We start from the raw sequence: 144,179 nt of genomic DNA on the forward strand, positions 1-144,179 counted from the left end.
AAACTAGTGATGTGTTTATGAACTGCTTAAGCTATGCGGGAGACATCCACAATTTAGACCGAATTTACTGAAGTAGTGCATAATTTATACACGATGTAGACTATTTCATGCTAAAACTGACCCCACATTGTTTTCTGATTCATTCTAGAAACCTTCTAAAGTCAATCCTGAATTTATAACATTAAGAGTATGACTTTAATATTGTCCTTCCTCGGGGAGATAAAATCAAATACTAATTTCGAAAGTTTCTCCAGAAATTTCTCTACATTATGTAAAATAAATCATATTATTTCAAAAATTAAACAACTTTTTTTTAACTTATATTTGTTTCTTTATTTATTTATTAATATAAATATATTTTTGGGGTTTTATGAGTAGTAAAAAAATCTGCACCTATTCATAATGACATTCATTTTACAATCCATTTCTTAATTGAAATTTTGTTTTGTATAGAGGAGAGTGGGGCACCACCAAACAGGGGTACCACCAAACACTGCGATTTTTTAAATAGGTATTACACCTCAGAGGGCAAGACCAATATGAAATCATAGATACTATAGGGATGCTTTGTCCATCAAAAGAGTTATCAATATAGTTCACGTAATTTAGAAATAAAAATAATTTTTCGTAAAATTGTGAGATTTTGATAATTTTAGTCATTTATATAACGACCTGGTAAATAAAACTGAAATAAGATACATCAAATTTCACTAAACCCGTACTTTCCTACATGTTTTGGGATAATATTTATGTAACTACTAAAGAAAATAATGTTTATATTTTTTTAAAAGAATATAAAATCCATCTCAAAACAGCGTTTGGGGCACCAACAAACAGCCAAATTTCTCACAATTGCAGATGTCGCGAGCGTTGTTTGAATGGCAAAATTTTTCCTCTTACCTTTTTTACTCTTCATCTCCCTCTTTGTTCGATTTCTGAAATCTATATCCATTCATGGGATTTTCATTCAAGACTCATGAGAAATATAGTTTCAAGGACCCTATTTTTCATTAAATGATTTTTAATGATTCTTAAATGATTTTAATCATATAGATTGACGAATTATTTCTCGATTTTATCACAAATAATCAGAAAAGCGCGCAAAATTTGAACTTTAGGTAAAATGTTTGCCACGATATTAGTGGCGCTGCTTTCCAATAAGAAGTCGAATATTGTCAAAATGAAGAAAAATCCATTGAAAAATATCTTCGATGTGCGGTGCCTTAGTTTTTGCTATTTTAGCCACTAATTCTAAATTTTCCAGTGCTTTTTTGAGAATTACTTACATTTTTAATACCTTCTTTATGATTAAGAGTTGTGGTCAATGCTCAAAATAACTTCAATGGGTGAGAGAATGAGGTGTTTTTTGGTGTCCCAAAAAGTGTTTATAGGTACCCCGGGTGATTGGAAAAAAGCGAAAAATACATAGTGACACAATTTTCCTTTTTACGAAAAATTTAAGTGCTTCACATCATCCTTGTATACATTAATATGCAGGCTATACCTAAGACTATAACATGGGGTAAGCAACATTTTTCTAAAATTCAGTTTTCTTAGGAAATTCAGTCAAAATCGCCTCTTTCAAAAGTGTTTGGTGGTACCCCAGTTTCCCCTAATGTAGTTAAATTTGTTTTTGACATTTTTGTGATCTTAGAAAATACATACAGGAAAAAATATTTAAATGATATTATAAAATGATATTTTTATACAGTTTTTTGTTTTATAATTCGTTGTCATTTTTGTATCCGCTTTCCTGTAAAAGAAAAAAAAGCTGTAAGTGACACGTTTAAATATATGATAATTTTATAGCGTAATGACAAGGAAATGCCAGAAAAATATCACAATTCTTTTTATCATTGCGTAAATGAAGTCTAAAAATATGCACATATATAGCGATGTCTTCTTTCAGAAGAAAGCGTTAAATAAAGATTAAGAAGAAGAAGAAGAAAACTAGAGAATTATGTCAACGTAGTGAAAATAAATGATTTGTTAAATTATACGAGATCTTTGTTTGGTTGCTAAACCCACAAAACTTCACTCAGGTGTTTTTTACAAACTCAAAAATGATTGAATTCGTTATTATATTGCTATTATCCGGGAATTTAGAATATTTTTTTGGATTGAGAAACCCCCTAACACTGGAATGTCCCAATACCTCTTTATGCACACTATTAATTTCTTCTGATAGTTCTTTAGCACTTTCAGAATAGGACGTTCACTACTATTTGTACACCACATCCCACGAATTATCTTTCCCTTGGATCTATTTTTCTGGCTTTCCCTTTTTTAAATGATTGTAATACCTTACTTTTTTATCGCAATTGGTGAGATATCGTCCTAAGATCCTGCAGCCCAAGTACTTCAGGAAGGTGCTTGATGGGATGCCACAGCCGTATGAACTCTTTCGACAACTAATCTCTCAAGATCCTCCTAGATTACTGATGCTTCTGGAAGGGACATTTGTGTCCTGCCTTCAGATCCTCCTGGATACTCACTTCCTCGATCCAGAACAGATTTGTGTAGAGTAGCAAGATGCTTATAGAAGATATCCTGCTGATGGGATGTCGCAGCCACAGAAGCTCCTTCGCCATACCATTTGATCTTTCAAGATCCTCTCAAGATCTATATTTTCGATCCCTCCATCTTTGGCAGAGTGGCAGAGTACTTGAAGAAGATGAATTTGTAGAGCCACTGAAACTTCCTCGCCATCTGATTCCCCAGTCTCTTCTGCACTCTGGAGATTCTTGTCTCCTCACATTTCTCACTTTGCTGCTGTTGATTCATCAATTGATGTCTCATGCACCTGGACATATCTCACTGTGACCCGTATTTACCATATTTTTCGCAAATTTTTATCATTTTCACCAACAAAATAACATTGACACACCGCACAGCTGATTTGACAATCTGATTCTTTCGCGCGCGCATTCGATTTGAAATTGGGAACAGTTGGGAATTAAATTGAGAACTACGAAGTAAAATTTCTTATGCAACTTTTCATCATGTGAATCCAGCTTAATATCCATAATTGCTTTGGAAAAAAAAATTAAAAAAAAAGCCGATTTTGATAGAATAGATGTTATGACCTTTTTGAAAAAAGGTCGTAACACCTACCTTTGTACATCTACCTTTAAAACTAACTCTTTTAATATACTCTATCCATTCAACTAGAATTTGACCAAAATGTCGTGAGAGAAAGAGAACTGAGTAAAATGTCGACGTACGTGATAAAATAGCAAAAATTCCTGTTCGCCCTAATGGAGAAATTCTTTCTCATGTTTTCCCATGAATATTTTCCCAATGGATGAGACAATGTATATTTTTCACCCCCTCGGGTGGTTATTGTGGGTATGTCTAGGGGAATGATAGGGAAGTCACAAGAAATAGACACAAATAGAATAGAGTGGAAATACATCAATGAAATTAATCTTTATACATAGTCTGTCGTTTTTTTAAAGAGCACACAAGAAATGTTGAGTGAGGAAAGAATTGACTCCCACTCACTCCTTCCGCCCACTTTCTTGTCACAAGATATTTTTCGTCATGCTACCTTGCCTCCTCTTCATACCCCGGAACCTAGTACAAAAGGGGAGATGAATGAAAAGAAAAGTCAATAAACACAAAAGAAGAAAGAAGCTGCTCTCAAGAATCTTCCTTTTGTGTTTTTCTTGTATTTAATTTGTGTATATTTCGCCTTTTTTCTTCCTCGCCCACCTCTCAGTTCCAGGACTGTTCAAGCCATAGAAGACATTTTGGAGGGAAAACCCGTGAGAAGTATCCCCGGAAGCTCCTAAGGGTGGAGATTTCTTTCTCTGCAAACAGTTGGTAGATGAGAAGTGCCTCTTCGATGGTGAGGTGGAATAAAAGCAAATTTCCCAAATTACTCTAAATTAAATATCATGTTCATTCCAGTTTGAAGCAAACTTTTCTTCTTCACCATCCTTTAGCTGCACTTGAGGCGAAAAAGCTCTACAAATTCCTTATTTCAAGATTAGGATCTTTTTTTTCAGTGGATCATCATGAGGAATAGCCGGAAGGGATGCAGCAGCTTTTGGGGTCTTTCATCACAAAAGGAGTTAACCGAAGGAATGAGTTATTAGGAGAGATTCACTCACCTCAATTAGAATAGTGATGGCAATCTGGTGTCCTCCTTGATTTTCCGCTTGACGTAGCACCAACACAAGGATAAGGCGAAAGGACTAATTTTGGGAAGCAGGTTGACAGGACACGCTGTCATTGCCCTAGATTGCGTAAGACCTGATTTATCCAAAAGTCACTCAATGTTAATCTGCTGAAGAGGTCTTTTAGCATCCTTCGCTGAATATTCATTAATTCATCATAGGATCACATTGAGAACACATTGGCATGAAGTTTCTACATGGCGAACCTATATCAATTGTACGCTTTGGGGATCTCAGTGGCACAATAGGAAAGACCATCGGGTCTTGGGCGGTGGGATCTCTGACTTGACTCTCACAGTTGTGACTTCAAGTCTCGCCAGGTACAAACAACTGAATGTCTAGAAATAGATATGTTCATATCTAATAAAACGTAATAAAATGGATCTGTCGAATTGACCGTGCAGTTTGGATCGTCCGGTTTGCAGAACAGACCACCTCCCCAAGATAAATTGGAATTTCAAAAGCATTAACCACTTTTTACCAATTATCTTGCCCAAAATATATATTTAACTTTTTATAAAAAGGGGAAACAAAGCGTTACATGCTCTGCGATGTGTTCGAACTTCGAACTCGTGATTTAGCAGCTATACCTTAAAAGAATTTTCGCATAATTTACGGATTTGAACTGATTTATAGATCACTTAAAAGATCACACAAAATAGATCAGTGGGCCTATTCTGCTGTTGAAACGGAGCTTATCACGCCTAAAAATCACGATTTTGCGTGATGCAAATACACATCATACACAGAACTTTGACTCTGTGTGCGTGGAGATTTGGCGTTTTCAGCGACATAGCATGTGTAGTAGTGAGGAAAAATCGTGAAAATGGCTGTTATTTTAAAAATCACGCAAATTTTATCTCGCGAGCTCCTGGAGGTCCCGAGATGAAAAATTAAATGCATTTGAGGTGGAAAATTGCTGTTTAACGCAATGAAATAGTTATTAATATTCTTTCTATTAATTTTAAGAAATATATAATTCCCAAGTTTTCCAATTTTCCATATAAGTTCCCTATTAGTAGTTATGTTTCGATTTCAACGTTAATGTATGTTCAAAGAAAAGTCCTAATTTGTGACAATATGTTTTGTAAAAAACATTGTTGTTTTGTAAATAAAGGAGAAGGAGTCAAAGGTCAAATCCGTGTTCATTTTTTATCTAAAATATAAACTATGAAAATCAAGCGCCTGGCAAGTTGGCCTTTTTATATGGAGCTATTTGAAGCCAATTTCCTAAATTGATCTCGAACTCAGCTCACAGTGCTCCGAGGAAAATATTTATTTAAACAAAAATTTAGTATATTTATCCCTCCATACGGAAAGGTATCTTGTAATACGGAAAAACTTCTCACTTTTTAAATGTTTAGCGTAACGGTCACGAGTGCAGAAAAATTCCCATACGCATTTCTACGTTAAAGTAGGAAAGTGGCTTCAACTTTGAAGGCCACTCGCCAGGGACTAGATGAAAATCATGGTTAATTCCACCAAGTTGATAAATAATTTCAAAGAAAATAAGCTAAGCTTATTTTAACAGAACAATACCTTGTGGAAAGTGGCGAAAATTTATTATAGTATTTATATAGTATTATATAGTATATAGTATATTATATAGTATTATATAGTATTTATTAGTATTTATTATAGTATTATAGTATTTATTTTCATACAATGCAATGATCGGAACCATCTTAGAGTAAATTCTACAGAATTCAGCAAAAATTTGCCGGATGGGTGACTTTGTAATTAATTTTTGCGATGGTAGCGACGGTAGATGCTTCGATCTGACTACTTACTCCGGGAAAACAAATTTTCTTTTACAAAATCTACGAAATTTCAGACCAATCACTCATAAACAATACCCATCAAAACTTCGTTCTATAATTCCGTGTTTTTTTCTTCTTTTTTCCAGCTATACATACTCAAGAGCATAAGTTTCATGCTGTGAAAAAATTACTGCTAAATTTATAAATACCAATTCTGACACATCCGTATAAAATATTTGCGACAATTCATAATTTATATGAATTACTTTCAAAATTTGTACACCATTTCCAACTTAATATTTCTTCCTTGCCTGTGATTTCTCGAGGTTTTACAGAAACACATAGTGAAAACTATAGATTAAAAGAGAAAATCATTGAAAATTTGAATTTTCTTGCTTGGCACAGTAGTTGCAAGAAAACTTATTAAAATTGGCTAAATTTATGAAATAGAATGTCCAACGGTAATTATTTTGAAATTTCATCACGCAGCCAAAGAGCGAATGAGAGAGTGCGAGCGAAAGCAAGAGTGTGCTCAAGATTGACAACTGCAGTGGAGTTAAATGTAGTTGACGGATTTTTTCAGAGTTTTTCGCGAATTTTCTTAGTTGGTAAGTCAAAGGACAACAATTTTAGTCTCGTGAAAGGTGTTTGTATGCTTTACAGTGATTATTTTGTTCACAATTTCATTTAATGTGGGCCGAAGCCAGCCTCACACACACAAGCACTATCACGAAATTAGTGATAAATCTGCGTTTCACAGCAGAATAAGGCCCCAGAAGTACAGTAGAGTCTCTCAAATCTGAATCTATCAAATTCGAACGACGTTTGCATTCAAAATTTCAATTGTCAAAATGTCAAATGTCAATTGGATGAATAAAACCCAAGAAGCAATTTTTTCTTAACATAGTCTTGTAGGATTCATTAAGTAAGGCACTATAGAACCAAAAATCTTTTTATTTGCTTATAACGCTCTTGGTTCCATCACAGAGTTTACTATAAGTCAAGTGGCGCACTCTTAAGGATCTTAAGAGCTTCTATAGGAACTTCAACAGAAAATTCTCACTTTAAGTCTTTTAAAAGTAAATAAATTTCGTTAGTTTTGAAAAAATCGTTCGAATTTGGAAGGTGAGAAATGTCAAAAGTACCCCCCAAGCGTTCGAATTTAGAAGACTCTACTGTAATACAATTGATTTTATAACTAAACAGTACTTATAAGTTCTCAACCGGTTCATTACCTTTTCATAACCAATTGAAACCGGTTTAGAATTGTCAAAAATTCCAAAGCTTTTCCAACGAGACCAAATATCAAACTATTCTGTTGAGAAATATGTTCTCTTAAAGCCTTTTAAATTTAAACCTTTAACCTTTGATGTGTATTGTTAACCTCCTACAAAACTATTGCAATTGTACTAATGAAATCAGTCTGAAATACACCATCTATGAATTAACCGGTGGCAACCAAAATCCCGACGGCCAAAATCCCGAAAGTAAAAATCCCGAAAGCCAAAATCCAGAATGTTCAAAATCGTGAAAGGGATAAAATTATATGGAGGAAAATGCTCAGAATAATTTCCCAAGACACAGAAGATTTCCCTTTGCCTCCAGCAAGCGCGGGTGCAATCGTGGGACTAGCTATGACACTTTTAAGAATTCCGGATTTTGGCATTTCGGGATTTTGACCGGAACCCGAATTAACATATACGTCAATCTTAAAAACCGTTATTAGGAATGATTCATCGGTATTTTCGTATATAGACAAATCATCCGCCTAAACAAGCTCTAAAACATATCCAAAAACAAGAAGACCGAGAAGTCGTATAAAAAAGTCGTATAAGTCGTGTAAAAAAACAATAGATATATGTCCGGATGGAGCCATCACTACTGATTTATTATCAAAGAATCGTTCAAAACTAGGAACATTAAAATATGTAAATAAATCCGTAAGATATAACGAAGGAGTAAATCTTAAAGCTCTTAATATTTAATGTATCCAATAATCTAATATTTACATAGAATTCGTGTAGCAATCTTCCAGATAATGTACCTTTATGATAATTCGGGAATGGAGAAAATGAGCTTTTTTGGTATTGTAAATACAGTGTTTGCAATCACCATATTTTTAATTAAATCCATCCAAAAAAACTCATATAAATAAAAAAAATCCGAATAAAATTCACATTTTCAATTTTTAAATTATTCCTGATTTTAGCAAAATACAATTAAACTATTTAATGTGTATGCGAACATCCAATAGAATTGATCCAGAATTCAGTGAATTTTTCGTCACGCTTTTCATCATGTTTATTCGATTGTTCTCCTCGTGCACTTCTCTTAAGTGAATTTCCGTTGCTTTTCCGATTCTCAGCATCAACTCTTCACTTGCATTTTCCACTCCGTGCAGAACGATTGGAACAAAGCAAGGGGTGAGATAGAAAAACTATGCAACGGTGACTGCATTGAGAAAAATAAATGAGACGAAGAATGAACACAATTTTGTGTGAAGGAAATTCAAACACGTTCCACACAACCTTTTAAAACCACTTTTAGATTTTGTAGTTTTGCACGAGAATTCAATGCTATACTTTTATAGATTCTGTATATTTCGTCATTTTATTATCCCTGAAATTTTGAGCTTAAGGGGTTTCTAGCTTAGAAAATAAAGTTCTAAAATAATTTTTAATACATCAGTTCAGCACCACCCTTAAGACCTGTGCACAAATTGATTTTTATAAGAGAAGTAAAAATACAACTAACTAAACTTAGCTTGAGAATAACAAGTTAACTTTAAATTACAATATAGAAAAGGCATTGACTGAGCCATACTGATTTCTTTATCAAAATGTTTAAACTTTTGAATTTACTGCTCGAAAAAGAGAGAGCAGTTAATCGTGATTTCTGACTTTGCGACTTCCAGTCTTCGATGACCCCCAATAAGCCCTGACAATGTAAGGTAAAGTGCCACGGTAACAGGTAGAGTTATTTATTAAATTTATTTATATTTGCACTAATATTTGGAGTATGATCATTAATTTTATTCCATTAAAATACGAAAAAGCTCCCCTGGAAATCGCGACTCAAGGATTTACCTTATTGCTCAACGAAATTTGTCATGAAATCTGTCATTGTCAGGAATTTCAAAAATTGTATTACAGAATTCCTTTGCAGGGCTTATGAGGCATTGACAAGTATTACGAATTCCTTTGCAGGGCTTAAATAAGTAAGAAAAGGCATTTGAGAAATATTAAATTAATTGCCGATATTTTATAGATCAATTATAACCGACGCAGTGAGATTGTGCTCTAGACACACTTACGACTTAAGCTGAAAGACGACTTAACGTAATTATAACAAAATAATGATTTGACTAAATTCCCATTAGTTTCCCACTAACTAAGTCGTTTCTCGGCTTAAGCCAAGAGACGAATTAGTCATAAACTGATGGAAATGTAATCTGATTATTATTTTAATTTTAATTACGTTAAGTCGTCTCTCGGCTTAAGTCGTAAGTGTGTCTAGGGCAGTAGAAATGTCAAGATCTTTTTATTGATGTCAATCTTGACCAAAAATATTAAGAAAAGCACCTTCAAAAGGTGTCAGTTTTTACTCTTTGTCGAAAAAAATGATCATTTTTCCATTTTAGATATCTATGAACAAAATTTTCGCCTGGATTATCTCCTACACATATCCGAAAGCGAAAAGAATTGTGTTTCCGAATTAACCATTTATCGACGAATGGGTCACCGGTGATCCAAAAAAAATTCCTACGACTAAGTAGAAATAATATTACCCACTAAATAGCAAAATAAATCCGACCCCCAAATTTTGACCCCCTCTTTTTTAAAGGGTTAAACAAAAACATAAAGATTTGGTAGATTTGAAATAACGTTTCTGTTTCTACCAAAGTTTCTACATAATATCAGCTTATTAAGGGTCACTGAAGACCGATAAAATTAATATCTCTTACTTAGTATCTAGAACTGTAAAAAACAACAGTCAGAAAAATGGGCAAACAGCATGAGGTCAAAATACTAGAAACCTTCTAAATACATTTTTTTTTACAATAAAGGATTATTTTATTATAAAATTAAAAAAAAATCAAAATATAATCATCATGAATATGCTCTCTCTTCGAATTCGTGGAATAAAAATGTTGATTGCTTAACGACTAAAAGAAACCTTTACATCTATTAATTGAGACTATGCGGAAAGTGCACAAATCAACCTTTAAAACAAGAACAGGAAACTTAAAATAATCCTGCACTGATTTTTACCCACACCGGGCATATAAGGGGAGTCTTCACGTACCTGGATAAAATAGATCAGGGATTAAATCATCATAGGCTAGGGCTCTACCTCTACCTTACTCTTCAACCACCAACCTGGAATTAGCATATGAATATCTGGAGAGAAGAGACCGAAAAAATTTTCTGGTCTTTGTCCCCAGAGCTCCTCGTGGTTTTGGGGTTCCACCGCGTGCTCTTAATACCGTCCGCCTTACTTGGCCACAAATTAGCTGAGCTTTATCTAAATACTCTCCAGGAACTTTACTGATAGAGAACAAATTAAACACTTGGTTTGTCCCAACACCTTTTATTTAATTTAACACATTTTACGTTTTTTCTTATAATCGTTATAATCTATTTCACAATTTCTTCTTGATATGGACACTTCGAGATACTGATAACGAAAGAGGAAGAGGAGAGAGAACTTGCCCATTTTATTATTCAACGAGACAATGGGATTAATGATTCTCGATCAATTCCAATTTACATGTTCTAGATTAATAATAAAGATCAAGTCTCCAAATAATTCATATTTAATTTTAACGTAATCAATGTTAAATTCCTTTAAATAATCAAATTTCTTTTTAATTCTAAGATAGGGGAATTAGTGGCGCAATAGATAAGAGCGTGGGCTCTTGTACAGATAGATTCTCCGGCTTGATTCAAAGTTGTGAGTTCGAATGCCGCCCGGTGCAAAGATCTGGAGGGGAATTCTGTAACGCTCTGGCAATGCCATATGACAAATTGGGTTCGAATCTTAGGAGAACTTTTTCGAAAATGCGATTCTGTAGCCGTGATATTGCCATTTCAGCTCACGTGGCATTGTCAGAAGTCACATATTTGAGATTTCTGGCAATTCAAATGACAATGAATTTTGTTAAACAAATCAACTAAGACGTACTGTATATTCATAAAATCATCAAGTAAAGGGATTTCATTAAAAAATCAATGAATTGCATTTTCGAACTCATATGATATGACAAAAAAGCTCGATTGGCATTGTCAGGTTTCGAACTCACGCGTGACAATGCCACGAAAATTACAGAATTCCTCTACTCTGTACCTGATTTAGATAATTTCCATATGTAACAATAATGTAATATATTTCACCGCCTTTGCCTACCAACTCCAGGAGCAATGAAGAAGCATTCGCACCAAGGGAAAGTGCTTCTGGACCGGTCTACAAAATGGACTTCAGATTCTTCCAAACACGGGTTATGACATGTGACATTGTAAAATGATTACCTTGTAATACAAGTATAGTAAGGCCATGTAACTCCGACGATTGCAAAACTCGGATGCCGCGACCGATTTAACTCCGATACATCCACTTAAAATATAATTTATATTTTTATTTCTGTAATTAATTACTGAAGTATCATATTATAACTATTCTACTTTAAGAAAAACCAAAAATTATATTTTTATCGGTTTAATAAGTGGGTAAAAGAAATATTTTTTAAGCTCGGGTCAGCTGGGTTGTGTACTAAAAATTTAATTTCTGAGAAAATTTTGCTGTTGACAGCTCGTCGCTGGAAAAAGTTTAGTGTTTTTTCTATATAATAAAACATTATTTGCAATCAAAATTATTAATAAAAGTTAGTGTAGTTATTGATCTACAAGGTGAGTAAGAGTTTATTGATAATATAAATAATTCATACAGAAATAAGTGATTTTTGTGAATGTTTACATTTCGATGCATGTCGGATGCGGTGAAAGTCAATGTTTTGGTTCAGAATTTGCATTGTTCAGGACTCTTTTTCTGTTTCAGATGCCAAAGGGAACAAAAGAAAAGACCTATAAGGACAAGCCCGACTCTAAGGAAGGTATTAGGAATGCCTTGCAGTGTGTACGAGATGGTTCTACCATAGCATATGCATCCAAAACATTTAATGTCCCAAGAACAACACTGCACAACAAATTGACCGGCAAATACCCAGAGGAGTGCCCCAATGGCAGGCCAACAATTCTTTCAAAAGAACAGGAAAAAGAACTTGTCAAATGGATCCTGGGATGTGCGGATGGCTGGCATCCCATCGGGAAGGAACAAGTTCTGGACAAGCGTTAAACTCATCTGTGAGGTCTACAAAATTCCAAACCATTTTACAGCTGGAAGACCCGGAGACGTTTAGTTCAGGAATTTTCTTAAGCGTCATCCAGAGCTCAGCATGCGCAAACCAAAATCCTTCTCATTGGAAAGAGCTACTGTTACTGCTGAAGACCTCACGGAATGGTTTCAGAATTGTCTTGGATATTTCACAGAACACAACCTTCTGAGCATTTCACCAGACCGTGTTTTTAATTGCGACGAAAGTGCCTTCTTTTTGACACCGGAAGATGGAAATGTCCTGTCCAGGAGAGGTTCACGTGTAGTTCCATCTCTTAAAAATTCAGGACCGAAGCAATGTATCACAGTACTCTTCATGGTGTCAGCTACTGGCGAACTTGCTCCTCCAATGGCTGTTCATAAAACTGACATTACTCCAAAAATTGCCATTCACAACGCAGAAGGATGGAAAATGGGAACGTCACCACAGAGTGGCTGGATGGATGGGCCACTTTTCTATGCTGGTCTTTATTTCCCGAAAATTGTTTTCCAACATTCAGAGGAGTCCATTATCAATAACCAGCACGATCAGGCCACCGACAATAATCCTTCAAATGATCCAGTCATCCCTGGAAACCAACTCTCTGCAACTTCTGAGACTCAACCGATCTTCGACACACTAAAACAATGCTATTTCTGGCCAGGAGAAATTCCAAAACGTCGTCAGAAGAAGAGGGTCAAAGCCAGCAATGTCAAACACCAGTATATTGTATCTTCCGAGGAAATTATCGCGGAACAGGAGGAAAAATTGAGGCAGGATTTACAAAAAAAGAAAGAAATTGCTGAACGGAAGTTGACCAGAGAGAGGAACAAAAATATAAGGGCAGAAGAAAAGGAGATAAAACTAAAGGAGAAACACATGGTAAAGGAAAAGGCTCAAATGCCAATTGAAGCTGAAAAGAAAAAACGTGGAAGAAAGTCAGCCAAGAAAACCGAGGAAAAATCAAAGAATTGAGTGCAATCTTAAAATAAATAAAAATATATATAATTAAATAATAAATTAATGAAATGAATTGATGGAATAAAACTCTAAAAAATGTTTTTGAAATAATATCTTCTCATTTTTATGCATTAAACTTTTCCTTAAAATGAGCATCCGAGTTTCATCGAATTCAACGGAGTTACAAAAAAAGCATCGCAGTAACATTCTTGCGCATATATTAATATTATCGTAATTTTATTAATTTTCATCAATATTATTGCTAAAATTCTATTTCTATTATGATTCTAAATTAAACAAAGAATAATTCTATTGATTTGGAATGGCGAAAAAAATATTTCATCAGTCCAAAAACAAGCATTAAAGTCGCACTCAATGAAAAGTATCCGGATTACCTCTCTTTACTATATGTCAATACGGTTAAGAAAATAATTCTAAGATCAAATTCGATATAACATAATCAATCCGTATAGCCGCATCATCTTTTCATTTTTAGTAGTAGAATAGCAAAGAATTTTGTTCAAGATAATCCTTAACCGCTATGGAATTTTAGCGATGAATCAAGAAGGAGTATAAGTTCAGCACATCGTGTTCATACCATCTTCTGTCTTCATTCCCTTTTAATTTAAACCCGTGGCTAAAGTAGCAAAAATCATTGACACAGATTCAGAGTTATCTCATCTCCACTTCAACCCTTATTTCTCGCAATGAGCCATCCACACTACACAGATTAATAAAAGCTCCACCCCAATGGAAAATTGTAATTAATGAAATTTCGCCTTGGTGCCTAAAACCCTTTTTATGTCTTCCCCACGCAGATGCTTTTCCGGGAAGAATTTTCAATTAAGAGGTAGGAAAATCTCGTGTGTTGGCCAATGGCGAAAAGCTGAAGAGTCATATTTTCATCATTTTTATGGGAAATTTTTTTACCATTCATAATCCATCCCTTTTCTACGCAGATTTTGCAGTGCTTCACTCTGTGGATGGTATAAATAAATATTAGTACTCCCACGTGTGCTATTAATATGAAAAATCCATCTTCCTTGTGCAAAGAGTATCAGAATAATTAACTTTTGAAAGATTAAAGAAGTCTAGTTAATTCTAAATTACTGGAATATTATATGAAGGGGTCAACAAAATCCACAAAATCAGTGAAAATTATTTATAAATCTTTTATATAACATGTTTATGAAATTGAAATACTTAGCAATTTATTTTTAGAATTCGTGCTGACGTCATTATATAATAAATACCGTTTTTCAAATACATATTTTAGTGTCAACTTGTTTTGAATTTTGAAATCCAAATAAATTAAAATAAAATAATAAGGTCACCAGAGACTTTAATTATAGCAGCGGGTTTTGCAAACCGTATGTCAACTGCAGATCATCCGGAAAACTTTAATAATTAATTTAAAATATTACATATCATTTAAAAAATTATACAAAATATCAAAAAGTTGATTCCCAACATAAATAGGAAAGAAAATTTAAATAATGTATCCAGAAATTAAATGAAAATCGGTAATTATGCCAGAAAAGCTAATGTCCTTTTATATTACTTATAATCTCAAAGAGCCAAGTTCAACTGCCCGAGAAGCAAAATAGCTGCCTCATAGAACCAAGGTATGAATTCTGAAATTGTGAGTTTATCACGTGATAAATTCACTGATATGAGATCGTCTTATCTAAGTGTTTGAAACAAAAATTATCATGTAAATTCTGGGATACCGTGACTGTTTCACATGACACTTTGTATCGATAGCTCATAAAATACTCACAAAAGGTGATCTAAGAGCTATGAATTTATCACGTGAAAAACTCACGAATTTCAGAATTCACCTCCAAGACTTTGATGAGACCGGCAGGTAACAGACTGTTCACTAAGAAAAAAAAGAGGGTACTATTAACTTTTTTTCCTCATAACTTTACCACTTTTTAGATGTAAAAATATATCAACATTTTTTAATGTTAATTTTACATCTTTTTAAGGGTAAAATTAACATGAGAAAGGATAACTTTAACTCCCAATACACCTAAAAAGGGTAATATTTACACCGATTTTGGATCAATACTGCAGGGTAAAATTAACATTGCCGGAATGTTATTTTAACTTTTTCAAGTCAGTGTTGAAACAGGTAAACTATAGGAATTTTCAGTCATTTAACGCATTAGAGACAATGCGGTGAGAATGCGCAAAAATTTTTTTGTAATTTAAATCTAACCTTTAGGACAAAAGCTATTTCGAAATAGTATCTAAGATAAACCGGTTTTGGTTCAAATTTTCAATAAAAAAATATATTTAACAATGTCAACTAAGAAATTACAGTTTATATGGCTTTCTAAGATATTTCTTTTTAAACCGAAATTGTTGCGTACAAAGGCAGGCCAGTAGGGTAATTCTGTAACGGTATGACAATGTCATGACAAATTAAGTTTTTTTATGTAGTAAATTCAGAAGAATTTACCGAAAACCCAATCCGTAACAGTTACAAAGAGTCTCATAGAACTCCTTGCAATGGCGATTCGATGCTCCTTGAGCCTTAATGTTGTCCTTTAAACAAAAATTTATCATATGACATTATCATATTGTTAGAGAATTCCCCCTCAGATCAAACGATACACATTTTTCAGAAACAGAAATGACTAAAATCACTACCCAGTAACTCCTGTGACCCATATGACTATCAAGTTGATCATAAGGTTATTGACTGAACCATTAATGTCTATAAGTAAAAGAATAATGAGTACCTGGAAATCTCGCTTACGAGAAGGCTTACTTCCCGGACTTTTATGTCAGCATTATTATTATGTGTTATTGTTATTATTATTATTATTGTTCTCTTGCGAGAAAATAATTGTGCACACACCTTAATTCGTCGGATTTTCTGTCTATGTCATTTCTCTGGATGTACATCGTTAAAGCGATTTAGAGTCGAATGCATGATATTAACGAAGGGATTTGTCCCTTTTAATTCAAATGCGGAAATGCACTAAAAAAAAGTTCTAATTCCTTTCCACGCGCTAGCCATGCATAGATTGCTCTTGAAATGGAAAGGGTTAAAATGGGAGGTTTAAGTCATTTTCGTAGAATGTCTATTTACCCCTTTAGCCCACTCACAGATTCGCATGAAGCTGCTGCAATGCCGAGGGATTTGTGATCCCTAAAACTTCTCTCTAGCGAGCAATACGAGATGACTATTTTCTCCAGTACAACAACTATAAATCCTGATGGCGGAAGCTCCTTTTATCCTTCCTCAAATCTCTTGTGCCCTCTTTGCTTGGTATTAGTAAAGAATTTAATGATGCTGAAACGTATATTCTGTCACAATTAATTTAAAATAAACACAAATTTAAATGCCATGACTGTGGAATCTTAAGACTTCTTCTCAATCATATCTATATTCATTTGCCCCTTGCAAGGGTAAGGAAATTTAATTAATTAGTATAGAATATTCAGATGAAAAGTGCCAAGAATTTCGCAAAATTAATGATTTACTTGGAAAACCATTTCAGGTCATTAAAATAATTTCATTTTTGACAGTAACTATTTCGGTAAAACAATTTATAAGAAATCATTTTAGATCTTAACTGAGATGTTGAGATGGTTAATATAGCTGCTTAATTTTCCATTTAAAAATACTGAAATTTCATGAACTGAAGATTCAGTATTTAGCATTTTAAACTGATATTTACTGCCCATTTATCAATCTACTGCTCCAGACTATTGCTTAGGGATGATTACGCCACTATATCGTCTTGTAATCTTCGTGCTTTTTCCATAAGTTGACTGAGACATTAATAAGATGAACTCACTTTTCTGGACCCTTACCTAGACCTTCCTCACCAAAACAATTTTTTAATGATTCTCAGATAACAACCCAATAATTCTTCTTTTCAATAAGGCATTTTATAGATTCTAAAGTCGAATAGAGTGGGCAACAAAAAACCAGTACAGCAAGCATTTTTACAAAAATTCAATTTTTATTGGGGACTTTTAAAGTATTTCTCGAAAGGTTGAGAATATACATGTTCTTTGATTCCAAATTTAACGATTTTAGCTAATTCAACAATTCACGCCTTTAGATAATTTCAACCACGAAGCTAAAACTTAAGTGTACTTATTAATGTATCAAAAGTAATCTATTCTATTAACGGAAAATCTCTTTTACGGTAAAACACGAGATATAGTTAAAATGGAATGGAGTAAACCCAAAAGCGGGATACTCTGTAATGTGATACAAGAAACACATTTGTCGTTTTCTCGCTTCAGTTAAAATTGTCGGTTTTTCGCATTTCCCTCAAGCGCAAGTCTGTATGAGTTCAGAGAAAATTTAGTCAACCCCTTCACCTTTTCCACAAGGCCCCTGCTTTCCATCAACCGAAACACATTCACGATGTGCCTGCTCTTTGTTATTGTTTTTGGGGGGGAAGGTTGGGCACAGAAAAGACGCACCACAATTCCCCATACCGCATCACGAGGCAGATGGATGGATGATGTGGTCTGACACCCCGTCAGTAATGAGAATTGGGGTGCGGATGACTCAAATTGGTAGGATGAGGTGACCCATGAAAGTTCACAATTTCAATTGCGCGCCATATAACATTGCTTTAGTATTTCTTCTATGAGTTCTCTGTAAGGGGTTGATCTTCAATCTCATACTCAATTTCTAGGCCTAAAACCACCTCATTTGCTAAAACAATTTTCATAAATTGATGAACAAAATTCCTCAATCCCTTTTTATGTTTTCACACATAAATATTTTTTTTTACAAATGTTTTACATCTGAAACATGCATTTGTTTGCCTTTTAATCAAGCATGTTCGGAAAAATTGATTTGTGGCTTTTCACAACAAAGATTGACAAAATTTAATTAATTTTAATTTTAACATTCACACAAAATAGTGTTTATTTATTCAATGTACTTTATACGCATAAACAAGCTAAAATTTGTAGATAATTTAATTAATAATTAAATTATTCAGTTATCACTGCCTGTTGACACTTTATAAGTGAAAACAGGTGAAAAGTTAAATGAGAAAAAATATATCATGTAATGCTCTTTACCCCTCTATCATCGTTTTTTTTTTTAATTTAATACACAAATTACAGTTAAAGATATGAGATTCTTTAATAGGGGAAAGCGCGATACCTTCGGACAACTCAAGCTTCAGACAATTCAATTTTATTTATATGTTCCTTATGGATTTCACCTAAAGCTTTTTTATGAAAATTTGAGGCATTGGACTAGCTATTAAAGTGTAATATTATAAAGGGCCAAATTTATTTATAACACATTGAAAAAAATGATTTGTGCGATGCATAAATCGTCCGAAGGTAGCGCGCTTTCCCCTACTAAGAACTAAAGTATAAATTTCCATAAATTCCAAGAACTGTTTTCTATAATTTTCATCTTTAAATGGGATTCATTTAATTCATTAACTAACTTGCGTTGAGAAAATAAACAAAACTAATTAAATTGATGTGCAAAAGACTTCAATTGAAATAATTCCTTTCTTTTCTATTTCCCTCATAATTTTGCATAATGATTTTCTTGTCATAAACTTCTGTGTATGTTGAATAATAAGTACTATTCTATTCATTAAATTTTTTTTTCAGTTGTTTTAAATAATACAAAAAATATTGAAAATGTTGCTGAGTTAAAATTATAAGTAAAAGGGTGGCGAAGCGTTCCTTGCTTTGCGAAATGATCGAACTCGTGACTTAGATGCTTTACCTTAAACGTAGTTTCGTATCATTTACTGTTTCCCGATACTCAACCGATTGAAACCGTTTCATAAATACCACAAAACATCGCTCAAAATGGCTTAAGGGTAATAAAATTGATAAAAAATTAGTTATCGATTTATAATCGGTTCATTATCGTCTCAGAATCGATTGGAACTGGTTCAGTCTAAGACCTTTCGAACAAGTCCAATAGAATACCACAACAAAGGTAAGAAATTCGCTCTATAGATCGCTATTTTAACTTTGAAAAAAATAATTTTGATCCATCAAAAATAGTTTTGGTCATTGAAAAAAAAATCTAAATTAGTGGGAAGAAGAATGCTCAATTTAGAAATAAAGAGTCAAATTTGGTAAAGAAATTGGTAAATTTGATAAGCAAAATATTCAAATTGGTAGGTAATGTTTCCGGTACACCTTTTAGATTAAGAAAATTTCATGAAAGCAAAATTCGCTTTCCTTTCTTTCTTAAAAGTTTTGAATATGTCTATCCTACTTCTTCTTTTGAACGTCACACTAACTTAAATTTAGTTCGGTCCAATTTTGAGTCCGAAAGAGTGGATTTTTTTTTCAAAACTTTTGAGAAAGGCAGGAACGCTAATATTGATTTTTCATGAAATTTTATTGATCAAAAAGGTGTACCGGAAGCATAAATTTGCAAATTTATTTACCGATTTGATTAAATCTCGATATAAAACAGAGGATAGTGAAAAAGAAAAAATAATATCTCATGCTATTTGGCTTGTAGATCTACAATAGACAGACGGAAAAAATACCTTAAAAGCCTAAAAGACGGATATACAGTAGACTCTCTCTCAATTGGGCATTTGGGGCAAAATGTCACCCGGTTTATCTATCGATTTGGACGTCAAAGTCTTTGTAAATTCCACAAAAAGCGCTCAATTATAAAGAATCACGATAAAATAGGAAGAACTACAGCGAATTTTAACAAATTAGCTTCATAATTAAACGTGAAAATTGTCAACCAAATTTCTCACCCGGTTGAAAAAGAGCCGATTGAGTGAGAGTCTACTGTACAACGTTACGTCATTTTTCTCTAAACTAGAGAAATTCAAAGTTTATTTTATTTTTTGATCCCTTAAATGAGCTTCAAACCTAAATTCGCTAATTCGATTCTTTTAAGATCGGGCTGCTTTTTAATTCGGACGACCGACGGTTAAATTTGGAAAAGGTTGTTGATTTTTCAAGCATAAATGGTTATCGAAAGAAGCAAATATGCTCAAATTTGCATGTTTTTTTCTTAGTCGTGTTGTGATTTTTCTTTTTTAGTCTCTTAAATGGAATTTATGATGATTACGAGTAAGTAAATTTAATAAGAATATGTAAGTGACCAAAAAATCGTTGCATGTCAAACAGTTTGATTCCCGAATTTGTCTCTAATTCGGGCGACATTTCGGTCCCAGACGCCCGAATTTGAGACAGTCTACTGTACAAGGTAATCCCCGAGAATATTTAACATGGAAAATTTTCCACTAAATGGCTAGAGAAACGAAATTAAATATACTCGAGGATTAGCCTTGGTCTCTTCGGTGCCCTAAAAGTGTTGCTGTCTATTTAAGTTCAAAACAATGAAAATCTCATTGTGAGAAATCTAGAAATAAGTCAAGAGTCTCATGGACAACTTTTAAAAATAAATTTAAAAAAAAAAAATAATTCACTTTTGAGGACCACATAATGTAAACGGTAGAAAAAATTCAACCTCTTGGTGAAAAGGATGAAAAAATCAGTTAAATTTTGAAATAAATTTTAAAGTTATTCCATAAATAACTTTAAGGTATACCATCTTTCAAATGCATTCAAAAGACTGTTAAGAATGGATAAGGAACTTTACCCTTTTGAAATATTCTAAATTAGTCTTCATTTGTATCTAAAAGGTTGTAAACCTCATTTATGGCATTAGCTAATAAATTGTTTCGTTATGCTGATGAATTAAATGTTTTTCCCGCTTTAAAGTGTTCCCTAGTGACGTGGTGGTTGCCTGTGGAATGAGGAATGTGAGATTAGGTAATATTTTCAGTTGTGAATATTTGGTGAAACGATGAACCTCCTGGGAGTTGGTACACGCGAAATCTTAGGGCTGGCTACACACTCAGTCAATGGAATGTTGAGGAAATGTTTATACAGGTGAAGGACTACTTCTGTTCTTCCATCATGTTCTTCCTCTGTGCGAAAGAATGGAATCCATTCGGCTGCAAATACAGATGTTTCCATTTACGAACTTAGCTCATCTCTGATGTTCCTTAATCGAAACAGAAGCTCACACTTGGTGATTTTTTTTTCTTCGTTGGATTCTCAGCTTCTGTGGCTTCTGCTTCGTCTTCCCGCGCTGATGGAATGAAAATGGAAATTGCGACATGAGAAAAGAGGCACAATGTTATTTGTGCGGCCGGAAAATGCTGGGAACCATCCGTCGCCCTTTTGAGCCACGACAACAACAACACAACAGACTCAAACTCAGCACAAGATAATATGCAAATTTCCTCGACTGTCATAATAATGATAAAACAACTTTTCTTCACTTGGGCTCCCCAACGTCAACCACATCCCCGCTCTCATAGCCAAAAATTTCCCATCTACATCAGTGCATTGCAGTTCGGAAGGGCTTCCCGCCAAAATAATAATAATATTTAATAGTTAGGGATACAGCAAAATATAACATAAAATGCCGTTCTAGCTGAAAATAATAACAATAATAAATGATAATCAGAGAGGAAATAGTCAACCACGGAGTGGAAATAGCACCATGGATATTGTTGGAAAGGATATACTTCAAAATGTGGTTAAGGAGCATGAAGAGGCGCCCACCAGAGATTTATTTCCCCAATTAACACTTTGGAGAAGAAATTCAATCTCTGATTTGAATCCCAAGAGGATACATCTGGCTCTTCTTATATATACCCAACATTCATCCCCGGGGGAACGTCATTTCTTTCCGCTTTGCACTCCTCTTTGGAAAAGCTTTACCATAAACATTCAGCAAAGTGTTTACAGGGCGGAAAAACTTTTGTGGTAACTCCTTTTCAAAACTGTCAGATTCAACACGATCGATAAATTTTAATTTTAGTAAACAATCTCAATGTTATTCCATTTTAAGGATTGGATTTATTATATAGTAAATTTTAGTAGATGTATTAACTCTGTAGAAATATTCTTAAAAGATTTTGGTTTATTAAATCTTTTGTCAGAGAGATTATGTTAAAGTATGAGGTTATGTAGCACCATTACTTATCTATTGTGCTGATCCCTACACAGAAAAAAAATTTGTAAAAATGTTCGTAAATGTTTGTGAATTCCTATGGGGGAGTTACGAAATGCTCGTGAATCGTATAACCCACAAACAAGTTCGTAAAAGTTTGTGCTTTTTTCACAAACTTTGTTCGTAACATGATCATTTTACGAACATTTTTTGTACTTTTACAAACAAATGTTCGTTAATGTTCGTAAACACACAAAAATGTTCGTTAAAATTTGTTATTTGTTCGTAAATGTTCGTAAACTGCTCGACAGGAAAAAAGCTTCCCTCACCCTGTATCACAAAACTCGTTTCTATGCAACATTTTGGATTAATGCAATTCATACTAGGGTGAATTGTGGAAAGATGGACACTTAAGAAAAAGTTCAATTTCAAATGCATTTTTAAGCCGAATAAATATTTATTATTTTCATTTATTTTGTATCATGAGATTCCTTGTGAAATACTCTAACAGAATCTTAACAGCTTTTATTACAAATGTCAACCAATTAATTGGAATATTTAATCAAATTAGAAAACAACACATTTTAAAAAGATAGACAAAATTTTGGAATGTGGGACAAAAACTTTTAGAAAGATTTACATAGTGATATTAATGACAAAATATTATTCGAAATATGTAGAAAATCAATTTTTGGTGGTTTTCTGCTTATATTTGCACATTTGATACTTATGCTAATCCCTCCTTTATGTCCGGATAACGTTTGAGGAATCCTAATTACCAAGAACTTCCTGGACATCCAACCAAAAAGAAGTTCTATAAATTTCACAGACGCTTCGCCTTGGGAGTTCTGCAATACATTTTTTAAATTCTCCCTGCAAGTCACCCTTTAATTGTTTAATAACGACTTTTGCATTTTTGACTTCACAAATAATTACAATCTTAGGTTTAATAATCTTTTTATCGAAAATTGAAATATTTAATTGATTTATTATCAAGTTTTTAGGGAGGTGTCTCAAATTCCACACTTCTTGGTCCAACTTTCCAAACTGTCTCACTTTCCACATTTTACCCTATCATATTTTAAAATTAAAATCTCAACATTATGAAACCAAATTTTGAAAAGTCATTACTTAATCAAATTCGCATTAATTTTATTCATAAATTTCTTTCAACATTGTGCAGAAACTGAAATTACAATCAATGAATCACACCTAGTACAAGCTTATACAAAGCTTTCATTATGCAATTTTTTTTCTAATCAAATTTTGAACCTCACAATAATACGTTACTGTTCCAAGTGGGCAACCCCTCATTCTGCAGAACTCAAAATCCTTCAATCCCATATAATAAGCTGGTTTTGTGTGGTTGGTGTAAAATTTTTTGTGGTGGTAAAAAAAAAAGTTCTATGAGCTTATTCCCGGGGATAAGTGCTATTTTATATGACGCCTAATATGAGAGAGAAACGCCTTACGAAAATGGACCAAATCCTCACAAAGTCTCCCATTTTTCCCGTACTCATGCACTTTTCTCCCCGGAATGAGAGACAAGGGATAGAAAGGATGGAAAATACTTTTGGCATTATGTGAAAAATATGTGAAAATTTACTTGCTGGAATTTTTATTGGTGGATTTTCCTTCTCATATCACTCACACTATTGTGCTGTGTTATTTGAAACAAACTATATATGGGGGAAAAATGGAGAAATCCCCCCCACAAACATAATATCGGGAGTTTACCATCTCATCTAAATATGCAATAAATTTTCTTCCCCTTTAATAATTCCACATAGATATATTTGCAGAAAAATCTCAATGTGTTGATCCCCACTATTTCAGTTCACAATGCACTAAATCCCCAACAAATGGATCAATAAATTGCTATATTTTCTCCACAATTTACATTGATATGTTTTTCTGCGATTGGAGAAACATTTCAATATTTCACTTTTTGGCAAATTAAATGGTAACTGAAGCCATTTGTTGGACTATTTTTCAGCTGATCCCATATTGTTGGGTCATGAAGAACATAAAATTCCTGTCATGTTGCATTTGAGTATAAAATGATCGTTCCTGATGCATGCAAATAACAAACCCTTTTACATAATTTATATATAATATATAAATAAAACAATGTCAGAAGAAAACACGCAGAATTTCTGAATCCTTGCAAGTTGGACCGGATAATCCGCTATAAAATACCAGAGAAGAGCGTTCGAAAAAGTATACAAATTCCATCCTGTGGCAGGATTAATATTGCGTTACAATATTATGTCAAGCTTTTTGGCAAATCAGAAAAAATATATGAAACAACTATAGGGTAAATTACCCATTTAATGCCATGACCAATTTAATGCCAAACCCTAATAGGGGGAAGTGGGGCACCTTTGAAAAATTGGGGGCAGCTTTGAAATTGTGATGGAATTGAGCTTTATCATGATATAAATTTGCTTCACAAACAAACTGAGAAACTAAATTACATTGTGATATGGTTCAATTCCATTTAAAAATAGGAGCAAAAGCTCAATTTCAAAGCTGCCCCAGATTCAAAAGTGCCCCACTTCCCCATAAATTTGTATTTCTCTTTAATTAATTTCAATATTTTAGAAGTGCATATAAAATACTAATGAAATACTTTGAGTTTACAATGCTAAAATGCCAAAATATTGAAAAAATATATAAATTTACTACATTGAGAAAAAAATGGGGGGTGCGTTTAACTTTTTTTCCTCATAACTTTAACACTTTTTAGGTGTAAAAATATATCAACATTTTTTAATGTTAATTTTACACCTTTTAAAGAGTAGAAATAACATGAAAAAGGGTAACTTTAACTCCCAATACACCTGAAAAGCGTAATATTTACACCGATTTCGGATCAATACTGCAGGGTAAAATTAACATTTCCGGAATGTTATTTTAACTTTTTCGAATTTCTCTCAGTGTAGGAGTTGGTTCAAATAGGTCATCTACTACCCTAAGACCGTCTTCAGACTAGAAGTTTAGCCTAGTTCCAGAAGGTCTCAAAATTTTAAAATAACCAATTAACTTGGTTCTTTAGAATCTAATAGGTTATTTGGGTTTTATAATGCAATTCTAAGTCAAAATTATATGAAAATCCATATGGCTAAGCCTTATGTCTGAAGCTCGTGTAATAATCTACTATGAAATTTGTTAAAATTCAAGGTTTTAAGAACACTTTAAAAACGGAATATGGAAAAAAAATTATAAACTATGTGCCCACTTTTTTAAAAGATTTTTGATTTATTTTCCAGAATTACTCTATTACTGATATGAAGAATAATTTGGAACTATTATCAATTTGAAAATGAATTCAAATATTCCGGAAAAATAGAACACAATGAGGTATTTTGTGATTAGATCTATATTCCCATAAAATTAGATCTATATTAGATCTATATAAATTTTGAAATTTCCTCATGGTTTCCGTTGGGGAAAGATCACAAAGCAATACAAGCTCTACAAAGAGTAGGGGAGACTGGGGCAAAAAGTCACAAAACGGATATTTTATTTTTTTACAAGCTATCCGAGCACCTCCAAAATTTCTAATTACCACAGTTTTATAGAAAATTTATCGCTCTATAACTCTGTGAAAGCCATTTTCCTCTTTTTTTTTAAGGAAATATATTATTATATCATTATATTATTATATCATTCTCAAAAATGCTGGGGCAAATAGTATCATGCATAAGATACTATCACATTTTGATTCGCTTTATTACGGGATTCCGTAAATTTAAGTAAAATACCTAAATGACATATTTTCATACGAAATTTATTCTTTTACACCTTTGTAAAACACCGTTTTCTCTATCTGCGCGAGAAAAGTGCATTTTAAGCTATTTTACAAAAAACACACAAAAGACTGCAAATAGTTTGACCAATGCAAAAAAAAAGCGGCGACATATAGCATTGACGTTTCTTTCCACCTTGGGACATCAGAAATTGTTTCGGTTTTGGTACTTTTTGCTCCATAGCCTTTGTTACTTTTTACCCCAAGTGGTCGTTTTTAATAAAAGGATTTCTGGTGAAAAGAATCTTTGTAAAATTCTAAAATAGATAGCGGATTCGTATTCAAAGAATATCCAGATAATTTGGAAAATATTCACCAGTGCATTAAATTTAATACAAGTAGCTAATAATTGATATCTTCTGCACGGAAAATATTTCAAAAATAGGACTAAAAATTTCGATATTTTTTATTTTATAAATTCCTTGTTCAAATTCTAACAAACTTACAACACTGAAGAAGCCTTATGGAGGCTATCTACGGAAAAAATTTTAAGCCGCTATCTTATTTATCTTGGAAGATATTGAATTTTAAAATTTTCGATTTGTGACTTTTTGCCCCAGGCTCCCCTACTTCTTTGTGGTCTATTTCATTTACCCATTTAAAACAGTGAAAAAAATCTAAAAATTTAGGACTGATTCCATACGAAACCATTGCACATATTGAAGGGGTAAAAAGTAGCAATAGTCTGCATCAAGTCTTTGTTTCCAGTTCGAAACAATTCGAAAATGTTTGTAAAATTTTGTTATTTGTTCGTAAATTTTTGTTTGCCTGACGAACATTTTACGAATATTTACAAATAAATGACAAAATTTTTCGAACATTTTTTTATGTATTTACGAACATTTGCAAACAAATGTTTGTAAAGGTACAAATAATAGTGCTCGTAAAGTGATCATGTTTGTGAAACAGTTTGTGAAAAAGTACGAACTTTTACGAACTTGTTTATGGATTATACGATTTACAAGAATTTCATAAGTCCCTAATAGGAATTCACAAACATTTACAAACAATTTTTCAAAATATTGTTTCTGTGTGGGGTACTTTTAAAATGATTTGGTCCTTGAATTTTTTTATTCTTAATTATTCGGTTTTGAATTGTAGTAAATACAATTCTGATTCCTCATGATCTTAGATGAATATCGCAATCCGAAGTTTCAAGTACTATTTTATGCCATCCTGTTTGTTCATTCTGTAGGTCCATAACGTCGATAGCAGACGTAGAGGCTGAATGGTTACGGATAACGATTTGGGATATTCAGGAAACTCCCCTTATTCGATCACCCTTCATATAGAAAGTCCTTGGTCTTTTTGATATTAATGGGAGTTTGATAAGTAAAAAAATCAAATTGGTAAGTAACTTAGCAAATGTGATAAGTAAAAAATCCATTTTGGTAAGTAAAAAATGAAAATGATTCGCCATTTCTTAATTTCACCTTTGTTAATAATATTACACTATATCAAATAATTTTTTTTCATTTTTATTTACATACCATTATTGTACCAAAATTCTTACTAATATGATGCAATCATTTAAATGGAACATATTAAATTGCCTATATCCATATAAAATCCTTAATACTGGCGTTTTAATGTGAAATACAATACTTGTAGTACTTTTAGGTAGGATCTCATGAAATCATACAAAAGGTAACGCTTTTGAAATGAATTCAAGATGAGTTTCATATGAAAATCGTGAGCCATTTCATGTTGAGCTTTTGACGTTAAGAGGAGTGTAAATGAACATCATTTCTGAGTTTCTTTTCCAAGGTACTATTTATTTATTTTTATAACATTATTCGTGTGTCTTTGAATGATACAAAGCTTTTCTCTCCTTCCACATGGTCGTTTTAGTAGCGACTGTGGAGGAGGAAAATATACTTTTTCACTACGACAGACTAGAAACGAGATGCAAGAGGATTTTTTTTGCTCTTTAAGAGTATCTGAAAAGTTAATTTGACGTGTGTGTTAATGCAAATGAGTAAAAGAGATGCAAAATGCATGGTTGGATGGAAAATTTGTGCAGTGCAGAAAATTGTATATATCGTTGGGCAAAAAAAAAGAAATGAATATCATAAAATTTTCATCTCTGACATTTCTCCCTTTGATTCATATTTATTTCTCGTACTTGGTGGGAAAAACCCTCAAACCATATAATATTTCTTTTATAATTTGTGCTATGCTGCACCAAGTGGTTGCAAAAGATGTAACATTGCATCAAATTCTGTTTATGAGCACTGTATCTATTGAGACTCTTGGGTTTTCACCGCATTTACTTACCTATCCCACAATACAACCCCATTCAACTACGATTCCTTCCAACTCTCTGCTTATCCAAGGGGCATTCAACCCATGCAATCATCATCTCATGAATGAGTAACCTCCAGATCATCATTCGAAGCACTTTAACTGCAAGTTTATGGAAAAGTTTTAAATAGAATTTAAGCATTTTGCCCTATAAGACTGCAGAGAGAAGCATTTCCCAAGTTAAAGAATTTAGAATAATTTGAATAGCTTGCACAGTATACAATGAATTGAAAAAATAAAACTTTTAATCTTGTGAAGTTATTCCTGTAAAGTTTGTTAAATACACGAAAATAAACTTTATATAATAAACATTAGCCAAATATCATACAGTAAAATTGTAAATATTTGTTTTTTGTTCAGAACAAAATGTTTTTTGTATAATCCAATAAAAAATTCACTTTTCTATCACACATAAAGAGATGACAAAACATCCTAGCTTTGCAAAACACTCGAACTTATGAGATAGAGCTTCTTGTATATTATCTTTTTGCATTGTTTATTGGGTGCATAATTGTTTAAGAAGCATACTGGTTAAGAAGTGCACATTTAAGAGAATTGACTGAATTACAGAGTAAAAATTTGGATTTTTATTGTTTAACTCTAGAGATAAACTATCTATCAATATAAATTTAAAAATAAAAAAAAATCGGAAACAAATTCTAATTTTGAAAATACAGAAAGAAGCAGAGAATCACCGAGGAGATTTGCAAGCACTCGGGAGTACTCTAATACTAATATTCTCATTTTTACGGTTTTATCGAATTTACGGAAAAGATGATAAAAAGTTATTGACTGAACGAAACGGTTAAAAATCCTCTTCAGAATTAAATTATCTTGTAGAGTTATTTCTTAAAAGTCGGACGGTAAAATACACGGCTTCCGCACATAAATTTGAAGTTAAGCTGTTTCTTATCTGACACCTTTTTGAATTTTACCATACACAGTAAAAAATAATGGCATTGAATAAACGAGCAGTAAAAGGTCAAATTTGGTCAGCAAAAAATTCGAAATGATCAGTAAAAAAATAAAAAAATGGTCAGTAAAAAATAAGAAAAAGGGCAGCAAAAAGTTTAAAAAGATCAGTAAAAAATTAAAAAAGAGCAGTAATATATTAAAAGCGGTCAGTAAAAAATGAAAAGTGATCAGCAAAACATTAAACATGATCAGTAAAAAGTAAAAGATGATCAGTAAAAAACAAAAAGGGGTCAGTAAAAAGAAAATATGGTCAGTAAAAAATTTAAAATGAGCAGTAAAAATATTGAATTTGGTCAGCAAAAAATTAAAAATGAGCAGTAAAAAATAAAAAGTGGTCAGCAAAAAATTTAAAAGAAGCAGTAGAAATATTCGAGATGATCAGTAAAAAGTTAAAAAGTGATCAACAAACATTTTTAATTTTTGCTGACCAGTTTTTTACTGTATTGAATATTTTTAATTTCTTGTTGACCACTTCTTGTTTTTTATTGAACTTTTTACTGACCACTTCATTTTCTACTAATCAAATTTTATTTTCTACTGCCCATTTTAAATTTTTAACCGACCACTTTTTATTTTTTACTGATCACTTTTTATTTTTTACTGATCAAATTTTATTTTTTACAGAACATTTTTAATTTTTTACTGAGCATTTTTAATTTTTTTACTGACCACTTTTTATTTTCTATTGATAACATTTTATTTTCTACTGATAAAATTTTATTTTTTACTGCTCAATTTTAATTTTTTTACTGACCATATTTTATTTTTCACTGATCACTTTTAATTTTTTTGCTGACCACTTTTTATTTTTTACTGACCACTTTTTATTTTTTGCTGACCACTTTTGATTTTCTACTGATCAAATTTTATTTTTTACTGCTCACTTTTAATTTTTTACTGACCATATTTTATTTTTCACTGATCACTTTTAATTTTTTGCTGATCACTTTTAATTTTTTGCTGACCACTTTTTATTTTTTACTGACCACTTTTTATTTTTTGCTGACCACTTTTGATTTTCTACTGATCAAATTTTATTTTTTACTGCTCATTTTTAATTTTTTACTGCTCATTTTTATTTTTTACTGACCATATTTTATTTTTCACTGATCACTTTTTAATTTTTTGCTGACCACTTTTTGTTTTCTACTGACAATTTTTTATTTTTTACTGCTCATTTTTAATTTTTTACTGCTTTTTTAATTTTTTTTGCTGCTTATTTTTAATTTTTTGCTGACCAACTTGAATATTTTTACTGCTCATTTTTAATTTTTTACTGACCATATTTTCTTTTTACTGACCATTTTTAATTTTTTGCTGATTAATTTTTAATTTTTTACTGATCAACTCGAATATATCTACTGATCAATTCGAAGTTTTTACTGACCAAATTTAACTTTTTACTGACAAAATTGAAAATTTTTGCTGATTATTTCGAATTATTTGCTGATCAAATTTGATTTTCTGCTGACCACTTTTGACTTTTTACTGACCATTTGTTTTTCGCCAAAAATAATTACTACGATTGTCGCGTGTAATGATGGGCGTACATCGATTACCGTAATAGTTTTCGCTGAATATCTCTAGTTGAATTTAACTCGTTGATTTTTTTTAATTGAGTTTTTTTTAGGCCAGAATCACATTAACAATAAAATGCTCGCCGTAGCCTCACCGTATTTCGTTAATTTACGCGAATTTTCCATTACCGTATTACCTTATCTCATACTCAGAGTGGCACTATAAGTGAAAATAATATTTATAAGAAAATTGAAGAAATAAAGCAAAAATTCGATAAACGGTGAGCAAAAAGAACTGTAAGAGTATGCGTAAGAATTGCAATGAAAATGTGTAAATTAACAAAATACGGTGAGCGTTTGACTGTCAATGTGATTCTGCCATTAGTTTATATTTTTTGTTGAATTTCGCTTAGTTGATTTGAGTTGATTTGAATTCACTTATGTTTTAGAAGAATTTTCAAAACCTAAAAAGTATACACAAATTTAAATCAATTTGCAAAATGACTGACAATTATTTACATCTCTACAACCATAATGCTTGTAAAATTTTTACTGGGTAAATTACCTAGTATATGAATGGCGCTCTCTACGGAGTTTTAACATTTTTAATGTCTGTCCCCGCCTGTGAATATTAAGATCCAAATAAATTTAAAAAAGTAAACTAATACCCTATATTTGATATCTATCATAAAAAATGGGTAACAAAGCGCCCTAAATTTGAGGAATGCTCGACTCAAAAAATAGATATTTCCGTGAATTTAATTTTACATGGCTTGATACATATCAACATACTACAAATTGAATTAATTTACAGTAGAGTTCCTCAAATTTGAACATATGCGGGGTATAGATGACATTTCTCACTCCTCAAATTTGAACGATATTTTCAAAAACGTAACGGAATTCATGTGAAATGCACTTTCCGCAAATTAAGATAAACAACTTTAGAGAATATATCAATGAAATTTATTGTGAAATAAATGGAATTTGTTGCGGAAGTTAATATAAAACGATAATATTGAGGAAATACCAGAGAAAAATGGCACTCCACGCAAAACTTTCTTCACATAACCTCAAATTTTACATTTTGAACTCAACTGTCGTTCAAATTTGAGGAGTTCAAATTTGAGGAACTCTACTGTATAAATGGCAAAAAAAGAACAGTATAAAACGAATTTGGTTAGCAAAACATAAAATTTGAAAAATTTAATTTCATTAGTAGGGGGAAGTGGGGCACCTTTGATACTGGGGCACCTTTGATACTATGGGGCACGTTTGAAATTGGGATTTTTCACCTATTTTTAAATAAAATTGAGCCTTATAGTTATATAATTCAACTGCACGAACAGATTGAGAAGTTAAATTACATTATGATCTGGCTCAGTTCCACTTAGACAAAAGTGAAAAATCCTAATTTCAAATGTGCCCCGCTTTCAAAGGTGCCCCACTTCCCCCTAATCGCTTTAGCTCTTCAGACATATCCAAAATATTTGGGAAAGAAAGGGATTTGAATTTAAAATTGAATAGAATTGAATTTATTTGCACTCTCCTTTTGAGTTCGACCAGTAAAAAATTACGCAATGGAAATACTCTGTGAAATGGTTAAACCTGAGAAAACTATACAGAATAAATTGGATTACTAAATTTTTATTAATATATGCCCTAATACATCGAGATATGGAGATTCAAGGATATTCTAATCCGAATAGCAAATTGCACTCTTAATATAGCCAAACGTTATGTCTTCACTCTAATTTGATTATTAAAATCAGAAATTAAAATATTCCAGAAATACAAAAATGTGGGGGAAGTTTAGATAGTGTCTCTCGATGTTTTTCTTATATAAAAATGCACAAATGAACTTAATTTCATTTAATTATCTCAACTATAAAGTTTTCATTTAAATGTCAATTTTAATGTTTTTTTCTTATTTATGCTATAGAAACAATTTTTTTAGCAATGTTTTTACCCCAAATAACTAACGTCGTGTGTGTAAATATTTCAGAGAGTGAACAAAATAATAGAGAATTATCCATAATGATTTTCTTTTCCTTTTCGCTGGAATAAAAAAAAAACATTAATTTTATTTGTACGCTTCAGCTGTTGTATTCGTTCTTAAAAATTCAGTTTTTTTTTATCTAAGTTATGGACACTTTCCTTAGCAATACCTTATCTCCAGGCACGTGTAAATATTTGAGTGGTAGTAAGTTGATTAAAAATATTCATCAAAGACCAATTTTCCTTAATTTTCCATGTGCAGCAGACAGTGAAATTTTCCATTGTTAGTTTCTGCTGACGATCGAGAATTTTTGGTATAAAAGGCAGGACTTTTAGAACAATTGGTATCAGTTACCAAAAGTATCTTCGCTGTTTTGTTCCTGAAGCTGAAGTAATAAACTAGAACGAAGAATCATGAAGTTTGCTGTGGAAATCCTTGCAATCGCCTTGATCATCGCCTCTGTGGCTGCTAAACCTCAGGGTCAGGGTTCGCCTGAGTACGGGGCGTGCGTCGGGCAGTATACAAACGACTATTGTGTTCTGCGCCAAATAGGCGATCCAACATTACTCAAATGCTGCAACATGGTTCTTAACGAGTGCTGCACAGAAGGACCTAGCACCAGAGAAGAATTTGAAGAGTGCTTTAACGCTTCTTTTCCTTCCGCATGTTAAATTGAAAAATAAAAGTCAGTAAAATTGCATTCAGTGGCATAAAATGCCAATAAGATAAGCGGAAATATTCTTTGTAAAAAAGAAACAAGAATAAAAGCTGTAATCACATTATTATTCTTAATAATTTAAACTTTCTTCGAATTTATCCTTCAACGCATTCTCTAATTTTCTTCAACATTATTTTTAGTTTGATAAATTTTCGCGTGACTAGTAAAATTCTTCGGGAAGATGGGATATAATTTGGAATGTTTGGAATCGTCTAATTTTGAACTGTGAGATTTCCTATAACAGTTTTTGGATGGCAAAAAGTAAATATGACGAAGAAGTAGGGTAAGTGTGCCAAATTTCGGCATAGTTGCATGCAAGCGCTAAAGTGTCAAATTTGAAATGTTATATTTTTAATACAGATTGAATATTTTTGTCACTTTTTTATAAGGAGTGTTCCTTGGAATCTTGTGGACAGTTTATCGTCTCTATTTTCTCTAAAATCATTCTTAATACATTTTAAAATGAATAAAAATGTAGACATATCGCTGATGGCCTATTTCAGCCACCTTCCTTCTCATAGTTCCTTGCCCTGTCGGAATTCATCCAATGTCTTTTTGAGATCATCTTGTTCGTTGAAGCGACATTTTTTGTTATTTTTTGCATTGTATAATTTCTAGAATATGCAAAACCAAAAATTCATGGAAATTCGAGGAACGAAAAATGTGGCCGAAATTGCAAGCTGGCCGGAATTTGGCACACTTATCCTACTCTTGATTATAAAGTCTTGTACTTCTTCGTGGTTTTCTTTTACTCATTGACCATCTGAAACAGTGATAAAATCTGAAAATTCCAAAATACAGATAATTCTAAATTACCTTACCCTATATTTGTCTTCATTATTCAGGTAAATTCTTAACCCTATAATAGTGTGTTCTTTAATATGCAAAAGAAATAATAAAATAAAAAATTTTAAATAAAAAAAATATAAAATAATAAATAAAATAATAAAAAAAATAATTTTGTCTAGAGTACTTAATGGTCCAATAAACTCAACAAAAACCATCCGTTCTTCATTATATCTCTTTTCGTTTGGGCGCCAGGTGAGAAAAGGTAAAGACCGCCTGGAGACATACATCATTTCTGTTTTTTTGGATGAATGTTCTATAATTATCTAAAAAATGATAATTTTTTTGAAAAAAAAAACGTTTTACTCAGACTCATGAGTAGCTTTTATTGTAGTATCCGTTATCTAAACCCGTGAAAATCAGTGCGGAAATAGAATAACTGAATTTACACAAAAAACAGTTACTAAGTGGATTTCTTTTTTCCTGAAGATCATTATAAGGATTTCACCTTTTTTTAATTAGCTCAAATTTATAAAATTGGATTTTTTTACAAATTTCCGAGACAAAATTCTTGTTTTTTTTGCGTTCAAGAAACGATGTCTTTTCATGATAAGCTTTCAAATTGACTCTCCTCTTACTAAAATCCCACCTACGTCCTTTGTTAAGGGAAAAGGTAACACTGGATTCTAGACCGATGTATAGTCGGTCATCGAAAACCAAAAGTCGATATCTGTAATCGTCTCGCCTAGGGTTGGATAATGTGTACGGACAGAAAAAGAATATTTTAGAAATTTGTATTAAACATTTATATGGGTACTTTATCGATTCATTACTAATTTCAGTTTAACATTTATTAAAAAAATACTTTCTCTGTTTCGAAAAAAAATTGTACATTTGTCCATACAAATGTTACTAGCAAACGTACGACTTTTTTCGAAACGGAGTTCAGTAGAGTCTTGCAAATTTGAACGCTTGGGGGGGGGTATTTTTGACATTTCTCATCTCCCAAATTCGAACGATATTTTCGAAACAAATAGAATTTATGTGAGATTAAATTGTGCTTTGACTCAAATGACCGTACTTTCTCATAAATCTTAATGGCGATGTACATTCTTTTAATTTTACACGATCATATTGTATGTAAGTCTTCAGGAAGCAACACAGAAATATTATTTTCAATCATCCAAAACACTAATTTATTAACATAACCTCACAATTGACATTTTGAATTCAACCGGCGTTTGAATTTGAGAGATTCAGATTTGAGAGACTCCACTGTAATTGAAATGACATGTCACTAGTTTGTGCAGGCAAAACGTTTGACCTACAGCTACTTACAAACTATTTCCGGAAAGTTATGAAATAGAATGAAATACGTAAATTAAAAAAGAAAAACATATTTTTTCTGGATTTTTTCTGGATTTGGCACACTTACCCTAAGTGTACCAAATTTCAGCATAGTTGCATGCAAGCGCCAAAGTCTCAAATTTGAAATGTAATATCTTTAACCCTTTAAGGACGATTGGAACACCGGTGTCCCATAAAGAAAGTAATTTTTCCTGACTACCTAAAGTTATTTTTTTCTCATGTCTGTAAATAATTGTAAAGTAGAAGGTTGAAGGAATCTAAAATATTTTTTGCAAGTCTCTAGCTATTTGATATGTAGTAAATATTTAAACTCGAAAATGGCGAATTTTTAAATTCTCAAATTCATAATTGATTTTATTTATTTTTTATACTTCCGATTTTTTTTTTTTGGAAAACCCTTTTGGCAATAAAAACTGCAATACTGATGCGTAATATTTTTCATTAAACCGAAAAATATTACTCATTGGTATTGTCAGAAATATTACTTAAATTTTTGGGCTATTTTTATCTCTATCGTTCATAGAAGCACAAAATACACAGAATCTGACTCTGTTGGACTTTCCGAGGTTAGATGTAAGACTTATCATTGATTATGTTTCTCAGTTTAATTTTTATTTTTGATTTTCAGTCCGTAAAAAGTGTCTCGTCGTTAAAGGGTTAATAGAAATTGATTTTTTTCATTCCTTCTAGTTAAGGAGTGTTCCTTAGAACCTCATAGACAGTTTATCGTCTTTAATTACTTTAAAATCATTCTTAATACATTTTAAAATGAATAAAAATGTAGACGTAGCTTTGGTGCCCTATTTCGGCCACCGTCATTCTCATAGTTTTTTGCACTTCGGGAATTCTTCCAATGCCTTTTTCACGTCATCTCGTTTGTCGAAGCTACATTTTTTGTTATTCTTTTGCATTGTATATTCTCTACAGTATGTTAAAACTAAAAATTCATGGAAATTCGAGGAACAAAAAAGGTGACCGGAATTGCAAGCTGGCCGAAATTTGGCACACTTACCCTACCCTAGTAATAGTAACCAGTGAAAATTTTGTCTAGATACTTTCGGGAATTACCCCTCTAGTTCGGCTAGATTTTTTTGTTTGTTCCTCTATTAAAATGTGAAAACTTTACCCAGACTCGATTAAAAATTGCAAAATTAATTGAGCTTTTCCATCTCTGTTCCATCTGCAGGTTTTTATGGCTTAAAAGAAAATTCAATGGGTTTCATTTGAACTTACAAATGAGCTCTTTCAGCTACATATGCACATTTTCTATATCCTCTGCAAATGCGACTTGTGCTAAAAATGTATGACGGGTGGAAATAATACCGGAAATACATGTGAAACGTGATTTTTCTCACTGCAATTCTTTCATTTCTGATGATTCTTTTTTTTATACAGACCAGCTTGGGTGGAATGGAATTATTTTAGCGAAATGTAAAAGTGGCTGTAAAGTGACTTTTGCTTGAGAGCATTCTCTCATTAGCCACTTATGGGAAGATGGGTGGAAAATGGGTGGATTTTCTCAAAAGAGAGGAAAGATGTAAAGCAGAGAAAGATTAGGAACTGGCAACGTTGGTATTTGAATTCAAATGGATTGTCGAAAATTTCGAAGATTCGATGTGATTTCTAGTGGTCAATGGGAGAGGGCGCTGCCAAAGCATGGGTGAAATTGAAATGTCAGTTTTTTGGCCTGAAGAAAAACATTGATCGGTGGTGGAAAATTTGTTATCGCGGCAAATCCCGCTTAGATTATGTAAAAATTTGTGGTAGTTCTCCAAGAAAAAGTCATCAGCAGCATCTCGAAAAGGTGATTTGGGAAAATGGTGAAGTATTTCGAGGATAAAACCACATTCAACTTTAACTGGGAGCAAGTGGCTCAGGCATTCTGGCTCAAGTACCCAAATCCCCACAGGTGAGTCTCTCTTACATAATTCCCATCTGTTTTCCACTTACCTGGCTTCCGGTGTGACTCAGTAATCACGTGTTGACCGAGGATACCATCCAGCGGGAGGTGCGGGATGGGAAATTGTACAGCAAGAGACTCCTGTCCAAGACCAATCGAGTACCCAAATGGGGCGAGAGATTCTACAATGCCAAATCGGTGAAGATTGTGGAGGAATCTGTGTGTGATCCACGGGAACGGACACTGGTCACCTACACACGCAACATTGCATTTACCAAGATAATGAGTGTGACAGAGAAAGTAGTGTACGTGACCTCGAAGGAGAATCCCGCCAAGACAGTAGCTCATCGATCAGCCTGGATTGATTCTCAGGTATTTGGCTTTTCGAGAGCCATTTCCGCCTTTGGACTGGACCGCTTCAAGAAGAACTGCTCCAAAATGGTGACAGGCTTCGACTGGGTGCTCCACACTATGTTCCCAAACCCCAATTCCGCCCATCAGGATTTCCACAGCCTGCACTCCACCACAAAAACCCAGAAGATCAAAGAAGCCGCCCGGACAGCTTCGGATCACGTCAAAGCTCAGGCTGAGCACATCTACCAAGCGTACTCGGTGAAAAACTGAGAAAATACCGAGGAAGCAGCTCCTCCGGAAGTCACATTCATTCCAACAGACACCAATTTTAACTCCCCGTAATTGCCTGCAGATGCTGCAAATGTGCCCCTTCCGGACATCCGCCATCCACCTCTTTCTATTTCCTTCCCACATTTCTGAGGTTAAAGGACTTCAGCTAACTCTTGTACATTAAGAAAAGTTTTCTCTCTTCAGGGTTCTTCTGGGGTTGGGATAGTTGTGTAGACAAATAAAAATGCTTTAAAATTGTTCAAAGTGAAAAATAAACCAGGTTTATTGCGCTTTCCAACTCAGAAAAAAATGGTTTTTGCTGGCTCAAAGTCCCTTATTTGTCACATGTCTCATGTTGCACTACATTTGCCGGCCTACTAAGTATCGATCGGAACCAACTATTTTTGGATGATTTATTTATGGATGTGCAATTGTTGACGCGTCATCTTTGGCGGAATGCGTGATTTGCGAGACAAAATGTGCACTGCAGTCTGGCATTTGCTTATCATTTATTTACAGTAAGCAAAATAGATTTTTATCGCTCACGATAAGGCTAAAAGTTATCGCATAAAGTGGTTTGGTTAAACCCAGAAAAGCTTGCAGGAAAATTCAAATGTTTATGGTAGAAAAACGTGAAGTAAAACGGATATTTCCGGTATACAGTTGTTAACTCTTTCGTCTCTTTTGGGACTCTGAGTACCCAAAGCAGCATATGAATGTTCTATGAAAAACTATGTTTTTTAATTATTCATAACTGATAAAAATCAGATTCTTGTGAATGATTACAAACTATAAGGATGTCCAAATGTAAGATATTTTTTGCAGGACCTCAATTAATTCCTGAGCTTAGATATTTTTGATTAAAAAATGGTGAAATTGACTTGCAGCATATGCTGCGGTCCGGAAAGAGTTAATCCACAAAAAGCGCTCAATTAAGGGAAGAGCACCCCGGATCGGAATGTTAAGAGACATGCTCGATATTTAGTTGAAAATACAAGCCTCAAAATACTATTTGGTATTTTTGTTTATGCTAATCGGTATATTAGTTATCCAGTTAACTATTTGTGCATTTGAATTTTAAATTTTTACAATAATTTAACTCTTTCGTCTCTTTTGGGACTATCGTACCCAAAGCAGCATATGAATGTTCTGTGAAAAACAATGTTTTTATTAATTATTTAGAACTGATAAAAATCCTGTTCTTGTGGATGATTACAAACTATAAGGATGTCCAAATGTAAGATATTTTTTGTAGGACCTCAATTAATTCCTGAGCATAGATATTTTTGATTAAAAATTGTGAAATTGGCTTGCAGCATATGCTGCGGTCCGGAAAGAGTTAATAAAAAATAGGCGTAATTGCAACTAGTACTCTGTACCTCGGATCGTCACGAATTGAATTAAGTGTCTCACGAAAAATTGGTTTTATAAATAAAATCTGAGCTAATGCACTGAAATCTTTTGAGAGTAAAATGGTAAAAAGTTACTAATAATTTTTAAAAATTCATTTGAATTGGTGCAACAATATTGTAATAATCTGACGATCCGAGGAACACTGCCGATCGCTGGTACTCTTCCCTTATAAAGAATCACGATAAAATAGGAAGAACTACAGCGAATTTGAGCGAATTAGCTTCATAATTAAACGTGAAAATTGTCAACAAAATTTGTCGCCCGATTGAAAAAGAGCCGATTGAGTGAGAGTCTACTGTAGAAGTATTTTTAAGTGAATTAAAACGTTGTTAATCGCAATAAATGTGAGATTAACCCAGTCCATACCATAGTATTATAGGGTTAATTGTGGAAAGGGAGACACTTAAGAAAAAGTTCAATTTCAAATGCATTTTTAAGCCGAAAAAATATTTATTATTTTCATTTTATTTGTATCACAAGATTCAAATACAGTTTTTATCGATAAATTTTAATTTATCGATATTTAACCTTTGCCGAAAACCGCTTGTCGATATCTCTTTCCGTTCTCTCTCCAGAAGCGTTTGTACTCCGGACGGGACGGACATCCACGAAAATCGATTTTTGGCGCATGATATTCGTGATCTATGAGTGTCAAAACGTGTAAATCCGAAATTTGGGCCCGATCTGACGAGGTTAGATTTCACAAAGGACCACAAAAGCTGAGATTGTAAAGAATCTCAGCTAAAACTTTTGGAAAGATGGACATAGTGATATTAATGACTAAATATTATACAAAATATGTAGAAAATCAATTGTTGAGGATTTTCTGCGTATACTTGCACATTGGATGGTTATGCTAATCCCTGCTTTATGTCCGGGTAACACTTGAGGAATCCTAATTACCAAGAACTTCCTGGACGTCCAACCAAAAAAAGAGGTTCTGTAAATTTCACATAGACGCCCAGAGCTATCCAGCAGTTATTCTGGATGTCCTGGGTACCTGTCGTGTCTTCTGGTTAGGGGTAGTTCTGCCAGGGTTCGAGGACTCATAGTACCTAAGTTCAAGATGACTGCCTCTATCGGTCCTTTTTGTAAAAGGCGTCATTCTGTTTAATTCTCTTCCGAGTGATTGCCGTATTTCTGCGGTTGCTATTCGTAATTTTTGTCTTCAGGCTGGATCCTAGAAGCAATTAATTTGTTTCTTGAACTTTCTTAATTTTGAATTCTTGTCATTCTACTTTTACGTTCCTCTTTCTTCTGATTTTTTTATCACAATTGTAAAAGGGATGACCCTATTCTTGTGATTAAATAAAGTAATAATAATAATAATAATAAGTTCAGCAAATAGCTTAAAAATGTCAAAAATTAAGCATATGCTGATGGTTTCAGAACATTTTTTTAGGCCATAAATAATTCTGTTGCTTTCTGAAACCTAGTGGATATACAATACCTCACTCTTTAATACTCAAATCTAAATTTAATTGTATGGTCATTAAAACGATTAAAACAAATTTATTTTAAATGTGCATGCAAGAGGGAGAGAAAGAGAAATTGCAGTGCAAAGTGCAATGCGTATGAAAGAGAAGTGATGGAAATTTAAATTTCTAAAATTTAGATCAACACAAAATAGTAATTGCTTTTTATCAATATTTTTATTTTAAGTTATTTAATCATTTCACTTTGCAAAAATCAATCAAATGTATCAATCAAAGTCAATAGAAAACAATTTGGTCGTCAGAAATTGATTACACAAACGTCGTCATAGAAATGTAATCTATTAAAAAATTACGCTCCAGGAAGTCATCAATAAAACTCAAAGCAAAGCAGTCCTAGGAAAGAGAATTTTAATTTTTGAAGATAAAAATTTGTTTCATTTTTTGATCGATTTAGTAAAACTATTAATACCCAGAATTTTTTTCAAAGAAAAACCAAAAATTAAGAATCACTGATGTTTATTGATCGTTTTTTAGCATTGAAAGTTCCTATGAAGATAACAAAAGTGAGATTTCAATGGACAGTCGGCCTCATCACGATCATGTAGATGGGAAAGAGTCCTTTAGGCATGTTCTCCTGCCTCTGGATGCGAATTTCCCTCAGTCCTGCTTCACGGATGAGCAACCGAACGAGTCTCAGAGGTCTCGTAACAGACGAATCCTCATTGTCTAACTCCACTTCGTTCGACGAAGCTGTGTTCTCTTTCATCACGATGACTCCATTCTTGGCCAGGCCTCGGATACACCTCCGCCAGAACTCCACAAGATCGTCATCCGTGAGGTGTCCTAGCACCCATTGCGTCCAGATCACATCGTACTTTCCCTCCTCCGGATTAAAGTCTTGCAGTCCTTGAGTATAAATCTCACCCAGTTTCTCCGTCGTTCCAACATATTTGGGGATTTGGGCACAGAATTGAGGACACTGCTCCACGAGATCAACTTTCTCGAAAAATCGAAACAGCAAATGCTTCGTCACCCTCCCAATTCCAGCTCCACAATCCAGTGCACGATGTCTTCCGGGTCTGGGCTTGAGGCGGAAGATGTTGTTAAGGAGTTGAGTAGATGACTGGATGTCTCGTGGGGAGACTTCAGCAAATCCTCCCAAGATCCCATCGATTGTCGGCGGAACTGTGGCCCAATACTTCTTGGCCTTTTCATAGAACTCCTCATCCTGATGGTCGGAGTTGAGATTCAATTTGCTTAGCTGCGATGCCGTGACTTCATTCACGATGTCATTGAGGGTTGGATCCTCGGAAAAGCACGATTCCCGGTCAATATTTTTACTTTTTGCTCGCGATGGAAAATCCATGTTGATTTTGTGAGGTTATGGCAACAAACATTCATCGATTTTCGTTTCTAACCAACCCAGTTGAACCAGTGTAACAGTATAACAGATTCATAATCTCATACTAATACCAAACTGGTACCAGGTATTTTGTTTATAGATGATGGAGAATCTTAGGTAAAGTTTTTTCTCAAACTTATAAAAAATTTGATTTTTTTTAATCAAATATGTCATAAAATAATTCGAGTAACCATTGGAGGTAAAAATTGGTAACACAAAGCAGAAATTCACGAAATAAAGTACCCTATGACGGTATGTCGCCCATAAGGATGAGTTTTATGAAGAACTTAAAAAGCACTTACAGTAGACTATCGCAAATTCGGCTCTTTTATGATCGGGCTACTTTTTAATTCGGGCAGCGGTTACATTTGAAAAAGTTTGTTGTAATTTTTCAAGTTTGATTATGCTTATTAAATAAATCAAATATGCTCAAATTTGGCATGGTTTGTCTTAGTTTTGATGTGATTTTGCATTATTGAGTGGTTTTCATGCAATTTACGTTATATATGAGTGTGTAAACTCAATATCTATATGCACATGAATAAAAAATCGTTGCATTTCAAAAAGTTTGTCGCCCGAATTTCTGTCTAATTCGGCTGACATTTCGGTCCCATATGCCCGAATTTGAGAGAGTCTACTGTATATGGCATTATTTTTTGATATTCTTGGAATTTTCAAAAAGAATTATTTTAATTATTTCCCTTACAATTACTTTAAAATTGAAATTTTAACTCTAATCGCAAATTGAGAATTTTATCTTTGTTACTTTGCAACTATTTTAGTTCCATGGCTGAGTTAAATATTAATTATGTGCCTTAAAATTAAAGGTGCATTTTAAATATCATATTGAAATGAAGCTATGAGTTTTTCTATATATTAAAAAAAAGTAATGAGTGGTTGAGTACAGTAACTCCAGCCGGTCGAGTAGAGACCTCTGATACCGAAATGGTCGAGTAGAAAAGAATACTTCGCAATTTTGAAATATTTTAATTTTTTTTTAAATTTAAAATTATATTACCTATCACTAAATGAATTTCACAACCCTATTAAAAAACACAAATTATAAGACTTTTATCCTTCCTTTTATTCTTCTAAAAACGGATAAATCTCTCATTCTTTATACTGTAAGAATTTTAGAGTAGTTTCTTTTTATTTGTAAAGGAAGAAAAGAATAAAAAAACTTACAAAAAACATAAAAATTTTCCAATTTTCTACCAGTGTTCTTTTCACCCACTATCCTTTGTTCTCAAAAAAAAAACTAAGTTTCACAAATTTATCACAATTATCACATTTTTTAATATTTATTAGTTGTCTTTCAACAAAATTTGGCAGTAACAATTCCTCAAGAATAATAAAAATTCCTAAAAACATTAAAAATGAAATGTAACATCAGCCACTTTTTTTAGTTTTGCCAGATTCGAATGCAAAAACGAATATTTCCTTTGGTGGTTATTTCTCTGTTACGGCAATTACTGATATTTTTTATTAAAATTTTCTACGAAGAATTGGTACGAATCAGAGTTTATCGGGGAAATTAGAAGTACTTTGAGAAAATTAACTCTTTTCAGAAAAAATATAGAGAAGAAGAATGAATTCAAACGAAATTAGTTGAAAGTTGAACTTTTTGCTGCGATAATCGATTGAAATAATAACAACGATAATCGTATTGATTCTATTACACACGTTGATTTCAAAACACTGATTTTAAGTTAAGTTATGGGTTTTAGTACGCGAAATACAAAGTTTTCATAATTATTTTAATAGGTAATATTTTTGCAAACTTTATTAAGTAGTTGTGAACATTGTGATACTTAATGAAGATAGCTAGGAGAAGTACCACAATCACAAAGAAAGTGGAAGCCGTCGAGCAATTTCAATACTAAAAGTCGTTGATAATTTTAAAAAATGACATGGACTATAGTGCGACCCGTGCGACCCATGTGTCAAATCTGGAACCAAATATGGCCTATAGCGGGGCTCTACTGTATTATAATAATTATTACTACTATTTATTGCATTTGGACTTTGGGCCATTACTAAGGGTTGAATTTTACTAATTCTGCAATTTAATTGATTGAAAATTGATTTTTTTCAATGGTTGTTATTCGAAATTTCAACTAGTTCAAATCAACTAATGGAATTCAACTTGCCAATTTCATCTTGTCTTTACTGTGTATGATAAATTGTCAGTTAAATTGACATATACAACTTAATTTTCGAATATGTATAATTTTGGTTATTAAACGCACTTGACAAAAGGAAAATTTTATGACACTAAGTAAAAAATATTTTAAAATATTTTCGTAAAAATTCTAAGATGAATATCGTGGAAATAGGAGAAATGTTTCATTAGAATAATAAAATAAAGAAGGCTGCCTTTTTTCTCCAGTCACCCGACCACTGATGAAGGCTTGGAGATGAAGCCGAATGTTCTGATTGTGTAATTTTAGTGGAATTTTTGGAGGAAAATTCAATATGCTTTGCTTTTCAACTTTGCTTGCGACGATAATCGTGTGAAATTATTATCGTAGTAATTATTTTTTACTGTGTAGACTTTATCTTTTTATTAAAAAAAAATGTAATTTTTGTATATTTTCAGGGAGGTGATATCGGGTATCGAGCAGTGCTTATTCAAAATATTCAAAATTTAGTATGAATTGACAAAATTATAACAGTTCATATGGCCCACTGGGATTCGATTTCGAAAATTCGAAGATGTTGCGAAATTCCCTCACTCTCACACGAAGATGCCATGATGCGTTCTTTTGGTGCGAGGTCTTCATGGAGTTCAGACGTAGTTGACATGAGCTCCGCAAAAAAGTTAAATTTTGTGAAGTACAGAGTGTAGTAGGTAATATGTGTGGCCCCCAACGGGATATCAGCGAGGTGTTTGCTGATATTGCTCTTGTCGAGGATCGAATAGTTGAGACAGCGTACGCCGAGGGTTTTAGTGAAGGCGTCACCTCGGGAAATACCGACGCTTACCATTTGGGGTACCACAGAGGCGCGGAAATTGGGGCTGAATTTGGTTACTATTTAGGGATTGTGGCTTTGAATGAAAATTGTGCGAGAAAGAAGCAAGCTGATGCAGTAAAATCCCTAAAACAGTCTCTCGAGGGATTTCAAGGTTATAATTGTGGATTGGAGGAAAAAATTTCGGTAATTCGTGGAAAATTCCACAAAGTCTGTGCCCTCCTGGGCATCAAGGGGGCCATTAAGACTGGAGAATTGGATTTCTAATGATGTGTACAGCAGATAAAGTTCAGGAGACGCTCGGAAGGACACTTGACTTCCTGAAAGAGCATCAGAATTTAATTGATTGCCACGTGGTGGACTTCCTGTGGAACAATCATTGGGAGAAGCTCCTTCCAGTAGACCTGCGAAAAGAATTGGATGCAAATGGGGGCGAAATCATTGAAAATCTCCAATCGATATTGTCTGGAAACTGTCCCTATAAGCAGCTCAGGGAGTTTCTCACAAAGGCCAAAAATCATAGCTTAGCTTCTTTTGACCAAGCCATAAATCTAGAGGATTTTCTACCTGAAGAACAGCCCCTGAAAGTAACGGACTTCATGACGCCTAAAAAGATGCATGAGGTATGTAAAAAAAAACCAAATAACTAAAAAATACACATTTATTCTTTAAAATGAAATTTTACATTTCCTAAATTATTTATCATGAAATAGATATTTATCCGTAAATATTTTTATTTTACATGGTTTGATAAGGGAAAGTGCCCAGGCATTGCAAGGTCCCAAGCTTCACAATGACTAAATTTTTCCTGTCTATAATTTAATATTTTACTATTATTAATATTATTATTATATGTTCCTGTTCCTATAATGATTCCTAGTTTTTAAAATATCGGTGCGATAAGTCACATTAATTGAAAAACATAGGAAAAATTAGTCATTATGAAGCTCGGGACCGTGCAAAGCATGGGCACTTTCTCCTACATCCTGATAGATGCTCAGAGTCTGAGCTAAATACTACGGAAAAATGGTTGTTTGTTTTAAATGATTCCATCCGAAAATTATTCATTTTTTTTTGTTATTTATTATAAAATTATTCATTTTTAATAATTTCTAAACTCCATGCGATGAGAAACCAAGATTTGGGAATCTCCAATTTCATTTTTAAGACAAAGACTAGATTAAAGAGATCGGAATGGTTTTGTTGCCTTAATATGGAAAGACTTGAATTCTTGATTTATTGAATTTTTTGAACACAAACCAAACCCCCTTTTGATTTCCGATTTGGAAAAATTAGTGTAACGGCGTTATCACACTTGCACATTAAAATTTTAATGTGATTCACATTAATTGTCGCTTGTGAGCGTCCAAATATATTATTTGTGTCTTTGAGTCACTTAATATTTGGGGTTTTTCTATTTATTGATAAAGAAGTGGACTTGACCTTCAAAAATAAGTGTAAATTTACCTAAAGCATAAATATTTTTCACATTAAAAAATTAAATAGAAAATCGCATTAATTTTTCGCATTAATGCTATAAATCAATTTATATCAAATTTTGCGGGCCAAGTCTACCTTTTTATCAACAAATAGATCAAATTTTGAATATAAAATGATTCAAACACACAAATTACACATTTGGACTCTCACCATCGACAATTAATGTGAATCATATTAAAATTTTAATGTGCAAGTGTGATAACATAGTTAGGGTTATTGAGAAACTTTTGAGCCTGTGTTTAAAAATTCCCAAGTTGAACATTGTATGGACCAAAGAAAGACCATAAAGTCGTCAAGTCTTTCTTTTATATTGGAGCTGAATTACCAAGAAAGGGAAATTTTTTTTCAAATTATTTCCAGACATTTTTTCTGTCGTATTTATTTTCAATTGCCCTCATAAGTGGCTACAGGGCCAAGAAGAAAGCAAAACACTTGAACATTCTAATACATTGTCTGTCTAGTGTAACGCACAGAAAATATTTGTACACTTTGTAGTACTTTTAATTTATTCAAATGTCTTTTCTTGAAAGATAAAACATTGGAGGATTTTCTTGTTTCAGAAACTTATAGCAATATTTCACTCGATTGAGAACAATTGTCTTTTTTGTTTTCAGTAATATTTTTACAAGTTTTGTATTTCGACCCCGATCAGCTCTTCTCAGGTTCTCTTTTATTCAGCAAGAGATAAGGAATGCATTGTCAAGTGCTTTATTTCTCAAACATCGTTATACCCTGTAAAAGAAATATGCTTACTTTATAAACATAATCAGCATTGAAAGTTTTTGATTCGTAGAAAGGAATACATACGATAAATTATTTTATTGTGACTTCGATGCTATATCACAGAAGTACTTTAGTGTCCTTTACCGGTTCACAATCAATTTTAATACACCAACGACTCCTTCATATTATCATAGACGAAAGGTAGAAAATTTTACTCATACATACAAGTTGCCGATAGGTATCTCGAAGCCCAACGGCTTTTGCAGATTGCCCGCTCGACGCGTCGATGATATAAGAGAGACGAGAGAAATGATGAGAAAGGAGAAGAACGATGTTTTTTCGTTCTGTTTAAAAAGATTTATGTTTCAGTTGGGGTAAGTGGGACATCCTGGAATGTGGAGCAGCTTTGAAATTGTGATTTTTTTCCTATGTTCGAATGGAACTGAGCCTTCATGCTGCAATGACCGCCTAGAACCGTACTTCTTCTATATGAAATATTGTATTTTTTGAGTTGGAGGATATATTAGAAAAATATTACTAATGTAATTTCTCTATTCTTTTTTCCTGTTCAATCATATTTCCATATTTCAGATGAATATCAATCTTTGCATAATCTTTTGGAATCACTGATCTACTAGAGATCAAATTAATTCATAAATCATAAAAGTATTTGAAAAGCAGAAAATCGGTACTTAACCGATTCATTACCGAAATGTTCACCAGGACCAGCTCTAAAACATATCCAAAAATAATTGAAAAAGCTTGGGCCAATTTTGAGGAAAATTGGAAATACCTCAATTTTGACCTATTTTTGGGGGATAGGGAACGTATGAAATGGGAGGGTGGAAAACTAAAGAGGTTGGGTACAAGATAATGTCATTTGAGGAAGGGTCACCGAAGACCGGAAGTCGATATCTCTTACCGTTTAAGCTCCAGAACAGTGAGAAGTTGAAAAAAAGTCGATTATATAACTGCTCTCCCTTTGAGTTCGAGCAGTAAAAAAGAGAGGGGATAGTAACGTGATCTAGTGCCGCACCAATAAAAACGCTTTATAAAGTGACTAACGAATACATTCAAACATCTACCTTCAGTCTATGGTACATATAAAGGAGTCGTTGTAATACACAGTAAAAAATTTACAACCACTATCGTTGGTAATTTTTGCACGAGCGCTATGGTTGTGAAGTTTGTGTATTGTCAACTTTATAAAATGGCTTCCTTATAATTTTGATTGTAGAGCAATTTTGTTCGGTTTATGTGTATTATCTGTGAAAAGTCTCTGTATTAAACAAAGAAAAAAAGAAAAAAAAAGAAAAAACATGAAGAGAGGGTCTGAGACTTGAACCCATAACCTCTGCGTTGATGGTCTCGTGCTTTCCGGCTGCGCCACGAACTTGCTTACTTCTCTTAAGCAAATGGCCAAGAGTTGCATCGTCAATTTTTCTAATTTACATGATGCTTCCTCTGTTTTCTGTTATTACATGTTACATAATTATTCCTCATTTTTCACGACTGAGGCACATTTTAAGAATCCAGTGAATGATTCTAGAAGACAATTAGGCACTTAGAAATGCAAATAATGTCTAAAATCTTAGAAAAATTGCAATAGTGAACAATGAAATTTTGACAGTTCTCACACAAATTTTCCAATACACAAACTTAATTTTACTAACATTATGCTAGTATCGTACTACAAATATGATAGTAATTTTACAATTTACAACCAAAATGCTTGTGACAATACACAAATTTCCCCATACACAACTTTATTTCTCACACAATTTTTTACTGTGTACACTAGAGAACGAATTTATCAAGAGAATGGGGTCATGTTTGGGCTCGTTGGAAAGGCCTTGGAATTTCCTATAAAACAACCGGTTCCAATCGGTTTTGAATCGGTAATAAACCGGTTCATAACTGATAAATAGTTTTTCTACGGAATACAATTAAATCACTCCTGAGGTGTATTTTGGGAAATATTTTGAGTGATTTATAAATCGGTTCAAATCGGTTGTGAACCGGTTATTTACCGATAAGTAATTTTTGTTCGAATATAATCTTTATTACTCTTTAAGTTTTTTTTGTGGAATCTATTGAGTGATTTATGAATCGATTTAAATCAGTTGAGTACCGTTAAACGGTAAATGATGCGAGGTATAGCATCTACGTGACGAGTTCGAGCATTTCGCAAAGCCTGAGACGCTTTGCCACCCGTTTTATTCGAAATTCAAGAAGAAGCAATTTCAGCCATGTTTTGATTGATTTATAAATCTATTCAAATCGGTTGTGAACCGGTTATGAACCGATAAATAATTTTTGTGCAAAAATCTTTTTTTTTTTACTCTTAACATCATTTTCTAGAATCTTTGGAGTGATTTACAAATCGGTTTAAATTGATTGAGAACCGGTAAACGATAAATAATGATGTGAAAGTACTTTTGAAAGATAGCATCTAAGTCACGAGTTCTCGACCACTTCGCAAAGCCTAGGACGCTTTGCCATCCCTTTTAAGTGATCTCTAAATTGTTTTAAATCGGTTATGAACTAGTAAACTCCAGGGGGAGACATTAGCTTTGAAAAATGCGACCAGTTTTAGTGTAAATTTTTCCCTCTTTTCGTACACATTTCACGAGATATCTCCGAAACTACGTAGGTTGCCAATTTGCGGTTTTCGGTTGCCCATTGTATATTAAATTGGCATCTATTTTGTATTTGTATTTTTTGCTAATTCATTTCACAAAGGAAGAAAACACCGAATAAACTCAAGTTTTTTCGGCACGCTAGAAACATATAGGAAACATAGGAAACGTCATGCCCCTGAGTAAACTTAAAAAGACATTTGGAACAACAAAAGACACCACAAAATTTCCAAACTTTTGTGAATGGTTTTTTAAAAATAAAAGTTTAAATTTTTGGATTAAAAAGTAGATAAATATTAAAGAAATATTTTTTTTGTTACAAAATTATTTAAGGTAAAATCTGCAAGTCGCTTGGTATCCTGGCTCTGTTCAAAGTCAAAGTCTCCAATAGTTGTTGTTGATGCTGGAGATGGGAAGGGATATCTGTCTTCATGCCTTGCATTTGAATACAACTTACCAGTAATTGGATTAGAGGCAAATGCTGATTACCAGAAAAGTGCTAAAAATCGAGTGGCAAAATTGAAGGTATTTTTTGGGTTTAAGATTATTAATATTATAAAGGTTTAACTTTTATTTTATTTTTTTTGCAGAAAAAGTGGAAAATATCCGATCGTGAAAAAAACTACAAATCGATGGCTATAACTGTGACCAGTGATCTTAGGATCGGTAAAATATCACAGGAAGCCTTTTCAATGGACGATGAAAAGAACTTCTGCCTCAGTGGTCTTCATACTTGTGGAGATCTAGCTGTTAGTTGTTTGGAGATCTTCATCAGAGATCCTTATGTGAGATATCTCTGCAACATTGGTTGCTGCTACAATTTGCTGTCCAGGTTTCCCGTGAGTACTTATTTGGCAAATCAGAATTTTTTACTAAGTGATAGAGCAAAAATGTTAGCTTGTCAGTCACTCAATAGAATATTACAGGGTAGTTTACCAAAGAATTCATTGCATTTCAGAACATTTTTTGAACAACTTCTCAAAGAGAAATATCCTTTGAAGGATTTTGAACAATTGGGCAAAATCAAATGCAAAAATTTTAATGAATATTTTAAAATATGCTGTGAAAAAATGCATTTAGAACCATTTTATTCAGATGAAGAAATTTGTGAAAAATTTAGCAAATATGATAGGAAAAATTTAGATATTTTTTATATTCTTAGATCAAGTATTGCTGAAGCTATTGAAGCAGTTATAATTTTGGATAGGATCCTTTTTATAATTGAAACTTGCAGAGAGAGTAAGGTTCATTTGGTAAAACTATTTCAGCAAGATATTTCACCAAGATGCTTTGCAATTCTTGCGGAAAAGTTACCATGACAATGTTTAAATTATGGTCAAAGTTTCAATTTAAGTTAAATTTAATTTACATTTAATTTAAATCACATGAAAATGTGTTTTATTATTGTGAGAAAACCAGAAATTTGGTAGAAAGGAGGAATAATTCGTCGGAAAGTGGAATCACTTTTAGAAAAACGTCAACTCTTTCCTCTGTAAACGGCAACACTGGAAAGAGTTTCCGTTTTTCTAAGAGTGACTCCACTTTCCGACGAATTCGAGTTCCTTTCTACTATGCTTTTACTATATTCAATATTTTTCTTTTAAGTTTTTAAGTTGGGCATGGAGCAATGGACAGATGGTTCGAACTAACAGTCTAACTTCTTGTTCAACAGGTGAGGGTAAATTTAACCCTTGGAAGGCCTTAAATTTAGCCTTTCTATTTAGGTTCTTTGCCGTCAAGTTGGCAACGGACGAAATTTCACAACTTGAATTCAAAATCTCAAGTTGAAATTCAATTGTTTTTCTACAAAGCGTAGAAAAGACTAGTCGTCCTGTCTATCCATACAATTTTTAATGGAATTTGTATGGGTTGAATGTTATTACTCAAAAGAATCAGTTTAGTCATCAATTCATACTAAATGACTAAAGATTCTGTCAGTATACCCAATATTCAACGATTTTATTGATTAAGGGTTAAGATTAACCCATGTTTTTAGCCCTATTTTCTGACATCTTGATGAACATGTATACTACAGTATTCTTGTTATCAAGCCTTTGCCAGAATAAGATTCAATTATTTTGGGGTTTTAAAACTTTTTTATTAGGGTGGCCTGTGGTCACCGGTTGTAATGACCTAACTTTTAAAACAGGGTTCAAAAATAGCCCTAGTTTAACTGCAATTGAATACACCGTTTAGTACGGTTAACCAATGGCAGTTAAGATATTTTCTTGTTATCAAACCTTTGCCAGACAATTTTTAGACTTTATTGAACACTTGGTGGTTTCTTTGTCCATTATTTTTATCTTTAAATGTGTCAGGATTGGCGCAGAATCGGCTTAACGTTAGGAATTAGTTGTGTAATGGTTTGTCCACTATTTGCAACTAATTCGTTATTTATTGAAGCACAAGGTTCTTTAATTAGAACTTTTGCTGAGAATTTTCTCGGTGACTTTAAAAAGGAAGAGGCATCACACAAGTCCTTACAGGTCAGTAAGGATTAGTAGTCCAAAAGACAAAGTGCACTTTGGGGTAGACACAATCTTTATTCTATTCTTTCTTACAAAGGTCGTCTCACAAAGCTCGGTATAACCTTTCTGGACAACTGAACACCTCTATCAAATTTGTCCCCCTTTTTATAAGCCTTCTTTTCTTAAGCAATTCAAGGCTAAACATTTTTTCCATCTTTATGTATCCAAGGCAAAAGTTTTATTTCTTTGCAGAAATGTACGGCTCTAAGTGTTTTAAACGCCCCACTAGTAACACATGTGTCAAAAAGTTCTTAGACTAAATGTCTTTAAGGCGTCTACACATTGGGAGCATTTTTTGACGAAAATAGCTCCCAATGTGTAGACGCCTTTACACATTAGGAGCAATTTTTGTCAAAAAATGCTTTTTTGAAGGACAATGTTTGCGCTGCTGTAGGTGGAAACGTCAAAATTCTGTCAAAAATGCGTTTTTTGATGAAAATTGCTCCCAATTAGACACCTTGGTACATAGATGGCGCTACAAATTATTTTTTTCTTTATTCATCAAAATAATCTTGAAGGGTTACACACAGAGTCTATAGATTCTCTAGCATTTCTATTCCCTTTGTTCCGGAAATGTTAATTTTACCCTGCAATATTGATCCGAAATCGGTGTAAATATAACACTTTTTAGGTGTATTATGGGTTAAAGTTACCCTTTTTTCATGTTGATTTTACCCTCAAAAGGTGTAAAATTAACATTAAAAAATATTGATATATTTTTACACCCGAAAAGTGCTAAAGTTATGGCGAAAAAAAGTTAATCGCACCCCCATTTTTCTCAGTGAAGACACACTTAGTACTTATGCCAAGAGACGACTTAGCGGAAAATGGTAGAAATGTGGTTTAACCAGTATTTCGATTATAAATACGCTAAATCGTCTATCAAGGCCCTTATCAATAAAGCACCGGCTCCAGTATCCATTAAGAAATTAAATGGTCGAGCATATTTGATAAAAGTCATCCGCTACGCCTCAAATTTTTTCCACAATAAATTTATTATCCTTTGATAGACTAAAAAAATCATAACAAATATTTTGTTTTGTTCTATCCTTTATGTATGTCTGGAGACATTGATCCAAATGAATTGTGGTGATCCCAACTTGTAAAGAACTCACTTCACAAGTCCTCACAGATTGTAATGGACTCACAAACATTTGTCCTCAGAAGAACGATGGATCAGAAGTTCAAAAGACAAAGTGCACTTTAGGTTGACACAAACTTTATTCCATCCTTTCGTACAAAGATCTCACAATGATCGGTGTAACCTTTCTGGACAACTGAACACCTCTATCAAATTTGTTCCCTTTTTATAATCTTTCTTTTCTCAAGCAATTCAGTGCTAAACATTTCTTCCTTCTTTGTGTATCTTCGCCCTAAGTGATCTCGGTCATTATCTCCAAATTCGCAATCCTTTGATATATCGATCTCATAATCAAATTTCAAAATATTATCTCCTCAATGAAACACTTTTTTTTGGGCTGCTACACTTTTTATTGAAGAAGATTATACTGCCCAGTGGTATGGGCTAGGTTTACACTGTGACTGAACCGACCTCTTGAATTAACTAAGTGCGGGGTTCTTAATTATCTTCCCAGCAGAAAAAGGGAGAGGAAATACGTGTCAATAATATTGATGGTTTTTTATTACATTTAAAAGGCATGACCGTTACAGTTCTTGCCTATTATGTTCTATGATTTTTATTTAAATTATTTATATTTTATATTGCGAAAGTTGATTCCCACTTCTGATATTGACAGATGGGATTTATTTTTAATATGTTGATAAAATCTACTTAGGAATGACGAAATGACAATAACGGAAACACGAACGACCTGTTCGAAAGGTGAAAAAAAAGCACTAAGCAGAGTGAAGATTGTCCTGATTAACCGTCAGGGGTTTTTGTTTTTGATAAGCCGTCAAGAACTAGTTGATAGAGCTATTTTACGATAAGCCGTCGAAAAATATCCTATCCTACCGACTGCGCCAATTATGAATTCCGAGCAGGGAAATCAGAATGTTGAAAATAAAGAAGACTTTGTGGTAAACCAACTGGAGGGGGGTTCACCTTGTTGTCTCCGGATCCAGTAGTGAAACACAACTCACTTTTTTTAGAGCTGTTTTATTTAAGGAAGAATACACTGCCCAATGACATGGGCCACGTTTACACAGTGACTGACCCCTTCCTTAGATTCAACTACCCTTTTTATATCAAAATTCTCCACTCACCCCCTATTTTCTCGACATTATTTCCCGTGAGAAGGTGTCCAATTAGTGATTCAGGACAACCCTTTAGATAGCGATCGTCTGGAGACGATCGCTCGGTGCATGTTCAACTTTCCACCTTCATTATCTCTAGAGTTTTTTCCCATACCTTATATATCCTTAAGAAAGAGATTGCTTAATTAGGATGACCAAGGACCTCACACGTTGTCGTTCTCTATTTCTTTTTCAGGATTTTATTGCTCTTCTTGGCGCGAGCTCTAATTTAACGACCGTCTCGAAGAGAAAGTAATCTTAAGAACTTGTCACTATAGATCACCTATTTTACGAGCTCTTCAGGAATAGAGGGTGCCTTTGTCTGCCTAATAAGCCAACAAATGCACCCCTTTTTTTTCTTCTTGGTCCTCATATCTTGCCCATCGTGATTTTATGACCTTTTTGAGATCACCTGCCTTTTCTCTAATGAGCGTGGTGTGTTTATTACCCTGAAGGGGTACTAATGACTTCAAGGGGTTATTTTTATCTTTGGGCTACAAATTCCTTGAGGACCAATTTCCCAGAGAACTTTCTCATGATACTGAACATGATCTATCATGTCTCTTCTTGAACGAGCGTGCATGATCTCGCGTAAATACGGGACAATGGTTGTGATGCAGAAATGAGTCACAACAACTTTTTGCTTCTTTCAATGTCTATTCTCTGGATTTATTACCTTTAAATTTCAATACGTGGTGAGGATTTACCTGAATAAAACGTAAAAAACCTCCTGATTATCCAAGACAAATTCTCCCCAACAATCCCTGGTAATGATACCTGAATAAAACGTAAAAAACCTCCTGATTATCCAAGACAAATTCTCCCCAACAATCCTTGGTAATGATACCTGAAATGGAGAGAACACAGGCCTGTTTATCCTGGCGAAGGAGGATCAATAAAAATTTTCCTCCGTGTTCTTGTGCGCAGAATTTTTCCTGGAAGAGCGCACGCTCGTTGGGCTGGCTGCACGAGGCTGCAGAATTTTCCACTTTTCTTCAACACAAGACACTTTCAGGGAAACACTTGGGGCCTCACTCGATGAGGGTTAAGTTAAACAACTTATGCAGTCGCGAAAGATCACCTTTTGTTTATTTTATTCAATAAATTAAAGAAATTTGTGGCAGAGCGAAAATTACACCCAATCATTTGAACTTGCAGAAAGGAAGAGAAAAAAAAAGTCCGTTATGGAGAGGGGAAAAAATAATCAATTGACACATTAGACAAGTCACCCAATAAATAATCATGGGTTTAAATTTCCATGGACAAATTTAGGATATGTCTTTTTCGCGTGAACAATACGTTTTTCTTCAATTAGTTTTGATTTAGATTTCTTTAGTTGTTTAAACTAAATGCATCCCCCTTTTTGGTCACTCTTATCTCGCCCATCGTCATACTAATGTCTGTGGGCTATAAATTTCGTGAGGACTAATTGCAGTAAAAAAAAGCTCTCGCGATATTTCTTGATATTTCACGAAAGAACCAGCGCGATCATGGATATTTGAAAACCGAGTTGTGATGCACAAAATGCGTCACAAACATATTGTTCTTACTCTGTATTGGATATTTCGTCCTCTTCCGTATCCCATTTAGGTGACACTCCGCAATCGTCCACTTCTATTTCTTGATAACTAATCCTTCTCCTTTCTCCTTTATCTTCATTCCGTTGCATTGGCTCCGCTCGACCTTGGTACTGACGCCAAAATGGTCTGCGACCACGACTGGCTCCGTTTTCTTGACGACCAGACATTGCTTCGATGAAATTATTTTGTATTGTTTTGTCGCAAGGGAAATTTCATACACTGTACGCTTAAACCAAATTTGAAACCGGTCCTCTTATTTTCCTCTTATCCGAATAAGTATGATCTAGCCTTGCGATAATTCCTTTGAAATTTAGCACGGTATCATGGGATGCTATGATAGTATCTGCGTTTCCAAAAATTTTATTACGGATAATTGCGACAGCTTGATAATGTTTCGAAATACCAGTATAAGGTTTGTCCACTTTAATTGGCGGTGTGGGCGGCTTGTCGTCATGATGGATACTTAAACTGTGTTCCATCAAATTCTAGTAAGCATTTGACCAGATCTAATCCATCAGGACATGCCCTAATTGAAGAAATTTCATTGGGTTGATACGAAATATAACCTAAGTCTGACTTGTCAAGGCATTTATCTTTGAGGTTAAAACCTCAATATCCTCTTGAAATTCAAATTTTAACCGATTTGAAAATGTCTCTTGATTTATATTAAAAGTGGACGGAGTTATAGCACGTAGAGTACCCTCATCTACTCCGGTAGTCCTGATTACCTTTCCTTATTGAAGGGGTTCGGTAATCTCTATCCTATTCGGCGCACAAAATCAAATTTAAGACTTTGAAATTTATTCAAAAACGAATGACACAATGGGAAGATAATTAAAAAATATTTCACAAAAAAAGGAATGGAAGTTACACCCGAAAGTCATAATTCAATCGAATGGAAACAAAAATTCAAGAAATTTCAAAAGAAACGAGCAAAGGAAAAAAACAGGGGACACACTTATAATAACATTGCTATCAGTGTTATCACTGTCTGTTGTCCTTTACTTTTAAATTTCTTTTCTGTTTTTTCACGTTCGCACTATAGCGATACTGAATCTCATGATACTGTATATTTCATGAAGGAATTTTCGTGGGAAGGAAAATACTATCGTCCCAACTATTCTTAACTATCTTATTATCCCTGATTAATTTTTTGGCATCAACAAGGAAGCTACTATAACTTGTTGATTGTGCGTATTTTAAATTATAACTTGTTATTTTATGTTTGAGGTAAATGACATTGTATTTATTAAAATGTCTTTGATAAATGAGTAGGAGTTAGATCAGAATGCTCTTCTTGTTTGATATCCTTAGGACGACTCTCGCTATTTCACGGTTTGGGTTCGCCCTCCCTTGTTGGCCTTGAGAAAGGCCGTTTCTTAGAAGTTTTGAGAGTCTGACCCTCTTGCTTCGATCCACTTGGTGGCCGGTTTGGATTAGCTTTATTCATATTTTCCGTTGATAAATGTTTGGGTATCCGGCCCCAAAACCAATTCAGTGTGCAACCAAAATGGTTCCAACTTCAGAATATTGAAGTAATTTTATAAGGTGTTATTTGCCAATATCTTTTTTTTTTTATAAAACTTTAGGGATTTCATATTTTCGTATGTGAAATTCAGCGTTTTTTTTTTAATATCTATATGCCTAGCAGTTATCTGTTAGATTAACGATAGCATTTTCTTGTTATCAAACCTTTGCCAGAAATATAAATAAAACCTCGCTTTGGTTTTACTATTTTATTCTTGTAACTTGTTCTTACAAGAATAGTTTTTGTTATAAAAAATATGTTACGTTCTAAAAATATGATGACCGTAAATAAACCTTGTTAGGCCTTTGTAAGTTACTTACAAAATTTTATATCTTGGAATATTACAAAAGGATATTTATCTACGAATGTACATGTACATTGTGCATATGGTAGAATTTTCTTGTTATCAAACCTTTGCCAGAAATTTAAAGAACCTAACAATAGTAGGTCGTCGACCTCATATTTAGTATATTGGAAAATTGAAATTTCTCGAAAATCTATACTTAAATTTTACTTATATATATCATCTTTATCTATTTATCAAAATTTTCAAGAGATTCTGCTTGAAATTCCGCTCGTTTATGGTTCGAATATTTGTTGTGACCTATCGGGTTCAACTGAATATCAAATATCATCATGTACAGTCTGAATAGTATTATTGCTATAATTATTATTCCAATAATACTTGATACAAAAATTCCAGAATTATCATTGAGTTTGTCTGTGGAAACTTTAAATTTTGGAAGGTCAGGTGTCTCTTTTAATTCATTAATCTGTTGCATGAGGTCTTCTAAATGATTTTCCCCTATATTGGAGGTAATAGGTATGGCACGTATAGGACTATTTATTTGTTTGGCTTTTATTGGTTTATAAGCTTTTGATGATGCAATGGTGTGCGGTTATGTTTGGGGAATCTATGGTGAATGCTGACTGCAAATGTATGCCATCATCCACCACTTGACATTCACCTTGTAGGGACATTAACTCTTTTCCGGAAATAATTTTATAGAGTAAAGTTTTGTGATTATTGCAAAAATACTGTATAGAGGTGTTTTCTTTTACAATGAAGAGGAATAGGTTATCTTCTAGCTGTGCCCAATAATTCCTTTTTGTCTGATACCCTCTCATTTCACAATTTTCCGTATTTCCTATCAATAGTGATATCTCACACGAGGGAACATTAAAGAGTATAGACAATCAGAACAGGACATGACAGATACGCATCTGTTTTAATTCCGTACACTTATTAAATTGATCTGTAGTTAGAAGGCTGTACCGATCTTGGTCTTTATTGGAAGTTATATATGGGTATTCAACGTTTAATATATTATAAGAATTAGAATTCATATAGGGCAAAGGAAGAAGTTGAAATGTATCAAAATCTTGTTTCTCACATAAAGGTATCTTAATAAAGGCCATAATTTGTCTTGAATATGTAACAATATGTAATTGCATAATGCTGTATATTTCATTTAGATTCTCTGTGGGTCATACTACATTATCGTTATGATGGTATCTAATAGCTTTATATTCTTTAAACAATTCTCCAGGTGTTAGTAAGTAACTGCTAACTTGTCCATTGCGACCAGCCTGAATTATGTTCAATATTTTATTCAAACTGAAGAATATGTCATCATATTTATTTAACATATCGGTTCGTAAGGTATTGAAATAATGTTTTAGATGTAACCGTTCAATTTCACTATCTTGAATCTGGAGGGTTGTTTTTTTTTCCAAGAAAATTTTTGATTTTGGTTTAATTGGAGCACGGGGAAGGTTGGGCATACTATTCTTGCTACCAGCAGAATTTTCTGGCTTATCCTCCAAAGTGATTTTGTAGTGCCGTGGTATTTAAGGAAATCGAAACTTTTTTCCAAGTGCATGACCACCTCAGGAAATCCTCCAGTCGGATCGGTTCAGCAGATGATGAATAACAAAAGGTATTGGCACCAATAGTATTTATTTCACTTCTTTGGATTACAACCAGTGCTCTCAATAAAAGTCACTGGCAACTGAACAATTACACTAATTTCGGCAGCCCTTTACTACCATAATCTCAGCTATATAAGACACTGGAATGATTGGAGAATACTCCAATCATTGAACCCTATTTTTCTTACTGTTGTTTGCGCTATACCCTTTTTTATTTTACTATTGGTTCTGTGCTAATTTTGTCTCTATTTTTTGTACTGCACATGCACCCACGAGATGTGGACATCTCATAAATTATGATTGTAAATTATCTCTGCGCGATGGTCTCTTATTTTTTTTTGTCGTTCTCCAAGTGAGAATCTCTCCATCGAACTCTTTTTATTCCTCTTTGGGTTTGATCTTCGTCAACTCCCATAAATTATCTTCGCAGAGTGATCCATAGAATATGGATCATTACAGATCATCTTAAATTTTATCAAATATTCTTACAGAGAATAGTGATCCATAAGATTTGGATCACTACAATTTCTTCCGGAACTTCCACTTTCTTTTTACGTCCTGTTTTCTTATTTGTGTCCTGTCTATTGTCACACGACACACCCCGATTTCGTAACTGTATTATGCGCAGGTTTGTGAACATTGACTAGTCCTGAATTTCAAAGTATTTTCACGATTTTCACTAATTCTCACTCCGAGTTACAATTATTCTTTTCTGCCATTCCCGGGCGAAAACACTAAAAATTATGTTGTGACCCAGCGAACACATCAGACATCAGAATCCAATCTTTAGTGAAAACACATTACACTTTGGGAATTGAACACTTTATTCAGCTTTCAACTCTGAATCTAGAACAATCTTTCTATTACAATTCCCCTTTTTATAATCTTTGTCTTATTTCTAGAAAGATCTGATTACTCATGTGACATTTCTTCCTATTTCACCATTTCTACGAATCCCTCAAGAGATCGTGTGAATTCTCCTTCCGCATTTGTAATGCGCTTGACCCATTAGGCGTCCAGCTAAAAGCATTTAGACAATTTAACTAAACAACCATAAACATGTCATTTTATTAGCCTCCAAATGCGGAAAGAGCATTATTCGGCATGATCAGGAAATGAGATCATACCCTCTGAGGGAATAAGAAAAAATCATATTTAGAGCATTATGAAAAAAAGAATATAGATGGAATGAAATGTAACCCTGATGGGGTTACAATATATTCATTGTACATCAAGAGATATACGGTAACATTTTCTTGTTATCAAACCTTTGCCAGATATTTTTAAGAAACCCCTGATTATGATTTCCAAGCGGTGAAGTTAGAATTTAGAAAATAAAGGCTTGTTGCTTTCGATGTCTACTTTATTCTGCTTAAAAAAAATTGTTACACCTTATATAAGATCGCCCTGTGATACAATAGGAAAAATAATGAGATCATTATCTCTGGCGTACATTTACGGGATCTCTGAATTTTCTCCCTTTTAACTTATTCTATGGTCTTGAGCGCCAAGGGCGGTAATGTTGTGACTCGGCGACACTTCAGGAACTAACTCCCAGTAAAACACACTTCATTTGGGGTTTGAGCACTTTATTGGGACTCACTCTTACAACTCCCTTGCCAAACTTAACAACTTCCCTTCTACAATTCCCCTTTTTATAATTTTTGCCTGAGGAATACAGGACTATTCCTCTTGAAATAGTCGCAATTTATGGAATTCTCGAAGATTTCGTTTACTTCGAACTTTTGGTGAAGTTTTTCTTCCCATATGAAGGGATTTTTTTGTAATACCCGAAGAGGGATTAGGAAACCTCAAATCTGTTTTTGTTTCCAAGCATTATGGTATCATCTACGTGAATGCAATGCTTTATAGTTTTCGTTTTGCTTATATTTTGTTACATTCTCTCATGGTCCCCCCTAAAGGGGATTTGACAGATCGTAATCAAAGAATTATGATTTCCACTGTGGAAATCAGGGATGAAAATAAAGAAGAATGGTGCTTCTTGTTTCGATATTTACTTTATGGATATATGGATTTATATATCGTAATTTTAATGGACCGAATAGACTATAGACATTATAGTGATTGTTTGGATATTATCCGTATATTCACTGGACTGTCTAAAGTTCTCTTCATTGGATTCCATTTTAAAGCGTTCAAATCAGAAACGCATTTTTGAAAAAGCGATAAGACTCGTAAAGAACTCAAAATATTATCTTCTGAATCAACAGGATTTAATTAATATCCGGCTCGTAGTTTACAAATTTGATTGTTCTATGATATACCTTTATGACCATCAGTCCCTACAGGGGCTGAGGGGTATTTAATTGTCTTTCCAGCAGAAAAAGGGAGAGGAAATACGTGTCAATAAAATTGATGGTTTTTTATTACATTTAAAAGGCATGACCGTTACAGTTCTTGCATATTATGTTCTATGATTTTTATTTAAATTATTTACATTGTAAATTGCGAAAGTTGATTCCCATTTCTGAAATTGACAGATGGGATTTATTTTTAATATGTTGATAAAAAATACCTAACTAATTACTAAGAGATAGACTCGATATAGTTTGCTAAAGTAGTATTATTGTGCCCCGGCGACACTTCAGGAACCAACTCCCAGTAATAACACACTTCACTTTAGGAATTGAGTACTTTATTCGGACTCACTGCAACAATTCCCTTGCCAAACTGAACATCTTCACTACAATTCTCTTTTCTTATGATTTTTGCCTTAGTGTTTAGAAAGATCTTATTGATCATACGACATTTCTTTCTATTTCTCAATTTCTACGAATCCCTCAAGAATTCGCACGAATTCTCTCTCCGCATTTGGAATACGCTTGACCCATTTAGGCGTCCAGCTGAAAGCCTTTTAGACGATTCAGCTAAACAACCATAAACATGTCATGCGTTTTATTAGTGTCCAAGTACGCAAAGAGCATTATGTGGCATGATCAGGAAATGAGATACCCTCTGAGGGAATAGAAATCATATTTGTAGCGTAAGGAAAGAAATGAAATTGCTATGTGAAAAGGAACATGAATTAGATGAAATATAACCCTGAAGGGGTTACAACAGTTTATGACGAAGGTCACGTCTGGTCAATTTGAAACCCAGCCTACGTATTGTCCGATATAAATTTGTGGAAATTATGCTATTGATCTACTATAGAAGCATTTTTAAAAAATCATTTTTTCTTATAGGAACGCTTGTCCGTCCATCAATATCAAGCGTTGTTTTATATTGTTAGGCTATTACCTAATATAGCTTTTGCTAACTTCATGATTTTATTTGAGATTTTTATGTTTTATTTAAAATATCATTCTATCCTATCTTTCATGTATGTCGTATGTTGTTTCATCAATCAATTGGTGATTGAATTATCATTTTTTGGCACTATTTTTGGACTGCTAAACTATTTAAGGAAGATTGTTACACTACCCAATGACATGGGCAAAGTTTCATTCAAGACTTAACTAGCTGATTTTATTTAGCTAGACTTTTTTGTACAGTTGATGTTGTCTCCTCAATAAAACACTATTTTATTGGGCTGCTACACTTTTTATTGAAGAAGGTTGCACTGCCCAGTGGTATGGGCTAGGTTTACACTGTGACTGAACCGACCTCTTGAATTAACTAAGTGCGGGGTTCTTAATTATCTTCCCAGCAGAAAAATGGAGAGGAAATACGTGTCAATAAAATTGATGGTTTTTTATTACATATAAAAGTCATGACCGTTATAGTTCTTGCATATTATGTTCTATGATTTTTATTTAAATTATTTATATTGTAAATTGCGAAAGTTGATTCCCACTTCTGATATTGACAGATGGGATTTATTTTTAATATGTTGATAAAATCTACTTAGGAATGACGAAATGACAATAACGGAAAAATGTTGATAAAAACTACAAGTCATACATTCCTTCACTTCTGATTAGAGACTCAACTGTAAAGAACTCACTTCACAAGTCCTCACAAGAACGGGGGATCAGAAATCCAAAAGACAAAGTAAACTTTGGGTAAACATGACCAGAGTCCAGAAACGTTGGCACGCCCAGACCACTCAACCTCAACGAAGAAGTGCTTCGGCAGACGATTGCGTACGCGCGTAATCCAGTTTTTGTAAGCATGGACGTATCTGGCAAGTCATTCTTCAGTATTGGCAGCTTCAGGCCAAACTTCATCAGGATTTTCCAACAAAACCTCTTCCATGTTGAATCGCGCGTCAGGGATGGAGTTGAACTCAACGAAGTCCTGTCTCTCGGCGACGAATCACCTGCCGTCTCCAATGCAGGAAGCTCTCGTAATCCCACACCAATAGTCCTAATAAATTATACACATTATAGTGGTATCTCAACGTCCGTTGGCTGGCTATTAGTCCGATATCCCACGAACTGTCGTTCACCACCTGTCTAAAATCTTCCTCGTTAGATGCCACTAAATCTCTTTCCATTCATACCCGCATTTTTATCTCTGGGTAGCCTCAGACAAATGTCCGTAGGCGCCCCTAATACACTACAATATTCGTGTAAAGGAAAAAGAAATTGATGAAATTGAGTTCCGAGAACGTTGCTACCCTTTTGCCTAACTGCATCTTCAGGATAGCTGCTCTTAGTGCTAGTTCTAGTGCTTCTGGGTATTGCCAACACTATCTTCGGCATCTTAACTCGATGATATTGGGCTAATTGTCCTCACACTGACTATTGATCCGGAAAATTTCAGAATTGGACGATATTATTTGAAAGAAGAAAATATTTTTCACTTGGCAATCCTAAAAGAGCACGAAAAGTATTTTTTGCACTTCTTTTATTAAAATCAATTTACACGAGTTGATATTTGTCAATAATTTCCTTGAGATTGTTCTTAACCGAAGGATTAATAATCTCATCATCGTCAGCGTCAAGGCATTCGAAGATGTCTTGTTGGAGTTGATCAAAGATATCTTGAACATCGCTGCCTTGGGCAATATTCCTCATTCTTACTACTTCATACAAAACTGTAGCCCTCCAAGCAACCATGCAAGCCCTTGAAATTATACAGAAAATTTAATTAAAATGATGTTCAATACTTCTCCGATTTCTGTAACTTACTCATGAAGGCGTTGCTGTGCAGCAGTAGGTGGATCACCCAGGATATCAAAGCACCTTTGTCTTTGATCTAACAATCTGGAAACGGTATTGACAAAATCTCCAGCCATGTCACCTAATCTGTCGAGATCTACTTCGAGCTCACGGAAGATTTCTTCCACACATGCCCATTGGCTGTTATCATCTCGTGGTAGATCTTTTCCCAAGACAGCATTCTAAATTCGAAAAAAATTAAAAGAGATTTTCAATGCAACTTCAATATCAAAGGTTTACCTGCGTGTTCAATATCAAAGGTTTACCTGCGCGAGGAAGAAGATGCAAAAGAAAGCGAAGATCAATTTCATTGTATTGCTATTTGATTCGTTAAACTGAAATCAACTGGATTGTTAAACTCAAAGATTTGGGCTTTTATACTCAAATATGTACTCATACATATGAATAATCGATTAATCATTTTCAAGATTTAGCTACAAAAGGAGAATGCTCATAAAGCACTTGTGTACATTATCTCTTCTTATCAAGATTATGATAATATTAAAAAAAAATGTGCGTGTCTACAAATTTAAAAATTGGTTGGATTGATCAGGTTGTTATCATATTGAAATATAGAAAAAAAGAAAACTTATTTTAAAGAAAAGTCCATTTGATAAATTTTATCACAACTTTGATTCGATTATGTATACACCCTCAAATGTAATACACATATCTATTACTTCAAGAATGAAAGTTTCTTTCACGTGATCTGTTTTAAAGGTTACTACGCAGAATTAGCTATTAAGTTCGGTGATCTGAGGGTTGTGTTTGCATTACCCTATTTTATCGAAATCATCTTCCGAGCTACCGAATAATAGAACCACATTTCTCAGCTTTCACTTTAAGGGTACGGTATCATGGCACATGTGCTCTGTTATTCAAATGTATACTCTATCTAATCTCAATTTTCAAAAGTTGTGTTTTCTTCAACGATAGCACGTGTTTGTTACTGTGCTCACCTGTTGTTAAATAGACAATCTGGAATTTCCGAATATATTATCAACTGAACTTTTATGTACTATTTTATCAATTGAATCTTAATTTCCACAATTAAGAAAATATACATTTTGTTTTATTACGTTACGGAGGCAGCCAAAATCCTGAAAGCCAAAAACACGACCACTTTCATGAAATCCTCCAGTAGGATAGGTTCAGCGGATGATGAACAACAAATATATTGGGTACCAATAGTATTTATTTCACTCCTTTGGATTACAACCAGTGCTATCAATCTTTGGTATTGATCTTCGTCAACTCCCATAAATTATCTTCGCAGAGTGATCCATAGAATATGGATAATTTACAGATCACTTTAAATTCCATCAAATATTCTTACAGAGTGATCCATAAAATTTGGATCACTACAATTATAGTATTGGTTGATTATAGTTGCATTATGTATCAACCAATTTTTTCTTATGGAGACGCTTGTTATCCATTAGCTATCATCAAGCGTTGTTCCATTATGTTAGGTAAATACTATTTCCTAACTTTTAATGATTTTTTCATTAATAATAATATATCGTTTTATGCCCTCTTTTTACGAATGTAATACATCGTTTAAATCACTTAGTAATTAATCTAGGTAGTGTACGCAATAATAGACCTGTCTTGATATTTTCTCTTTAATGAAGTTTCGGAGTCGTAATTTTCACTTTTTTCTACCTTAAACTACTTAGACTTGGATCACTGACTTTAAAAGATTGAACAATTCCCAATGTCCTGGGATAGTTTTACACTGCAACTGAACAACGTTTCCAAGTCAAAGATGGTTTTTATATTTTTGTTTTAGTAGTTCCTTTTTTGAATTATTCTTTTTCGAGTAATTCACATTTATTACTTTTATGGGAAATCCGTAAATGCAAATAATATGATCAACAAAAGCTTCGGTCACGACTTCAGAAGTTAGATCTTAAATCGGTATGTGACAAAACAGCAGGATGACGAAGTCCTGGAATAGCGTCCTTAATTGAAATACAACATCACTGGGGTTTTCATAAAGTTTTATTTGCACAAGATTTTAAAATGCACTGGTACAACTTTGGAGGATAACTGAACGCCCTTCTTAAAGTGATCTCCCCTTTATAAACGCTTGTCGGCTATCAATATCAAGCGTTGTTTTATATTGTTAGGCTATTACCTAATATAGTTTTTGATAACTTTTCATGATTTTATTTGAGATTTTTATGTTTTATTTAAAATATCATTCTATCCTATCTTTCATGTATGTCGTATGTTGTTTCATCAATCAATTGGTGATTGAATTATCGATTTTTGGCACTATTTTTGGACTGCTAAACTATTTAAGGAAGATTGTTACACTACCCAATGACCTGGGCAAAGTTTCATTCAAGACTTAACTAACTGATTTTATTTAGCTAGACTTTTTTGTACAATAGAGAGATAAAGATCGTCTGAGGACGATTCTTAAGTGCTTATAAAAAAATGCTTATAAAATTTCCACTTCTCGTCTCTAGTGGAGAAAGCTGGCTATTGTATTTTCCATCATATGATTCTTTGAAATCTGTTCAGAAATCAGTTATCTGAATCTTCTGAATCAACAGAATTTAATTAATATACGGATCCAGTTGATGTTGTCTCCTCAATAAAACACTATTTTTTTTGAGCTGCTACACTTTTTATTGAAGAAGGTTACACTACCCAATGACCTAGGCGAAGTTTCATTCAAGACTTAACTAACTGATTTTATTTAGCTAGTGTAGGGTAAATTACCTAAAATATAATTGGAGACACAATTTCAATAAATGAGTTGATTGTCCGGAAGTGTCTAATAGAGGTTGTAGAGGTTACAAACCTAAAATATAATTGAAGATTGAAAATTAGTAAATTAATTGGACTTTGTCCTCAGCTCACAGAGATCTTCTCGAACCACAAACCTAAAAATAGAAGGAGACTTCGATTAGTTCTCTATGGGGGCGATATCCGGATCGAAAGCGCGCTTTTCCAGCTGTTTTCTTCTGCGATCTTGGGATGACCTTTTCGACCTTGACGACTTGATGATATTGCCGATTTGCCGAATAAAACTGCGTATTTTTCTTTCCACCAATTATTTATTTTCCACAAATGTTTCCCTTTTTCCTTTCCTTTTCACAAACTCCTCACTATCCTTTGTCCTATTCAAACTATCCACCTTTTTTCACTTCACAATTTTCCTTTCCTTCCTCTCACAAATTAGGTTACGTAATAACATTTTTGACAACTTCCCCTCCTTGTTTACATTTTTCTAGCAGTTTAGGATTTTTAAATTTCAAAATTTCATTAATAAATTTCCATATCCCAATAAATTCATTTCGACTTTTCAAATTCATTTAAATAAAAATTTTCGATTAATTTTTAGAAATCTCAATTCTAAACAGCTAGACTTTTTTGTACAATAGAGAGAGAAAGATCGTCTGAGGACGATTCTTAAGTGCTTATAAAAATTTCACTTCTCGTCTCTAGTGGAGAAAGCTGTCGAAATCCCATACTAGGATTCCTAACATATTATAAACATCGGAGGGTTCTCTGGCTTCCAATGAAATCTAACCCCCATGGGCTGTCCTGTATTGCGTGTCGCATTTCAAAATCGGGGTGGCCTCGGATAAACGTCCATAGGCTGCCTAAGTATGTTAAGACTTCACGGAACAAATTCATTTTGTGTTCACTCTTGACTCGTTGGAGTAAGACTGTCCTAAGTGAATGAATCCAATCTTAGATAATCTTCTATTTCTTTGGGTCAAGTACTTAATCTATTTATTCATTTGTTCTATTTTTTTCTTAATGATCTTCTGCTTTGAACTTGCGGAGTAAGTTATTATGGTATGTCTTGGATCTTTTTCCAATAAGAATAGTTGATGTGGTGGGGATGGTGTATTTACTATTGGATAGGGCCCACATTGGAGAAATTTCAATGCTTCATTCTATTTGGACAGTGATTTGTTTACTATTAACACTTGATCTCCTATTTTGAATGGTGCGGATTCAAGTGCTTTTCTGTCATATATCTCTGCTTGCTATTTTATTTTCCATGATATGATTCTTTGCAATCTGTTGATTCTTTGCCATCAGTGATCCTGGGCCTACGTTTACACTGACTGAACTGACTCCTTGAATTTAGCTACCCAATTTATACTAAAATTTTCCAGATATACCATGTACGTATTGTTTGATAATCTTCTTAGAAAACTACGTTGTGGTAAACCAAAGAGAGGTTCACCTTGTTGGCTCCGGATCCAGCTAAAATTTTTCCTCAATTAAACACTATTTTTGGGCTGCTACACTTTTTATTGAAGAAGGTTACACTACCCAGTGGCCTGGGCTACGTTTACACTGTGACTGAACTGTATCCTTGAATTTAGCTACCCTTTTTATACTACAATTTTCCACTCACACCCAAATTTTACTCGGCATTATTTGCCAGAAAAGATGTCCAATTAGCAATTCAAGACAAACCTCTAGATAAAACGATCGTTAAGTGTCTATAAAAATACCCAACTATCCATTTTCGCTATTTCTAAGAGTTTATTCTTTTTAATTACCAACACTTTCTATGTCCTTAAGAAAGGGGGTGCTCAATTAGGATCGCACAACTTTTTGGATCGTTTGCCATCCTTATCCCCATTTGTTTTCAAATTATTGTGATGCAGAAATGAGTCATAACAACGTATCGTTCTAGAGAATTTGGTTTTAAAGTATATAGCTTTGTTCTTTATAAGACATTCAATATTTTCAATAGAAATTATAGAAAAACTAGACTTTTGATATTTTTATTTTTGTTTATGATGTTTTAAGAATTGTGTAATTTGAAGAATATTGAGCAAATATGTGAAATATCTCGATGTAACTTTGCAAATGATCCTTTTAAAAGTACAGTATCAATTCCATTAAGGATATAAAATTTATGTGTATAAAGTAAAAGCTACAGCATTACTTGACTGAGAATCAATCTAGTTTAGTTAGATTTTTGCCTATTTTGTGTTTGTAATACTTGATTGTATATCTTGAAGATAGTAAATTACAAAGAAAGACATATATTGTTCAAAAACATTAGTATCCATTCATAATAAAGCAACAGGTGATGAACTGAAAATAAACAATATATCTATTTTTGTATCAGAATGAATTGTGAATTTGCCAACTAAATGAAAAGAGGAGGTGTAATAAAGAAGTCAGAGCCCCTATTCAAATGTTTTATTGTCCTCAACCAAAAGTTCTACAAAAGTTTGTAAGTGCACACAAATAGTACAGAAGACATAGTCAACACCTAGTGATTCAAGTGTGAACTCTTGCACTTTAATCACGCAAGAAACAACATGACATTATAGCAATTTTCACCATTGTGTCGTGAATTGCAAAAGTCACGAAAGTTCTACTCGCACTTGACGGTGAGGTGAATGCCGCCCTTGGCCTGAAGGATTAGTGCTTTCTTCTCTAACTTCATTGTTTTGGGTGTATCTGGGGTGAATTCCACAGTGTAGCGCTTGAGGATGCTGATCAACCCTATCTTGGCTTGCATCAAGCCAAAGCGTTTGCCAATGCAGTCATGGGGTCCAATTCCAAATGCAAAGTAAGTAGATTGATTGAGGTTGTCCTTGTTTTCAGGTGCAAAACGGTCTGGATTGAAGGTATTTGGGTCTGGGTAGAATTTTGGATCTCGCTGAATTGAGTAGATTGGAATAAAGATGGGCATTCCGGGGGGCATGGAGTAATTGGCATATGGCGCCATAGAATACGTTGACTTATCCGGAGTTGGTGTGAAGATTCTATCCAGAAATGGAAGTGGTGGGTACATTCGGAGAGTTTCTGTGGATAATTAAATTTTAGAAAACAATTCTAAAAACAAATTAAATATTTAAGATTTGAGTGCGGTGTACATACCTTGAATGACCATTGTTAAATACTCCAATTCATTGATATTGTCGTAAGTCAATTTTCCATCGTGCTTTTCAGCATGTTGCCGAATTTCCTGTTGAAGACGCTTTTGGAGTTGGGGCTGAAAAGTATTGAATGTTAAATAGTTTATTTTAGGGTTTTCGTGTTGAGTTTTTCACTGCAGGGAGATTTTATCGTGCTATTCATCAATAAATTCTCAATTTTTCACTTTACAAAATTCCACAATTGATATATTTAACATGGAAGGAATTTGCAAAATTGCATAAACGACAGAAAATTTAGCTATAAAAAATATCAAAGACAGGGCTTTGGTCTCTAATGGCCTCTACAAACTAGGAGCAATTTCTTTAAAAAAAAAGCATTTTTAAAGAAAATTTCTTCTATCCTTGTAGGCAGAAACGTCAGAATTTTTTTAAAAAAAGGTAATTTTTGTCGAAAATTGCTTCTAATGTGTTGACATCATAAGCTGTGTCATTCAATTGGTGTTTAATTAATCTGGTTCTAGGCTTCTAGGGCATAGAAAAATTGTTGTTATGAACACCTACATTAAAAAAAACATTTTAAATAAAATTCAATAGGGTAAATTAAGCTAATTCAAAACCTGCTCCAAATGGAAATTTTTCGCTACTCCAAATGGAAACGTCATTGTTTTCGTGATAAATACAGTGCTAAATTATTATATTTATATATTTTCTATACCACAGTTTCATTATTTAGTTAATTTTGCTCCAAATAAAGCGAAAATCCATTCATATTCACAAATTTTATTTTGTTAATTTCTCAGAAAACTTAAAAGTGTACCATTTTACCGTTGAATTTTTCATCGATAGACCATGTTTTCCAATGAAAAACACAATTTTTCCGTACAGAAGTAAATCTTGAAAAATTCGAAAATCTATTTGAAGATCCAAAAAAAGAGACTTTCTTACTTCTTAATACTTTCGCAAGGTGGCGGAAGTTACATCCTGTTCGAATTTCGAAGTGCTCAAGTGTCAAAATGTGACGGTCTTCACATTGTTGTGAGGAAAAAACTGAACAACTTAAACAACAAAGACCTTAATTAAGTACTTAGTCTTAAGGCAGAGTCAAGTCATATATGTTTCACTACTCGCCACAAAGCGCTGACGTCTCATTTTCATATATTTTTTAAGTAGTTGAATGTTCTACAACTCTTTAAAATTAAGTTGTTGAGTTAAGAACTTATTAGGTACTTAATATGTTAGCCGGGAAGATTCGTTCAGTCATGCGGAGGAAATTGTTGTGCTAGGGAATGACTTTCCAACGGTTTTTCTAACATGTGACCTTCAGTGAGCCTAGCTGTGTCTAAGGAAAGTATTTCTACGTATGAGGCATGTTCCCATATGCAATCCTTTCGGTAAATCTTAAGCATTTTTTTTTTTAGGAAAATTTGGGAATGTACGGAATACATTAAGATGTATGAATATGGATTGGATTTGCTCCGAGAAATTCTACCTTTAGTGGTGGTCTTCTACCAGTCTTTCTTGAATACCAACAACGTATGATATACCGTTATTGAGAAAAAAGATATCTAATAAAATTATATACATTTTAGCATGACTTCTATGCTCTAGTGCAGGGCTGAGCAAGAACCATTTGAAACCAAATGAACGTCAAAATAAGCTTGTCAAGTAGGGGAATTCTGTAACAGTACGACAATCTCATATGACATTTTTTTCTGATTAAATTCGAAGGCGGGACAATATTATAAGCCACTAAGTATTGAATATTAATTTCAAATGAGTAATATGAGACACATTTTCGAATAGTTTTACTAAATTTACCACTTAAAATATTCTAAATTTGTCATATGACATTGTCAAACTGTTACATAATTCCCCTACAGGTAGCGTTTTAACCATTGACGTACAATTTTCATTTGACATTTGTTCGGTTTCAAATGGTTTTTGCTCACCTCTGTTCTATAGTACTTTTTCTGCCTACTTTACGGGATATTCCCGTAACAAAAGATTTTATCTTTGTTAGACCCTATTCGACGGTATAGGTCGCATTCATGAAGAAAAGTTTGACTATTTTATTCATTTCCCTTTATTACGGTATTTTTAAATTTCTGAATAAAATTCAGGATATCAAACATTCTTTAAAGCCTTTACCACTTCTTCATTTTTAGCATGAAAACTTTTTGTCACTGTCAAATTGTCAAATATTCATAATCATGTGGATTAGTTCATTTAAACAAGAAGTCGCATTTTTGCAAATTATATTTCTATGATATATGAGTACAGCAAATTAATAATCCTTAGGAAATTATCGTACTTGTGATAATTTAATATGTGGCAAAGTCTTGCGTGCTACGGTGCTTTCGTGCGCCTAGGAATCGCTTCCGAAGGTGTTTGATAGGAATTTACTGGCTTTTGATGGGTGAAAAGGTATAAGAACCTTCGCGCGCTTCAATGGATCAGGGTGTGAGGCACCTATTGATGGAAAGCTATGGCAAAAGCACTTTGTAGCGCATGAATTTGCGGTAGAACGGAAATGGGGTGGAAATAAGTGAGTGTAAAAGGGTGCATTGTCCAAATGTGTGTCTAGAGACGAAGTTGAGAAATTATGTAAGTGAAATTCAAACGTTTCCATAGTATTATTCAATTTGTTTAATCGTTTCACTTTCCTGCAATATTCTTCATCACCTTCCTCAAGTAATGGTCACTTTGTTCTATATCCTCGAAGTGTTAGGTTGTTCCTGCGGTGCTAGGTTTTGTTTTTCATTTTCTCTCAGAGGCCTAACAATGGCTGAAGAGGATTCAAAAATTGATTATGAAATGGATAGTGGTGAAGATGGTGAAGAAATTATGCACTTTTTAAGTTCATATCTTACAAAGACGTTACGTTTGAAAATTGATAAGTGGCACAAGTTAATGACATCGGAGGATACAAGATCAATAGTGATGCAGTGGCTTTCGAATCCAAATGAAAGATTACTCCTTATAACGGTCAATCAATTGGGATATTTTCATCCAATGCTAAAGGTATGTTGATTTGCTAAGTAGATTCGATTTTTGAATTAGTAACGCCCCTCGAAAACATTCGTTATGCCTCTGCTGAGCATAAATAATTCACTTTTAAGGTGAGTCCATCGATAAAGAGTAAAACATGCTATTTTATTCGGAAAACCCTCCCGGCGGCACTAACAAATGAGAATTATCGTGATAACATAATTTTCGGAGACACCTCTACTCGCTCCATTGAGGATTTAGCTATACTAGTGGAGGAGATATTCTTTCCACTGCTGAGCAATCAACTGAATCGCATCGATTGGCCGGAACCAATTGCGAAGGACGTGGAGAGTCATATGCAGGAGTTGCGTGACGTTGTGGCTGAGGTTCGTGGTAATATCGTCAATAAAACCATCCTACCTATGCCAATCACCGTAGCACGTGTTATGGAAACATGTGGTGCCATTGTGGCAGGTGATAGGGATCTGTGTGATGTAAAAATGAAGAATTCCCTCGAGTGCACCATCATCAAGTGGGCTTCTCAGATCAATGATGTACTACAGCAAAATTCAGAAAGTTTCTTTGAGTCAATGAATGCACACTATCCAACGCCCATGCTGGAAGTAAACTTTTGGCAAGCTCGTCAGGAGAATCTAGAGAACATCTACCAGCAACTGCAGAATGAACGATGCAAAGCGATTGGGAATGTTCTTGAAGCTATAGATTCTGTTTACTATTCCTCCTTCAAGATGTTGTTCAAGAATGTTGTTGCCGCTCTCTATGAAGCAAGGGACATCACTCTCTACTTATGTCCTCTGGTTAGTTCAAGATCTAATCGTTATTAGATTTTGATACACCTCGTGTTTTCACTTCTTGAGACAATTGTTGACCGATATTCTAATCGTTTTCAATATTTCAGATACCCCACATGGAGCGCATTGAATCTACGGACTTCAGTGGTTGCAAACCTCTACTGAAACCCATGCTACATGTGGTTTGCCTTACGCTAGCTCATTCCAAATACTACAACAAAACTCCACGAATTTGTGCTCTCTTCAAATTAATTGTGAATCTTTTGATCGAAAAAGCTCTAAAATCCCTCGATCCTGACGCGCTGTTCCGACGGGATGTTGATGAGAGCTTAGTTTTGCTTACCACCGCTGTGAGTATTCTGGATCGTTTCCAAGAACTATTTCTTTTATTTCGGGACCATCTGCACGAGTACACAAAATACGGAAACACCATTGTTTGGTCCTTTCGGATGGAAACCGTCTTTGAGAGGCTCATCGCATTCCGTGAGCGTCTACTTCTGATTAAAATGATTTTTGAGACAGCGAACGATTACACAAAACTCGAAAAGGTGGAAATAGCTGGACTTAAAGGACGAAGCTTGGGTAAGAAGATCGCAAAGGTATCATCAGAGTTTCAGGAGGCTTTCGAAAAGTGGTCAACCATTAACTTCAACGCTCTTGATCCGGATCCATTGAAAGATGATTTCACAAAACATTGGGAGAGCTTCACAAAAGAGTGTCAAACATTGGAGAGAAAATTATCTTATCTGTTCATTCAGGCTTTCGATGAATGTCATAATTTTGAACAAGCGTGGAAGTTGATCCAGATGATTTGGTGCATTCTCAAGAGACCCTTTATTTATGCAGAAGTCGAGCACAAATTCTATTCAGTGATGAAGTTATATGAGGATCTCTTGAATCTTATTGAGTACCAATTTGAAAAAGGTGTTTTGGGATACAAGGGTAAAGGACTTTCAGGTTTACCATCAAATCGATTTTTTCCACCAGTTTCTGGAGCTCTTCAGTGGTTACATGAACTAAAGGCGCATATTTCGTCGCCAATTAAGGACACTTCTATTATTGATATACCGTGAGTGAATACTTGTAAATTAATCTATTCCTTTCTTTGAATTATTGACTATTTTAGGTTATTCACTTCAGATGAAGGTAAGACGATCCTTCAGAGATCACAAAAACTTGTATCCGATATGACTGCTCTTGAAGAATGCATCTTCGCAGAATGGAGAGCCAATGTATCCTCCATAGTTAATCGAGGAATTCAGAAACATCTACTTCTCAGAGAAGATGATCTTCTAAAGGTTAATTTTGATGAAGATCTCGATATAGTTCTCAAAGAAGTCAAGCATTTGCACTTGATCGGTGTAACAGATATTCCTAAGGACGTACAAGAGATATATGAGAAGCAAGATGTCCTTTGGGTAAGTACCAACAGTAGTTTCTATTCATTTGAAGGGGTTCAACTGGTGTTTTGTATTCCTCGGATCCAGGGTTAAGAGAAGATTTTGCCAGGGGTCAATTCTCCACTTCGGATATTCCGATGCATCCAGGCCACAATCGGGCCCCTTATGCTTCCCCACTCCTATATTATCTTATCCCCCGATACGGTCAGCTGCTCTATATCACAGCTCTGTGGGCAATCAGTGCCGCTACTATGTCACAGCAGCCCATTCTCGGTGTGTGTTTGGGATCAGTGACAGTGAATATTTGTATCGACTGAAGTACAACTTTCATGTCGAAACTCGTTCTCGTGCCAGCCTCTATTGTTTAGGCGGTTCACTTTTTTGCCATTATGCTCCATTGGCATTACTATTCATTCATTCACTGGACGAATTCAAAGCCGATATGGCATGAGAAATCTTTTTCTGCTGCTGCTCAGCTTTGAACTCGAGACCTCACAGTCATAGAGCCACTACTCTATCCACTGATCCACTTGAGGCTCGGATCCAGGGTTACTTATATTGAATTTAAATTCAGCATAAGCCAGTCGGGTTCCTCATTAGACTTCATCGAGTTCCGTACAAGTTATCCCTTAGTTCATTTCTCTAACTGAGGTTATGTATCCATTCCTTATAGAAAAGCAGTGTCAAACTATCTCTGATCACAGAGAACTACAATTCCATCCAACAAGACACCGAACCATGCGAGTACAAACTGTTTCAGCCTAATGTTGAAGATATTGATGAGACTCTGAAAACCGCGCTACATACTTTAACTTGGAAAACAGTTGATTTGACCTACATAGAGATAGTACATAGAAAAACAGAAGAGCTCAACGACAAGATTAGTAAAATTCATGAAAACGTAAATGAAGCTATTTCGAGCATAAAGTCTTGGGGATGTAAACCATTCTTCGAGAGACGGGATAAGAATCCCAAGTCATTGTTAAATATCGAAGAACGTCCTGATACTATAAGAAAACGATCTGTTGAGTGTATGAAATCCACAGAGATGATTCAAAAGGCCATAGAGAGCAATTTGAAACTCTTTCGGGATAACTTGGAGGAGAAAACCTTTTCAGAAAAGGGTCTTCAGGTGTCTCTTCCTGATCAAGGCGATACTATTGAAGATGCCAGTGATAGTGGTCAAGCTAGTCTTTATGCAGATTATCGGAATTATGTGGATGAACTCGTACTTACGGAAATAAAAAGTGCAATATTGAAGAGTTTGCATTTTATCAAGGCTGAAATGGAAAAACGAGGTAATTAATTTTAGTTTTTTTTTTTATATTTCTGTTTAATTTAGTCGAACCATCATTTTTGAATATAGGAACGTCACATTCCATCCTTGAAGTTCAGCTTGAATTGCAAGATCAAGATATAGTATTCACACCCGATCTAGAAGAAAATTCCGTTTGTGGATTTATAAGTCGAGTAGAAGAAATGATGGACACAATTATTTCAATGGCAAATTTTATTCCACGTGTTAACCTAGCAAAAAGTACATACAAAGACATCGTCAACCAAGATGACGAAATAGTAACGATCAAACACGTAATTCGAACTAATGTATTGAAAACAATCAAACAAGCCAAACAAGAGATTAAAAAGTTTGAGAAGTATCGATTTCTCTGGGTAGACGACAAGAGTAAGTTTTTAGAAAAGATGCAGAAAAGCAAGTCTGTAACATTTGCTGATGAAGAAAGTGGTAGTCGTGTGAGGACACCACCCGACAGTGGTAATCCTGCAGAAGAAACCTCTTCAGAAAACACTGAGGACAAGACTCTTGAGCAATTTCGCGAAAATGTAAGTCATTCAGCATTTTCAGCACTTATTTTAAGATTCATCAACTAAAATTCGTAACATTCTTTTCATACCCCATCATCATCATCATCAATTGGGATCATATTTTCATTCAAGGGTTGTGATAATTGGATGCAGAATCAAACTCGTCATACGTGAAATTCCATTTTAGATCGACTATTACTACCAACTATATGATGAAATTGATAAGACTGAAGAGAAGATTGTGATTAATGGATGGTTCAGTGTGGATGTAGCAGCTTTCAAGCAGAGTTTACTCAATGAAGTCGCTAAGTGGATCGATGTTCATAAGAAATACTTGACAAATGAAGTTGAGCGACAACTCACTGAACTGGCACAATTCATTAGGAGCGGCAGTGCAACACTTAACCTTGAAATTGACCGAGATGATTACGAGACCTTGCTTAAAGTTATGGATGTCCTAGCACAGGTCAGAGATCGTCGGAATTACATCAACAATCTTTTTGGACCGATTTCTAACACGATAGAAATGTTGAGATTGTATGGGGATGATTTTAACGAGGACATATACACAAAAGTACGTATAAACCCTAAATTCCCTGCCCATTAGAAAACTTACTAATTCTATTTTAAATATGTTCAGTTGACTGATTTACCTGAAGAGTGGAATCAAATGAGAAAATTGTCTGTTCAAGTTAAACAATCAATAGCACCTATCAAATCCTACCAGATGGAGCAAATTGGTCGTAGAATTCTACAATTTGAAATATCACTTCAAGTCTACAGGGACTACTTCCGGGAATTTCCGGTAGTGAAACACAGATAACTTCCCATCCATCATATCTTTGTACTACTAATAAACTCTCTTTCAGAATTTCGTTCAAAACTTCAAAGAGCCTTACTACCGCGTATACGAATACTGTGACAAGAAAAATATAGAAATACGTCATTTAGAAGATCAATTGCAATTTCTAATGGATTCAGCACGCCTTTTCGAATTACACGCTCCAGAAACGGCCAAAGTTTCGATTTGTCGAAGGGAGATTCGCTTGGTAAAACAACTCTGGGACTTTGTGTTTTGCGTTGAATCATGTATTGAACATTGGAAGATGACGCCGTGGAAAAAAATAGATGTTGAAGAGATGGAACAGGAGTGTAAGAAGTTTACCAAGGAAATTAGGGCTCTGGACAAGGATGTGCGAGAATGGGAGCCATATATCTACGTTGAAATGATACTGAAGAATCTAGTAACATCTATGCGAGCCATTACCGAATTGCAAAACCCAGCAATTCGCGAGAGGCATTGGATTGAGTTGATGAAAGCGACAAAACTTCTCGATATCTACAAACTCGAAGATTTGATCGAGTTCAGGACAAATGAAGCTACTACTTTGGAAGGTCTTCTAAATCTTAATCTACATAATCATGAGGAAGAAGTTAAAAACATTGTGGACAAATCCGTCAAAGAAATGCAAATGGAAAAGACGCTTAGTGATTTGGAAGTAACATGGAAAGAGATGACTTTTGAATTTGAACGTCACGATCGTACAGATCTGAATCTACTAAGGGCATCGGAAGGTCTCGTTGAGACACTCGAAGATAATCAAGTTCAGTTGCAAAATCTCATCGCGTCGAAGCATGTGCATTTTTTCTACCGTGAAATATCACAATGGCAGACAAGGCTGTCAAATGTAGATCAAGCGACGTCAACTTACTTCGAAGTACAACGGAAATGGATGTACCTGGAGAATATCTTTATTGGATCAGAAGACATACGTAACCAATTACCAAAGGACACTGAAAGATTTGATGACATAGACAAGAAATTCAGACGTCTCCTGGAAGAAATGTCTGAAGCGAAGATTGTGATACAAATTATTGAGCTTGAAGGTCTTCATGATAGACTTGAAGACGTATTAAAGCAACTGATTTTGTGCGAGAAGGCTTTAAATGACTATTTAGAAACAAAGCGACTAGCTTTTCCTCGATTCTACTTTGTATCATCGGCGGACTTATTGAATATTCTATCTAATGGCAATCGACCCGAATTGGTAGGACGTCACCTGACAAAACTCTTTGACTCCATTGCTAAACTTAAGTACTTAGAAGATGGTAAAACTGCACTTGGGATGTATTCTAAAGAGAACGATGAATATGTAGAGTTTAATAAAAAGTGCAACTGTTCAGGAAAAGTCGAAGAGTGGTTGGGTAAGGTCACAGAAACTATGAGGCGAACCCTCCATGGATTGTTTGATGCAGCTGTTGCTGCTTACGTAAAGAAACCTAGACATCAGTGGATTTTCAACTGGCCAGCTCAAACTGCTCTCTGTGGGACTCAAATCTGGTGGACAACAGATGTCAATGTGGCTTTTGAAATGATGGAGGAAGGCTATGAGAACTCTCTAAGGGAGTATCAGAAGAAGCAAGTGGCTCAACTTAATGCTCTTATCAATTTGTTACTAGGAGATCTATCTACAGGTAAGATCAAGTGTTAACCCCTCCAGTGTAGAGTGTATTGATCTTGCAACACTTTCAGGAGATCGTCAAAAGATCATGACCGTGTGTACAATTGACGTTCACTCCAGAGATGTCGTGGCCAAGATGGTTGCGCAGAAAGTAGAACAAGCAACAGCATTTCAGTGGCAAAGTCAGTTGCGACATCGTTGGGACGCCGTTATTAAAGATTGTTTTGCTAATATTTGTGATGCACAGTTTCGTTACGATTACGAATACTTGGGCAATACTCCTCGACTAGTGATAACACCTTTAACTGATAGGTGCTATATTACCCTTACTCAAAGCTTACACTTGATTATGGGAGGGGCTCCGGCCGGACCTGCTGGTACGGGTAAAACCGAAACTACAAAAGATCTCGGTCGAGCCCTTGGAATAATGGTGTATGTATTCAATTGTTCAGAACAGATGGATTATAAGTCATGTGGAAACATATACAAAGGCCTGGCACAAACAGGTGCCTGGGGATGCTTTGATGAATTCAACAGAATCAGTGCTGAGGTGTTATCTGTTGTAGCTGTTCAAGTTAAATCTATCCAAGATGCTATCAAAATGAAAAAGGTCACCTTCGATTTCATGGGAGAGACCATCAGACTCATTCCTACGGTGGGTTTATTCATCACAATGAATCCCGGCTACGCAGGTCGTACTGAACTTCCTGAAAACTTGAAAGCTCTCTTTAGACCTTGTTCAATGATCGTACCAGATTTTGCTCTAATCTGCGAAATTATGCTAGTTGCAGAAGGTTTTCAGGAAGCCAGAATCCTCGCTAGAAAATTTATTACTCTCTATACTCTGTGCCGAGAGTTATTGTCAAAGCAGGATCATTACGATTGGGGTCTCAGGGCCATAAAATCAGTTTTGGTTGTTGCAGGAAGTCTCAAAAGAGGTGACCGTCAAAGACCTGAAGATCAAGTTCTCATGAGGGCTCTTAGGGATTTCAATATACCAAAGATTGTCACAGATGATGTTCCGGTTTTTATGGGATTGATTGGAGATTTATTTCCAGCTCTTGATGTTCCTCGGAAGAGGTCACCTGAATTTGAAAAGCTTATCAAAAGAGCAGCAAATGAACTGAAACTTCAGTCGGATAACAACTTTGTTCTTAAAGTTGTGCAACTTGAAGAACTATTTGCTGTTAGACATTCAGTGTTTATAGTTGGAAATGCAGGTACTGGGAAAACGCAGGTTTGGAAAACACTCTTCCGTACTTATCAGTTAGAGAATAGGAAACCACATTATAATGATCTAAACCCCAAAGCTGTAACGAATGATGATTTGTTTGGAATTATTAATCCAACAACTAGGGAATGGAAGGATGGATTGTTCTCCTATATCATGAGAGATCAAGCTAATATGGCAGGGAATGGTCCTAAATGGATAGTATTAGACGGTGATATAGATCCCATGTGGATTGAAAGTTTAAACACAGTAATGGATGACAACAAAGTATTAACACTGGCTAGCAATGAAAGAATAGCTCTGACTAAAGAAATGAGGTTGCTATTTGAAATTGGGCATTTAAAATATGCAACTCCAGCTACAGTTTCCAGAGCAGGGATCCTCTATATCAATCCTCAGGATTTAGGCTGGTATCCGTAAGTAATCCACCTTTTCAAAATTGGGAAACAATTGATTTTTTATGTAACGTTCCTTGTAGATACGTAGCTTCGTGGATGGATACCCGTGATGACCGCGAGAAAATGCATCTGATTTTGCTTTTTGAAAAGTACATTCCACATTTGGTTTCCTCGGCTAGCAAATTTCGGAAAATAACCCCAATATCTGACATATCCATGGTTCAGATGGTGTGTCACTTACTCGATTGCCTTCTAATACCATCTAATGTTCCTCTTGATAGCTCTAAAGATGTGTACGAGTTGTATTTTGTCTTTGCTGCTATATGGGGCTTCGGATCAGCCCTATATCAAGATCAAATGTTTGACTGGCGTGTGGAGTTCACTAAATGGTGGCTCGGCGAATTCAAAGATGTTTCTTTTCCCGATGACATTTCCATCTTCAACTGCTACATTGATGTTAGTACGCAGAAGTTCGCAAAATGGAAATCTATGATCCCACAGTGCGAACTTGATCTCGATATTCCTCTACAATCGATACTAGTTCCAACAGTTGAAACTACAAGACTTCGTTACTTCATGGATATCCTTATGGAACGACGTCGTCCCGTTCTGTTAGTTGGCGGAGCAGGTTCAGGGAAGAGCGTAATTGTATCTGATAAAATGAGTAATCTACCAGACTCTTATTTGGTGACTAATGCACCCTTCAACTTTTATACAACTTCCACAATGCTGCAGAATATCCTTGAAATGCCGCTTGAGAAGAAGGCAGGACGAAATTTTGGTCCTCCGGGGAATAAGCAAATGATTTACTTTATCGACGACATCAATATGCCAGAAGTTGACCAGTTTGGAACAGTTCAACCTCATACTATAATACGGCAATTTATGGATTACCAACACTGGTATGATCGGTCCAAGCTCACTCTCAAAGAGATTCACAATTGTCAGTTTGCTGCTTGCATGAATCCCACTTCTGGATCCTTCACTATTGATCCTCGATTGCAGCGACATTTCAACGTGTTTGCTGTCAATTTCCCTTCAAGTGAATCACTTCTTCAAATTTACAGCACAATTCTCACTCAACATCTTGAGGATAACACGAACAAGTTCAGTCCTTCAGTACAGAGACTCTGCAGTCAAGTGACCGATGCTGCTCTAACACTTCACACTAGAATGAGCCAGATGTTCCTCCCAACGGCTATAAAGTTTCACTATGTCTTTAACATGAGAGATTTAGCGAATATCTTTACTGGCATCCTTTATGCAACTCACGAAACTTGCCCAGAAATTACATCAATGGCTCGATTGTATATCCACGAAGCAACGAGGGTTTACAGTGACAAGTTAGTAAACATGAAGGATATCAATAGCTTCAAAAAGTTAGCCAGGGAAGTGGCTCGTAAGTCATTTGAAGACTGCGATGAGCATAAAATGTTCGAAGAACCATTGATTTACTGTCACTTCAGCGAGAATCTCAGTGATCCGAAATATATGCCTGTTAAATCTTGGGAATCTTTATCGAAGCTTCTAGATCAAGCTCAGATAAACTACAACGAACTTGTAGGACATTTGGATTTGGTTCTTTTCGAAGACGCAATGGCTCATGTATGTCGGATCAGTCGAATCTTAGAAGCGCCAAGAGGAAACGCACTTCTAATTGGAGTTGGGGGTTCAGGGAAACAATCTCTAGCACGTCTTGCTGCATTCATATCTACATTGTCTGTCTTTCAAATTCAGCTTCGTAAAGATTACGGGATGCAAGATCTTCGTAATGATATAGCAGCACTATACCTTAAGGTTGGTGTTAAGAATGTCCCCTCTGTCTTTCTAATTTCCGATGCTCAGGTTCCGGAAGAAGATTTTCTTGTTCTAATCAATGATATGCTAGCCTCGGGTGAAGTACCTGACCTCTTCCCCGAAGACGAAATCGAGAGCATTGTCGGTGCAGTAAAGAATGAGGTTAAGCAAAGCGGAATGCTGGACACTAAGCAAAACTGTTGGAAGTTCTTCATTGATAAGGTTCGACAGCATCTTAAGATTGTCCTGTGTTTCTCACCAGTTGGTTCCACACTAAGGATTAGAGCAAGAAAGTTTCCAGCTATTGTGAACTGCACCGCCATAGATTGGTTTCATGAATGGCCTCAAAGTGCTTTGGAATCGGTATCCTTCAAGTTTCTATCCAAGCTCAGTTGTCTTTCGGTAGGTATTGTACTGTAATCTTTTGACAATTTTTAGACCATGCTTTTTTATAGCCTGAACTAACAACTTCGGTATCAGAATTTATGGCCTATGTTCATGGGACTGTTAATGAGATGTCAGAGATCTACCTTCTCAATGAAAAGCGTTACAACTATACCACTCCAAAATCATTCCTAGAACTCATATCTCTATATTCCAAACTGTTAACCATGAAAAACGAAGAGGCACAGGAAAGAATTTTCCGTTTAGAAAACGGTTTGACAAAGCTATCGGAATGCGCACGACAAGTAGATTTCTTGCAAGCTCAATTAGCAGAACAAGAAATCAATTTGAAGATCAAGAATGAAGCAGCTGACAAGCTGATAGTTGTTGTTAGTGCTGAAAATATGATGGTACAGAAAGAGAAAAATATTTCGGCACAGGAAGAGACGAAAGTTAGGCGAATTGAAGAGGATGTTTCAATTAAAGCTAAACTCTGTGAGGAAGACTTAAGAAAAGCCGAACCTGCTCTGGTTGCAGCTCAAGAAGCTCTCAATACCCTCAACAAAAACAATTTGACGGAATTACGTTCTTTCGGAGCACCTCCTGAGGCTGTTGTTAACGTATGTGCAGCTGTCATGGTGCTGTTTGCTCCTAAGGGTAAAATTCCAAAGGATCGTAGTTGGAGATCAGCTAAGGTGATGATGGGAAAGGTGGACACGTTTCTTAATGATCTCATTACATACGATAAGGAACATATTCACCCGAAGGTCATTGAGGCTCTTCAACCCTATCTTGAAGATCCGGAATTTGATCCAGAGGCCATAATGGCTAAGTCTGCGGCAGCTGCTGGACTCTGTGCTTGGGTAATAAACATACACAAATTCTACGAAGTGTATCAAATAGTTGAGCCCAAGCAAAAGGCACTACAAGCAGCTCAGGATGAATTGCATGAAGCTCAGGAGAAGCTTCAGTTTCTCAATAATAAAATTCACGAACTTGAAGAGAAGTTGAATGTAATAAAGAGTGAATTTGATGCTGCAATTGCAGAAAAACAGAGATACCAACAAGAGGCTGACAAAACAGCCTTTACCATTGATCTGGCTAATAGGTTAGTTGGTGGCCTAGCGTCAGAAAATGTTCGTTGGCGAGAGAGTGTTCTTCAATCGAAAATGAAGATTGGAAATCTGTCAGGAGACGCTCTGCTTGTCTCCTGTTTCATTTCATACGTGGGGTCATTTACGAGACGCTATCGAGTTGATCTCCTCGAGAAGATGTGGATTCCCACATTCAACAGCATTACGGTAAGTGAAATATGTTTATCAATCGGATCTGTTTGATAGTGCTTGGTTTTGGTTGCAGCCTTTGATACCACATAGTGCTGGAAATGATCCGCTCAGCTTGATTTGCGATGATGCGTTGACAGCTTCTTGGAACAATGAAGGATTACCAAATGATCGGATGTCAACTGAAAATGCTGCCATTTTGACTAATTCAACAAGATGGCCACTGATGATTGATCCTCAGTTGTAAGTATAAAACAATAATTTCGCTAATCATAAACATATTAATAAATTTTTTAATAGGCAAGGCATCAAATGGATAAAACAGAAATACTCTAAAAATTTGATTGTCTTGAGACTGTCCCAAAAAGGATATCTGGATGTAATAGAGAAGGCCCTAATTTCAGGCAGCGTGCTTCTTATAGAAAACATCGAAGAGTCCGTTGATGCAGTTTTAGATCCACTTTTAGGACGAGCTCTTATCAGGAAGGGGAAATTTATAAAAATAGGCGATAAGGAAATTGATTATCATCCAGATTTTAGACTGATTCTTCAAACGAAGCTAGTGAATCCACATTACAAACCTGAAATGCAAGCACAGACAACTCTAATAAATTTCACAGTAACTCGAGATGGTTTGGAGGAACAACTGTTGGCTGGAGTTGTTAAAATTGAACGTCCAGACTTGGAGAAACAGAAAGCTGATCTTACTATGCAACAAAATTCCTTTAAGATCTCATTGAAGCATTTGGAGGATGATTTGCTAAGAAGACTAGCAAATGCTGGTGACAATGTTCTTGAAGATCCGACCCTTGTGTTTAATCTTGAAAAAACTAAGAAAACCGCAGCTGACATTGAGTGCAAAGTGATCGAAGCAAAGATTACTTCATCGCAAATTGATATCGCACGTGAAAACTATCGATCCGTGGCTGAAAGAGCATCTATTCTGTACTTCATTTTAAACGACCTCTACAAAATCAATCCAATCTACCAATTTAGCCTTAAGGCTTTTGTTGTGGTTTTTCACAAAGCCATTGTGAATGCACCTCAAACATCGAAGATTCCTGAAAGAGTAGCTAACCTGATAGACTCGATAACTTTTGCGGTGTTTCAGTACACTTCACGAGGCTTATTCGAAAGGGACAAACTGATTTTCATGGCTCAGATAGTCATTCAGATTTTATTGCATGCAAATGAAATCAAGCAAATTCAACTTGACTTTCTGCTACGTTATCCCTATATTCCAAACACGATATCTCCTTTCGATTTTCTGTCTAACACTTCGTGGGGTGGTATTAAGGCCCTGTGTTTACTTGAAGACTTTCACGGACTAGATAAGGATATCGAGACTTCAACTATGCGCTGGAGAAAATTCATTGAATCGGAATCCCCGGAAAGAGAGAAATTACCAGGAGAATGGAAATCCAAGAAGTCTATCCAACGACTTTGTATCATGAGAGCCTTAAGGCCCGACAGGATGACCTACGCTGTGAAGGTTTTCATAGAAGAGAAATTGGGTGTTCAGTATGTTGAAACGAAGATAGTCAGCTTTGATTCATCATTTGAAGAATCTAATTCAACAACGCCTATATTCTTCATTTTGTCTCCAGGAGTTGATCCTCTCGTTGTAAGAATCCTTAAGATTTTGTTTCGTTTTCAAAAACTCTTAATTTTGTATCTTTCATATCTAAATAGGAAGTTGAAAAACTTGGTGGGAAACTAGGATATACAACAGAGAATGGTAATTTCTTCAACGTTTCATTAGGCCAGGGTCAGGAAGTTGTAGCAGAAGGAGCTATTGATGCTGCTGCAAGAAATGGACATTGGGTGATTTTGCAAAATATCCATTTGGTTTCCAAGTGGCTTTCTACTCTTGAAAAGAAAGTGGAAGCTTCAAGTGAAATAGCACATGAAGACTACCGACTCTTTCTTAGTGCAGAACCAGCTCCTTGCCCCGAATATCATTGCATTCCACAGAGTCTACTTGAGTCTTCCATTAAGATTACTAATGAACCTCCAACAGGCATGAAGGCTAATCTTCATCAGGCTCTTAATAATTTCAATCAGGACACCCTGGAAATGTGTACCAAGGAACCTGAATTTAAAGCTATTCTATTTTCGCTTTGCTACTTCCATGCAGTTGTTGCTGAAAGGAGGAAATTTGGTCCGCAAGGATGGAATAAAGTCTATCCGTTCAACGTAGGGGACCTTACGATTAGTGTTTACGTTCTGTACAACTATCTTGAAGCGAATAGTCGAGTACCATGGGAGGATTTAAGGTAAATTGTATATCTATTGTTGAATTTCAAGTTATACAACCATGGTCTTTAGGTATCTTTTCGGAGAAATTATGTACGGCGGACATATAACTGATGACTGGGATCGTAGACTCTGCAAGACTTACTTAGAAGAGTACCTACAACCAGACCTCGTCGATGGAGAGCTTTATTTATGTCCAGGATTTCAAGTACCACCAAATTCTGACTACAAAGGTTACCATAACTACATTGATGACAACCTTCCATCAGAATCACCGCATCTCTACGGATTGAATCCAAATGCGGAGATAGGATTTCTGACAAGTGTTTCTGAACACCTCTTTCGAACAGTACTAGAACTTCAACCCCGTGAATCTGCCTCGAGTGCTGGTGCTCCAATTCTCAAGGAAGACGCTGTTCGTATGATTATTGAGGATCTTAGTGACAAAGTTCCGGATGAATTTAACATCACAGAAATGATGGTACGCGTGGAGGAACGCACACCTTTTATTGTGGTGGCTTTCCAAGAGTGTGAACGAATGAACATATTAATGAGAGAAATAAGACGAAGTCTTCGGGAATTGCATTTAGGCCTCAAGGGGGAACTCACAGTGACTGCTGAAATGGAGATACTACAGGAAGATTTGTTCTATGATCGTATTCCTGACTACTGGGAACGTTTGGCCTATCCAAGTTGTTTAGGACTTCAATGTTGGTTAGCAGATTTGATGTTGCGCTTTAAGGAGCTAGAACAGTGGTCGTCTGACTTTGTCTTGCCATCATCTGTTTGGTTAGGGGGATTCTTCAATCCTCAGAGTTTCTTAACTGCTATAATGCAGCAAACTGCTAGAAAAAATGAATTACCTCTGGACAGAATGTGTCTTACCTGCGAAGTTACTCAGAAGTTCAGAGAGGACTTTACGTAAGTTTAATAATAAATAAATCAGAGGGGGAATTTTCTAACTCTGTGAACGTTTCACCAGTGAATGAGATGGAATTGATTAACATCGGTCGTGTTGCATAGACAATCAAATCGTATACCTCAGCTTAATTTGGCTCAGTAGTGAGAGGTCTACAACACAATCCTGCGCAAAGGAAGAACCTTTCTTTTCTGTTTTAATATAATTGTGGATTTAGGGTGAAAGGAACGTCTATTGACACTTTAAGAACTCGTGTCAGCACCTATTGACACCCTACTCTGTACCATTTGGGATATGAAATTTGAACATCTCTGTTTACAGTAAAAGATATATTACAGAAAAAACGATATATTACTTATATTTTACTAGATACATTAAATAACACTGTGCAACAGCCAAAAATGGGATGGAAAATAATGAGTATTTTCTTGTTCCTTGGTATGTCCTGAACATTTCTCCCAAAGAAACTTGTGGTCCATCACCTCAAGTTTCTGCGATATCTTAAGAAAAAAATCTTTCAGAATTTTTTTCGAATATTTGAAATAAAGTTGTTTTTATTATAATCAATAACGGTACATCCTACGATGTTGGTATCAAAGGATATTTCAAGGATGTGTAGAGGAGGATTCAAGGACAATCTTCCTTGAACATCGCATATCCCTATCCTTTCATTTTTTAGATTTGTTTCATAAACCCCTAAATATCCTCCAAATCCATGAAAAGGATGTGTGGGACGACTTGAATCCTTTACAAAAATTGTCTCCTAAATATCATAGGGACGTAAAATATACCGTTATCCAGAAATTACGTATTTGAATGACTTATGAACCACAGAATTTTCTCTCAAAAATTCATTATTTTATTTCATATATTAACAACATGCACTATAAATCAATAAGACTTCGATATGGCATCGATCGCTCTCAAATTTTAGTATGTTATAGCTGGACCTTAGGGCTTTCGATCATTTCCAAACTTAAGGTCCCCCGACCCCCCTGACCCGAACTATAAGGGTCCAAAAAAAATTCTTAAAACGGCCATAACTCCGGTTCTAATTGTCAGAATTTAAAAAATGAAGGCGTTTTGGAAAGCTCTCGTAAAATGCCACTTCCCATTCTAACGTCCCAAGTTCATAAAACTACCGCTAGTGGTGGTATTATCAAAATGAAGGTTTTTCAATTCACTAAATAAAATAACTCAAAAATACCTTTGTGCAGCGGGCGGAAATTTTAGTATGGTTAGTATGTTATAGCTGCAGATTGTCCCTATCAAACAAAAAAAATTAAGTCGATCGATTACACCTGACCCGAGCTATGAGGGGTCAAAGTTAACGAAATTCAAAACATCATGTCTTCTGTCATTTGACCTAATTTGATGAGTAAGGGCGCACATTAAATGTCTCACAAAAAGGACAAAATTATGTTACCACAATTCCACATAAAATTGGGAATTGTAAAGAGTTTTATAAAATCCCTAAATTACGAGCAAGCGGCTCTCAAGCGTTTGAAGGAAGTTATTCCAAAACTCGGCATCGCAAAAATGGAAGAAGATGTTTTCACGGATCCTGACATTCGAAAGTTGGAAAAGGATTCAATTTTCACAAATTCTCTGCTGCCAAATGAAAAAAAAAAAAAATTGCGTGAGAGTCGGTCAAAAATGCAATTCGCTATTGTTTGGGAGGCACCAGAACAGAAATTATCGAAAATCTTGTGCAAAAAATGATTTCAGAATTTAAAGAAATGGATGTGAATATATCACTGAAAATCCACTTGCTGTATTGTCACTTTGATATTTTTTTTAAGACAAAAATCAAGAGAATCAGATGAGCACGGAGAAAAATACCATCAAATCGCTGCACCTTACGAAAAATGGTACAAAAGCAAGAATCTTGATTTTCTTGTGGCATAAATGTGCTGGATGGTGGATTACAAAGAAAATTAAACTTATGAGACATTAGAATTTATTTGTAGAAGATATGAAATAAAATAATAAATTTTTGAGAGAAAATTCTGTGGTTCATAAGTCATTCAAATACGTAATTTCTGGATAACGGTATATTTTACGTCCCTATGATATTTAGGAGACAATTTTTGTAATGGATTCAAGTTGTCCCACACATCCTTTTCATGGATTTGGAGGATATTTAGGAGTTTATGAAACAAATCTAAAAAATGAAGGGATAGGGATATGCGATGTTCAAGGAAGATTGTCCTTGAATCCTCCTCTACACATCCTTGAAATATCCTTTGATACCAACATCCTAAGATGTACCGTAATTGATTATAAACAATTTTTTTCAAATATTTCGTAAAATTTCTTAAAGATCTTTTTCTTAAGATATCTCAGAAACTTGACGTGATGGACCACAAGTTTCTTCGGGAGAAATGTTCAGGATACATCAAGGAACAAGAAAATACTCATTATTTTCCATCCCAAGAAAAAAAAGTTTCATTTTGTTGCATTGTGTAATTTTCAACATTTTGGTAAAAGTGTCAATAGGGGTTCCCTGTCGAACAGACGTTCCTCCGACCCTAGTGTAACTATTTTTGATTGTTGTTCTTTGTATGGAAAAACAAAACTTCAATGTGGACACTTCAAAGCTATCGGTACTACGGGAATATCATTTACTATAACAATAGACAATCTTTCATAAATTGTAACACTTGGTCGATGCATAGAGTTACAGAATTCCTCTCAGGTTGAAGAGTTAATCTTCGTAACTATCTTGTTTACGATTATCTAGGGCACCTCCAAAGGAAGGAGCATATATCAATGGTTTGTTTATGGACGGTGCTCAATGGAGTATGGAAGAAAATGCAATGATTCCTGCTCGTCTCAAAGAACTTTCGAGTATGCTACCAGTGGTCTTCATTAAAGCTATCACACAAGACAAACAAGACATCAAACATTTCTACGAGTGCCCAGTATATAAGACACGAGCTCGAGGATCGACCTATGTGTGGACTTTCAATCTTCGAACCCTTGAAAGGTCCTCAAAATGGATTCTAGGAGGAGTGTGCTTGCTTTTACAGACATAAAAGGTATTTCTTGATATTTACTTACTTGCTTAGCGAGCTCATATAGGGCGAAGGACATCGTGGCGGATGACGTCTCGAAACCTGCCGTGAAGAAAACACCAGCTTGTGCTACGAGGACATCTCCTTGGAATAATATTCTATCTTCCTTATCTCGCTTAGAATTTTTCAAAGCAATCAAAACGTCAATGAGATCGTTACGAGTTGTTCTTGTCTTTTCACGTTCTAACATGACGTGTTGTATGGTTGATCTCAGGAAGTCACTGGTATCCTTAGAAAAGAGTTTAAATTTAAACAATGAGACAATTTCCGGAAGAAGGAAGAAACTGTTGAGTTCAATTGAGCGTCTAAAATTGAAATCAAAGACTTTTCGTCCGTTTCGTCGAAAATCTGAATTCGGATCCACTAAGCTGTGAGCTTCGACGCCATATGCACAGCTAGCAATGACGTCAGTTGTGAATAATGCACAAAACTCCTTCATTTCCGTTGTGAAGGAATTAGTACCAGATTGAATTGTCTGCCTGGCAAGGCACTTTTCCAGATCTGCTGCAACATCCATCATGAGATTGAAGAAGTGTCGCATTTTGCCTGATGTGAAAACCGGAGACAACTTGGCTCGCATCTCTTTCCATTCGGGATTTCTCATCATGAATAAATTGTTGCTTCCAAGTGCATCAGAGTGAGGATCTGATGATACATGCCTGAAATATTTCCTTGTTGCACTTATGTTCTTATAAGTTAGGAATGTTATGCAAATAAACCGTATACCGATCTGAAAAGTTGCTGAAATCTTTTATAAGTACGCGTTTGATAAGTTCAGGATCTTTAACCATAAGAGATGGTTTCTGAAAACAATGTATTCCAACGACGGGCTCACTTTTCGTTTTTTCATCATAATACAAATCCTCAAATTGTTCTGCACCCGATTTTCTGAAGGCAAAAGTTTCCCAGAAATTTCCCACGAAAGGAATAGAGGGAATATTGGGAATACCCTGACTATTCCAGTAGTTTCTCACACGATTAATCCTAAAGGCAACGAACGTTAGAAATCCAAGTATCAAAAGTAGCACAAACATTTTTGGAACGTCGTTTATTCCTCGCGGTAGTTAAAAGACAACTGAAGCAATGTTTTGAGGTATTCACAGGTATTTCTGTAAGATTTTGGCGAGAAAAGCAAAGGTAGAATGAATTGAATATTTTGTGCAAAAATTTGATTATTATGTTTCTCTACTGCATGAGATTATTTGCAGAATTAAACCCCCAAATTTTCTTTAATCTATCTTATTTGGCATAAATTGTATTGTTTTATACAAATATGCGTCTCGAGAAGTTGGGCAGACTTTCATTTTTTGAACACAAAAGCCACATATGTATAAAAAACATGAATTGTGAGATATCACCCTAGCAATTATTATTGGAAATATTAAAAACAAAACTAATTTTGAAAATTCGCAAGAAATTATATCAAATAAGTTTTTCTTACCATACTTATTCATATCTTAGGAATAATAAAAAATATGGGAAAGCGTCCCAATTATACAGAATGCTCATACTCATGAAGTAAAATTTTCCATGAATTATCTTTCGCACAGTCCTGGGAACCATATCTAACGATTCCATTCTTTGTGACGTTTCGAGGATGAATGTCCTCTTCATCATGTATTGAATATTTATACTTGATAAAGAGGACATTCATCCTCGAAACGTCATAAAGAGGAAAATTGCGAAAGTCATAAGAGAGGTCGGTCTAGTATTTTCACCTTTTTCCTCTACATCCCACCTGAGGAAAATTTTTCACACATGTCGGAAACTACAAAAATTTTTCAATTCAGTAATTACAAATATAAAAAAAACCGCAAAAATTTTACTGACGAAGCAAAGTGTAATTACGGTAATTACAAAACAAATCCACAAGAAACCCTCCATTGGGACGGTAAAATAGATGGAGACTTACCCGATATGGTTAGTCAAAACAACAAGAAACTGCAGTTGTGCTTACGGCACAAACAACAAATTAATTGATTGGTGCTCCAAAATTGTCCTATGGTAATGGTCAAGCCATTAATAATAATAATAATAATGCTGGCACAACATTCCATGAAGGAACAAGGCCTTCCCGCAAGGGGATTTCTAGACATGAATTATTATTTTTTCTTGTACGGGATGAGGTTGTCAGTCCCATGCCCGTGGAATTAAGTGCAGTGAACCTCACTGGATGCAATCCGAACACCTTTAACGCCAGAAAAATTCCTGGTGACCTAAAGGTGATTCGAACCCGGGACACTTGCATCATAGAGTGAGTGCTCTACCACTTGACCCATTGAGTGCCCATGGTCAAGCCATTACTGATGCTTTATATTAGCGGAGGTACGAAAATAGAAGTTGATTGAGAAATCGGACCATTTGTATTTGACACCACATCGGTAAATACAGGCAAGTTATTCGTAAAGGGGTGTAAAATTGCCCTATGTTCGTAAGTTTTTCTTTAATTATTATTCTTTATGCACGAATTTAAGTTTAAATTCGTGCATAAATTCTTTGTTATAAAATCTTATGATTCTTTAGAAATGTTTTGGTAAACTTTTTTTAAAATTAACTATTAATAGTTTAACTTAATTTTAGCGTTAAAACTTTGATTTTTTGTTTTATACATTTACCTGGAGCTGCTCAATCTAGCCATAATAATTTCGGATGCTCTTTCTCAAAAAGAAATCGTTTATGCACTCCAGTAAACTTTAGCAATTGCCCGGTGGATGACCAGAGCTATTTAAATTCTTAAGATATAGCTATTCAGAAGTTCGTTCAAGCTCTATCAAAAATAGAAGGAGGGTCCCCTGAACATCATAATTTTTGTGATAGAATTTTCCAGAAATGTTGGTGTGGAGCATCCGACACTCTAGTGGTCTAGTGACCCGAAAAGCGATATGGGGTTGGTAGACTTCAGAAAAAAACATATCAATTGACGAAGGTGGTACAAAAAAAACTGTACTCCATAAGTTTTCGGGGTACCTGTAGTACTTGAGGGCACTCAATGGGTCAAGTGGTAGAGCACTAACTCTATGATGCAAGTGTCCCGGGTTCGAATCACCTTTAGGTCACCAGGAATTTTTCTGGCGTTAAAGGTGTTCGGATTGCATCCAGTGAGCTTCACTTCACTTAATTCCACGGGCATGGGACTGACAACCTCATCCCGTATAAGAAAAAATAATAATGTATGTCTGGAAATCCGCTTGCAGGAAGGCCTTGTTCTTTCATGGAATGTTGTGCCAGCATTATTATTATTATTATTGTAGTACTTGAGCGAGCTTTTGGTAGCATTGGCTTTGTTCGACAAGACTACAGAGCTCAAAACGGAAGACAATATTTGTAAAACATGAGGAAGACGAGAGATGCACATAATCAAAAATCAAGATCTAAACTCAAGTGTGAAAATAAGTGGAGAATTAGATCTGGAAAGTTTATACACAAGAAACATTTTCAAATTTTTCCACATTCCTTATATTCCCAGTTTCTTATGACCTCTGCACACTAGAGAAATTTATGTCCATATTCAAGCAAATTTTCTACGCTTGTATAGGAAAAACTCTTCAATGTGGACATAAATTTCTCTAGTGTGTAGAACCGATGAGACACTGATTCTAGGGTCTAGGACACTGGGATCACCCTATTGCTAGACACCATATTGTGCTTTTCATGTAATAAACTAAACCCAAAAAAAAACTTATAAGCACTTTCTATTACAGTGTCTACGTATACATAGTCTATATATACATAGTGCGTTCTTAACATTTATAGAAATTGAAATATAATCGTGTCTATATTATCGATTATAGAGTAACATCTATCACTTTCGATTTCATTTTATTTTTGGATATGCTCAAAGCTCTACAAGTGGTTGCGCTGCGCAGCACGTGCTAATAAGATTCATTTTATTATTTTGTTGGGGATGCCTCCACTATCAGCTGTTTTTGTCCATGTGACTACTTTCATACCTTTTCTGTTGGATTTTAAAGGGTTTCTCAACTAAAATTTAGTATCAATTTATTGATGTGAAGTAAAATATAGCTCAATCCGATCTAAGCCGAACTTTGTAAGAAAACGTTTTGTATATTTATATTTAGTAGTAAACATGGGATAGACGCAAACACTGATTTTTGGGTTTACACTACTTGGACTTATGTCTACCACTTCTTCAGTGGACACGGATCCTTATGAATTCATATAGGTCCCGTCTTCTAAAGTCAAGTATGTAATTAAAAATCGCAGTGTTTACAACTACTTCATGTTTGTTATTGCTCTAATTTCTCTCTTCTCATGGTTCAATAAATTATCTATATTTAAAAATCAATAATTAACAAAATATGATATTAGTGACATATCAGTCAGGTATCCGATATCCTGAATTTTCAATTTTTTCATCGCAATTTAAATGGAGGTTAGGCTGCAAAAAAGGTTTGAATCAGAGCCTGAACATGATGTTAAAAATTATGAAAAATTGGATGTGATTGAGTGGTCGATTTTTGTTATCAATATCGGGGTCAAGAAACATTGTGAGAAAATGTTGTATATGGACAAAATATAGCTAATAAAGGAAACACGGATTTTAATACACGGATTACTAATAAAGGAGGATAAGTCCAGGTCAAAATCCGTGTTTCCTTTGTCCAAAGTGCAACTCTTGACCGATTCTTAAGCAGTATAGCTAATAAAATTTGCTATTAAATTCACTAAGCACCTGTTAAGGGCATATCTGGTTTTCAGAGAAATCTTTGATAAAATATGTGAAAAAAATGAGAAATTTCTATATATCTGGACATATTTATGAAGTTCAACGACTTTGGTGTCTGTTTGAGGAACTTCATTAGTTCTAGAGGGAGCAAGGAAGGAACCTTCACGCGTATTTTAGGCTTTTTCGGAACTAAATCGTTGCTACTGGACAGTCTCCGGGGGCTGACTGATCCTTCCACCACGAGGATTAAATTCTCTACACGATTAATTAGTTCTAGTGATTATACGACTATTTAAAGGTCTTCAACTTTTTCTGAGTAAAGTGCAAAAACAGCAAAAACATGATTGCCCAGATTTTAAAAGCAAAACAAAATAAAATTAAAATAATAAGTATTTTCATAAATAACTGGACCTAAGAAGTACAAAAGATAAGAATCCAAGTCTGCCTTATATTCTTTTTTGGAATTTTTTGGATGCCTATACAAGGTTAATTTCGATTAATTTGTCTATAAATTACCACAAAACCATCTTTAAAAATTATACAATTAAAAAAATTATACAAGAGGGTATTTTAAAAAACAATATTTTAATTAATTTAATTCGACCACATCGGTTGCAAACTAAGCCCTTTGAGCTCGTATAATTCAAGATGGCGATTTAACCGGTGAAATGTCATTTTATGTTATGTAATTTTAGGAAAGTCATCGAAATCCGTATGTCGATATCATCGTTTGAATTTTATATGGGTCAAAAGCCTGAAAAATGCGAAAAACCTTATTTTTAAAATGAGACTACAGTAGAATCCCGCTGTAGGCCATCGCTCTATAGTCCACAATTTGTCGACTGTTGATTTCAAAGCACTGCTTTTAAGTTAGGTTATGTTTCTTAGTACGCGACATGCAATGTTGCCATAATTATTTTAATATTTTTGGCAAAGTTTATTGAGTAGTTGTGATAATTGTGATCCATAATGTAGAGAGCAAGGATAATTACCACAATCGTAAAGAAAGTGGAAGCCGTCGAGCAATTTCAATATTAAAAGTCGTTGATAATTTTAAAAAATGACATGGACTATATTGCGACCCAAGTGTCAAATCTGGAACGAAATATGGCCTATAGCGAGGCTCCACTGTATTACCTTTACTTTTTATTAAAAGGTTTTTCAAAAAATCCAAATTTGACGAAATCCGTTGAAAACGGTTCTCTAGGGTATTCGACCGACCTTCAATAATTTAAGATGGCGAGTTAACCGGTGAAAGGTGCCTAAGGACGAAATGTTCAGCTGTAACTAACTGCAAAAAACATCCGAAAATCATTGAAATCGCTTGAGCCAATTTTGAGATAAGTCAAAAAATCATGTTTTGCGAAGGGTGAAAGGGGCGGGGGGGTGTGTGATTTGAGTGAGTTAATTCCCTAGAGAATATTGACTTGTGGGGGGATCACCGAAGACCGGAAGTCAATATCTCTTACCGTTTAACAGCCAAGGATGGTGAGAATTTGAAAAAAAAATGGATTGTAGAAACTGCTCTCTCTTGGAGTTCGAGCAGTTAAAAAGTTCGAAATTATTGCGTATTGTTGTCAAAGTAATTAGGGTTAAAGGGGTTAAAAAACTACACAATCGTAAATGAAATTAATCATGTTAAATTCAAATCAGTTAAAAACATCCTCGATTTTTTCCTGATGTGAATGTAGTATGAGTAAGTGCAGATGATCAAAAAATCATTTGATTTTAAACGGTTTCACGCCAGAATTTTCTCCAATTCATGTGACATTTCCGGTTTAAATGCCCAAATGTGAGACAGTGCTGTATCACTAAAATCGTTACAATTAAGAAAAGTTCAAATTACTGTTAGTAGCTCCATCGTAGTTAAATGTCTTTCATACATTAGTATTCTACAACATTTGCTGCTGTAATTTCTGCTTTTTTGCTAGAATGTGTCTTAGCTACTTACTGAAATCATCAGCTGAGACAGCTGTGACACTATTTACTGTAGTTTCTCCAAATAACTCTCATTTCTAGTACAGAATTAACACAGAAGTTGAATCTTTATCCACTTGCAACCGTTCAATTTAATCATTCAAAAGTTTGACCAATACAGTAGACTCCCTCTCAAATGGGCATTTGGGGCGAAATGCCATCCGGTTTATCGACAGATTTGGGCGTCAAAGCCTTTGTAAATTTCACAAAAAGCGCTCAATTATAAAGGATCGCGATAAAATAGGAAGAACTACAGCGAATTTGAGCAAATTAAACGTGAAAATTGTCAATAAAATTTTTCGCCCGATTGAAAAAGAGCCGATTGAGCGAGAGTCTACTGTATAACCTTTATTAAGGGCATAAAATAAAAAGGCAATTAGTTCATTTTTGAATCACTTTATTATTATAAAAATCTCTGTATTGATTTTTTTTTGTTTATTATTTTCCTTTTTTGTCAGCATATCTTTTTTGTGGTTTTTTTTCTTGTCAATTTTTTCTCATTCTTAGTACATATATATAAAAAATCTATAATTATAAATAATTCGTTCGATTCATAGAAACTTGATTTTTTTGTATTTCTTTTATATCATTAATCGAGAGAAAATACTTAAAATATCTTTACATTTGTAATTTGAAAATAAAAAAAAATTATTACAAAAAAGTAAGATCTCACGAATAAATTCTGAAATATATTGAAAATGTGGATTTTCCTTTTCTCTGTCCATTTTCCTCAAAGCCCAGTGGGTTTTGATGGTGAAGAAAAGTAAAATATTTTTAATTTGTAATGTATACATAATATTAAAAATCACAATATGTTAGACTTGATCAAACACGTAATATATATTTCATCTTTTTTCTTATAATTATTATCAAAAAAAGAGAAAGGTGTCGGCTTACTGATTCATTTTTTTTTTTTACTTTTTCAAAAAGGTGTGAACTCGGAAAATTTGGGCTTTTCTCTTGCTGAAGGATAATCTTTAGGGTATTTTTTCTCAATTTCTACTACGTTTTACAATTATATTCTTTTTTTAAATGTTATTTTCCATTTTGACATCCATTATTATGTGACACATGCAATGTAAGGGGGTAGTTATTGAGTGAATTTATATTCATTGTCCAATATTCTATATTTATGTGAAAGGAGTTATTTTGTTTAATTATTTCTTCTTTTTTTGCATACGAGTAGCATATTCTTCACCGCAATTCAATAACCTGACTGGTAATGCAAAAATTTGTAATTTCTGTAATTTGAAAATTACTCACGGTGGCTTTTTCGCATCTTCAAATCTTCTTTCTCTTCTTCAAGTATTTCCATCGTACCTCTTGATATTTTTTTTTCTTTGAATCAATATTCCTTAAATATTATCACGAAATATACTATCACTTTTTTTATTCATTTTTTCAAGTTTTTTTTTTAATTCTCACAATTATATTTGTTTTGTTTTCGTTAAATACATTTTTTTGTTTTTTTTTTTTGTCTTAATTATACATGAAAAATAATCTGCGTATAAATTTGAAAAAGGAAGAAATTTTTTAGTTGGTGAAATCTATTTTGCATTGCTTTGATAAAGAAAGACTAATCTTCGCGAGATAATCGAGAAGAAAATTTTGCAGAGAATACAGCAGAAACTGTTTAAAGGTTTAAAGCAAAATGGCATTTGTGAAAGAAATTAAAATACTGAAATATGTTTTTTCTTTTGCTTTATATTAAGAAATGTCTTCAGTTTTGATTTCCATTGTTTTTTAAGTTTTGAGAAACTGTTCAAAGTCGGATTGCAGTTTATAGAAATTGATTTAAAATATTCGTTTGGATTTTTATATTTAAAACTGTTCTCAAAGTCATTTAGTTTGACATCTGTCAGTTTTAGTGTCGTGACAATTTGATGAAATATTTTCACGAAATCAGCGCCGTTCGATCATTTTGTATCGATTTTGAAGAAAAAGAATTTTTAATTGTCTGTCTTTGCAGACAGGGATTAAATTTGGATAATTTTATCTCAATTTCTGTCACTGCCCGACAACACGATCCTGAGTCATATTGCGCAAAAATAGCCTGCATGTGGAAAAAGTGTGATTGATAAGGGAAATCAACAACTGATTTTGATCACGTTTTGCTTCCTACGTCCTATTAATACATACTTTCTTTTTTTTCTTTAATCTTAAAAAATATAGTATATCAAATACATTATCAATAAAATCATCAATATCAATTATAATACAAGTGTCTTGTATTAAATTGACTTTTCTGCCTGACTGTTCACTACAGATCAGACAGATATTGTACTTGAAAGAAAAACTTCTGCAAATTTCTTCTCCATGAATTCGTCTCCGACAATTATTAATAAAAAAACGCTTCTCTTGCGTTTTTATTTTTACAAAAAAAAAAATGTCATTGTAAAAGACAATTAGAAAAAAAACTATAGGGATTTTACAAAACGCAAACTTCAAACGTTTATTCTTTGTTAATTAATCCATAGAGAATAGCACACACATTCATACACTTAATATCCTCTAAGAAATCTTGTAAGATTTTCTTCTTCATCCTGCTTTCATGTTAATTCCACTTTGTTGTAATACTAAGATTTTTATCATGTTTTTTTTATCATATAAAATCACTTACACATCTACTTGTTTATTAATCACATGGTGGGATAACTCGTATTGTGATCAGGAATTTAAATAAATAACAAATTTTCTTTCCTCTCGAGACATGAAAACAAAAAAAAAATTAAAACTGAATGATTAGCATGTCTCCCGAAAAAAGAGAGGTTATGATCATTGAGGGGGTGATAAAAAATGGTGATAAAAGGATGACTTGATGACCAGATAAAAAAAGGGGATTGAACCCCATTTCAAAGGGAATCGAGTACAAGAACTTACAAAAGACACGATTTTTCAAATTTTTGTTTTTGTTTTTTTTTTATACTTTCAGAATCGCGCACGTTTTTTTGTTTTCTCATTAACAGTTAGAAATATTTGAACTTTAATTGGATCACATTTATTTTTTTGTTTTTCTTTTATGCCAGCAAATTTTCAATTTAAACAAACACGTCATTGGAGGAGTTTTTTTTTTAAATTGTTGAATAGTTTAGAAATGAAGAATCTTTGTCTTCAGATATTGCAATATTTTTTTTTGTTTTCAAAAAATCTGAATTAGCCTCTAAATTTTTTTATGTGTTTAAAAAGATTTTTCTCTCCAAACATTGCTCTCAAAAGTGCTCTTTTTTGGTGGGGATAAGGTGCACCTGGCATTCCGAAGCCCTTTGACAGGTTATGTCAATTTGAATTCAAATTGACATGATCTGTGACAGTTATTCAATTTGAATCAACTGTCAAGGGTCGGAATGTCAACGATGCTTGCTAAAATAAAATCTTATCGATATAAAGGGGGTATTTTGGGGATAGTAAAGAAAGTTTAAATCGCAATTACAAAAAATAATAAACTGAGATGTAAAGTCTCTCTCTCGAACCCCGATCACAATGTATTCTTCACATTATCATAGATTCTCAGCAATATATTCCATTTCGAGCATATTCTGTATGCAATAACTACTACAATGTTATTACATCAATTTAAATACACTTAGTTTTTTTTTATATTGTGAGTTTACAATAGTGTTTTCTTTCATCTTCATTGAAAACATTTTTTTTTTTAAATACAATTGGAAAATACAGAGAGATGATTGTGAGTATACAGAACAATGAGGGTTTTGAGAAAAAAAAACTACAGAAAGACTGTAAAAAGATTCAGTGATGTTCCATTATTAATTGCAATCAACTCATTAAGATGTAGAATTTCTACACAATCATCTCTGCTAACTCCTCAGACTCTGAGTTGCCCACCTACATTTATCCAATAATACTTTAGGGATGACTAAGAGCATCTCCGAGGAGTTGTATTGCTTCTTTCCAAATATCCCGAAAAAATTGTTTTCAAACCCTACCACTCTCATCTCAAATACTATACTTTAGTAAGTATTTGTCTGTAAAAAAAATGCGACTCTATCGCCTTTGAAAGCAATAATTATAAAAAAAGTTATTTAAAAAAAAATCAGGGACCTATTTTAGAGGTTTCTCCATTCAAGGGAGAAATATTATCAAATTTGTTTTCTGGATAAATAATATCGATCCTACTAAATATGAATATTGTTTTCCATCCTCCTCTTTCACTCTTGCACAAAATAAGATCATATTCTTGCATATATAAGTTTTGTTTTTCTTTAATATATCTTAAGATTATTACGATAGGTTCCACTTCTATGTAGATAATATGCATGCAAAATTCTCACAAAAATTTGTTTGTTTTTTTCACTGTATTTTGTAAATTGTTTCTCCATATCGTCAATGTGTGTATGTTTTCTCTGACTCCTAACCCGCAAAATCATTCAGGGTCCACAAAGTTGTGGGTCCCCTAGGTGCGTATGGGGTCGCATACGCACCCTTCAATAAAACAGCACGATAAAATTCACATGATGGCGCCCATTGCGTTCTCTCCAAAAAAAACTTTTGTCAAGAACTCATCCCCATATGATAAGTGAACGTTAACGATAACGTAAATGATGTGTTTTTGTTTTTACTCACTGAAGGAACGATACAATTTGTTCTTTGTTAAATTAAAATCTGGACTTATCATTATTGTACTTCCACGTGCCAAATTCCTGGAACAAGGTTAGAGAAAAAAAATCTGTTAGATTTTTATTCAAAAACGCAATGGATCACTGTAATGTTTCAAATCAAGATCATATCATTGAACTTACTTTAAAAATTGTGGCAATATTGATGTCCAACCACTCCTATCATGTTTGAGTGTTAAGTAAAGCTCAAATGTTGATACTGTACTAGGATCTGCCTTGAGGGTTGCAATTCGTCTATAAAGAAATTTAAAGGGTTAGGTCCCTTTCCTATGAGAACAATGTATGACAGTTAGGTGCCATACCTTGAATTGCTAGGCTCTTCCTCAAATTCTATGAAAATTGTACAGCCACGAATACCACATGGTTCCTTCTCGGACATGGTCAGCATCTCAGATGCCACACGTCGCAGAAGGTCAGCCGGCAGGAGAACTTCTGTGCACGCTAAGTGTCGACTCTTGGCCGACTTTAGTTCATTCTGTAGACGCAACGATAGGGCCTGCAAGGCGTCCTCGTGTTGCTCCTGTGACTGTTGATGGTTTGCAGTGGGTGGTTGCAATGGTATGATCCAGTCTGTGAACAATAGAGACTCTTGTTAAATACTGGTCATTTGGTGGTTAGGTAGTCCTTATTCAGAAAGTACAACATTTTTCAAAAGCAAAGCAATGAACGTTGGTTAATTTGTTCGGAATATGTACTCGAACCCGTGACCCCAGGATTACTGTTCAAATCTTTGGTTTGAGGAACAAAGTTGTAATTAGGTTCCGAAAGGATACTTATATGATCAAAGTGTCAATCAGTTTCATTCAGGTTCTCAATGTGTTCCAGTCGATTTTTTTAAGGGACCAACTCGTAGTTAGATTCTGATTGGATACAGTCTAATTCAAAACATTAGGATCTACTTGGTTTCGTATGTGATCGAAATATCAACCTGTTTGACTAGGGCAACCCTTGACTTGGCAAACATAGTACCGTTCAAGCGTTAGGGCCTTGACAGACCTGATTAGCCGAGAGACGGCTCAGCATAATTATATTCGAAATAATGGATAAACTACATTTCCATAATTTTCCACTAAGCCCTATCCAGGCTTAAGTCATAAGTGTGTCTAGGACATTAGGTTCTCAATGGGTTACAGTCGCAATTTATTTCGAAGAACGAAGACATATTTAGGTTCCACAAGAATACAGCCTCAAAGCATTGAAACCCTTTGTTTTTCGTATGTAGATAATGTATTAAGGAGTAGCAGTAGAACGACCCTTACTACAGTTCTATACAGGTTCTCATTAAATTCAGTAGCACTTCCATTTCAACAGCTTTAGCCGCAATTAATTTAAATATTGAATGCATACCGGCCACAAGCAAACGATCGAGAATACAGAGGTGCAATTACCCAAGTCTAAAATTACTCCTCAATCTTGATAGTGGTTGGAGGATGAGTGTTTGCGATATATGATGAAAACTAGAGTAGCGTACATTTTTAATTACCTCACCGATTTACCAAATTTACTTTAGCAAAAGGAAGCCGGATCAGTTGAGAAGTGGTGGATGAAGGGAAAACCTAATGGTAAATCATTGGAAATCCTCCTTTATGCTTACCCAACCCTCCCCCTTTCTGGTTTTTCGAGGCCAAAATTGAACCCTACCGGGTATGAGGAAAGTAATTTTGGGTGTTGAGAGCGATTTGGGAGAGCAATTGAGAATTGGTAGCGGTTACCACTACCAATTCAGATGGGGGAATCAGCTGAACAAAGAAATGTTTTATGCGCAAGCGTAACAGTCCCATACAAAATTCGGTATATAATGTTCTAAGTGAATTACATAGAAATATTGTCTCTCTAGGCTTATAAAAATCATTCTATCTCATTCTAGCTCGCGGACCCTTTTGGGTTCCGCGATAAAAAAAAAGTTCTGCTATTCTTATTCTATTGTTTTCTTCCCTCTTTCTCTCCTACTTCATGCTACATTGTTATATATCACCAGGTATATAAATTCAGCGATATATCAATATGAGCATGAATAAATAAGACATTTTCTTAGTATATAATTTTATATTCAAAAAAACATTTTTTGAAGGTTCTCAATTATTCTCTATTTGATTTTTTTACTGAACAATTTTTTTTTTAATACTTTAAATAAGCACATATACTAAAACATTTTTGGGTAGATAGGTGTATGCGTTCCAGAAAGGGGTTTAGTGTTAGTGCAACATCTGAGAGTATCGAGAAAGTTCGCTTAGCAACAGAGGCAATTTTTACATTTGATCAAGAGAGGGAGAAAGAGAAGAAAAAAATCATATGAATGGCTTTTGAATATGAACGGGAACGGTAGGAAATTATAGTTGAAGCTGATGTAATAAAAAAAATCGCTTTCACTATACAATTACCAATACATTCGGGTTTAGCTCTTTTTCACTATAGGCTATTATTAGAAAATATTGTTTGTGCCTCTATAGTGCATAAGAGCAAGATGTTGAATGCAAAAATCGCGAGAGAGCAAAAAACCAATCGTACGATCGCCTTGCTATAAATGTTTCGGTATTAAAATTTCGGAAAAAAAAGAAGAAAAAAAAATTAAGTGGTTGGCTCACCTTTGACATCCAATTTAGTTGGACCGAACTCCCTTTGAAACATACTTTGTACTGACAACACCTCCATTTTCATTGGTCTTTCAACAATATTGAAAATCTTGGTTTGATTCTTGGTGCCCTCTGTCTTTAACACAGCAAATTGACTCCACAGATGATTTCTCGTTGCCTCTATTAATTTTTCTTCTCCCGAAAAAAAATCTTTTTCCTCTTCTCGATACTGGGTTCTCGTGAAGGCCTTCTTTGGAATCTTTCTATCTGCAGAAACTTTCTTGGATGGTCTGACGTCTTTTTTTCCGATGGATTTTCACACTGTCAGACTTGCGGCAGATCGATTTTTATTCACAGCACTTAAATATCACCTTGATATTGTAATTTTACACATGTAATTAAAAATATAATTTAATAAAGTCATCTATTTAACTGTGATATTGAAATTGGATGTTGAAAGATCGCCTTCTTCACTGTCTTCTCGTCATTTGACTCCTTTTTCTATCTTCAACCCGGGTATTTTATTCAAATATTCGCAGAACCGGCTTAATTTTTTTTTATCTCAAGATTGACTTGAGTTTCTTATATGGGATGTGAAATAAAAAACGTAATTTAGCGTATTAACAACAACATAACAAGTAAGAACGCTCTGGATTGACTGACCCGGCCGGTGATTGTTCACGGAGTTTTATAGCTTCGGATCCACTTCCCCACCACATCAACCCAGAATACGTGACTGATGTACACATATTCGACATGCGCATACTAAAAAGCGCTCCTTCTTTTCTACTTAACACACATTAACACCGCTCTTGTACATCGTATTATATACAGAGCAATTTACATTGATTGTACATGAGAGATACATACATGTTACAATGTATATATCACTACAATCATACATTTTGATGCTCGATACATGATGACAGAGATGGAAAACGTATTGTAGCTAGTGACACCAAGAGAGATGGAACATTCGAGAATTACTGCCATGCCTTGTGGGTACTGGACGCTTTTCGTGGTCCCGACAGATCAGCGAAAACAATTTCTAAAGTTTTCAGGGTAATCTAACTGTCAAAAATGACAGCATTATTGTATACCATTTCACTAGGCCTTAATTAATTCCTAAATTACGACCTAACATTCATGCCTTACTTCTAAGAAGCCCTTAAACAAAATATTCTCTACTTCATAATGTGAAGAACATAATTTTGCGTTCCTAATAGGGAGCACAGGAACTAAAAAAAAAATTGGTGATACACATATTCCTCTTCTGGGAACATGATATATTTTCTAAGAAGCTTAGTATGCACAGTAATATTAAAAAATACCAATAATACGATTTATATAGCGCAGTGTTTTGCATAAACAATAAAATGATATAATTTGCAAACCTGAAATACATATTTTTTGTTTTTAGGGGGTACTCTAAGCGTCTTCATACTACAGCGTCTTCAGACTAGAGGTTTAGCCCAGTTCCCAAAGGTCTCAAAATCCTATATAGCAACCAATTTTATTGGTTTTTTTGAAATCTAATAGAATAGTTGCTCTTAATAATTCAATCCTGTGTAAAATTTTTCCAAGGAATCTCGACTGATAAGAATTTATAGCAGCTAAGCCATAAGGATAAACCTTAAGTCTGAAGCCCGTATAACGGTCTATCGGTATAGCTTCTTAACTTTTTTCTCCATTAACACCTATATCTTTGTAGTTGCTCTTTATCAACATATATGTTTCATCTATTTTGGAATAGGCATAGGCACGTATTGGTGGAATAGGGTAAAGTGATATAATTTGGAATTAGTGTTACAATTGGACAATTCACCGGTACAAGTTGGACATGGCTTTTTTTCCTGATAAATAGAGTACAAAATTTGTGTTTAAGCACAAGGAACCAAATTATAAAACTAAAGCATTAAAAATATACAAATAAAAATGAAGTACTAAATTTATCAAGACAAAAAGCCCTGTCCAAATTGTATCATTGTCCAACTTGTACCACTGTCCAACTTGTACCACTTTACCCTAGGTGCCAATTGAAATGGCTAGGTTCTCCTAAACTCTCTTTTTCGCTGTGAGCAAACCCATTTTCCCATGTAAGTATCCTTTGTGTATATGTACGGTCACTAAATATGCAACCAATAAAGTGGTTTTCAATCGTTTCAATCCCGGAGGTTGACAATAACTGTATAGGGGGTGGGCACAACAGGGATAAAGATATATTTTATTTAACGTTGGTTAAATAAAATATATCTCTGCCCTTATATCTTCTATCGTTTTGTGCTATATTATTTTAAAGTAAAATCAGGATATGTATTTGACAATTTCATTTGTCTGCTATTGTTCATGGAAAAATCGAGTTTTTTGGTTTATCAGAATATTATATTTTAATAGCTAGTGCAATACCCCAAATTTTCAGAAAAGAGCTATGGGTAAAATCCAAAAGGAACATAGAGAAAAAATTAATTGTCCGAACCTTGAGTCGTCCGAAGGTAGCACGCTGTCCCTTACTGCACAAAATCTTATCGCATAAGTCTTAGTATTGGGGTCTCAGTGGATAGAGTAGTGGTGGCTCCATGACTGTGAGGGCTCGGGTTCGAGACTAGGCAGCTGCAGATTTTTCAGCTGGTGTAGTAGTCTTGAATTTGTCCAGTGAATGAATAGAAAATTAATGCTAATCCATTAACAATAAAACAGCCTAAAAAAAGAGATTGATATAGGAAATAAGTTTCGATATGCAGATTTCAGTGGAATACACATTCACTGCCTGGATCCACGAATCGAGGCTGGTCTACCGTAAAGCGGTATTGTGTGTATCAGAACACACACAGAGTACTGTGATATAGAGCAGGTTTATCCGCCTTCGGGGTTAAGATGAAACAGAAGAATGGAGAATGCATAATGGACCCTATAAGTAGCTTGGGTGCAGCGGTTCCGAGAGGAATATAACCGACCCATAGACAAATCTTAATCTTAAGTCTTAGCGTTAAGGCCCTATATAAAGCCCAAAACTGAGTTTTAGCAAGAACAGCAAGCCTTCTTACCCTGTAGCAGACGGGAAAGTTTCCTTATTCTCTACACTAAAATAGAAAAAATAGCTTATAAACGTTTAGAAATACAAATTCACATTTTTTAAACTATGTTTCTTTTTAGAGATGTGTACAATTATAGAAAAAATTGAAATACTCATTCTTTTTCACCAAGAAGGGGCCCATCAAACCTTTTCAAAAGTGAAGCTGTTTTTCACTTTTCCTTGTAAAAATTTTGGGAATTTTGCACCGCGACTTAAACAAATTTGCTCGTAATTTTTGTATTATTTCGGCGAACATTATGAAATGTGTATTTTTAGATAGTTTTTAATGAAAGATTTCGAAATATATCAGACTGATAAGTCAATTTTCTTTATGAAAAACCTTGCCAATAGTCTTCACTGCGTCTATGCAAAAACGTATGGAAAAATGAAATGTCGAGAGGCCCCTGATCAAGATATTAGTATACCTTTTGAATGTTTTTATTACATTTATTAATAATATTTCTGTGAAATCGAAAATCTTTTAATTGCAATTGAACAATAAATGATAATATTTCGATGACCAATAGTGACTAATCTAATTGGAAAATTACTTACATTGGATTACCAAGTAAGTATCGTATTACGTTCTAGGTATTCGAGAGGTTTATAGTAGCTAGACCGTTAAACGGTGAGTCTGTTTGGATTGGTTCTGAGTACATAGGTAGATATAAAATAGATAAAGTATTGCATACACTGACACAAGATTTTGTTCTTTGTGCACTATACAAAAATTATATATATAGCTAACCATCATTTGAAGCAGTTTCCTTGTACATAAGGGAGAGGCACAAACTGAAATAAATTGCTGTGCCAGAGTGAGACACAGAAGAGTGCTAAAGGAGCTCTACACGGCTTTTTTTTTGCTTCTCCTCTCTTATTATTTGTATAAATACATACAAATGTTCTGTGCTGTAAACAACTTCACAAATAGAACTTTTTCTCTGCTAAATCATAAAAGCAATATTCTTTCTTTTTCTGATTCTTTTTTTTTTCAAAAAGAAAAAAAATTAAAAGTAAGAATTGAAAAGCTAAGGATGTATCTGTAAATGTTGAATTTGCAGCTTTTCGTCCTAGGATCTCCTTTATTTCTGAATTTGTCTTTTCTAATAGAACTTTTATTACAAGAATTCTGAGAAAGCTCTCCATGGTCAATAAAAGTAACACTTCTTCCACTGACTAATTTTCTTCTTATTCTGCACAATATAGCGCTACAAAGTTATAATTATACATAATCATTTATTAATAGTTATCTTCTGGGACAGTTTAATAAATGTGTACAGAAGCACAAATAAGAGAAAATTTACTTCTCTGTTGGTAAAAGAGAAAAAAGTGCCATCGTATGATCACATAAGGGGATAACAACTGCCGGAATGTGGGACAGCTTGTGCAGCAGATGTATTTTCTGGTAAAAAATATGCAATTACCAAAGTGAAAGAGGTACATTTAAAATTTATTCGAGTTAGATATGCATTTGGAATTGGGGTGCAAATGCAGCAGGAAATTCACATAAAACACGAATTAACTTTCGTGCTAAATTGTTTCGTTGAGCAATTTCAAATACATATCGTCCTTTTGCAAGCATAAACAATTTAGGAATAAACTGAAAACGGACACGCCTGTTACATGAAACTAATGAACTTGTGGTAATGAAACCGAAAAGAATGTACAATTGCAAATTTTTGATTATAAACAATTTCCATTAGCCGAAATGTTCTTTTCTAAATAACAAAAATAACATTACGTCATTTTTCAATCTTAGACTACAACTTAATCTAATCTACGAAGCTAACTGAAAAAAAATTAGAAAATACTAGAACATGCGTATCAGCAGTTGCACGCCTTCGATATCGCGTGCTAATCAACGATAAATGCTCCTACAATTGTGTCAAACTATACACAGTCACACACACTCACATACATAACCATCCCATCTTGAGATGCTCTGGAAAAATATCGCTGTTGAAGAATGGTTTGGTAACTCTTTGAAATTTCAATGTAGATGAAGTTTTCAAGAAAGATTTCGCGATTAATGCGAAAAGAACGATCAGTTTCTTAGCTCGGGATACTTTATCAAGTAAAGGGTTTATGATGTTATATAGAAATCAAATAACTTTTACATTTTATTTTTGAATTAGAATGTTAGATCGCTATCAAAGCTTAAAGTCGAGCATCGAATTGAGAATTTCTACTTTCATCAGTATTGAAAGAAGTCAGTTAGATGTATTAAACCATAATACTCGGACATTACTTTAACGAACTTGAACTCAAGTTCTAAAATCTATGGATCGCATTATTAAGATTAGATATAGGGACAATATCTTTACGTCCCAGCAACGTTAAATCTACCAGCTGATCTTTTCGTGTCACTTTCGAGACCCTTAGATTCACGTTTTAATTATTAAAATAAGTTTTATACTTAGGGAAAGTGTACCAAATTTCGGCATAGTTGCATGCAAGCACCAAAGTCTCAAGTTTGAAATGTAATATCTTTAATAGAAATTGATTTTTTTATTACTTCTTTTTTTAAGGAGTGTTGCTTAGAACCTTGTAGACAGTTTATCGTCTTTATTTACTCCAAAATCATTCTTAATACACTTTAAAATGAATAAAAATGTAGACATAGCTTTGGTGTCCTATTTCGGCCACCTTCATTCTCACAGTTCCTTGCCCTTCAGGAATTCTTCCAATGCCTTTTTCACTCATCTCGTTTGTCGAAGCTACATTTTTTGTTATTCTTTTGCATTGTACAATCTCTAGAGTATGTAAAAACTAAAAATTCATGGAAATTCGAGGAACAAAAAAGGTGGCCGAAATTGCAAGCTGGCCGGAATTTGGCACACTTACCCTATACCGTTCCCAAGAAAAAGTTGTACGTTCGCTGGAATATTTAATAATTTCTTTTAACCGATTTTCTCTATCGGTCTCGTGGGCCCAGTACATCTAGGTTGACAGCCCACGCTGACCGATCCTCTGCCACTTTAGCAAGATGTTCGCGGACGATCTCAAGGCACTCCCAAAGCAAGATCTTAAATTTTGTTCAGCCATATCGTCCTGGGTCTGCCCCGAGGTCGAGGTTCCTCCGAAATGGCTTGCATAGCTTTTCTGGGGAATCTTTCTTGGTAGAACATTTTGTATAAAATAATGTACAAATTTTCTTGGAATACGCGCTCATTGTTAGGGAGAAACAAAGACGGAAATCTGTGATTGTCGATTTCCTGATTCCATTTCGAGTCAACCGTTAAGACTGATAATATAAGAAGTCCGTCCACATATGATCAAAGCCAGCAAAGTTTATTCCAAACTGTTGGAAAGGGGTTTTCCAAGTCAGACATTTCAGCATAATGCTACAGATGATCATTATTGTACAGGATCATGATTGTACGTTCTCCGCACGTATTCGTTCTACGGAAGAATTCAGACCCTATGTGGGAAAGGATGTAGATACGTAGCAAGAAAACCGTCCTATATGCTCAATATGGGTACGCAAGGATGATGACGACAAAGTCTTAAAATTTTTTAATGCTGAACTCTAAGCGTAAAAGAGACGAGACCTGCTCAGACTCCATCGAACGGAAGTTGGAAATCAAAACGGTAACCGTTACGGATGGAGGACAATTACATGCAATAAATTCAAATAGCGTCGAGAACTGATGCAGAATAAAACCTGTTTTTGCTTGTAGTACCGGTAATTGATAACTGATAATTGTTTACTCAGATTTTTGATACCCTAGAAAATATCCTATCCATCCTATCCAAGATCGAAACGTTGTCTCAGTAAATAAATTGAAGACTAAATTCCCGCCTTGACTTGCTCTTTTATGACCTTTCTCCATAACTTTTCTCATTTTTGGTCATTCCAGGGGAACCGCACGAAATATCGTATCTTTATAAACTTTAGATTCTCAAAATTATATCAAAATGTCAGAATTGCTAGATGTGATAGATATCTGTAGTTTTGCATATTTGCACTTAAGCATATTTTAAAATTTAATGTAAACCTATTTTTGGCATGCACAATTCTTGCCTAGGCATACTAATCAAGTTGTCGATATTATTACGGATTTACAGGTGATATTCTTCACATGCATTGGATTAATCTTATAAATTACATAAATAGTTGTAATAATTTTGTATAATTTAAGACGAATTAAATCAGATATACATAATAAAAGATTCATTCAATCAAATGAAGAGCTTTTCAAGGTTCATTTGTCAAACATTTTTTAATTTAATTCTAGTCCACCTAGTTTCTCTTGGGTATAGGCGTTTTGAAGATATACAGCTCATTTCCCCCACATATTAACTTATACGTACCAACATTTAATATTTTCGAGAGTCGCATACTCTTTTTTACTGGATTTTTTATATTAAAAGCTGTCATTAACTCAGTAAATTACCTACCATGTTAAATTATTGATATGAAGTCGATCAATAAATGCAATTTAAAGAAAAAAATATAAGTAGTGAGAAAATACATATCAATTTATGTCTATTGTAATTTTTTTTAGTGTTGAAGATGGATGATTTTATAGAGTGTTATCCTGAATATCTCTGTATCTAATAAATTTCTCTGTTATCTTGAGAAATTTATTATATTTCTTCTCAAATTACTACATTTGTCCTTTATACCGGGGAAACGTCTATTAAAACACCGAAAGATTCCACTTTTAATAACTTACTGTCTTATCAACTGCATTTACAATGATTTATTTTAATCAAGACTTAATGAAATTTGTCTGCAGTTCCCTGATTCTTATGGCATATTTACAACTTCAAACGAAGTGTGTTTCAGTTCTCATTTATTCAAATGAGTTGGAAACTCTCTTTCAATTTATCCATCAAGCTCACAAAGTTCATCAAATTGATTTTATCACGAATTCTAAAAAGAATCATTTAAAACATATAATCAGGACAAACAAAATAGTTTTAAGGTACTATATTTCTTTTTTTTTAAATAATGAATTTAGAAAAAATAATCTCTAAAGTTTCACAATTAATGCTTTATACATAAGTTATGTTACTTCCGTGACTGGAGTAATGCTGTACTTCATTTACATCGATTCTATACTGCTTTCAATTCCTGGAGTATTCCCGAAACTGAATGGAGCGCTTTTCTATCAAAATGTTCATCAATTTTCTGTTATACAACTATCTGTGTTCATTATCCTACCACCGGATGCAGCTCTTGTCACAATTGGATTCTATTTTTTGGGTGTCTTGAACATCTTTTCCGATACCATCCAACAACTTGATAGAACGGAGCCCAATAAGAAATTCTTAAGTTGTGTTCATAACATGCATTGTGATATTCTTAACAATTTCGGGTTATTTTGCACTATTTTCTTCTTCATACTTACAATTCAAATTGCAACGAGCGCAGCATTAGTCGTATCAGTATTTTTTCAGTTTTTTGACCCATATAAAATTCAAACGGTAAGAGATATCTACTTCCGGTCTTTGATGACCCCTCCTCAAATGACATTACCTCGAAAGTAATCTCCTTAGTTTTTCTCCCTCCCCCTTCATACGTCCCCTATCCCACAAAAAATACGTCAAAAATGAGGTTTTTCTAACATTGCAAAAAATTGGCTCTGGCGATTTCAATGATTTTCGGATATGTTATGTAGATAGTCCAGCTCAACAATTCGTCCTCAGACACCTTTCACCGGTTAATTCGCCATCTTGAATTATTCAAGGTCAAAGACCTTATTTTTATCCGTTTTGTTCAATTCATTTTCTAATGTACAATGAAAAATCGGTTGCCTTTGTTCCGCCACTCCTTCCCATTTTAGGTCAATTCAGACCTACATGCATATTTATTTGGAGAGTTCATATATTCGAAAACGGAAGGATATTCTAAAAATATTTACCTCACAAAGTGGTATGAATGTAGTTTAGAAGAGCAAAAGATCTTATTGGTGATTATGCATATATAACAGAAACCGTTTTTTTTTTTACTAAAGGCAGGTGGAATGTACGATACTAACTTGGTGATGTACATTAACGTTATAAGGCAGAATTTTCTATATGTGCACTTCTTTAAACTTTTGTCTAGATTTTGTAAAGGTATTACACAAAAATGTAAGTAGAATAAATATTGTTTTAAATTTGCATTCAAATTGAGAGTTTTGTGAAAATCAATGGATGTTGGCAACTAAATTTTGCCAAAAAGAAGGCGAAATGGTTCTTGCAAAGCAGAAACTTCGGATAAAATTTCATTCTATCAAAAATAAACTTGTGTAATGTAATCTTTCATTACTTAGTGCCTTATCGTCCTCAAGTGATTAGATAGACAAATAGATAAATTTATTAATCAACAATGCTTTCAAAGTACAGTTTTAGTTTTGATGAGATGCTGTATAGTTTTCAACGTCCACCGCCGTCTTTTAGTGTGATTTCTAGAGTCTGTCGGAAATCTCGAGCGCCAACTGGTAGAGGCCGTATTATCCATTTTAGTAAGTAACCTGATCTGCCTCTCACGGTGTACTTTGTACATTAAGGTTTATCGGCGCCAAACAGCAGATCTCCTATATTTTTTTTTGGTTTCTTCTTTACGTAGCACCGTAGCAGAAACGCCACAGATAGTCAGGTGCTTCTTATTTTTTCTGTGGTATTCTCGAATTGATGTCCTTAAAATGCCAATTAAACAGACAGATTTTAGTGATTTCCTACGTTGACGATCAGAGTCTAACAGATACTTCCTCTTTTCTGAGACTTTATACAACTTTCCAGAAATACTTAATAGGTTATCTCATTACACAGTGCTATTACTTCATATTTAGACTCTGTGTATTACTTCATATTTAGACTCTATGCAAAACATACTATAGTCCCCTTAGATCTCTAATTTAGTCAAAAGAAATAAGATTCAGACAAGACATGGTTATACTGCACACTATACTGGATACTATTCTTGACACTATACTGGATTATACGGGATCACAATAATTAAAGCAGAGATCACCATTAAAATGACACTACGAATTGTATTAGGGGAAATCGCTCTACCTTCGTACGATTTAAGCTTCGAACAATTCATTTTTCTGTGTGTTTTATATGAATTTGGCCCGTTATATTATTATATTTTAATAGCTAGTCTAATGCTTCGAATTTTTAGAAAAGAGCTATGGGTCAAATCCATAAGGAACATAGAGAAAAATTGAATTGTCCGAAGCTTGAGTCGTCTGAAGATAGCCCGCTTTCCCCTACATTGTTTAAAATCAGCTAGTGGTTTTCAGTAGTTTTCAGTTTGTGATGAATAGTGATATTTTGAAAATTTGTTTAATAGAAAGTAATGCATTTTGTGTCCCTGACGGTTGTTCTACCAAATACTTTGATGCCTTAAACTTCCACTGTGACTTAAATTATGATTAGCTCAAATTGATGCTCCCTACATAGTGAAGTTCATACAGAGGATTTATGGCCCTATGTATTGAAAGACTATTCAGAAATCTACGTTACTATGAGGTTTGTGCATGCTACCTATAGAATCGTTAAAGACCAGACTCCGTTATGGTTCAGCATGGACATTATTTAAGGATAGATTTTATACTTCGATAAGGGGACATTTCTGAACTGAAGTCAAGTTAACACTGGCATTTGGTGAAGTAAGTTCTAGGAAAGTACTATATTTAAACAGCTGTTCTGACTGAAGCTTACGTTTTTGACAGCAGATGGATATTTCTCAGGACACAATTCTAGCTCTTCGTTGGTGTTAAGTGCTACAAAATGATAGATACAGCCTCCCTTAACTGAAAAATTACTGTTCATTGGGTATCTGGGCATTGTGGTGTAACGGGTAACGAGGGGGTGGACCCGCTCGTGGATGCCAGAGATTAGGATCAAATTTATAAGTCTCGAAACTGTCACAGGACTATTCTATCAGATGAAAAAAACTATCAAGGAAACTTTACTCACACAACACGAAGCGATCTGGATAGCCACAGGAAATTGCTGCGAGTCCAGATCTAAAGCGACAGGTGGACAAAAAAAAATGGTGTACCTAGTACGCAAAAACCCCTGCAAAACGCAAGACAAGTAGGCTGACTGATGATAAACATTGTTGGATCGATTATCCTCGGGCGTTTGAGTACAAAGATACTCTACTTTCTTTTCAATATGTGGATGTTCCGGAATTCCGATCAGGTGGCGCAACTGAAGAGGAACACAAGCAGATGTATCTTGGTGTTCATGATTAGGCGTTGTGGGCGTTGTATATATATATATATATATATATATATATATATATATATAAGCTCAGAGATGCAATGGTTGGTAGAATTGAGTCTTCCAAAGAACAGACACTACTTGGACTGGTTCTGCCGATTTTCGTTTCCTCAGCTTTTCCTTTGTAGGAAGTATGATTTTTCGGAATTCAAAAAAAATAATTTCAAGAACAGCTTATGTGGAACACGAAGAATACGTGGCAGCCACAAATCTAAGGATAAGCTCCCTCTTCCGCTCGCGAGGCAAACCATTCCAGAAAACGATCCCTTCAACAAATAGGGAATCGCGGAGAATGCGACTACCCGAACTAGGCACACGAAGACTTGAAGCTCTAGTGGATGATCCAGCCACCACAAGCTCCGCGAGATACCGTGGCACTCAAACACTCAGTTACCGTGTGACAAAGTCAACAGCACGAGTCTCCAGGTAAGGAAAAAGTGCAAGACCAAGGATTGAATCCACCCTTGTGAATGAAATGTGATCAAACTTACGGAGCCCGTAGACGTACTGTACACAGGAGTTGAAAGCTCTGCTCAGTCAATTGTGCGTCTCAGTGTTAGCAGTGAAAAATAGTTCAGCCCCATACGTGTAAAAAAGGGACAATTAGAGCTTTAACTAAGAGAAGCCTTGTGCCCTGGGACGTAAAGGATAGATAACGTCGCAAATTGCGCAAGGTAAGGAAGACTTTCCTGCAAATATCAGCCGCATGATCGGACCAAGTAAGAGTTTCATTGAAAATGATTCCCAGATTCTTGGCCCTGGAAGTGAAAGGAATCACCTTATTGGAGAGATACATTGGGTGAGGGTCAGGATTCCTCCACCTGGTGTGAATAATTAAGGCTTGAGATTTAGCAGGGTTGAGAACAAGGCCATTACGATCAGCCCATTGACAGATTCTTGAGAGAGAATTGGGTTTCCGCCTTCACTACCAAATGCCTCTTTTTCAATACCGCCGAAAATTCCTGTCGTTTCGGGAAAGGTAATAACTCTCCTCTTTCCATCGGGTCTGCACTCATATCACCTCACTTGACACACTTCCACCAGGACTTAACCTTCTTCTGCAGAAGAAAACTCATTTAATCACTTTACACTTCAAAGACTTGACTCAGATTGGTACTCTTCTGGCCAGTTGTAATTAATCTCTCTACTAAGCGATTGAACTAATACACGAATATTCAGAATGTTGACTGTTGTAGTGCTGTTGTTGTAATTGGACCTGGAACAAAGGGTAAAGGTGCATGGAATGACGCTACTTACTGTTTCTAACATCTAGTCTAATCAAATTTAGCTTTTGATGAACCAAGTGTGCTGTACTGAAATCAGGCTAAAACCAGCCTATGGCCAAGTAAATTCTAAGAAAGTACCGCATATTTAATCGGCTTCAAAGATTTTGCATAGTCAATATTTGCTATATGGTTTCAATGGTTTAACCAACAGTAGACTTAATGGATATAATCAAATAGACTTTGTGGAAAGCAAATTAAAGAATAGATATAATACTTTGTTACAACTCTTAGATTGGTGTGATATTTGTAAGCAGGACCTTTCAAGTTCCAAGATCATCGAGGTTAGCGATCAAGATGTTATACAGGTGTCAGACGAGAGATTTAGCTAAAGGTTCCAAAATCCTAAATAACAAAGAATTTTATTGGTTTTTCAAGATATTATATGGATCACTTGTCCTTCACAACGGATCTTATTCAACATTTTCACCAAAATCTTGATTAAAAGTAAATGAGAGAAGTTAGAGCATACAGGTAAATCTTAGGTCTGAAGCTTGTATTATGCCCTAGACACACTTACGACTTAAGCCGAGATACGACTTATTGCAAAATGATGTAAATGAAAAAAAACCATTATTTCGAATATACGCTAAGCCGTCTCTCGGCTAATCCTCAGGTTTGCCAAAGCCCTTACGAACTTTGTATTTTCGAGTTTACCTCTCTTATGTATCATGTAGAATGAAAAAGGACTGTTCCAATAGTTTTACCAAAATTGTATGACCTTTGTTCTTAGATATCTATGTTCGTATTTTTCGTATTTCAGCAAGTTATACTGCAGTATTCGTTGTCACCACTGGCTAAGTTTCTTCTTTAGGCAACTTCTGTTGTCAAGCTTTCTCTTCTACAACTTAAGTAAGGAAATTTTCAAATAATTGAGCTTACTTGGTCATTTGAATTTTTCTAAAGACCGAAAAGGTAACTTTTAATATGAACCATTTATTAAAGTTCCCCTTGAAACTTTCATTATAATGTGGTTCCCTGTGCGTGTGCAGCGTAGAACGCAAAGTAGCAGAATGAAATAAATTCTGTTGAGCAAGTAAGACCGATATCGTGTTGCAATTGATATGTATGATGATATTTTGGAAGTGTAATTAAATTTTATTAAATACGGAACAATGAAAATAACACAGAGGATGTTTTCTCTCTCGCTCGAATCCATTATTTTTCTCTTAAAGTTAAAAATAAGGCATCTCTTGATTGGAGTTCTTTTTGGGGAGACTCGATATTTGTACCATTCGACTTTCAAGCCCATATGTAAGAGATCCAATATGTACATATATATACAAATGAACACACTCTATGTACAAGAGTCGCATTTGTATTTTGTGCACATATTAGATACGATGTGGAACTGGAAACCTGTTCTTTCTCTTTTGGAACAAGTTTTGTATATGGTGTGTTTTATTTATTTCTTTTCAGCGCTGTTTTTTTCGTTGTTCACTTCTCTCGATGTACAAGCCCATCGAGTCGAAAGAGTGGAGAAGAAAAAGAGAAAAATGTTGAAAAAAAAAGAAGTGACAAACAATATAGGGAAAAATACTGGGTAGATCTCTCATCCGTGGAATTATTGTGCGAAAAGAACAAAAAAAAATTTAGTATTCTTTCTGACTCACGTACGTAATAAGGGAGTCGGTCTTTATCGGGGTTGTGCATACATACATGCATTTTTATTGACAAACCTACAATGTCCGTGAACAATAAGTTTTGGATAAGAAGCAATGCAAACTGCAGCGAGAAAGGACCAACGCAAAGTCACACTCGTCATCGACTCTTCAAGTTTTTAGTACCATGTCCATTTTTTGTGCCCCATGCAGGCCTGGTCGTAAATTAAAAGATGTGACATGACACTAAAAGCATATCATTTTTTTTTCTGCTGGTAGAGTCTCTCGGACATGGCGAATGGCAGAAGTTACCATTTTCAGAAATGCAAATATAGTCAACAGAATTTTCCGCTCCGTGGTGTCCAAAAAGTTGGGCACGATATATATGCGACGTTTGTCCGAATATGGAAATTAATTTGGGAAATCGCTCCAACATCTCTATAGTGGATTAAATATTTGATTGTTGTCCCCTTATTTTTGTGTATCTCTATCTGACGCAATTTTATTCACATGTTTATCATTCAATGAAAACAAAATATCTCAGTGTATTTTTATTCAAATGTAACGCCATTCATTCAAATATGTCTGCAGTGGTTCTTGCCATTCAGGAAGATGGTAATATATTTGTTTGTTCGCTTGAGAGAATTTTCAACTTTTCGGTGGCGAACAACACCTCCGATAATCTTGTCACCCGCTCTTTACAATATACTGTTGAGTTGTTGCAAAAGTTCTGTCAGTATTTCGTATATTTAACACTAAAACTACCGACCGTTTTTAGTCGTTTTTCGGTCAAATGAGAAACCGCGGTAGGGTAGGATACTCAATAAATTTGCTTTGGAAAAGAGCAAAAAATTAAAATTTAAACACCTAAAAACATTTTACATGCATATTTTAAGAACTTCATAAAGTTTTATAGTGACATTGCACCGTTCAAATATGTGTTAATTTTAAACCGGCCAATTTGACCGGGTCCTGGTAGGTTCAGTGTTAATTCAATGAAAAATCCAGAGACTGGTTTCTTTTATAAGATAGTTACTGGGTAAAGAAGAACTAGGTAGAGATCTATATTGTAGTAGTACTCACTTTTTCGTGTTAGTCAATAAACTCTGAAGCTTCTATTCGATTTGTTAGGTAAAACGTCACATTTCGTATAAGCTGACATAAGCCCTAAGTTATCTCTACAGTAGGCTCTCTCTCAATTGGGCATTTGGGACGAAATGTCATCCGGTTTTATCGATAGATTTGGGCGTCAAAACCTTTGTAAATTTCACAAAAAGCGCTCAATTATAAAGAATCATGATAAAATAGGAAGAACTACAGCGAATTTGAGCGAATTAACTTCATAATTAAATGTGAAAATTCTCACCAAAATTTTCCGCCCGATTGAAAAAAGAGCCGATTGAGCGAGAGTCTACTGTATTTCTCTTGTCAAGGCTCTTTGCCATATTCGTTCATTCTTTTCTTCGTTTCAAGATATTTTCGTAGAATTACCCAATTTGAATTCTTAATTTCAGGATAAACGATACTTAATATTATATCGAATTAAATTTATCCATGGATAGCCCTACTATGGACAGTAGATATAATTTTTTATGTACCATACGAGTGAAAGCAAGACAAACCAAAAATGCTCTCAGGAATAATGCTATTTAATGCTTGGAAATTAAGCGCAGAAGGTGGGAAACTTTACGTTTCGTAGGAAAGGTTGAACGTCTTTGGGATATATAGGTGATATTTCCACCAGAATAGTCTCTAAAATATATCTTAGACTGGAAGGTCTCCTCCGGAAACAACTTTTTAGACATATATGACGAACCGTTGGCAGCCAAAATCGCAAAAGCCACATTTCCGCCTAGACCAATATTCCAAAAGCAAAAATTCCGAATAGTCAAAATCGCAAAAGAAATTACTGTTAATCGTATCGAGATACTTTATTTGTTATTACAATGTAATCATTACAACGTACCTTATGTTGGAAGAATCTGCTGATCGTAGATCGCCCAGGAACGCCTTCTCCGTGGTGAATGCTTCTTCTGTGCACCTGAAGTTTTCTGGGCAGAGGCAGTACATTTTATTACTTTTTATTACATGTGAAAATGAGGCCATTTACACCATTGTATTGGATTGAGATTTAATTGTCCGAAAATTGGATTTTGGACGAACTCAACCTCAATCTACCTTGTAAATTACGTCATAGGAGCCATTTAATCTGACTTTGACCAATTACAACCAAATTTCGCTAAGTACAACCGATTTTGGGACAATTGAATCTTAATCCAATGCGACGGTGTAAATGGCCTCAATATCTTTTTTCTTGACATTGAGTTACTTGCACCGGGCGGGACTGAAACTTACAGCTGTGAGAGTCGAGTCAGAGATCTCAAAGCCCAAGTGCAAGAGCCAACGGTCTTGCCTATTGCGCCACTGAGATCCCTGTAAAAGAAATGATGTTACACAAAGGATTATCTATGGAATTATTTCTCAACCAACAGAAAATTTCTCTTTGCCTCCGGTAAGAGGGGTGTAATCGTGCTAGTATCTATGATCATTTTACGAATTCGGAATTTTGGCTTTCGGGATTTTAGACTTTTCGAGTTTTTGGGGTTCAGTATTTTGGTGTTTGATATTTTGGCTTTCAGGATTTGGGCCGGAACTCTTCAGATCTGTATTTGGCAAAGTTAAGAATTTAGTTGTACAGTATGCTTAGACTCATTTTATATCCTAGACTAGATTATTACTTAATTTACAGCTTTTATAGGGTACTAGCCCCATACTTCGAAAATGCCAGGCACTCCCCATATTTCCGCCATATTTGGTTATCTCTCACTTATTTATAGGCCCTCCTAGATAAATATGTTTTTAAAAAGTTAATATGATTTCATAGATTTTTGAATGTAACAAAAACCTTTAAAACTTATGTAACAATCGAATAACATGTTGGCTACGTGAACCAACGCGCATAGTCATAGATGCGTAATGGTGCATGTTCAATGGGTAAAAGAGGAAAGGCATAAGCAGAGAACCATACATTTGAGGGCTTTCTTTGTTCTCTGGTCGCACCACCGAATGCCACGAAAGAACACCAAGGGCACAAAGAACCAGGGTATGGGTAAGGGTGAAATGGTTGTGTGGAAATTATTATGAATTTTATAGGCATTTCCATTCACCAAATTACTGGGGTATCCAGCACCCTGTTGATTTACTATTTAAGGGAATAGTTTTTATGCTTAGCTCTTACTCGATATTTTAAAAGGTCTCCTCAATGGTACAAAGGCGAGCAGAAATCACGATGAAAATTTTGTGCACGGGAGGGCGAATTTCAGCTATTCAGCGTGGCATAAAGAGGAAATCGTAAAATTATAGATGGATAAAAGGATACAAATGATATAACGTTGTATGAGAAAATCCCTTAAATTTCCACATCTACAGTTTTATGTTGTTCCAAAACAGTAAAATTTTATTACTTCATATTCGAGGTTTCAATGATAAAAAAACCTGGATTTTTACGAGTGTTAAAACTGTTACGTCAAATGATGCAATTTTTCCGTCTCATTGCTGCATTACAATTTTTTTTTTGAAGTTATTATAGGATAAGGAACAATCATGAGAATATTCGTTAGAAAAGCATTAAATGGTATAGTTCCAGATGCAATCACTATAATCTTAAAAATGTGAGAAATGCAATAAGATTTCAGTTGTAAGTCTATATGATTTATGAGATTCCTTTGAGAATCCTGGAAATACAGAGGTATTTAATAATATTTTTTGTTACATCATGCATTTTTGAGATTTTTATTTTTGTTTAATTTGACTGTCACAATGAAGCAGAATTTAAGTAATTGAAAATATTGCCAGAATAAGCATACCTAAGCTCATATTAAATATTTTTGAAATGCTTAACATGTTTTAATATAACTTTAAAATCATGAAACCAGAAATAAATTTCATAAAGTCCACAAAAGCATTTAATTTTCCTAGAATTTTGAATCAGAGGGATTTTCATCCCCCATAACCATAAACGTTTCACTGCAAAGAGAATATCTAATAACTCGCTACTCAAATAACGTTAACAATAATGTTAGGAAGCAACAACCGTACCTTTTGAAATATGTAATTACGACGAGGAGTAACAATGTCCATATTGTGAAGCAAAATTCACCACAAAATTTTCAATACTCTCGAAGTAAAATACAAAATTAATTTTGGCTCTAATTTGAATAATTTATTTAATCATTAAGGGAATTGAAAATCATCAGACGTGAAGAAAGCCATACAATAATCTCTATTCTCTGTTGCATCAGATAATATGGTTGGGACTTGTGACAAAATTCTCAACCACATGTGATGCAATATTTCTAGCCAAGTCAATATATCACTCGCAAACTCTGGGGGAGAATCCATCGTGAGAATCTCAGAACATTATTGCTTTCAGGGGGAGAACTCAAAATTCCGAAGAGTCGTCACAACTTTTTTAAATAACACCATTTTAATCATTGTGAGCGATATTGCTGAGAAAGTATCTAGAAATATCTCTCACGACATGGCATGAACACAATGTTTTAATTAGAACATATGAAGTTTGTCTTAGAGATCGTAAATTTAACCGTTTTAAAGGAATACTTTGAAAACATCAACCATTTGGAACCATTGAGGGTGTTAAAATCGAACAGTGAGTCTTAAAAAATCTCCCTGACTGGTTTGTTTCTGAGCTGGAGTCTCTTTTCTTTCTATTATAATCCTCTCCTATGTGTCTCGGCTAAAAGAGAAAATCTTTTAATACTTTCTATTTTGTTTTCAAACATTGTAAAGTCGTGTAAAGGAGTGCTTCACTCACAGAAATTTATATCAGAAAAGGCAATTTATGAAGTATACTACGCTTAGTGATAAATTAGACAGGGTTGTGTACCTATTTTTTACACAAAAACAATATAGTTGTAGGATTATCTTTCAGTATATTACTTAATAACGTAAAAAATCAAATAATTTACTCATTGATGAATTGCCTAATGGGAAAAAAGGAATTTTCTAAATCTTTATGCTCAAAAAGTCTTAACTTTTAAACCACATTCACAATATAGAACAGCTGATTCTAACGAGCACATACGAAAAGGACTTTTCAGGCTAAAAGACGGAAATATTTCTTTTCGAAGGGGGAAATATTGAATAAAACTACCATTGCATTGTGTAAATGAGTATGTTGAAACTTGCTTATAGTTAAAATTAATGTCATTCTTAAAACATTCTTTGATGGTCAAATTTACAAATTTAAAAGTGGGTTTATTTAATCGGTTCTTTCTGAAAAGTCGACATTTTTAAGTTCAGTAGGGCAAATGTCCTTATTCAGAATCATTTCCAGACGCTTTAACTTTGACAGAAGATTCAACATATTAAGTTCAATTTTTCTGAAGAAAATTACATAAATTTGCTCCTTGTCTCTTCTAGAATGTTACTGTTTAGTACAAAAACTGTAAGTGAAACCGCGACGAAAGCCTTCTAAAACCTTGTTGAGATTCTCTTGAATGAAGGATTTGTTCTTATTTCTGGTATTTTCTGCTTTCTCATCTGAGACAATAGAAAATCTCTTAAAAAAATCATATTTCCGGTGTTTCCTATTGAAGCATTTGCAGATATTTCAGAAAACAACTTTTTATTCACGAAATAAGTAATTATTTCATTTGAAAACCCCACGTACCGTTAACAATAAAGATTAACACTTAATTTCACATAATTTTGTCAGAAATATTATATAAATGTTAAAACAACGAATAAACAACAATCACTCTATTGTGTTTTCATTAGAAAACATGGTTGATTGATAAAAAATTCGATGGTGTAAAAGTACACTTTTAATTTTTCTGAGAAATTTATAAATTAAAATTTGTGACTATGGATAGATTGTCGCTTTGTTTGGAGCAAAATTAACTAAATAATAAAATTGAGATACAGAAAATATATAAATAAGAATTTAATACTGTATTTGTCATTGAAAAAATTTTGTCTCCATTTGGAGTAGCGAAAAGTTTCCATTTGGAACAGGTTTTGAATTAGCTTAATTTACCCTACTTCATTCCTCTTAACTCTAAACTTTCGAATGGAAAAAATGAATCCATTACTATCTGCAAGTTATTTGAAATATCCCAAGTCAATAAGTTTTTTTTTAGCCAAAACCTGCTTTCGGTCTCCTTTTTTTGTTTTAAATAGAGCCCTATAAAGTCGTTTCTGAAACAAAAAAGGGACAGATAATCCTAACCGGCTTATGTAGGTGAGATTCTTAACGTGAGCTAACTCGGAGTGCATGCAAATTCGATTTAGAGCTGAAGTTGGGAGACGCCATTCAGTTATCTTGAATCAAATTCGTGAAATTATACAAATTTTGTATTTAAACCAAAATATCAAGGATTTGGATGAACTGACAGAAAAGTGTTGTATGGGTGAAATGTAGACCAGAATGTTCTCTATAAGTTTTCCATAGAACATGATCTCATCGATTACTCAGAAGCCAAGATAATCGAGCTTTTTGTTTCTTAACTCGTTTTTTCATCCAGAGTGCCCCAAGTAGTCATTTGTTGAACTTCAACTATATCAAAGAATTGTTGTATTTTGTGGGACTTTCCATTTAAAACCCTATTTTAAGTGTCTTGGTGGAGTAGAGGCAGTCAAATTGGCATCTGAGTGATTTCAAAGCGTTATTATGGGAAAAATCAATTTTTTCACACTTAAACGGCAAAATCGGAGTAATAGCGTAGTCTGAGCGGAAAATGATGTATGGACGAAATGTAGAGACAAATGTCCTCTACAATTATGTCGAAGTAATCATCAAAATCGGTTCAGCGGCAGTCGAGATAATTGAGGTTATGTGATATTGAAATTGGTTTTTCGACTGTGGCGCCCCTGGTGTTGGTCCCACGAAGTTCAAATATTCTAGAAAGTTGTATCATTTGGTGAGATCTTTCGTTTAAGCCCTCATTCATCAAAATCGGTCACATAGAACCGGAGATATGATTTTTTGAATTTCGTGAACTTTGACCCCTTATATCTCCGGTTCTATTGAAACCACAGCGCACATACGCACCATTTTGGAAACGTCCTAGACTGGACTACAACATACTAAAATTTCATTAACTTGCACAATGCCGTTTTTGAGAAAAATGTCTTTGAATTTCGATGAATTTTGACGCTATCACAGCGCCACCTGTGGTGACTTTTTGAACTTCCATCTGAAAGTGCTCATTGAGACGAAACCAAAAAGGTAAAATTTATGTCGATATGTTAATTAGAACCGGAGATAGAGGCCGGTCAATGTTCGAACTTTGACCCCTTATAGCTCGGGTCAGGGGTTATGGATCGACTTAAGGTTTTTTTTGTTTGATAGGTATAATCAACGGCTACAACATACTAAAATTTCAGCCCGATTGCATAAGGAATTTTTGAGTTATTTAACTTTTAAGATTTAAAAATTTTCTTTTTAATAATAGCGCCCCTAGCGGTGGTTTTATGAACTTGCGATGTTAGAGGAGGAAGTGGCATTTCACGAGAGCTTTCCAAAAAGCCCTCATTTTTTAAATTCTGACAATTAGAACAGGAGTTATGGCCATTTTAAGAAATTTTTTTTGGACCCTTATAGCTCGGGTCAGGGGGGTCGGGGGACCTTAAGTTTGGTATTGATGGAAAGCTCTAAGGCCCAGCTATAACATACTAAAATTTGAGCCCGCTCGATGCCATAGGGGCGGAGCTATTGAGAAAACAAAAAAAGGGGGGTCTTCAAAATGGCGGAAGGAGAGGTGGGGGGTGGGGGGTCAATGCACCATGTTGCAATTTTCATACGATATTTAACCTTTGCCGAAAACCGCAAGTCTATATCTTTTTTAGTTTAGGAGCTATTAAGCTCCAAAGAGCGGCCGGACGGCCGGCCGGCCGGCCGGCCGGGAACGTAACTTAGCCCCCCATATATTCGTGATCAGGAAGTGGCGAAACACATTTTGGCCAAGTTTGAGGTCGATCGGAGGACATGAAATTTTGTTAGGATTATAGTAGGTGAGATTGTTAAGAATCTCACCTAATACCTGACCTTCCAGAAGTTTAGATTTTGAAGAATCTCACATAAATTAAACCTAGGGGAGAATTTGGCCAGATTCAATTATTTTGTATTTCTTTTTATCCCTTTTGTTAAAACTTTTATATTGCTAAGGCAATATCCAACTTCTAGGTTAAATTAAAAAAACAAATTTTGTGTAAAGCTTCTAAGTTGAGTTTGGAAAGTCAGTTTAAAAAATTTCTTCAATACGAAATGGTCCTGAATAATTTTAATGCAACAGAATTTGAATTTGATTGTAATAATTTTTTTGTGGTTTTAGTGTATTAATAAGGTTGATTAAATTCTAAAATAGTTTTGGTAGCGTTGTCTAAAGTTTAAAAAAAAAGTCATAACCGAAGTTTATAATATTTTTTGGGAACACTTCCGTAGCTTCCGTATATAAATATAGAAGGCTTAATAAGCCTATTACTTTGAAAAAACTAAAATATTTTCCAAAATTAATTTCTAAGCACACTCTTAAATTAAAATTAAAGAAAAAACTGTTTTAAATTTTCATACTATATTTTCCTTCGAAGTAATAGAAGTATCGTGCTGTCTAAATTTTAACAATCTTTTATTAAATTCTTACATTAAGAAAGAATTACAATACTTAGAAGCGATCTTAAAAGATATTAAAGGGTGGTTTAAAAAGCAAATTTCTTTCTTTGCTTTAAAGTTCATAAAAAATAATGCATCAAACAACGAATATCTTGCAAAGGCATGATTTCTGCATAAGGGAATGCTTTTAAAGCTTCGTATATACTCTGGCTTTGAATGAATAGAACCTATTTATGGCAATATACTTTGATATCTAGTTTAAAGTCACACATTTCCTAATTTCCTGGTTAGATTCCTTAATGGTGTCTACACAATAGAAGCAATTTTCGTCTAAAATTCCCTTTTTTAAAAAAAAAAAAAAATTCTGACGTTTCTACTTACAAAGATAGGGGAATTTTCTTTAAAAAGGCATTTTTTAAAGAAATTTCTACTAGTGTGTAGAGGCCATAAGGGAATATGGGAAAGAATATGAAGTGTTTGAAGCCTGAAAACCTTCCCCAGCTAAAATATTGTAATATTTTTTTTCCAAGGTTAAGTGTAATTTTGTGTTTTACAATTAAAAAAAGTATAGGGGAAAGTACTCTCCCTTCGAACGTTCATGCCTTCGAATAATGTAAATTTTCTTTTGTTTTTCCTAAGAGACTTTAACATTTCTATTAAATATTAGTTAGCTTATCATCAATTGTTGATTATTACAAGATAATTATTGAAGTGAGAGTACTTTCCCTTACTGAGATAATTTAAACTTCTTCTAGGATTTCAAGATACCAATAAATGTGATTATGTCACAATTTTATTTAAAATTGTCTTTTATGAGTAATTTTTACGAATTTTGGAAATAAATTAAAATATTCTGCTTTATCATTTATGAATGAAGTTTAAGGATAATATTTATAAATTTTAGTGATTTTTCAATAAACTATAAGTAATAGAATTTAGAAAGTTTTAGTAATATTTATTATGTTTATGCAAGTAAGTTGAGTGTCCCATTTGAAATTCATACTGGAAGGTGCCCGTTCATTCCTCATAACCCGAAAGAATCGTGATTCCTCCATGTTGACAAAACCTGTAAATGATTGAATTGAATATTTTATTTCCCAGTTAAAATTTTGACATGTTAAGAGGAAATAAAAATGCAAAAACGTGCAACTAAATAATGTATCAAATAAAAGTATTTTATGATCATAGAACGAGGTTTTCAATGCAAAAAAAATATTGCAAGAGTGTCAATGTTATTTGCATGGAAACGTTAAATAAATTAAAAGAAAGAAAACTTCTATCAAACGATGGGAAAAAAATCTTCCCTCAGCAACAAGAACAAGAGACAAGTGGAACTTTCTAGAAAGCTTGCATTATATATCCTAACCAAATGTACATAGCGTCAGTTTGCGTTTTTTCGGCTGATGCAACCATCAGCCAAATATGCATGCGACCGAATGCTTGAAAGAAATAACAGAGTAATTTATATGGGCTTTGCATGGTATAGAGATAGGGTAAGAAAAATGAATAAACTGTCCATGGAGAGGTGTTCTGACAATGGTCACGTTCGCCACAGCATAAATAATAAAAGTATAAGAAAACAACCATGTTGGGCCACATCAAGAACAAACTGCGTGAATAGAGGCAAACGAGAGGAGTGATGCAATGTCAATATCACTCTTTCAGTTGGGGAGTCGTACAAGTACATAATGAGTAGTAGTGGTATAAGTGGTATAGGGAGATAAGAGACCGGCAATCGTGAGATGGATTCTATGCTGTATATATTGTGATGTGGTGGATGTTTATTAGACGGAAGTTAAAGTCTGTCAGACAAAATGAGGAATTTATTTCACACACAAAATATATAGAGAACACACCATGCTATTCCTCGATAAAATTAAACTTTTTTACGCTATACTGACATGAAAAAACAACTCCATGTCCTTGAGCATTAAAAATAAATAAAGATATTAGCAAAAATTCCACTTGAAAGAAGATTAATTTCTATGCGGTAGCACATAATAAAAATTCTAGTTCAGCCTATTTTGATGTCCATTTTATTAATGTTTATTGGTTTAACATTGTTACTAATATCAATGATTGTGATCTTAATTCTACTCTCATTGTAGAATCTGTATTTTGATACGAGACGACAGAATATGAGAGCACTGATAAAACAACCTGAAAAATAGACCTGATAGCAAAATCCCCTCTAATGCCAATTTCCGAAATTTAATAAACAGTTGATAAGACCTAGCACTTTAGGAAGTCTGGTTGACTCACAGCATACGTCTTAAGGTAGATGAAGTACAGTGCCTTGACTTAAATAAAACTGCAATGTTCCTTGAGTTGAAAATACAATCATAATTCTTACAATGGATATTTCAGTTTTTATTGAGAAATTTTACCTACTGTACCCTGAAGTTTTTTTTTACAGAACTCTGGATAAATCAAAAACGGTTTAGTACAATAAGTTTGGGATTTGTGTTTAATATTTGCTTCACTTAAAGCAACTGTAATCCGTTTCTAGGTTAATCCTCAAGTCCTTACCCAAGTAGCACGTTACAGTATTAAACTCTCTTGGATATACAATATATACATAGATTAGTTTCATAGGAAAAACATTTTTGTGCAGTGCTACAAAACCCGGTACAAATACGACATATACAAACAAAAATAAAAGAAAAAAGGAAATATATTTAATATTATGACAAAGATAACTAAATTTGGAATAAATTCAATACACTACCATGCAATAAATAGCCATAATAATTTACCAAGCGAATTTAAAAATATAAATGAAAATGTTCAAATTAAAGCATTTAAAAAGTTTGATTGATTGATGGAGACGCTGTATGATGAATTGTCAATGCCAGCGGGAGAAATAAAGAAAAAATTAACTGTATTGTAACAATAAAATTGAAGTGAATTAATTAAGCAAATTTGGTAAGTACTTAATTCAAAATCATAATTAAAAAATTGATCAGTAAAAAATTAAAATGGTTGATAGTTTTTTTATTTTTAAATTTCTCCTCTGCCAATGTTATTTCAGTACATAAAAAGTTACTCTTTACAGATCATCTTCACCAATTGTCTAATCTGCTGCAGCACCATATTATCATAATTTACATTAAAGTTTTAAGACAATTCATACTAATAATTTTGGATTATATTATGGAGACTCATAAACTTCGATTTATTTAGAAAGGTAAAATCGAACTTGACCCACACAAATAGGTTTCAACATACTAATAATACATCCTCACTTTTCAATGCAAATAAAAGGTCTTTGCTTTTTTTAAATTCATTTTATTATTAACATATTGATAAACATTCTTCAGAATTTGAAGTTTTTAAAACTAAATTTCAAATATTGGATTTTGAAATTTTGATTTCTCAAAAAGAGGTGAAAAGCATGGTAAAAACAAAAGGATCAAATTTATTCAAATTTGATCCTTTTGCAAAGGATGGATCAAATTTCAAACCCTGAATGCACATTTATCATAATAGAACTTGTTAATTTGCTCCATACTTTGCAAAGGCATCAAAGGACAATGGGTAAAACAGGTCTATGGTGCGACCACCAATGAGACCTACATCATTGAATAGGTCATGGTATAGAGGTAACAACTTTTGTTCCGGGACCAAAGTTTTAAACCGTGGTAGAAAAGTTCTAAAGCAAAAACTATTTTCGTTGAAGAAAAATAGTTTTTTTTAAGTGAAAGAATAAATTGTAACATAAAATATATTAAATGACTGAATATTCTCGAAATGGATATAAAAGCATATGTCTTTACAATGCATAACATGCGTTGGAGGACATGGAAACATGTTGGCTCAAAGTCAAAATTTTACCGTGCTCTCACACTAGGATTTTTTCAATTTGTAAATTCAATTTAATTTTCAGATGAATTGTTCCTATGCGTTATTTTGCATTAAAAATCATTTGAATTGATAGATTTTCGCTTATTTATTGCATAAACTAATACTTGGTCACCAAAACACGTTTAAACATGCTAAAATAGCATAAATATGATTGCTCAATTAAATTTGAATTCATCAAATAGCTCACTAATTTCAATTTTATTGCAGTTAAAAAAGTAGCCTTTTAAACCAAATTGTTCTTATTAAATTTATTCACTCGTAATTAATTATTTGTGGCAAAAAAAGTACAGTGATTAGTGATAAACTTGTACGCGAGTGAAGCTTCAGTATCGGGGTAATTTGCTAAGTTCCTCCAAAGCAATTCGAAGGAAATCGTTGTGTCAAGAAATCGCAGTTGGGATGACTTCATACAGATTTTCAACAAAACTGTATGAGAGTCACTTCATGAGCCCCCTTGCTTGCAACTCTTTCTCCTGATTTTGGAGATCCTTCTGCATAACAGATAAGTGACTTATAATACATTTTAAGTACTAGCACATATTTTCCGGAGTCATTCACAATCAAAAATCTCGTGGCACTATTTTAAATTGAGCAAATTTCTTGCAAAATGTGTCCAGGCTGTAAAAATTTTCAAGTAAATTCTAGAAATATTATAATGCTCAATTGGCTCAATTGAATTTAAAATTTAATTGTGAAAATCGTAGTGTAATAGCACCGTTAAACCTTATATCTGATTTATTATAAACCTTATACTTGATTTATCAACTGAATTTAATCAATAAACACTCAATCGAAGGTCTCGATAAATTCTACAAAATGGCAGTATAGATAAGTTCACAAGTCGATCGCAAAGGGCGCTCCAGGTTATCAAAGTTTTAAATTAACAAGAAATGCGTTAAGTTTCGAAACTATTCAACCGATTTTAATGATCTTATAAATTGTGTGTCTGATACTTTTTAAGTGTTATGGAGAGAGATATGGCCTCATTTTATTCATCGATTTCAGTAGAATGATTACATATTTTGATTTATTTTTATAACTGTGATTTATTTATTTATTTTCTTTTCAAATCGTAATCAGATATTATATGGCTGAATAGCCTTCCCTAAACCTTGTTTTCATGCCGAATTTCAGAATTCTACCTTTTCTCAGAGAGGAGTTATAGTGGAAAAAGTTCTCATTTTGTATGGGGACTACTGGAATGAGTGGAGGGGGGACACGTATATACACACGGTTAAACAGCCTTCCATTGCCCTTGATCCCATACCAAGTTTCAGATTTCTACTTCTTTTCACAGGGGAGATATAGTGGAAAAGTCCTTATTTTGTACGGGGCCTAGAAGAAGGAGTGGAGGGGGAGGATCCTATATACATGGTTAAGGAATTTTTCGTAAACCTTGATCCCATACCAAGTTTTAGCTTTCTAATTTTTATCAGAGGAAAGTTAAAATGAAAAAGTCCACATTTTGTATGGGGGCTACTGGAAGGAGTGGTGGGGGATGGGGTAGTATCCATGGATAAATAGCTTAAGTCGTACATTGACTCCATACCAAATTTCATGAAGATCTCTTTAGCTAATTTTGAGTAATTCGATGTCAAAATAGTATTTTTTCGAAAGGATAAAGGCGTTTTTACAAGGACTCTCGGCGAATATTGTTCTGGGTCTCGGTAGTTTTTCATACTACACCATTACCTATAAAATACGCCTAGTCCCATTTGTGGTCGTCACATAGACCAACTCCCACACATTTTTGTCCAATGTCCTTTGAATCGATTTGATCCTTTTATTTTTACCAGTCAGTGTATTTTAGAATTAAATTATTTTTATAAATATATTTCATAATAAAATTTAAATATATTATCAATTACGCGAGTCCCTAGAGCAGATCTTTATTTGAATTTCTTGTATGGAAACATCTTGGAAAGACCAAACCAGCAAATAAAAAGTAAAGGCTTCTTTTATAGATTTTTATTTGTATCACCACTAATAAATATAATCAGGTGATTATCTTTATTCTTCACGACGTTTATTCCCTATTCGTCGTTACTGTAAATCCTTTCACGATACTGCTGATGATCTCGCCCTATAAATAAATCGACCGCCACAGGATATTATTATTTAAATATATATTTATAATTTATAAGCACTCAGAAAAATTCTAGAAAGTTTTATTTTATTATTTGTTCAGGAAATTTGTTTTTTTATTATCTGCAGCTTATAAATAAAAATAGTTTCCGGAGTATTTTAAACTAGCATTTTTCGTTGTTACCAAAAAAATTATTTATTTGTGCTACTTGGGACAATGTGCTTTAGGTAATGTTTGCTGCATAATACGGCCTTCATACGTAAGATTAATCTCCCTAATAAATTAGGGATATATATCGCAAGATCCTAGGGATGGATAACTCAATGTATAGTAGGGGGAAGTGGGGCACCTTTGAAATTAAGAATTTTCTCCTATATTTAAGTAGAACTGAGCCATATCAAAAAGTAATTTAGCTTCTCAATTTGTTTGTGCAACTAAATTATTTCACGGTAGGGCGCAATTTTATTTAAAAATAGGTGAACAATCCCAATTTCCAAGGTGCCCCACTTTCAAAGGTACCTCACTTCCCCCTACTAGTGTAGCTGTAAAACATTAAGATAAATCTAGGCTTTAAAACTCCAAATCAACCTTAAAGGACTTGGTAGCAAGGGTAGTAAGATTTGTCTTATTTTTAAATTCAATTTATAACATTACAAAATCTTATCAGTAAAATTAGCCTTCAGTGTTAATGCACTTTTTAATTTTGTACAATATGGAATAGTTTTAACATGAATTTTACAAAATTTGGTTTATAATAATAGTGAAGAAGATAATTTGATGGAGCGACTACTTTACTACTCGACCTATTGAGTGCTCAATACATACGGTAAGTGTACCAAATTTCGGCATAGTTGCATGCAAGCGCTGAAAGTCTTAAATTTGAAATGTAATATTTTTAAAACAATTTTTTTTCTTATCTCCTTTTAAGGAGTGTTGCTTAGAATCTTGTAGATAGTTTATCGTCTTTGTTTTCTCTAAATTTTTTCTTAATATTTTTTGAAATGAATAAAAATTTAGATATAACATTGAGTAATATTTTAGCCATCTTGATTCTTATAGTTTCTTGCCTTTCCGGAATTTTTCCAAAGTCTCTGTATAATCTCTAGAATATGCAAAATTCATGGAAATTTGCAGAACAAAGAGGCCGAAATTGCAAGCTGGCCGAAATTTGGTACACTTACCCTGTTTAAGTTTAACACCAAACAATATTTGTTTTATCCAAAATCAAGCTTTTTTTCCTTTAAGAACTGAGTTACATCTGAGACTTTTATAAAAAGATCCCTTATAAAAGTATTGCATAAGATTGTTTTAGTCTTATATATAACACAATTATTTAGTACTAAAACTGTTACAAAGGTAGGGTAAAGTGATATAAGTTGGACATAGTGTTACAAGTTGGACAATTCGCCGGTACAAGTTAGACATTGCTTTTATCTTGATAAATACAGTACAAAATTTGTTTTTAAGCACAAGGAACCAAATTATAAAACTAAAGCATTAAAAATATACAAATAAAAATGAAGTACTAAATTTATCAAGAAAAAAAGCCCTGTCCAAATTGTACCATATTGTCCAATTTGTACCATTTTACCCTAATGTTTTTAATACAGAATAAGTTTATATGCCTAAAACCTTTTTATAATTCGAAAACTTGATTTTGAAGTTAAACCTAATACAGTCTAGCTCTTTAATGTGATTTCTGGATTGAGATAAGAGAATTACGGGGGCGTGATATGCGTCGAAATTTGTGAGATGAAGCTGTTTCGTACCTGAATTGAGTTCAAATTTAGCACGAGTCCCTCTGGTGATGCTTATGCAAACATCACCCAAGAGAATATCCAGTCTATTCTCGACTGTCTCTGAATTGGAGTTTAATAAATTATATTTATTGTTAATAACTTAACACTTTGGAGTATTTCGTGAAAAGCATATAATTAGTTATTTACATATCTTAATCACTTTTGTCAATATATACAGAATTGTATAAATAAATAGTGTATTCTTGGTTTGGAGGTAATATTTGGCAAAATTATTATTTTTTTTCGTCCTCCAAGCATCGTGTTATTTTTTCAAGAACTTAGAACCTATCCAATCCACATTTTACCCAATATTCGCTAATTTGCAACGTCCATTTCACTTAACGAATATGGTGATGTATGCCTCTGTCCAATTTTTATTTGCACGATGGTGGTGAGAATAAATGGAGAGAAGTATAATGTATATAATGTATAACCCAATGGGATCCACTTTATGTATCGAAAATGTTTATCGACACAGTGCTTGAGCGTTATATTGAAAACAGAAACTATACTATGTACCAAGCAATATTCCATAAACCATAAATAACTGAGATATCCAGCTGTTTCTGGTTTTACTTATTCTTCACTTTATCACCAAAACCATATAAATGTGAGTGAAGTTATAGTGAGTAACTCATAAAATTTATTGATTTTATTTTTAGCATTACTTTGTTCCATATTTAATTGGATTTCCAATCAAATCAATTGATTTTGTACACGTAACCTTTCACGTTGTTTGCCTGATTGTTTGATGCAAATAAATGATTTAGCATTTTAGGTGTGATTTTCATGATACTGATCGATAATTTGCAGCCACAATTGTGGAAATTGCCCCATAAATATGTTTTCTTGAGATGGTAACATTTGGTGAACCACAATAAATATTATTTGAATATTTTGCTATTCTATTGAAATGGCACGAAATCGTGTTAAGAAGTATTTGGAGACCCACGCAGAGCGAAAACAAGAACTGCCATGGCTCTAAATCCAAGATAAAGTCACATTAGTGGTTTGGAATGACTCATCGTAGGATATAATAGAAAAGTATTGGGAGAAAGTGTACTAAAAAAAGAAACTTTTAAGAAATGAGCCTAAAACACTCAGGGTTAATTGCAGGGTTATCAGATAAATACTGCATCTTCCTCCCTAAAATTAGAGGAACATATTAACATATAAATGATGCTATTGTGAGTTTTTTTTTTGGTAAATTGAGTGATACATTAACTTTTTCTGCGTTTTTTTTTTATGAATACAACATTATATTGGAATAAGAACAATACAATGGCGAAGGTGAATTCGCACAGTGCTCGAATTTATATATTTAATACACTGTGTAAATGAGCAGTTACTAAGTAAATTTACTCTTTAAAAGCAATGAAAGTAGCTACTAAATATCTAAATTAAGTTCATTTTTACTAACATTTAGCTTTTCTATTGACTAAAATGTACAGTAGAACCCCGCTATAGGCCATCGCTCTATAGTCCACAATTTATCGACCGTTGATTTCAAAACACTGATTTTAAGTTGGGCTATGTTTTTTAGGGCAAAAAACAAACGAGCAGTAAAAAATTCGAAATGAGCAGTAAAAAATTAAAAATGAGCAGTAAAATATCAAATTATGGTCAGTAAAAAACTTTAATCTTTACAAAAATTGGTCTAATTTAGATATTTAACATTTAAAATTGTTGCAGATAGAATGAAAAGCCCTTTGTTGTCCCTTTGCCAAAATTTGGACGATAATATCACTGTTTCAATTTTTTTGTTACTGCTCAATTTTGACTTTTCACTGCTCATTTATACAATGCCGTTTTTTAGTACGCGACATGCAATGTTATCATAATTATTTTAATATTTTTGGTAAACTTTATTGAGTAGTTGTGATAATTGTGATCCATAATGAAGAGAGCAAGGACAAGTACCACAATCACAAAGAAAGTGGACGCCGTCGAGCAATTTCAATACTAAAAATCGTTGATAATTTAAAAAAAATGACATGGACTATAGTGCGACCCAAGTGTCAAATCTGGAACCAAATATGGCTTATAGCGAGGCTCTACTGTAATATTCTACTGATCATTTTATTTTTTAATGTTCTTTTGTTTCACTGCAATATACCGACATGAAATTTTAATTTAAAAATTTATTTAAGTTAATTTATTAAATTTTTGGATTGACATTTTTTATGAAGGTTGGAAGTATATTTCCCAAATAAATCAGGAACGTTAATTAACGTGGTTAATAAGGTCTCGGAATTTGATACAAATTTGAACTGGTTTAAACGATTGGGTAATGAATTGGTTATGAAGCGATAATTTACTTTTAACCGAAACTGAATTGAATTAATCCTAAGTTATTTTGGATGATCTTCTCATTGATTTTTTAATCGATTCAAAACGGACAAATTCTTATAGTAAATAAGTCATGAGTTAAATTACTTCGTAAGGCGTGTAACGCATTTCAATAATACAATTTTGTTAATTGTATAACTTTGGTAATTTGGTGTTTCATGAATTATTCTGAATACGGCCAAAATGGGAATAGAACCACCAATTCTAAGATAAAGAAAGCTTAAATATTTAGTGTTAAAATTAAAAATTTCCTTCTTTTGGCTTAAAAGCTGATGATGCTAATTTTATCAAAAAAAAAAAAATTTAATTAATGGCTTAACCCTTTAACGACGAGACAGTTTTCGCTGACCGAAAATTTGCAACAAAAAATTAAATTGATAAATAAAACTTGTAAAACGCATTTACATCTAACCTTAGAAAAGCCAACAGAGTCTAATTTGCTGTGTTTGTTTTTGTATCTATGAACGATAGGGACAAATATAGCTCAAAAATTAAAGTAATTTTTCTGACCATACGAATGACTGATAATTTTCACTATAATGAAAAATATTATGTTTGAGTATTGTAGTTTCTTTTTCAAAAACGGTTTTGCTTAAAAAAATTGGAAGTAAAAAAAATAATTAAAATCAATTTTCAATATGGGAGATTAAAAATTCGTAATTTTTTAGCTTAAAAATTTACTATGTAGCTATTTACTATTGAGCTATTAAATTTATTAGGAGAAATAGCTCGAGACTTGTAAAAAATATTTTAGATTCCTTCAACCTCCTACTTTGCAATTACCTACAAACATAAGACAAAATGACTTTAGGTAATCAGGAAAAATTATTTTCTTTGTGGAACACCGGTATTCCAATCGTCCTTAAAGGGTTAAAAGGTCTCCCGTAGGTTTTGAAATAAAAGAACTCCTAAAAAATTTAATATTTCCACATCAGCTCCGTTATAGTGAGATTTTTCCATATCAAATTAGAAATTTACGGAAATTAAAACAATTTAGAACTAAAGATTTTTATCAAAAATATAAAATGTCGATTTAAGGACTTAACTCTTAAAGACTTATCTCAGAATTGAGAAAAACTGAAATTAATTTATTTATAATTTTTAAATCGTTATTATAAATTAACTTAAATTTGACACAAAGTTTCTTAGATATGTTGTCTATATATATATATATACATATATGACTAATAGTTCCTCAATTTAACGATGGTTTTAAAAAATATATATATATATATTTTTATTAAAAATTAAAAAAAAAACACTTCCGCCACCCACTTGAAAAGGCCCAAACTCAATTATTTTGGACTATATTATAAAAATATATATTCAGCATTGCGTTTTCTTTCTGATATCCTTTTTATTACTCGTATTATATGATTTTTCTTCGATTTAACTATAGGTGGCGAAAAGTGAGTCACTGGCGAGAAGTGGTGACACTACCCTAGAATAAATCAGAATAGAATTATTAGTAAAGAAAAAAATTACACATAGATTTTGTGTTTTAGGAAAAAATTCAATTGGTTATGGATTGATAAACTTCAAGAATTAAATTTAACCACTCTTAATCCCGATGAACAGGGACATGAAGAGACATAAAAGAAACCTTATAATATTCATTCATTTATTTATTTTGATGTACCGGGCTTTTTTTTTGCCATTTTGTACATTTTTCGGTTTACAAATTTTTTTTTATTATTCAGATTACATTGTGTATGAGAAATATGTCTATTCAGACGCTTCAGTCATTTGCACCGGGCGGGACTCGAACTCACAACTGTGACAGTCGAGCCGGGGGTCACACCGCCCAAAAGCCGAACGCTCTTACCAATTGCACCACGGACCCCCTAAACCTTATAATAACTTCCAATTAAAAAGATATTATGAAGCGCTGCTACTTTTCAGATCACTATAAGTTCATAAAACCACCACTAACAGCGCATTGTTCGAAAAAGAAATTTTCGAACTTTCGATGGCAAGTAATTATGGAATCCTTATTTTTGGTTTCAATGAAATTTTAGCACCTAGCATGTTGTAGCTGATTTTTTATGTTTATGCCTCCACTGAGAAAAAAAAGAGGGTGCGATTAACATTTTTTCCTCATAACATTAACACTTTTTAGGTGTAAAAATATATCAACATTTTTTAATGTTAATTTTACACCTTTTTAAGGGTAAAATGGGTAAAATTAACATGAAAAAAGGATAACTTTAACCCCTAATACACCTAAAAAGGGTATTATTTACACCGATTTCGGATCAATACTGCAGGGTGAAATTAACATTTCCGGAATGTTATTTTAACTTTTTCGGATTTCTCTCAGTGTCTGATACATCTTTCAGATCAAGCTCAAATGTTTTGCAAAGGGATATTTTGATCCTATTGCACTCTAAATTGAATCGAGCAAAATCGAATTTGTTGTGACATTTAAAAGAAAAATAAGACTTAAATAAAGTGGGGTAGGCATGAAAGTTTGCAGAAGCCATTCACTGAGAGAAATCCGAAAAAGTTAAAATAACATTCCGAAAATGTTAATTTAGGTGTATTATGGCTTAAAATTACCCTTTTTCATGTTAATTTTACACTTAAAAAGGTGTAAAATTAAAATAAAAAATGTTGATATATTTTTACACTTAAAAAGTGTTAAAGTTATGAAGAAAAAAAGTTAATTGCACGCTCTTTTTTCTCAGTGTATTAGCTGATCTCGGTGAATTTCTCTCAAGCAAATTAAATCCAAAACATTGGCTACAATTCATTGTCTTCAAAATTTAAATTTAAATGAAATTTGTGTCCATTCTGAGACTGTCTGAGAACAATCTGCGCTCAGTGAGGGAGTTCTATGTTAATATGTCTGAAAATTAAGTTTGTAGTTTAAACATTGAAGCAAACTTAGCTGAAAAAATATTTAAAAATTTGAATAGCTGAATGTAAGTTAGTAGCAGAATACACAAGATATATTTGGATGTTTATGCAAAATATAAAAGATATCATAAGACGTAAAAGCAACACGGAAAAACAGTGACAAACCTAACTAAAGCGAATAAAAAACCAATTAATTAGGTATCATGCTCCATAAACCTATTCAAATTTTCTGGACAGGGTTTGATTGAAAAAAGTAAAGAAAAAAATTATAAATAAACCTGCGCTTGGGTGTACATAAAGTTTGTGATTGATGGCTTGTGGTAAAAAAAAAAGAATCTCTCACATGAAATAATACAAAATTTGCATATTATAATTGAAATTCATAAATTAAACATGCTCACATGCAATTTTCATTATGATTTAGTCATCAATTTCCAGCTTTTGCATTGGGTGTCATCATCTGAATATGATTAACAGGGAAATTGTGATTAATTGTATAATATGTACATTTTGATGGAAATAATAAGAACACTGAAAATTAATTTGTACGTCTGAAAATGTTACAGCTTTATCATTTTGTTTGACAAGAAGTGATAAAAGTGGTGTTTGCGAAAAAACAGACTATTCAAGATAAGGCACAACTGCTAAAATATATCTTGTATCACCACTTTTTTTTTCACCAACTCTATTTGAAGAGGGGTGACACTAATTTTTGCTTCAATTCAGCTCAAGAAGTAAGTGGCGAAAAGGGGATAAATAATATGTACACACTTGGTGGTATTAACTTTCCTCAATGATTGTTTTAGATATCCTTATCATCTGTGTAATTAAATTAACCATATTGCACATTGAAGTACATATACTTCCCAAGACCCTGGTGGATCATGAGTGAGTGTTTATTGAACCATTATCACTATTTAATCTGATGGACAAACATGGAGCTTCTATTGCAATTGTCCTAAGACAACGCAAAAGTCATTGTGGCTAAATACCATGAGCAAATCCACTATTTGTTGTTCTATAGATTGCAATGGTATTTCAAATTAACTTGCACGTCTTGCATGCACAAACAATGTAAGTTTGAGCAAAGTTTAAATTAATTCTCAAAATATTCTTGCCCTGAATACTAATTTTATTTATTTTATCACACATTATTATTTTATTGCTCGTCTATTTGTCTTTTTTTGGTAATTTTGCCAACAATTGCGAGCAATAAAAGAATTGGTTGATAAATTTCACCCAAGATATGATAATAACCCGTACAATGAAACTCTATGGTTTCCGCCACTTCCAAGGTTAACCTTTTAGAGCGTCTGTGTCCTCTCCAAACATTTAACCTACATTTGCTATTTTTGGTCAAAATTCTACACAATAAAGCGCGCAATAGAAAAAAAAGTAGATTAGTTTCCTATTTTCTGTGTTTCATTTTGACTAATATGCGAATTTTCGAAATTAGGGTAAATGTACCAAATTTCGGCCAGCTTGTAATTCCGGCCACTTTTTTTGTGTCTCGAATTTCCATGAATTTTTAGTTTTTGCATACTCTAAAGATTATAAAATGCAGAAAATAACAAAATATGTCAGTTCTACGAACGAGATGACGCGAAAGAAACATTGGAAGAATTCCGGAAGAGCATCAAGGAACTGTAAACATGAAGGTGGCCGAATTAAGCCACCAATGTCTACATTTTTATTCATTTTAAAATGTATTAAGAATGATTTCAGAGAAAATAAAGACGGTAAAGTGTCTAAAACAGGGGTGTGCAAAAACCGTTTGAAACCGAACTATCGTCAAATAAAACTTGTATATCAATAGTACAAACGCTACCTGAACAAACTTATTTTGTCGTTTATTCGGTTTCAAACGGTTCTTGCATACCCCAGATCTAAAAGGTTCCAAGCAACACTCCTTATGAAGAAATAATGAAAAAATTTAATTTGTATTAAAAATATTACATTTAAAACTAGAGAGTTTGACGCTTGTATACAACTATGCCGAAATTTGGCACACTTACCCTATATTTATTTTACAAATAAAAATAAAATGTAAGGGACTACCCCAATTCAGAATAACTTTTAACAAATAAACTTTAATAAATAATTTTATGGCACACCTGTTTCCGAAGTTCACCAAACTTCTGATTTTTGTATTTTCAATATTTAATATTCAATGGTAAAATATCCCCGGTACATATTCCAACCAAATCATATAGTATTTCACTTATTTGACCCGAGGAATAAGCTCAACCTATAAATAATCTTAAGGGAACGCCTCCTTCAACAACTGAAGCAAAACAAACTTCTGAATAAATATTCATACTGTAGAACTATTTCAGGCAGTATCTGACCAATTTGAATTTACGAGAAAGCTCCGCTCAAAAAGATTATGAAAACTGTTCCATGATCTTTAAAAAAACAATCTTCTTAATTATCAATAATTTAACAGGAAAGGTAACAACTCTCAGAGCAGTTCACTCTGTGTCTCAGAAGGAACTTGACCAGTTTGTGCTGAGTGAATAATTTTAAAACCCGCCCCTTTCATGAATTACATTAAATAT

At 34.0% G+C, this 144,179-nt stretch overlaps 6 protein-coding genes and 1 pseudogene across 9 annotated transcripts; 4 read left to right on the forward strand and 3 right to left on the reverse strand.

Moving 5' to 3' along the window:
* The first annotated feature begins 37,368 nt into the window (after window positions 1–37,368).
* LOC129802339 (protein preli-like) lies at window positions 37,369–38,558 on the forward strand. Its single transcript, XM_055848074.1, has 2 exons — window positions 37,369–37,620; window positions 37,683–38,558. The coding sequence occupies exons 1-2, from the start codon at window positions 37,529–37,531 to the stop codon at window positions 38,233–38,235; spliced, it is 645 nt and encodes a 214-aa protein (XP_055704049.1). The 5' UTR covers window positions 37,369–37,528; the 3' UTR covers window positions 38,236–38,558.
* Window positions 38,559–41,583: 3,025 nt separating this feature from the next.
* On the reverse strand, window positions 41,584–42,497 carry LOC129802336 (N-terminal Xaa-Pro-Lys N-methyltransferase 1). Its single transcript, XM_055848071.1, has one exon. The coding sequence runs from the start codon at window positions 42,448–42,450 to the stop codon at window positions 41,656–41,658; it is 795 nt and encodes a 264-aa protein (XP_055704046.1). The 5' UTR covers window positions 42,451–42,497; the 3' UTR covers window positions 41,584–41,655.
* Window positions 42,498–45,110: 2,613 nt separating this feature from the next.
* LOC129802329 (probable methyltransferase-like protein 25) lies at window positions 45,111–70,451 on the forward strand. Of its 4 annotated transcripts, none has more exons than XM_055848061.1 (4): window positions 45,225–46,082; window positions 50,655–50,846; window positions 50,912–51,160; window positions 64,090–70,451. In XM_055848061.1, the coding sequence occupies exons 1-4, from the start codon at window positions 45,726–45,728 to the stop codon at window positions 64,261–64,263; spliced, it is 972 nt and encodes a 323-aa protein (XP_055704036.1). In that variant the 5' UTR covers window positions 45,225–45,725; the 3' UTR covers window positions 64,264–70,451. The 4 variants fall into 4 exon arrangements, with proteins under 4 accessions (XP_055704035.1, XP_055704036.1, XP_055704037.1 ...); XM_055848062.1 differs by lacking the exon at window positions 64,090–70,451 and adding an exon at window positions 55,302–63,798; XM_055848063.1 differs by lacking the exon at window positions 64,090–70,451 and adding an exon at window positions 51,280–51,703.
* Window positions 45,343–45,726, forward strand: LOC129800931 (protein LTO1 homolog). Its single transcript, XM_055845674.1, has one exon. It carries the CDS (start codon window positions 45,343–45,345, stop codon window positions 45,724–45,726), a length of 384 nt encoding a protein of 127 aa, XP_055701649.1.
* Window positions 67,919–93,069, reverse strand: LOC129802341 (cytochrome P450 6g1-like). The gene is made up of 4 exons (XM_055848077.1): window positions 92,705–93,069; window positions 91,965–92,637; window positions 71,149–71,263; window positions 67,919–71,073 (listed from the first exon to the last, which is right to left on the reverse strand). The coding sequence occupies exons 1-4, from the start codon at window positions 93,010–93,012 to the stop codon at window positions 70,640–70,642; spliced, it is 1,530 nt and encodes a 509-aa protein (XP_055704052.1). The 5' UTR covers window positions 93,013–93,069; the 3' UTR covers window positions 67,919–70,639.
* Window positions 73,929–92,170, forward strand: LOC129802016 (dynein beta chain, ciliary-like; annotated as a pseudogene).
* A 5,953-nt stretch (window positions 93,070–99,022) lies between the features above and the next one.
* On the reverse strand, window positions 99,023–106,539 carry LOC129802340 (protein charybde-like). The gene is made up of 4 exons (XM_055848075.1): window positions 105,862–106,539; window positions 103,579–103,846; window positions 103,400–103,510; window positions 99,023–103,300 (listed from the first exon to the last, which is right to left on the reverse strand). Exons 1-4 carry the CDS (start codon window positions 105,932–105,934, stop codon window positions 103,216–103,218), a joined length of 537 nt encoding a protein of 178 aa, XP_055704050.1. The 5' UTR covers window positions 105,935–106,539; the 3' UTR covers window positions 99,023–103,215.
* Window positions 106,540–144,179: the final 37,640 nt, after the last annotated feature.

Source organism: Phlebotomus papatasi, chromosome 2 (assembly GCF_024763615.1).
Source record: "Phlebotomus papatasi isolate M1 chromosome 2, Ppap_2.1, whole genome shotgun sequence".
Lineage (NCBI taxonomy): Eukaryota > Metazoa > Arthropoda > Insecta > Diptera > Psychodidae > Phlebotomus > Phlebotomus papatasi.

Excerpts from the sequence above, each read along its gene's own strand:
- LOC129802340 (XM_055848075.1), bottom strand. The coding sequence starts at position 105,934 with ATGAAAATGGAGGTGTTGTCAGTACAAAGTATGTTTCAAAGGGAGTTC. Across the intron at positions 103,511-103,578 it reads GAAGAGCCTAGCAATTCAAG|ACGAATTGCAACCCTCAAGG; the intron begins GTATGGCACCTA and ends ATTTCTTTATAG. Across the intron at positions 103,301-103,399 it reads ATATTGCCACAATTTTTAAA|GAATTTGGCACGTGGAAGTA; the intron begins GTAAGTTCAATG and ends ACCTTGTTCCAG.
- LOC129802336 (XM_055848071.1), bottom strand. The coding sequence starts at position 42,450 with ATGGATTTTCCATCGCGAGCAAAAAGTAAAAATATTGACCGGGAATCG.
- LOC129802329 (XM_055848060.1), top strand. The coding sequence starts at position 45,726 with ATGATGTGTACAGCAGATAAAGTTCAGGAGACGCTCGGAAGGACACTT. Across the intron at positions 46,083-50,654 it reads CGCCTAAAAAGATGCATGAG|GTAAAATCTGCAAGTCGCTT; the intron begins GTATGTAAAAAA and ends AAATTATTTAAG. Across the intron at positions 50,847-50,911 it reads ATCGAGTGGCAAAATTGAAG|AAAAAGTGGAAAATATCCGA; the intron begins GTATTTTTTGGG and ends TTTTTTTTGCAG.
- LOC129800931 (XM_055845674.1), top strand. The coding sequence starts at position 45,343 with ATGTGTGGCCCCCAACGGGATATCAGCGAGGTGTTTGCTGATATTGCT.
- LOC129802341 (XM_055848077.1), bottom strand. The coding sequence starts at position 93,012 with ATGTTTGTGCTACTTTTGATACTTGGATTTCTAACGTTCGTTGCCTTT. Across the intron at positions 92,638-92,704 it reads TTCAGCAACTTTTCAGATCG|GCATGTATCATCAGATCCTC; the intron begins GTATACGGTTTA and ends GAAATATTTCAG. Across the intron at positions 71,264-91,964 it reads TATATGAGCTCGCTAAGCAA|CCCCAACTCCAAAAGCGTCT; the intron begins GTAAGTAAATAT and ends AATACTTTTCAG.
- LOC129802339 (XM_055848074.1), top strand. The coding sequence starts at position 37,529 with ATGGTGAAGTATTTCGAGGATAAAACCACATTCAACTTTAACTGGGAG. Across the intron at positions 37,621-37,682 it reads AAGTACCCAAATCCCCACAG|TAATCACGTGTTGACCGAGG; the intron begins GTGAGTCTCTCT and ends GGTGTGACTCAG.